The following is a 117,834-nucleotide window of genomic DNA, read 5'->3' on the forward strand; positions in this document are numbered from 1 at the left end:
CCACAACAGTCAACTAGCTAGTCAACTAGCTAGCCACAACAGTCAGCTAGCTAGCCACAACAGTCAACTAGCTAGCCACAGCAGTCAGCTAGTTAGCCACAGCAGTCAGCTAGCTAGCTACAACAGTCAACTAGCTAGTCAACTAGCTAGCCACAGCAGTCAACTAGCTAGCCACAACAGTCAGCTAGCTAGCCACAACAGTCAACTAGCTAGCCACAGCAGTCAGCTAGCTAGCCACAGCAGTCAACTAGCTAGCCACAACAGTCAACTAGCTAGCCACAGCAGTCAGCTAGCTAGCCACAGCACTCTACTAGCTAGCTGTTTACTTTTCTACCACATTCACTCATTTGTTTGTAAACAACTAACAAGCTAGTTAGCTCTCTCATGTTCTTGTCAAACTGTCAACAGAGTAGCTAGGAAGCAACAAGACATGCCAAGCAACAGCCTAAAAACCACTTGAGGGCAAATAAATCAGATTTGACCGTTCAGACACAAGTCTCATGGCCAGGAATCAGATTTGTATCTGACTTAAAACCACCGATGAAGGTGGTTTGAAATGTGACTTGAAATGTCCAATTCCATGTGCTTTTTGCTGTTCAGACTGCAGGAAAAATAACAGAATAGAGTCGGATATGCAAAAAAAATTGGATTTGAGTAATTTCAAACTGCCAATGGGAACAAGCCTTATATGTAAGTCACTCTGGAGAAGAGCGTCTGATAAATGACCACAATGTAAAATTAGATGTGATCTTCACCGGGCAGTCCACTGCCAATAGAGAACTCTTTCCATCAGTCTGCTAATAGAAAAAACATTGTCTGGCTTCTTAATGCTTGTTGGAATTTTCAGTTCCTTATTCTGGGTTCCTTGCACCCGATCAAGTGAAATGAATCTAAATTAAACACAAGTGATATGAAGCTATCAGCCTTGATAAATGTGTGGCAGAATGATTCTGATAGGGAAAAGATACGACAGGGTAATAATAGTACTGTATTAATTCCCTAGGAGATGTTGTTATATATGCAGTGTATAAAGTCAGGTCCACAATTATTGACACCCTTGATAAAGGTCCACAATTATTGACACCCTTGATAAAGGTCCACAATTATTGACACCCTTGATAAAGGTCCACAATTATTGACACCCTTGATAAAGGTCCACAATTATTGACACCCTTGATAAAGGTCCACAATTATTGACACCCTTGATAAAGGTCCACAATTATTGACACCCTTGATAAAGGTCCACAATTATTGACACCCTTGATAAAGGTCCACAATTATTGACACCCTTGATAAAGATGAGAAGAAACAAAGTAGCTTTATTTTCATGTCATCTGAACATGGTACAGGTTCCGATCGCGCCCGTTTCCGTTTATCAAACTGCAGGTGTTACCATTTGTTGGATGACATTAAAAAGGAGCCTCATACCAACTGTAAAATATGGTGGTGGATCTTTGATGTTATGGGACTATTTTGCATGTTCTTTTTGTTGTTGTCCACAAAGTCATAAACTCTGCCTATTTCTACAATTTATCTTCTGAAAAATGAGATTTTTAAACCGAACCTTAACCCTAACCTTAAATGAAGACCAAAAATATAATTTGTTGTTTTTTCCTGGGGCCCTTGTTACGGTCAACGGCAACATCAAATTTGCCAAGTACCAGGCCATTTTAGCCGAAAACCTGGTTGCCTTCTCCAGGAGTCTGAAACTTGGCCACGAGTGGATCTTCCAGTAAGACAAGCGATATCAAGGATCTGGAAAGTCTCTGTTATAGAGGAATGGTCTAAGATCCCTCCCGGTGTGTTCTTCATTCTCATAACCTAACGTAGCAGGTAAGATCCCTCCCGATGTGTTCTTCATTCTCATAACCTAACGTAGCAGGTCTAAGATCCCTCCCGATGTGTTCTTCATTCTCATAACCTAATGTAGCAGGTATAAGATCGTATGTCTATGAGAAATTCCGTTTTTAAACGCTATCCAATCTTAACCACTGAATTTCTACTTGTTCTACTCAGCATTTACCATGTTTTGACTAGATTGTTGAAGTATTATTTGATTATATTATCACTAAAATCCTCTTTACAATTGTAACAAGACAGATTTTCAATATGGCATGTTTAATTTCAATATAACGAATCACTAGGCTATAAATGAAGGATAAAGTTAAAATAGTGAATATATATATAGACATTTTTATAAACTCCAAAAGTCTGATCCTCATTTTGTGTGAAGACGAGGGATTCCCCCACACTTCCTTTTTTGCAGCAATATAAACCCAGAGACAACATCATTCAGTTTCAGTAGACACCAGCCGACCACAGCCAACACAGACTCAAGATGCCTTTCAAGCCACACTACCTGTTGGTCTCCCTGACTCTCTGCTGGTCCGTGGCTCTTCAAGGTGAGATATTGCATCTTTATCTATATATATATGAATCTGTTCAACTTGACTCTTGAACTATTGACAATTTTTTTTTTTTACAATTTAATTCCAATTATCACAATCAATCCATAGCAGTTTTAAGTGTCTCAGAGTAGGGTCTGTATTCAATCCGTATGGCAGAAGTTCTGCGTTGCAGCGTGAGTGAAATTTAAAGGTAATGTTCCTTAGCGGAAACTGCATTCACGGTAAACGCTGCATGTCGGCTCAATCAGATATTACTGTTACATTGCTGTCACGCAATCACTGTCTTTTTACTGGTGTTTTTAGTTCTTTACTTACCTATTGTTCACCTAATACCTGTTTTGCACTATTGGTTAGAGCCTGTAAGCATTTCACTGTAAGGTCTTTTACACCTGTTGTATTCGGCGCACGAGACAAATAAACTTTGATTTGATTTGATCTGTAACGCTTCAGCGATGATACAGACTGAATAGAGCCCTAAGAGTGCTGATCTAGAATCAGTTTTGTCTTTGTAACATTCACATGTTTCAAAGTGCAACTTTTAGTGATGATAAAAAGGTGTTAACTCTATCCCGTAAACCTTAACCTTTAACCCCAAATTCAAACAATACTATATTGTTATTGTATGTAATATTCACAGTCTTCATCCCAGCAGCATTCCCCATGAACGGCTGTGCTGCATGTCAGAAGTGTCGCTGCATCCGGACGTCCTCTGCTTTCATCTCTCCTAGGCTGTTCCACAGGATAGAGATCCTACCTCCAGGTGCCCACTGTCGTCAAACAGAGATCATGTGAGTCAACTAACACCACCTAACAACCAGTCAAGAACACTTTCACAGTCAACAAGCAAACCAACATCTAGTTCTGAAATATATATATTTTTAAACATGACTAATACATGATCACAGTATACCTAATACATTATCGTAGTATGTCTAATATATGATCACAGTATACATACTACATTATCACAGCATTCATAATACATTATCGCAGTATTTCTAATACATTATCACAGTATGCCGTACCTACTACATTATCGCAGTATGTCTAATATATGATCACAGTATGCATAATACATTATCACAGTATGTCTAATACATTATCACAGTATGCCTAATACATTATCACAGTATGTCTAATACATTATCACAGTATGCCTAATACATGATCACAGTATGCCTAATACATTATCGCAGTATGTCTAATACAGTATCACATTATGCCTAATACACTATCACAGTATGCTGTACCTAATACATTATCGCAGTATGTCTAATATATTATCACAGTATACACAGTTACTGACTTGGAATTTAGAGTCGGATGACCGGAAGTCTGAGATTTCAGAGTTCCCAGTAGTTTTGAACACCGCATTAGTCTCAGCGGAGGGAGGGAGAGAACAGCAGAGGGTCCACCTCACACCGTCCTGCTCTCTCCTTCCTTTCCTCCGGTGAGACTGACCAGAGAGAGGGGACAACGTCTTCCACCTGGTGGCTAAAGTCGAGTCACACCGCATCTGCCTCAGGCACAAATTCATGTTGTTCCTGTGACCAGAGACAGTTAAATATCCCTCCCTATTAAAATAGACAGGACGAGCTGCTAATAATAATAAAAACAGCGCTATCGATACACTTGGCTACTCATTCATTACAGTGTGAGTGGAAGTAGAGAGAAACATGTTTAATATTATGTTATAGTGTTGAATTAAAAAACAGTGACAGAGCAGAATGAAAACTTAAACATGAACTCACTCATAAAATAACAGCAGCTGTTTGCTTTGATAATTTCTCCCTGGTCATGGTTTTAAAAGTTATGAAATCTTACATAGGCTGGTATCAAACTTTGCTGTGGCAAGAGTCGTGGAAGTCGTAGGCACAGTGATTTGAGCTATCTGATTGGCCAGCGCAGTAGGATCACTAGATTTATCCACAGATCTTCCTGTCCGCCGGTCAGGCGGAGTTTGTCTTTTCTGACAAATTAAATTGTGTAAAATGGGAACACTTTGCCTACCCGGTGCGCAATGCTTCTGAATAAAGTGCACCTACCGGTAACAGCGCAACACCAATAAAATAAAATAAAAAGAAGCGCAAGTCTTTTATCGTCGGCTTTTCTACAGAAATGTTTGGTGATCGACTAGGAATGCCTTGAAGTCGATCGCGATCGATTGGTTGGTAACCACAGGCCCAGTGGAATCTCCATGCTTTTTGTTGTTGTTGTCCAGGCTTCATCTGTGTCTTGGAAACCGCCCTAAAACCCATGGTGGCTGTCATTGTCTTCACACATAGATCATGTGAGTCAGTCAGCGAGGTTTTGAACGAAGCGCTAAACTGTGGTTTTCTAACGCATAGGGGGAAGACGCGTGGGGGATAGGTCGTGGTGGAGGGGAAATTAATTAGTCTGTATAGTCGCTTTACTGCATGCTATGCAAACCAATCATTAGTCACTGATGATGAGTTCAATGTTCCTATTCGTAACCAAGGCTAAGACATTGTAATAATTGTGGGCATTTGCAGTGGTAGTCTATAGCAATTCCCCCCGAAACTCAGTATGTGGCAGGGACTCCAGACAATCACAGATTACACATATGTTTTTCTAGTCAAGGCTATCCTATTCAACTATTGCTGTACATATACTATTATATCCTACCTATTCTACATATATACTATATATTCTATCCACATACTGTCCACAATGACTATACATTCAATCACACATGTACACATATACATACAGTGCATTCAGAAAGTATTCAGACCCCTTGACTTTTTCCACATTTTATTATGTTTACAGCCTTTTTCTAAAATTGATGAAATAAGAAATTGTCCTCATCAATTTACACACACTACTCCATAATAACAAAGCAAAAACAGGTTTAGACATTTTAGCAAATGTATTAAAAATAAAAAACAGAAACACCTTATTTACATAAGTATTCAGACGCTTTGCTATGAGACTCTAAATTGAGTTTAGATGCATCCTGTTTCCATTGATTATCCTTGAGATGTTTCTACAACTTGATTGGAGTCCGCCTGTGGTAAATTCAATTGATTAGACATGATTTGGAATATCTCACACCTGTCTATATAAAGGTCCTACAGTTGTCAGTGCCTGTCAGAGCAAAAACCAGCCATGAGGTGGAAGGAATGCCAAGAGTGTGTAAAGCTATCATCAAGGCAAAGGGTGGCTACTTTGAACAATCTCAAAAATAAAATATATTTTGATTTGTTTAACACTTTTTTGGATTACAACATGATTCCATATGTGTTATTTCATAGTTTTGATGTCTTCACTATTATTCTACAATGTAGAAAATAGTAAAAATAAAGAAAAACCCTGAAATGAGTAGGTGTCCAAACTTTTGACTGGTACTGTATCTATACATACATTTACATATACAGTACTCAGACTTTGCTCGTCCTAATATTTATAGATTTCTTCATTCCATTATTTTACTCAGATGTGTGTGTATTGTTAGATATTACTGCACTGTTGGAGCTGGGAACACAACCATTTCGCTACAGCCGTAATAACATCTGCTAAATATGTGTACGTTCATATTGACATTTTCTGATAGGTTTTATTCTGCAGTGTATGATATGTAACCATGGTGACGCTGTAATATATATCCCTCCCTTCATTCATCAGCGTTACCAAGAAGGACAAAGCCACCGTCTGTGTGACTCCAGATGCACGATGGATCAACAAAGTCATTGCCAAGTTACAAAGGTAAATACAACACACACACACACCTCTGTTGACTTTAACACAGACCATCTCTTTCTACAGAACCAACAAGAAGAGAAGTGCAGAACTTCCCATCTCAACCACCATTGAGTGAATTGGAACAGGAATGTATCAAATTGGAGCTAAATGGAAATGTGATGCCAATGTAATGCCAATGTAATACCAATGTGATACCAATGTGATACCAATGTGATACCAATGTGATGCCAATGTGATACCAATGTGATACCAATGTAATGCCAATGTGATACCAATGTAATACCAATGTGATACCAATGTGATACCAATGTGATACCAATGTGATACCAATGTAATGCCAATGTAATACCAATGTGATACCAATGTGATACCAATGTAATGCCAATGTAATACCAATGTAATACCAATGTAATGCCAATGTGATACCAATGTGATACCAATGTAATACCAATGTAATACCAATGTGATGCCAATGTGATGCCAATGTGATGCCAATGTGTATTAATGACCTGTCCACACCTCCTGACCTCAACCCCTCCTTCATCTAATCCACAGATGTCCATCTGTCTCCCCTGTTTCACACTTTGCTCTCCTCTCATCCCCCAACACATTCCACAGCTATCTGTCTTTCTACAGAGACCCAGTCTCTTTTACTCCTTAATATACTATGTGTCTAATCTATCATGTCTTTAATATCTCAATGTTCAAACTGTCGAATCCAACAGTCCCTCGTCTTGAACAATAGCATCCTAATGTTCAATTCATATAAACTTGGAAATTACTAATAAATGTATAAACAATGATAATAAACCTGAATAAAAAAAGATAATGATTAGAAAACATGAATTAAACAAACAACTGAACAAACAATGAACAGACAGTCAATGTGAGGTTTACAAATTCAGAGACTTATGGCCTCTGAATTATGATCACACAACAAAATGCCATTCCAGCTGAATCTGCTGTCTCCTTCAATGGCAGATGGAGCAGCTTTTAGTTTCTCCACGTTCCCCTTCTGGTTCCTAGGAGAGTGATAGCACAAGACTTGGAAAGCAACAAAAATACATAAAACATAACAGTATTAACAATGTGATAAGCTATGCATAATTATATATGCATGAAAACCAAAGTCTGAGACCATGACAATTCCCACTCTCTCTTCACCTGACTCTATGCCTCCAGGATAATTTCCTGCTGGGTTCCACAGAAATGAAAGCTCTAAAAAGCTTCCTCATGCTTTCACCCAGTCTTCCCCTTTAGGCCCCAGGTTCCGAGAGGTGTTCCCAAGTCATGTCACTTTCACTTTGTTCTCCATCTCCTCCATTTCACCTGATAGGCACGTCACCTGATATGCAAGTGCGTATTCCTAATCCACGTTACATCCTCTTGATGTCTTCACTCACCCATTATGCAGCTGGACTTCACTTCACATGAGAACTGTTCTTAACCACTGCAGGTACTGTACGGAGTAGTGTGTCTCTCAAACCAATGCTGTCCCAACACCCCCTCCCCCTGCTACAGAGACACTACGATCTTAACCACTGCAGGTACTGTACGGAGTAGTGTGTGTCTCAAACCAACACTGTCCCAACACCCCCTCCCCCTGCTACAGAGACACTACGATCTTAACCACTGCAGGTACTGTTTGGAGTAGTGTGTGTCTCAAACCAACACTGTCCCAACACCCCCTCCCCCTGCTACAGAGACACTACGATCTTAACCACTGCAGGTACTGTACGGAGTAGTGTGTGTCTCAAACCAACACTGTCCCAACACCCCCTCCCCCTACTACAGAGACACTACGATCTTAACCACTGCAGGTACTGTACGGAGTAGTGTGTCTCTCAAACCAACACTGTCCCAACACCCCCTCCTGGTGTCTCTTGATGAACACTCAATCTCCAGAATTCAGCCTGTGCCCTTGGTTATATCTCTGCTTTCACCTGAGGATTTACACACTGCAACACATGGGTCATTTCCTGACAACATCATTTGTGATATTTGAATAACCACATCCCCTGTCCTCCCATTGGTCCCCTAGTTACCAATAACCAATCCATGTGACATGGGTCATCATAACTGATATCCCTACAATGCTACTACAGTAACCACTGCTACTTCCAACATGACCATGACTATAGTCTCACAATACCCCTCATTTGTGTAGTAGTCCAGTTCCATGCTATCAATATAGCATCCTACGCTACTAGTACTGCTCCTTCAGTTACTGTCCCTACTGCTCCTTCAGTTACTGTCCCTACAGCTCCTTCAGTTACTGTCCCTACTGCTCCTTCAGTTACTGTCCCTACAGCTCCTTCAGTTACTGTTCATACTGCTCCTTCAGTTACTGTCCCTACTGCTCCTTCAGTTACTGTCCCTACAGCTCCTTCAGTTACTGTCCCTACAGCTCCTTCAGTTACTGTCCCTACTGCTCCTTCAGTTACTGTCCCTACAGCTCCTTCAGTTACTGCCCCTACAGCTCCTTCAGTTACTGTCCCTACAGCTCCTACAGTTACTGTCCCTACAGCTCCTTCAGTTACTGTCCCTACTGCTCCTTCAGTTACTGTCCCTACAGCTCCTTCAGTTACTGTCCCTACTGCTCCTTCAGTTACTGTCCCTACAGCTCCTTCAGTTACTGTTCATACTGCTCCTTCAGTTACTGTCCCTACTGCTCCTTCAGTTACTGTCCCTACAGCTCCTTCAGTTACTGTCCCTACAGCTCCTCCAGTTACTGTCCCTACTGCTCCTTCAGTTACTGTCCCTACAGCTCCTTCAGTTACTGCCCCTACAGCTCCTTCAGTTACTGTCCCTACAGCTCCTTCAGTTACTGTCCCTACAGCTCCTTCAGTTACTGTCCCTACAGCTCCTTCAGTTACTGTCCCTACAGCCTCTGCCGTGAGAAAACCTCCTGCATGTAGTCTGTCAAATGTTCACCGGCTGTTAGAAATTGTAGAAAAATGAATGAGTTGTTAATAATATCCAACCTAACAAAACTCACAGGTGTCCTGAAGGTTTACCATAGTGTCTGAAATGCCACTGGTATCTCTTCTACTCTCACCATGATCTAGGTGTGTGTAATGTTCAACTAAATACCCATATTGTGTACAGTTAGCTGCTCTCCCTCTTCTATGAGCTATTTCCTGTAGCAATATACCGTCTCTGGGAATGATACTCCTCTATCATTACATCTAACCCATAACACACTATACTCTATCATTACATCTAACCCATAACACACTATACTCTATCATTACATCTAACCCATAACACACTATACTCTATCATTACATCTAACCCATAACACACTATACTCCTCTATCATTACATCTAACCCATAACACACTATACTATATCATTACATCTAACCCATAACACACTATACTCTATCATTACATCTAACCCATAACACACTATACTCTATCATTACATCTAACCCATAACACACTATACTCCTAATGCATTTTCTACAGTTATAAACATACTAACACATTCTCAAATCAGTTAGTCAATATACATCATTCCCTCCTCTGGAACAATGACCACCCTCATGTTCCACGAAACCTGAAAACATATTGACTTGAAAAGAAAAGAGAAACAAAGTACATGTTTAATAACTTAGCACCACTCATTGATGAGATGTAACATAAAAACTCTGAATACAGGGTCAAATAAAAAAACTTTCATGGTTGTCCTAAGCCGTCATCCAGTGATTCCCCCAAACAAACTACCTCCCCTCACGATGACACTTCGAGATAAGTGTCTGGAGACTCTCTGGGCCCCACCCCTCATCGTGCTTCAGCAGTTCTCTCTCGCTGCATCCCAATCACAACTAAAACATTTGATACATTATCCAACCAGAATGTAGAATGACTGAACTCAATGCTCTGAGACTAAGGATCATATTCCAGTTTATCAACTTCACACATCATCCCTGTTAGAACATACATTTATAAACAACTTTTTATTGTCATAACTCTTCTCATTACAGCCCCCCTTTGTCCCTGTTTTCCTGTCATGAGTGGCCTGGTAAAGAAAGATCAGTATCTCAATACATTTTCAGTTTAAATAGTTACCAGGGCGTATACCACCCCCCCCCCCCCTTCCTTCACCCAGTTTAAATAGTTACCAGGGTGTATACCACCACCCCCCCTTTCCTTCACCCAGTTTAAATAGTTACCAGGGCGTATACCACCACCCCCCCTTTCCTTCACCCAGTTTAAATAGTTACCAGGGCGTATACCACCACCCCCCCTTTCCTTCACCCAGTTTAAATAGTTACCAGGGCGTATACCACCACCCCCCCTTTCCTTCACCCAGTTTAAATAGTTACCAGGGTGTATACCACCACTCCCCCTTTCCTTCACCCAGTTTAAATAGTTACCAGGGTGTATACCACCACACCCCCTTTCCTTCACCCAGCACTTATCATTCTAGCGTGTCTTCTTCAGATATCGTTTACAGTTCATTTTCCCAACGGCACATGTAACTTTTACCTGTCACATTTCATGGCCCTTTATAATGTCCCGATTTTAATATCCAAGGAGATACTTCCGTTTCTCCCACGTACACAAGTCTCTCACCTGAACTTGTTCTCTCTCTCCACACTCACTCCACAGGCGCTCTCAGCACTCCGGACCTGGTTTATGGCTCGGACTCAGATAGAAGTGGTAAAAGTCACCGACTTTCATTGCGTGCCTTTGTCGCTCTTTCTTCAGCCGGTGAGGGAGGGTTTTGAGGTTTACACACACTGTCTGTGTTCAAATTATTCCTACCATGCATTAAGACACGATCTGACGTCACCTTCCATGATAACCTCAACAAAGCACAGATCACAACAACAGTTAAGTTCATTACATTTCTGTTTCAGGAAATTCAGATAAACATTGACTATATGACGAAGAATTACATTAACCTTTTCTTAATAACATCTCTAAGACTAATGTCAAAAAGCATAACATAATGTTACTGCTAAAAAACATTTTCTAAATTAGTCCATACTCCCTTATTTTTACTGGCGACCTCTAGGAGGAGTTACTAGATCATGAAGTTAGCACCCTAACCCCTCACAGAATTCCCACTCCAGGATCCCAATCTGCACCCTAACCCCTCACAGAATTCCCACTCCAGGATCCCAATCTGCACCCTAACCCCTCACAGAATTCCCACTCCAGGATCCCAATCTGGGGAATTGTGTATCAAATCAAAAACACAAAATGAAATCAGCAATACATATATCACAATCCATTTGAAGTAACTGTCATTCCTTATTGACATATATTTTCATTTCTATATGCAGTCTGAACACAGTATCACTGTATAAGTACCCCAAAGAGTAGGACCTCAGGGAACTGGTCATTTTCCCCTTTCAAACACGTGATAAAAAAAAAACAATTTGAATAACTAATCATCTTAGAATTACAACTCTTTATAGCTCTCTACGGAAATAATGATCTCCTAAAGTAATGGTCCAAGTTGAATAGAGAATGGTGTTTCTCATTAATTATATAATTAAATCCCCCTGTTCCGTTAATATCAATTGAGGTTGATCATTCCTCATTAGAGATGTATAGTATACAGGGCTTTCGACACCATTGAAATGTTTCCTCACCCTTTCTTTCCCTGTCCTTCGGAAACCATTTAAATACCTCTTCAAAACATTTCCATCCTCCTGCAGACCCAATTTAACTGCACTGAAAAGACCCCATCCAGTAAACTCCACAACACGGCGACATGATCTCTCCACCGAGTCTAACGATTCTTGGTCTCCTTTTCCCCACGATTCTCCATAACCACCACACCACATAAAAATAATTAAAAGTTCATTTTAGGTTTGGTAACCACTATACCAATTCCTCGTGACCCCAGTTCATTTTAGGTTAGGTAACACCTATACTAATTCCTCGTGACCCCAGTTCATTTTAAGTGAGGTAACACCTATACTAATTCCTCGTGACCCCAGTTCATTTTAGGTGAGGTAACACCTATACTAATTCCTCGTGACCCAGTTCATTTTAGGTTAGGTAACACCTATACTAATTCCTCGTGACCCCAGTTCATTTTAGGTGAGGTAACACCTATACTAATTCCTCGTGACCCCAGTTCATTTTAGGTGAGGTAACACCTATACTAATTCCTCGTGACCCCAGTTCATTTTAGGTGAGGTAACACCTATACTAATTCCTCGTGACCCCAGTTCATTTTAGGTGAGGTAACACCTATACTAATTCCTCGTGACCCCAGTTCATTTTAGGTTAGGTAACACCTATACTAATTCCTCGTGACACCTCCAACCTTCCATTCAAGAATCCTATTCCAGAATAAGATGACATAAAACGTACATTTATTTCAAAATAATAAAAAATAAAAAAAAAATAAAACCACATAAAATGTCTCATGATTTAAAAAAACCCCAAGGCCTTCTGAGAGTGTTTGGTCATATAATTTAAATGTGTTACCTTTAGAATCCATTCCCCTGGCATTTCGCCTAGAATCTACAACCCCAAACACGTTTTCCTGTGACAAATTTAGCCAATTTCTCATCGTAAGGAATCCGCAATATTTACATGTGGTTCTCTAACACTATCTCTCACCAAGGCAGCCGCCTTAGCCATTCCGTCTACTTTACGATTACCTGTGGTGATTGTATCTGTACGACTAGTATGAGGTTCACATGTCACCTCTTAATTTACTGGGTAACTGACATGCTTCTAATAATGCCTCTTCCTCCAAACCATTTTTTAATGATGTTCCTGTCGCTGTTTACATGCCCCGTTGTGACCACAATGTACCGAAATCATGAACTACTCCAAATGCATACCACACACAGCTTACCCCGTTACTCTCTTCCCTTCCCTGGTCATGTAACTAGAGCCATCTGTATACAATAGGATAACGAAGCAATAACGAAGCAGGATTTAAAGCACCAATCTATTGAAGTTGTATATTTTCCCCATTTAACGTTAACTCCCAGTTTGTCCATCTTGCACTAGTAACATGTTGTGCTTTCACATACGATGCTATATGACCCTCTTCCGCCAAATAGTCTACCAATGTGGTGAGGTCTCGCATGTAAGTTTCTTCGTCTTTCGATGCTAATAACAAATCATCCACGTATTGTACCAACACAGAACCTCCAATTGACACCCGTTTAACGATTGGTAACGTTTCAATGCAAAATGATACCAAGTGGCACTATTTGTAAATCCCATCGGTACTCTACTAAAAGTTAGGTAAAACGTGATCTCATACGTCTTCCATCACATAGAAACTGTAACCTCTATGAACCACCTATCGATCAAACAGAGACTTTACACCGCTAGGTGAAAGTTCCATTCTTGCTAATCTCAAAACGATTAGTTGTTGCTCTTTTGAAAAAGATGAAACTCTTGTATAGCGGCATTACCTTTTAATGCACTATGTTCCAGTATCACCTTACACTCATCTTCCGATGCCCGATAGTCCCACATCTAAAACAGGGCTCGGTCTCCTTACGCGTTGATGTTTTTCCGCTATGTTTCTTACATGCTGACCAGACCGGACACGTCGCGTGCGCGAGCGTCGCAAAATAAATTTAGAAGTCCATGTTATTCAATTATTGCACCCACACTGCTTGCACGCGCCAACAAGCGTCTGCGATGCCAAGGGCTAAAATAGATGTCTTTCCTATTTCTGACGCAGATTGCGCTGCAAGACCTGCCTCTCCCATCTCCTCATTGGTTTATAGAAGCAGGTACACACGTGCCATCCCCTCATTGGTTATACCCATGTGGGTGATTGAAAACCGAACTGTTTTGCCGGTAGTCGTGGTAATACAATGAAAGTTTAGATGCGATCACTATATAATCTAAACGATGAAAAAGCCTGGAAGGAGGAGAGATGACTAGAAAGGATTCGGTTGGCCGTTTTATATGTGGATTAATTGTCAGAGTAGAGATCCTGTGCATTTCAGGTAAAATAACAACTCAATGTTTACATCCCAGGACAAATTAGCTAGCAACAGCAAGCTAGCTAAATAGGACAAATTAACGTTAGCTAGCAAGTGCAAGCTAACTAGCTAAATTACCATACATGTTTAATGCTTTTCGACCTGTCCCCAAATTAATGTCATCGGTTCAGAGTTTGTTTTGATATTTTAACCTGCGTGTCGTGATCGCGTTTGGTGTGGGGTGGCAAAATAAATTTATGAACGATAGCGTACGATGGCGCACGTGCGCAGCCGGTTTGGGCAAGATGTTAGTCTTATCTTGGCCGTTGAAACGATAGTTAGTGATTTCCTCTATGGCCCTATTAATCCCTCGCACGTCTGCGAGGTGAGCGGAGTCATATTCCACTGTCAAAACATCATCTTGAATTAAATCTACTACCCCCGCAATTACCGTTTTGATCACAGGGTTCAACCCCGTCATCAAAGCAGAAGCGCAAATTTAATCAATACACTCCTGTTCCCAGTCCTTCTGTAGTAAAGTACTGGTGTTACTCTTTCTGGGTTTATCGTTATGCATTTTCTGTTGATACAATGCTGACATCAAAACTCTGGTATATTGAGCTTTTGATTCTGGTCTCATGTCCTTGTGCCAAGTCATAATGACTCCCTGAATTCTTTATTTGATTTAAATTCACCGTCAGCAGGAAAATGTTGTCCTATTTTATCTAATCTGCTCAATTCTTCCCATATTCCAGCTGAATTGGTAGAATGTCTGTGTGCTTCTTTAAGCGCCTCCATGGCTTTATTAAATTCTGCTATTTCTATATTACAGGGAGAAACGGGTCCGTTTGTCGCCATACCAATAGTTATTATTCCCTAAACACTCCCGTCGGTGTTCAGGGTATTTTAGATTTCTTCACTCCCGTCTATAATACACAGCTTCTATGAACTATTTTCTAAGATAGCACTACACACTTCCCCGGATAATAATTAATTGGTCACAGCACCTAATACCTTGTATTAGAACCGATACCATAGCGTCTGCGTATTCATTACTGGAGAATACTGATTTCTTAATGGCTTTGTACCGTATCTCCTCCAATATCCCTATTATTGATAACACACATCACCAAAATTATTCACACTTGTCTTCCTATTTCCACATAATCTGCCATGGTTCACCACCCCAACAGGGAACACAACTAACCTCCCATTCACACACACACTTGTATGGCTACTACAACTCGGCTCTCACCCCGTTATAGTTTATGCAGGGAACCAACCCCGCCGGAGTTACCCCCTAGGACTCATCCTTCGCAGGTTTGTCACTACTATAATTTGCAGGAGTTATGTTACGGGTCTCGTTACCATCCCCCCTAGACTGTCGGGCCAAAGGGATTCGTAACAGTTGCAGAGTTATGTGCATCCTTTCAAGCACACCCTTCTCATTAACCTGTGATGAGTTATTCACAATTTTTGATGAACAAACACGTTTTTATATGTAAGATGGCTGAATAAAGAGCACAAATATTAAATTATTAATACATTTAATACATTTATCAGATAGTGTGTGTGTGGGGCAGGCTTACAATGATGGCAAAAAGCAATATTTGACCCTGGTGCTAGAGGTGGTACACAGCTGGAGGTTGAATGTTTGAAGGGGTACGTCACTATACCACATTTGGGAACGACTCGGGTAGATGATTAAAAGACACATTATGATGTGATTGTGATTTTCCTGAACACCTCCTGAGGTAGTCAGACATGCTTTGTGTCTGGATATCTTACAAGTGTAGACAGATGTGGAAATGTAAACTATTTAAATCATCATTATCCTGCCTTTTAAAATCATTGTCAGGTGGCACCATTGACTTATGACGTCAATATGTGTCTTAAATAAATACAGTTTCTGATGTATAAACAGCCCTCTCAAAGGACAAAGCTCCACTAAATAACCAAAACATTTAAAAGGGGACATCTTACATACATCGTAAATGAAAAGTTACAATATTCACACTATATTGTGAGTATCAAGGTATTTTTGGGGGACAGAAAATGTAATCCAAAGTGTTCTTACTACTGAACAACAGAACCACTGATATGGTATTTAGTGATACTGATTTAATACAATATTGTTGAAGTAACATATACTATGTGTGATACAAAGCAACAAAACACTTTTTATATAGTAAAACTGTCACGTTCTGACCTTAGTTCCTTTTTTATGTCTTTATTTTAGTTTGGTCAGGGCGTGAGTTGGGGTGGGCATTCTATGTTGTTTTTCTATGTTTTGTTCTGTACGTTATATTTCTATGTGTTTGGCCTAGTATGGTTCTCAATCAGAGGCAGGTGTCGATCGTTGTCTCTGATTGAGAATCATATTTAGGTAGCCTGTTTTCCCACTATGGGTTGTGGGTAGTTATTTTCCGTTTCAGTGTTTGCACCACCAAACTGTGCCGGTTTTCATTTATTATCTTGTTCTTTTTGTATTTTGTATTCATTCTCGATTAAACGATATTATGGATACGTACCACGCTGCATTTTGGTCCTCCTCTCCTTCCACCAACGAAAGCCTTTACAGAACTACCCACCAACACCGGACCAAGCAGCGTGGTAAACAGGAGCAGTGCAATCTGGACTCATGGACATGGGAGGAGATACTAGACGGCAAGGGACCCTGGGCACAGGCTGGGGAATATCGCCGCCCCAAGGAAGAACTGGAGGCAGCGAAAGCTGAGCGGCGGCGATATGAGGAGGTAGCAAGGCAGCGCGACAGGCACGAGAGGCAGCCCCAAAACATTCTTTTTTTGGGGGGGGGACATGGGGAGTGTGGCAGAGTCAGGTTGGAGACCTGAGCCCACTCCTCGTGCTTATCGTAAGCAGCGCGTTACTGGTCAGGCACCGTGTTATGCTGTCAAGCGCACGGTGTCGCCAGTACGCGTCCATAACCCTGAGTGCTATAGGCCAGCCCCCCGCAAGTGCCATGCGAGAGTGGGCATCCAGCCAGGGCGTGTTGTGCCGGCTCAGCGTGTCTGGTCTCCGGTACGCAGTTTCGGCCCAGGGTATCCTGTGTTGGCTCTGCGTGCTGTGTCTCCAGGGCGCTGGGAGGGTGCAGTGCGTCCTATGCCTGCGCTCCGCCCGTGCCGGGCGAATGTGGGCATTGAGGGAGAGGTGCGAGTAGTATGCACCAGATCTCCAGTGCTCCCCCACAGCCCGGTTCAACCTGTGCCTGCACTCAGGAGGGTGCCTGCACTCAGGAGTGGTCATCCAGCCTGGAGAAGTGGTGCCAAGGCTGCGCACCAGAGCTCCAGTGCTCCCCCACAGCCCGGTCTTTCTGGTGCCTCCTCCAAGCACCAGGCCTCCTGCAGGTCTCCCCAGCCTGGTGGGTCCTGTGGCAGCCCCACGAACCAGGCCTCCTGTAGGTCTCCCCAGCCTGGTGGGTCCTGTGGTAGCCCCACGCACCAGGCTGTCTCTCCATCTCCTTCCTCCAGGTTCGCCCGTCTGTCCTGAGCTGCCAGAGCCGCCCGTCTGTCCTGAGCTGCCAGAGCCGCCCGTCTGTCCTGAGCTGCCAGAGCCGCCCGTCTGTCCTGAGCTGCCAGAGCCACCCGTCTGTCCTGAGCTGCCAGAGCCGCCCGTCAGTCAGGAGCTGCCAGAGCCGCCCGTCAGTCAGGAGCTGCCAGAGCCGCTCGTCAGTCAGGAGCTGCCAGAGTCGTCCTTCAGTCAGGAGCTGCCAGAGTCGCCCTCCTGTCCGGAGCTGCCAGAGTCGCCCTCCTGTCCGGAGCTGCCAGAGTCGCCCTCCTGTCCGGAGCTGCCAGAGTCGCCCTCCTGTCCGGAGCTGCCAGAGTCGCCCTCCTGTCCGGAGCTGCCAGAGTCGCCCTCCTGTCCGGAGCTGCCAGAGTCGCCCTCCTGTCCGGAGCTGCCAGAGTCGCCCTCCTGTCCGGAGCTGCCAGAGTCGCCCTCCTGTCCGGAGCTGCCAGAGTCGCCCTCCTGTCCGGAGCTGCCAGAGTCGCCCTCCTGTCCGGAGCTGCCAGAGTCGCCCTCCTGTCCGGAGCTGCCAGAGTCGCCCTCCTGTCCGGAGCTGCCAGAGTCGCAGCCCCTCCGTCCAGAGGCGCCAGAGCCGCAGCCCCTCCGTCCAGAGGCGCCAGAGCCGCAGCCCCTCAGTCCAGAGGCGCCAGAGCCGCAGCCCCTCAGTCCAGAGGCGCCAGAGCCGCAGCCCCTCAGTTCAGAGGCGCCAGAACCGCAGCCCCTCAGTCCAGAGTCGCCCTCCTGTCCGGAGCTGCCAGAGTCGCCCTCCTGTCCGGAGGCGCCAGAGCCGCAGCCCCTCAGTCCAGAGGTGCCCCTCAGTCCAGAGGCGCCCCTCAGTCCAGAGGCGCCCCTCAGTCCAGTAGTGGTACCGGCCGGAGTCCGCACCTTTGGGCGGGGGGGGGGTACTGTCACGTTGTATTTTGTATTCATTCTCGATTAAACGATATTATGGATACGTACCACGCTGCATTTTGGTCCTCCTCTCCTTCCACCAACGAAAGCCATTACAAAAACAAGCAACATAATACTGATATTTCTCTGTGTGTCTGTTTGGATATCAAATCAAAAGAGTTGGAATCAAGTTTTGGAGTCAGGTGTTGAATGGACAACCGCTAGTGGTTAGAGCATTGGACTAGTAACCGAATGGTTGCAAGATCGAATCCCAGAGTTGACAAGGTAAAAATACGTTGTTCTGCCCCTGAACAAGGCAGTTATTAATCCAATGTTCCTAGGCCGTCACTGAAAATAAGAATGTGTTCTTAACTGACTTCACTAGTTAAATAAAGGTATAAAAAAATATATAAGAAGATAAAGGACTATTTTCAGAAGGTTTCTGACTCTGGCCTCTCCGTCATAGTTCTCCATCATCTCCTCTATCTCCTGTCTGTGTCTCTCCTCCATCTGTCGGTCCTTCTCCTCCATCTGTCGATCCTTCTCCTCCATCTGTCGATCCTTCTCTTCCATATGTTTATCCTTCTCGTTCATCTGTCTATTCTTCTCCTCCATCTGTCTATTCTTCTCCTTCATCTGTCTATTCTTCTCCTCCATCTGTCTGCTGAACTCCCTCTGCATCTTTGTCTGTGAGATCATGATGTTCCTCTGTAACTCAGGTAGGACTATCTTCATCAGGTTTCTCTCTGCTTCAACTCTGGCCTCTCCTTCATAGTTCTCCATCATCTCCTCTATCTCCTGTCTGTGTCTCTCCTCCATCTCCCTCCTCTCATTCTCAATGTAGAAGTGCTCAGAAAGGGACTTTTTGGAGCTGAATGCCAAAACATTAGAGAAAAGTGCTCGAAGTTGACCCCTTTTACCTGCCCCACCATACCATGACTCATTCATGTCATCCTAACTGGAAAATATAAATGGTTGAGATTGATATCAAGCGTACAAACAAGGTTGTCAAACTATTTGATAATTTCCAGTTATCAAATAGTATATTCATAAAATGATGTCTTGAATATAGGATGGGTATCATGTTTTGTCTGATAATTGTACTAAAATGTGAATAATATTGACATTTCAACTTTCAAATGGAAACACAAAGATGGTTGGGGGTTCAGAAATCAGAGAATGTTGACGTGAAATGGGAATATATCAAATCAAATCAAAGTTTATTTGTCACGTGCGCCGAATACAACAGACCTTACAGTGAAATGCTTACTTACAGGCTCTAACCAACAGTGCAATTTCTAAGTTAAGAAATGGTATTAGGTGAACAATAGGTAAGTAAATAAATTAAAAACAACAGTAAAAAAGAAAATAACAGTAGAGAGGCTATATACAGTAGAGAGGCTATATACAGTAGTGAGGCTATATACAGTAGTGAGGCTATATACAGTAGAGAGGCTATATACAGTAGAGAGGCTATATACAGTAGTGAGGCTATATACAGTAGAGAGGCTATATACAGTAGAGAGGCTATATACAGTAGTGCGGCTATATACAGTAGAGAGGCTATATACAGTAGCGAGGCTATATACAGTAGCGAGGCTATATACAGTAGAGAGGCTATATACAGTAGAGAGGCTATATACAGTAGTGAGGCTATATACAGTAGAGAGGCTATATACAGTAGCGAGGCTATATACAGTAGCGAGGCTATATACAGTAGAGAGGCTATATACAGTAGAGAGGCTATATACAGTAGAGAGGCTATATACAGTAGAGAGGCTATATACAGTAGAGAGGCTATAATCAGTAGCGAGGCTATATACAGTAGTGAGGCTATATACAGTAGAGAGGCTATAATCAGTAGTGAGGCTATATACAGTAGAGAGGCTATAACAGTAGTGAGGCTATAACAGAAGAGAGGCTATAACAGTAGCGAGGCTATAACAGTAGAGAGGCTATATACAGTAGAGAGGCTATAACAGTAGCGAGGCTATATACAGTAGAGAGGCTATATACAGTCGTGAGGCTATATACAGTAGTGACATCTCTCTAACTGGTCTCCTCTCTAACCACTACACAAAACAGTTGTCTCTCTAACTAGTCTCCTCTCTAACCCCTACACAAAACAGTTGTCTCTCTAACTAGTCTCCTCTCTAACCCCTACACAAAACAGTTGTCTCTCTAACTAGTCTCCTCTCTAACCCCTACACAAAACAGTTGTCTCTCTAACTAGTCTCCTCTCTAACCCCTACACAACACAGTTGTCTCTCTAACTGGTCTCCTCTCTAACCCCTACACAAAACAGTTGTCTCTAACTAGTCTCCTCTCTAACCCCTACACAAAACAGTTGTCTCTCTAACTAGTCTCCTCTCTAACCCCTACACAAAACAGTTGTCTCTCTAACTGGTCTCCTCTCTAACCCCTACACAAAACAGTTGTCTCTAACTAGTCTCCTCTCTAACCCCTACACAAAACAGTTGTCTCTCTAACTAGTCTCCTCTCTAACCCCTACACAAAACAGTTGTCTCTAACTAGTCTCCTCTCTAACCCCTACACAAAACAGTTGTCTCTCTAACTGGTCTCCTCTCTAACCCCTACACAAAACAGTTGTCTCTCTAACTAGTCTCCTCTCTAACCCCTACACAAAACAGTTGTCTCTCTAACTGGTCTCCTCTCTAACCCCTACACAAAACAGTTGTCTCTCTAACTAGTCTCCTCTCTAACCCCTACACAAAACAGTTGTCTCTCTAACTAGTCTCCTCTCTAACCCCTACACAAAACCGTTGTCTCTAACTAGTCTCCTCTCTAACCCCTACACAAAACATGCCATAATTGACATCCACGTCTTCGGCGCCCGGGGAACAGTGGGTTAACTGCCTTGCTCAGGGGCAGAAGGACAGAATTTGACCTAGACAGGATCAGACGGTATTCTGACCTGTTTTCCCACCATGACACTCATCACAGGACAGACTATCACGTTGTTCTAGACAGGATCAGACAGTATTCTGACCTGTTTTCCCACCATGACACTCATCACAGGACAGACTATCACGTTATTCTAGACAGGATCAGACAGTATTCTGATCTGTTTTCCCACCATGACACTCATCACAGGACAGACTATCACGTTGTTCTAGACAGGATCAGACAGTATTCTGACCTGTTTTCCCACCATGACACTCATCACAGGACAGACTATCACGTTGTTCTAGACAGGATCAGACAGTATTCTGACCTGTTTTCCCACCATGACACTCATCACAGGACAGACTATCACGTTGTTCTAGACAGGATCAGACAGTATTCTGACCTGTTTTCCCACCATGACACTCATCACAGGACAGACTATCACGTTGTTCTAGACAGGATCAGACAGTATTCTGACCTGTTTTCCCACCATGACACTCATCACAGGACAGACTATCACGTTGTTCTAGACAGGATCAGACAGTATTCTGACCTGTTTTCCCACCATGACACTCATCACAGGACAGACTATCACGTTGTTCTAGACAGGATCAGACAGTATTCTGACCTGTTTTCCCACCATGACACTCATCACAGGGCAGACTATCACATTGTTCTAGACAGGATCAGACAGTATTCTGACCTGTTTTCCCACCATGACACTCATCACAGGACAGACTATCACGTTGTTCTAGACAGGATCAGACAGTATTCTGATCTGTTTTCCCACCATGACACTCATCACAGGACAGACTATCACATTGTTCTTACATTGTCAGATAAATATCATGTGATTATCTCTAACTTCTCCAATCCCTCCATGAAAAAGTAATCTCATCTCTAACCTCGTTGTCAGGCTAATTCAGTGAAATGGTGAACTAGGTTACATCTGCCCAAACATTCCTCAGATCTCCATCAGTTCTCCCTGTCTTCTTCCTCTCTCTTCTACCTCTCCATGTATCCCAGCACTTCTTCAGGCTAGTTACAATAACTCATTTGCACATCTCCCACAGTCTATCTATCAGTCCCTGTATGTCTCCATCCCTTTCCACAATCACTCTATCCTTCTCCTCCATCTGTCTATTCTTCTCCTCCATCTGTCTGCTGAACTCTCTCTGCATCTTTGTCTGTGAGATCATGATGTTCCTCTGTAACTCAGGTAGGACTATCTTCATCAGGTTTCTCTCTGCATCAACTTTGGCCTCTCCTTCATAGTTCTCCATCATGTCCTCTATCTCCTGTCTGTGTCTCTCCTCCATCTCCCTCCTCTCATTCTCTCTCTCCTCTTTCAATCTCTCCATCTTTCTCTCCATCTCCACCTTCCTATCAGACTCCCTCTTCAGCTCCCTCTCCAGTTCTATTTTCTTCTCCTCATCCCTCTCTTCTTTCACCTGTCTCTCCAGTTCTGTTATTCGTTCTCTGAGAATTCTGATATCTCTCTTGAGTTTCTGGATTTCTCCATCTTTCTCCTTCAGAGAATCCTGCAACTCCTTCTGAAGCCTCTCTCTCAAGTCTCTCTCCTCCCTCTGTTTCCTCTCTCCTCTCTCTCTCTGGATCTTTCCCTCCATTTCTCTAACCAGGGTCTCTGCCTCCTGGTAGGTCTGACTGCTGTAGAATCTCTCTCTGTTTCCTGCCACCATCTCCTCTACCTGATCCAGCAGCTCTGATACCTGAGTGCCATGGGCCCTGTCCTTAATGTTGAGGACGTGGTACCTGCTCCCACTTTTCTCTACAAGCTGCTGGAGGTCCTGACTTCCTGCTTGGAGAAACTCCTCAATGCTCTGCTCTTTCAGGACATCATCATGGGTGAATAGAATCACAGTGTGTTCCCAACAACCCTCCCCAAACATCTCCTCTATTCTCTCCAGCACCCCTCTCTCCTCCCCCTTAGAGGGCTCCACTGGTATGACCAGGAGGAAGGCGTGGGGTCCCGGGGCAGACAGACGGACACAGAGCCTCACATCCTGTCTCATCTCCTCCAGAGAGAGTCCAGGACAGAACCAGTCTGGAGTGTCCACCAGCACCAGCCGTCTCCCACACACGTCCCCCTCTCTCCTCTTACTCCTCTGGGTCACTGCAGAGGGGCTGGCCTGGGCCCCAAACTCCTCTCTGCCCAGGATGGTGTTTCCTGCTGCACTCCTCCCAGCCCCAGTCCTCCCCAGTAGCACCAGTCTCAGCTCAGACACACTGGGAGACACTGGGGAGTCTGGACTGCTGCTCTCTCCTCCCACTGCAACACAACACACAGCACTGATCAACACACTGACTCTCTGGAGGATGTACAACAGAGTCAAATATAATATAATCTACATCCATAACTCACTATGTGGAGGAAGTAACTCCATGCTGTTTGTCCTCCTCTGTGGAAGTGTGGGGTCTGTATCTGAGGTCTCTCCTTCCACTGTAACACAACATAGAGAACTGGTCAACATACTGACTCATCAGAGACACATTTAAAACATAGTATCAACAAACTACAAAGACATTACACATCATAGTGAAATATAGATTATTGGAGAAAATAGAGAATATCAAGATGGATGACAGTTTGAGACAATATTGATATCTCACTAAGTGAAAGATGGTTCACTATAGACTAGAAACAGTAGGAGACAACAGGACAATATTGATATCTCACTAAGTGAAGGATGGTCCACTATAGACTAGAAACAGTAGGAGACAACGGGACAACATGTAAAACTCACTAAGTGAAGGATGGTCCACTATAGACTAGAAACAGTAGGAGACAATAGTACAATATTGATAACTCACTAAGTGAAGGATGGTCCACTATAGACTAGAAACAGTAGGAGACAATAGTACAATATTGATAACTCACTAAGTGAAGGATGGTCCACTATAGACTAGAAACAGTAGGAGACAACAGGACAATACTGATAACTCACTAAGTGAAGGATGGTTCACTATAGACTAGAAACAGTAGGAGACAACAGGACAATAGTGATAACTCACTAAGTGAAGGATGGTCCACTATAGACTAGAAACAGTAGGAGACAACAGGACAATAGTGATAACTCACTAAGTGAAGGATGGTCCACTATAGACTAGAAACAGTAGGAGACAACAGGACAATAGTGATAACTCACTGAATGGAGGAAGGTCCATGCTGTGTCTCCTCCTGACTGGGAGTATGGAACCTGTATCTGACGTCTCTCCAGGTTCTAAAATAATAGAACAACCATTTAGAATGGGAACATTTACCTCAGTGACACATGAAGGCACATAGACCTACTGAAGGGGAGTTCTGGGTTTCTATTGAAATGTTAAGTATCACATATCTCACTCACCAGTCATCTGGGCTGAGATCTCTCTTCTCAGTCTCTCTACCTCAGTCTTCACATCACATATCTGTTGAGCTGAAATAACAAAGGAGGACTTGGATCTGAATTCTGTGTTAAAGACTTTAGACAGAAATATGATGCAGAGGGAAAGTATGAAGTGATGGACAACAATATTCACAACTCAGTGGAGAGTCGACAATAACCTGAGAATTGAGGAAAGTACAGAAGACTAAATGTATTAATGGTGTGAATAATCTTACCCAGTTCAGCATTTTCATTGTTGACATCCTCCACCTGTTTGTCTCTTTCCTTTAACTGCTTCTCTCTCTCCTCTAGTAGGTTATCTTTCTCTTCTACTCCCTGCCTCCTCTCTTTTAGTTCATTTGCTTTTCCCTCCAGTAGTTTGTCTCTCTCTTCCAGTAGTTTGTCTCTCTCTTCCAGTAGTCTGTCCTTCTCTCCCAGTCTATAGTTTCTGTCCTCTAGTTGAAGGTCTTTATCCTTAATTTTTTTGTCTTTGTCTCCTAGTTCAATCTGCTTCTCCTTTATTTCACTATCTTTTCCCTTCAGTAGTTTGTCTCTCTCTTCCAGTAGTTTGTCTCTCTCTTCCAGTAGTTTGTCTCTCTCTTCCAGTAGTCTGTCCTTCTCTCCCAGTCTGTGGTTGCTGTCCTCTAGTTGAAGGTCTTTTTCCTGCAGTAGGACTCTGAAGTTCTCTACTTGGCTGTTCTTGTCCTGCAGGTTCTTTCTCAGTGCCTCTAGTTGAATGTCTCTATCCTTTAGTTGCTTGTCTTTCTCTTCCAGTTGGTTTTCTTTCTCTTCTAATAGTTTCTCCCTCTGTCCCATTATCTGGTTCTTCTCCTCCAGGAGTCTCTCTTTCTCTCTCACTTCCTGGGTCATATCATCCAGTTGTGTGTCTTTCTCCTCTAGTTGTTTCATCATCTCCTGTCTTAATAACATTTTCAACTCTGAGAGCAATTAACATATTTAATTGGTTATTTGAATAACACATTTATTAATTCATTCAATAGTATGCCTATAAAGACATTATCATTTGATGGAGGTGGTACAATTATTAGTAATTATTTCCTCCAGTCAACAGTTATCTGAGCTGAACCAATCATCAACTGGTCTATTGACTATTTGAAACATTACAAATGAATTAGTCTGAAAAACTGAATGACATCACTCATGTTCCCTGATTCAATCCTCTCTCCTCCAGACTCTCTCATACTTACCAAGCTCACCAGCTGATGCCTCCCTCTTCAGCTTGTCCTCCTGGGTCTCATGTTGTAAATACCACAAACCTGATCCTACGGTGTTAAACAGAGAGGTGAGCTCTGTGTGGTAGACTACATCACTATATACAGAACAAACAGGACCAATCAGATTTCTCCTGTCACTCAAGCCTCCCTCATGTAGGGACTGTGGGCACCAATGAGATCTGGTTAACTTCATAAATAATGTTGTTTTGTTATTGTCCTATCTCTGATCAAATGATTATGTTCATTGTTAGTGATAACCAGCATTGGGCTCTATGGCAGATACAGGATATTGTGTCAGGAGGCAGGGTTCTATGGAATATACATTCAGTAGAATCTGAAGAACATCTGACATCATAATCCAACCTACCTTGAGAACATTTGGGGAGAGTATTGATAAATGTAAAGAAACTGATTTAATTTGTAGCCTTGAAGAAGACAAACTGCTGTTCACAAGGCCTGTAGTTTTTATAGTATCAGATTAACACTCTGGTCTGTTCTTTGTCTTGTGTTATTGGGTGTCAATAAACAAAACAGACAAATAAGTAATTACTCACCCAATTCTGATCATCCATTATCCAAGATGGAGAGTCATGAATAATGATCATGTAAAACAGAATACATTAGTTATTATTGTTCATTGAATTTCTGTCTCATTACATAATTTAATGAAATACCATACATCATATTGGAATGACTGTTCATCACATTCATTACTAATGTACATCTAGGGAAAGGGATGTAAGCAGCACTACTATGTGAGCAGTCTGAGAATGACTGAATGCTTCATAATAAGACATCAAGCTAAATTCAAGATGATTCTATTTTAATTTTGGTGTGTGAAATATTGACCTCTATGGCAGATATATTGTGGGAGATCTTTGATATGAAAATTCTGTATAATTGGAAGAACATCTATACATCTTAATCCAACCTACCTTGAGAACATTTGGGGAGAGTATTGATAAATGTAAAGAAACTGATTTAATTTGTAGCCTTGAAGAAGACACACTGCTGTTCACAAGGCCTGTAGTTTTTATAGTATCAGATTAACACTCTGGTCTGTTCTTTGTCTTGTATTATTGGTTGTCAATAAACAAAACAGACAAATAAGTAATTACTCACTTCTTGCTGATCATCCATTATCCAAGAAGGAGAGTCATGAATAATGATCATGTAAAACAGAATACATTAGTTATTATTGTTCATTGAATTTCTGTCTCATTACATAATTTAATGAAATACCATACATCATATTGATATGACTGTTCATCACATTCATTACTAATGTACATCTAGGGAAAGGGATGTAAGCAGCACTACTATGTGAGCAGTCTGAGAATGACGGCCCTGAATTTGTCTGAACCGTCTCAGTGATTCTCCTTCCAATAGGGCGCTTCCCCTTTAATTACATATTAAATAGCATCAGCTGCTCAAAAGTGGGGTTGTTATGGAGACGCAAATGAGGATGTGTTCAACCCTCAGTTCTGAATCGTCTTTACTCCGTTTGTTTTGTTGTATTTAAAAGTGTGCTTTGTAGCCTAGTCGCAAGTTTAACCAGGATCGGATCCACTCACTGCTTCCTTTAGACTAAACATCTCAGTTGTTCTCTGCTGGAGATCTGTTGGCGGATTGGAAGGTCTGACTGACCGATTGACTAACTGCTACAACTATTTTGCATACGGTATTTCATTAGTTTTAGAGTGATGCATACCGTGATGATTTAAGACTTATTGAGATGTTATTTATCTCATTGAGAAAAAGACATCAGTAATTACTCAACAAATGCTTATCATCCATTATCCAAGATGGAGAGTCATGAATAATGATCATGTAAAACAGAATGTAATAGTTATTATCATTACCTTCAAATCACCATCTGTCACATGATCCTCTCAAATACCATAGTGATGTGATATACATCAGAGGGGTATGAGTGTTCATCACATTCATTACTAATGACAATCAAGGGACGTGACAGTAATGTTGGAATGGTTCTAATGCTTTAGGACCAGCTCAGAGCTCAGAGTGATGGTAATATGCATTGTAACTAGTTGATATTCAGAATGAATCTAGTCTATTCATCTGTAACTCCTACTATGAACTCCTACCTACATGAGAAAGTACAAGTGTTCTGTACAGGGAAAGAGACTGGTTGTTATTGTTGTTGTTTAGGTGTTTAGAAACATTACTGGAGTTCTAGAACACTTACCTCCTCTGACCCATAAAAACACTCCAGCCTCCTTCTTCTGTTCTCCATGGATGACCTGACATATGTAGTCTCCTGTATCTGACTCCCTGAAGTCTCTCAACCTCAGAGACACGTTGCCTCTCTCCAGCTCCTGGGTGATCAGACTCACTCTGCCCTCATAGCCACTCCTCTCTGTTACCTGGCCATTCTGATACAGGTAAATACACTCTGTCTCTTTAAACCACCTGATCGTCATGGCAACAGCACTGGTGTCAGGTGAGAGGTGACAGGGGAGGGTGACCTCTTCACCAACATCAGCCCACCACTTGTCTTCTGAGGTGAGTTTAAACTGAGCTGTTCAGAAAGAGAGAACATTTCATGTTTAATGACATCATCTGTGTCAGGAACACAAATCCTCTCAGTACATGTATAAACACAGCTGAATTAAAAACTAAAATCGACATACAACAACCAGGACCATGTCAATTCTAAATACAACCCCCACAATCCCAGACAGACATATTCATTTGAAGGAAAGTATATATGTCATAGAAGAATGTGATGCTACAATCTAGAATGATATTATCCCATTTGTTCCCACATCTTTCCCAGACATGCCACTATGCTAATCTTATGCCACTAGTAAGCCTAACATGTCATCCATTTTGATTATTTATTTATTTAAAAGTATGTTTTATTCTTGGTCACAATTGTGACAGAGTGCTCTGTTTATAATAACATAAACAGATATTTACCCCTATTCCTCAACCTCAATATCTATATACCTCAGTCCACTTACCCACACACCTAAACTCAATGACCCACACACCCCAGCCCTGTTACCCCCATGCCCTAACCCTAACACCCACATGCCAATACCCTCAAATCTATACAATCAAGTACAGATACAGGCATATCCTGGCCCTAAATGACCTGTGTGTTACTCAAGACCCCAGTTTATTTGCCAATACACCTCATCCCTGTTACTTTCATATCTCAGCCCTGTTACCCACTTTCCTTAGGCCTGTATTCCCCAAGTCACCAACAGTAACCTATATCCAGCTATTCACTGCACACCCCAACCCTGTTATCAGCATGTTTTAGTCCTGTGACCTCTGACCTGTACACACTAATCATTTCATAGATAAACTAATATTACACTGGTATAACACATGTGATCCAGCCCCAATCTCTTGTTTCTACCACAAACGTTGTTGCCAGAAAGGATTTGATTGGACAATAGACGTCCATCCAGCCCCATTACCTGTATGAACCTTGTGTATCCCTACACCCCATTATAAACCAGGGAAATCCATGGGCATACTCATATAAAACAGGTCTACCCCAGTGTCCAAGCCTCAACATTCATACTAACCAGGTCTACCCCAGTGTCCAAGCCTCAACATTCATACTAACAAGGTCTACCATTGTGCAAGAGACACTAAACAAACCTAATAACATTAAATATCACTTCAATTATTATACTAATTCACTTTATGGGTCTATACACGGCCAATTCCCCCTGAAATAACAACATATGATGTTTTACAGTAAAAATCTCTGATTTAAACATCAGTAAAGGTAATGGATAATGGTAAAATCATCTGTAACATCATTTAGAACAAGTAAATCCTGAACCGAACTCAACTTAAATCTACTGAAGAAAGAAAAGGGATCTGCTATGACTAAATATATAGAATAAATTAGAGGCACTGTATTTTCCTATTAGTCAGACATGTTTGGCAGGTAGCCTAGCGCTTAAGAGCATTGGCCCAGTAACCGAAACGTCGCTGGTTTGAATCCCTGAGGAAACTAGGAAAACATTTGTTGATATGCCCTTGAGCAAGGCACTTAATCCTAATTGCTCTGGATACATATTTTATTTATTTAACGAGGCAAGTCAGTTCAGAACAACTTCTTATTTAGAATGACAGCCAACCCCGGACGATGCTGGACCAATTGTGCTCTGCCCTTTGGGACTCCCAATCATGGGCGGTTGTGATACAGCCTGGAATTGAACCAGAGTCTGTAGAGACACTTCTTGAGATGCAGTGCCTTAAACCGTTGCGCCACTCAGGAGCCCAACTTACTTGTTGATATGTACAACTTTAACTTCTCTAGATCCAGCAAAGTACAAAAGGTTTATTTTCTTCCGTATTGTGTCCGGCTGGATTAAATGGGTTCTATAATAAAGAGATGTTTGGAGGGAGAGGTCACTGTGGAGCAGTAGAGCTGTTTCTCACAGACACAAACTCAGCTACAACTCCTCATTTTACAAACACATTTCATCCAGACACACATTTACACATAAAGACAAATAAAACCACAAACACATTTCATTTTCAATAGTTGGTTCAGTTCTGTTCTCCCAAATACATGAAAGAAATGTTCATCATTAATTATAGCATGGTGACTTTCTATCAACGTTGGACTCTGCCATTTTAACTGCAATAAAAAGAGAAAACATTCATATTTACATCATTACCATTCATCAAATTCTCTCTTTTGCTCAATCACACAGATACAAACATCACTTCCTCTTTCTCCAGTCCTCATTGTTTTAAAACAGGACTTTTGTGTCTAGTTTGGAAAGTGAAATATACTGACATCTCCTCTTACCTTTACTGGACTTCACATCCTCCACTTCACATTCAAAATAGTTGATTTAAATCCATAACCACTCAAATAGTAACTATATGTGCATATCTACACGTTTTTACAGAACAATCTACACCTCAGGCCTAAACTGAGACACAACTTTCACCTTCACCTTTACACAGGTACTTGGAGTAATCTCCTCCCCCCAGCCTCTCTGGTTATTAGAAAACCCAGTCACAAAGTCTAAATTGTCTATAGGCCTATCGTAAAATGTCATGAAAACAAAAATGTACATTTCTGATCTTAATTTAAGTTTAAGGTTAGGCATAAGGTTAGAAGTGTGGTTTAGGGTTAAATCTGATTTTAAGAATGTAGCTCAGTTGGTAGAGCATAGTGCTTGCAATGCCAGAGTTGTGGTTTCGATTACTAAAAAAGTATGAAAATGAATGACTCACTACAGAGCGTCTGGTAAAATGTAAAAATGGTCAGGGTTTGTGACTTTGTTAACTAGTGACCAACATTAGAGGGTTTATGCTATCGTACAGCATGGTGCTGTCTTCTATCATCATATTTTAGTTAATCATCTCTAAAGTTCTAAAAACTGTTTCAATTCAATTCAGAAGACCGATCCAGCCAGCAGATTGTAGTGATGTTCTTTAATTATAGTCATATTATCCTGAGCTGTAAAGATTTAACAGTGCATATCAATATTAGCTTCTCTTATCTCTTTGGACCCATTCACATGAGTAAATGAGTGAAATTGCTTCCATGACAAATAGTCTCAATGCTTTTCCATCCCCTCCTAATAAAATTAATGTAGCTGACTGGTGGTCATTTACTGTCTGAGAAGAGAGTATCATTGCCGCCTGCTGGTACATGTTGGAAACTGCAGTGAATTTACAAATCAGAAAGTCAGACATACCATATATGGGACTGGGAGTAAAGGCTGAGTTTGGGTTAGGGTGTGTAGGGGACAGGGCTGGGGGTAAAGACTGTGTTTGGGTTAGGTGTGCAGGGGACAGGGGACAGGGCTGGGGGTAAATACTGAGTTTGGGTTAGGGTGTGCAGGGGACAGGGCTGGGGGTAAAGACTGAGTTTGGGTTAGGGTGTGCAGGGGACAGGGGACAGGGCTGGGGGTAAATACTGAGTTTGGGTTAGGGTGTGCAGGGGACAGGGCTGGGGGTAAAGACTGAGTTTGGGTTAGGGTGTGCAGGGGACAGGGCTGGGGGTAAAGACTGAGTTTGGGTTAGGGTGTGCTGGGGACAGGGCTGGGGGTAAAGGCTGAGTTTGGGTTAGGGTGTGCAGGGGACAGGGCTGGGGGTAAAGGCTGAGTTTGGGTTAGGGTGTGTAGGGGACAGGGCTGGGGGTAAGGGCTCAGTTTGGGTTAGGGTGTGCAGGGGACAGGGGACAGGGCTGGGGGTATAGACTGAGTTTGGGTTAGGCTGTGCAGGGGACAGGGCTGGGGGTAAGGGCTGAGTTTGGGTTAGGGTGTGCAGGGGACAGGGCTGGGGGTAAAGACTGAGTTTGGTTTAGGGTATGCAGGGGACAGGGGACAGGGCTGGGGGTATAGACTGAGTTTGGGTTAGGGTGTGCAGGGGACAGGGCTGGGGGTAAGGGCTGAGTTTGGGTTAGGGTGTGCAGGGGACAGGGCTGGGGGTAAAGACTGAGTTTGGGTTAGGGTATGCAGGGGACAGGGCTGGGGGTAAGGGCTGAGTTTGGGTTAGGGTGTGCAGGGGACAGGGCTGTGGGTAAAGACTGAGTTTGGGTTAGGGTGTGCAGGGGACAGGGCTGGGGGTAAAGGCTGAGTTTGGGTTAAAACCATTACAATCTGGGCACTTACAGACAGTATCCATGTCAGCACCTTAAGTTAATCAAGACTTTAATTTTCAAAAAAGACACCGGAAACCATATACTTTTGGTCAATTATCTTTAAATTTAGTCTCAGTATGACAATTTTCAACAAGTTTCTACTGTGACATTCTGCACAATGCTGTGTCATGTGGTAGCCCCTGGCAACAGTGTTTACCCTGTTCATCCTCAAACCCAAACCAGTATGTTCTAACCCAGCTGTAGATGTGGAGTATAGCAGCAATTCACTAGAATAGGAGGCATTTTCTGCAACTGAATTCAATTTATTTTGTCATGTTTTTTATTTTGAGTACAAAATATACAAGTGATGCTAGATCTTATGTTTTACAAGTAGATATTTAAAGTTGCATTTGATTTCAACGGTTTGTTTTTAAGTTAATTGTCTGAATTATTTTGGTTAGGTCAGGGTGTGACGAGGGTGGTTTGTTTAGTTTTTGTATGTCTAGGGGGTTTTGTATGTCTAAGGGGTTTTGTAAGTCTAGGTATATGTATGTCTATGGTGGCCTGGTATGGTTCCCAATCAGTGGCAGCTGTTTATCGTTGTCTCTGATTGGGGACCATATTTAGGTAGCCATTTAGGTAGTTTGTGGGTTCTTATTCTATGTTTAGTTGCCTGTCTGCACTAGCCATTTTAGCTTCACGGTTCGTTTATTTTGTTTGTTTGTTCAGTGTTCGTTCTTTCAATAAAGAAGAAAGTACGCTTACCACGCTGCGCCTTGGTCTCCTCCTTACAACGACCGTGATAGTTCTCTATCTAGACAATATTACCATGTCGTCTTAGAAGGTTAATCGTGATTTGTCATTAACTATTTCTCATTGAGCCCCATTCAGTGAAACAGTTCATTCAGCCTCATTTACTGCCTTTTAAAAAACATAGCTGATATGGCTGACTTGCTTAAACAAATGTGGTTTCTACTGACAATGGAGATGTACAAACTATGGCATAATGGGACGACAAGCGGATAAGAGGCAATCCATAATTTCGATTAAGACGTTAATGAGCGAGCAAGGACGGACGAAGTCAATATATAAAATGGCACCGATATAGAGGGCAGCCGTGCTTCTAGCCCCGAGGAAACTTTGCAGTGTTATTTCTTACATTGTTAGCCTAGACATTTTAGTGTGTTATTACATACAGCCGGGAAGAAGAAGGGCGGGGTGTATGTTTCATGATTAACTACACATGGTGTGATTGTGATATCATAATGGAACTCAAGTCCTTTTGTTCACCCGACTTAGAATAAATACCTCACAATGAAATGCCGACCGTATTACCTCCCAAGAGAATTATCTTCGGTTATAGTCACAGCCGTGTATATTCCCCGTTACACCTGTTCAGTGTGCATTTACAGGTGATTAGAATGCTTGTTATGGTCATTTTTACATGCCTTCATTACACCTGTCCAGTGTGCCTTTACAGGGGATATTAATGCTCTACTCAGACTCTGTCTAGAGTCTCGCTCCAGAGACTGGGTGGACCGGCCCCTGGGCACGGGGGCCAATCCAGCCAGCTCACTTCCCCAGGGATATGGGGGGAGGGGCCGGAGAGAGCTGAGGCTGACCCAGGGAGGGGGGCCCGACCCCCGGAGAGGGGTGCCTACTTCCGCCAACGGCCACCAGGGGGCACAGTACATCCAGCCAGCTCCCTGCACGGGCTGGGGCAACCCAGGGGGAGCCACTACATTCAGCCAGCTCCCTGCACTGGCTGGGGCAACCCAGGGGTCGCCACTACATTCAGCCAGCTCCCTGCCCCAAGGAGAAGAGGGGAGATGGCCCAATGAGGGCCACCAGGGGTCGCCACTTCATCCAGCCAGCTCCCTGTTCCAGCTATAGAGAGAAATAGTAATGATTTGTTGGACAGCCTATGGACATCCCAATGCTGCCCATTCTGTCTCATCAAAATTCCCCAAAATGCAAACAGGTATGACCTTTGACCCACCAAGGTGGACCCATGGAGATGTCATTAACATTTCAATTATTTTATACTTAATTTCATACCTTATACCTTATTTCATACCTTAAGTTAATAACATATCAATTGCCTGAAAATAAAAACTTAAATATTTAAACAAAAACAAAAGAATAACAATTTTAAACTAAAAGACTAAAAAAGCACGTTAAGGAAAAGTAAAGCTGAAAAGGTGTGTTTTAAGATCCCTTTTAAATATGTCCACAGTTTCAGACCTCCTCAGGTTCTCTGGCAGGCTATTCCAGAGGCTGGGGGCATAATAACTAAAGGCTGCCTCTCCATGCCTCTTGGTCTCCTCAGGTTCTCTGGCAGACTATTCCAGAGGCTGGGGGCATAATAACTAAAGGCTGCCTCTCCATGCCTCTTGGTCCTAGACTTCAGGATAGTTAAAAGGCCAGTGCCAGAGGACCTGAGGGACATACTGGGTACATAACTTAAAAGCATGTCTGACATGTATTGAGGTGCACTATGGAACGCCGTTTGGGTCTTTGCGTGTCAAAAAGATACACGTCAAATAACACTATGTAAACTATATGCAAATGTTGGCCAATCACAAATAAGGCTGATGTGAAGCCAGCTATATGAGAAACATCTCATTCATCATCACCAACAAACTACTAAATCATGTCGAACCTTGAAAACATGAGAGACCTCTTTTTAAGTTTTACCAGCCAAGTGCAACCACCTTTACAACCAGCCCAGGAGGATCAGGTGGTTCAAAGGTAGGATTCATTCTGGTAGGTTAGGTAATACCTGACAAAAGTCAACATTAACCGGTACAACTACCTAGTAACGTTAACATGTAACACTCCCCTGTCTATTATTAGCCTATCTAGCTAGCTATGTTATCGTTTGTTATTTTACAGTTTGTCCGTTCCAGTAAACTAGGCCTGTCTATTATTAGTCTATCTATCTAGCTAGCTATGTTATCGTTTGTTATTTTACAGTATGTCCGTTCCAGTAAACTAGGCCTGTATATTATTAGTCTATCTATCTAGCTAGCTATGTTATCGTTTGTTATTTTACAGTATGTCCGTTCCAGTAAACTAGGCCTTTCTATTGCTATTATGTTGTGTTATGATGTTGTCTTTTTCTTCAAATATCACTTGAACATGAAGCGTTGTTGGACTGGAATGAACAAACTAACGATAGCAGCAGCTACCGTGGGGTGTGTCAGTCTGGGCGCCGTCGATTAGGCTGAGTGTCATTATTGTAACTTTAATAACGTTTACACATGTCAGATTTCAGTCGTTCAGGAGACGGAATAATGCTGGAATCTAAAGGCGTCAACCCGGGAGAAGCAGGCTGATAACTATGAGGGTTTGTCTGATCGCTGAGCCTAACATCCAGCAGCTGAACAGGAGAGGTACATTTTCCCTTTATCCCTGCAGTACATGAGGACACAGTGCGGTCCACAGTGCTTGCTTTGTAAGTAAGCTAGGTGTGAATCTATCTTGTGATTTAACATAGACTTATTGAAGGTTATTTTATTGATTTAAAGATCATGGACCGTTTCCCTGTTTTAGATTAGGATGTTTTTCATTAGATTTAAATAATGTTTCCATATCTCAGTATCTTTAGAGTATCCTGTGAGGCAGATCAAGTTGCACTATGGTCAGGAGGAGAGCAGCTTCTTGAAGGTTTTGGGGGAAACATTCCCCTAGATGAATCCAAATGTAGAGGCCTTTAAGACAGACAGGAGGAGGCTCGTTCTCCTACAGCTGGACAGCATGTGTCCAGCAGCAATCAAATCAGCTGGACTATGGAGGTCTGCCCTGTACTTAAGATTGAAGGTTTTTGATAGTTTATGTGTTAGGAAGGGGGAGGAAGATTGAGATGGATTATGTCACGTGATAAATGCCAGAGGTAATGAATTAATTTGAAAAGAAACTGGAATGAATTGAATTGAATTGTATGGAAACTGGATTTCCCTCTGTATACAAACGTTATAAAGTAATTGATCAACTGGTGATTTCTTGTATTTTTATGTTAAAGGAAACTGTAAGGGAGGACAGAACCTCGGAGACAGAGACTCCACCTATGGAGACAGAGACTCCACCTATGGAGACAGGCCTCCCTGTTGACTCACCACAAGCTTCAATGACACTAGAGGTTTGGAACGTTAAATGACCTTTTCCACTTTTAGCATCAAATGATAAAGTATAATATTAGTTCTAGGATTCTCATTGTAACTTAACAATCAGAATGGCTTTATTTATTACTGTACCTGTATTGATTTCAGTCTCTAGTGGAAATGCAGGAGATACGACGTCTCCAAGACGAGGCTACCATCTCTCTCTGGCTGCAGACCAGGAGAAAGTATGTATATAATATAGCTGAGTAAATCTGTTCAGATCACATCAACGGCATTCCAACAGGAAACACTTACTTTTTCAGACACAAAACAGATGAATTCAATACTTATTTTTGCCACAGGAGATGAAACGTCGTTGTTTTGAGGAGTGGGAGAGCAGGTGGAGGAAGGTAAGGGATTTCACCAAGTTGATATCATCTGTATATTATGTAAGAGATAAACGCAGACGTTCTGTACATTACCTTGGAAATAATGGACGACGCAGCAGGACAAGGCGGAGCCGAGTCCCTTTGCGGAGTTATTTTTTTAACGTACAGAAAGGAGGCGTTTATCCTGCTTATACTACAGTTACCAAAGACAATAATACTAAAGCACACATTTATCTGCAGAAATCCTGCTGCTGCTTGCTGCTACTGCTACTATGCACTGGCTTCCTGCTCCCAGCACCACCCCAGACTCCACCTGTTAGGTTCTGTGTTCCTGCCGGGGGTTTTGGTATAGCTTACCACACTCACTGCTGTAGGCTATTTTATATTGACGCTTTTGTTGATCAATTTCTTCAACAGATGATCAGGTCTATATAATTATCAAACATACATTAGTAATGGAAAGGAAACACATACTCTTTGTTTAAGTATTACAATTCTACATTAGTAGGCAGAAGTTGGTACAGAGGACAGTATATGATAGCTCTCCCCAGGTTCTGCAAAATGTCTAAGACATCCTGTAACTCATATAGCCTCCCCAGTCCCCCTTGCGTGACTTTCCCTGGCAACAACATTTTAATAAATCTAACCTCCCCTTGACAGCAGCAACCATCTTATCAGCAATTAAAAGCTCAGAAGTGGGTTTGACTGAAACTTGACCTTTCATAACAAGTATCGGGTCATAACAAGGTGAACGAGTCCAAGCATCTTCTGACAGGTGTCTGTTTATCACCAGGCCTGCGGCAGCCTTGTGTTCTCAGACAACCAGTCGTATTGTCAGAACCTCAGATAGCCAGGTGGGGTCCAGACAGGAGGAGTATGAACGTAGACTGGTTTCTACCTTCTGATAGTGTCTGAAGGGCACAACACTCAGAACAGGTGTTAATACACACACAGAGGTCTGCTAGAAGAGGAGACCTTACAGTTTATCATAACACCATTTATTAACCCTTTAAAAGGTATGAGACCTTGGTTTAACCCCTTCACTTTGCTTGGGTAGTGAGCTACCTTGAATGAGCAGAGCCTATATCACCAAGGCATTATTCATTACTAAATAAATGGTTAAATGTATTTCTACGTGCTGTTTTCTTTCTGAACTGGTTTTAATGCCCATTCTAGAATTCAACAATGCTGTGGTATAAATATATTTATAACTTAACACTGACAGTAATGCATATTGTAGTCAATAGAGGAGAGAAGACAGAGGGGGGTCTCTCACCCAGAGCAGCCTGATGGAGGCCTCTTTAAGATCAAATACCAGGATGGGAGGGAGCGGATTAGGAGATTCTTGCTCCCTGAATCCATTCAGGTAAATCATTAATTTACTTGTTGATAAACTCACTACTATTAATGTACATTTCAGGCTGAATTACAATTGTTAATGTTGGTCTTTTGTTATATAGATGTTGTTTGAGTTTGTGGGGGAGGATGATGCCTGGAGTGAGGTTTTTACCCTCCAGGCAGCAGCGGGCTTCACAACCCTGAAGAGCACCATTAATGGGTCATTGGAGGACCATGACATTAGGGAGTCCACAACACTGTATGTGTTGTGGTTGTCTGTGGAGGATGTACAGGTCACTAGCATGACAATACTTAATAATAATGTATTTGATGTTTGTATCGGACTACATTTGAACTACTTGATAGTTACAACCCCCTCTCCTCACTTCTCGCCTGTCCCCTCTCCTCTCGCGTGTCCCCTCTCCTCACCTCTCGCCTGTCCCCTCTCCTCACCTCTCGCATGTCCCCTCTCCTCACCTCTCGCCTGTCCCCTCTCCTCACTTCTCCCCTGTCCCCTCTCCTCACCTGTCCCCTCTCAACACCTCTCGCCTGTCCCCTCTCCTCACCTCTCGCCAGCCTCCTCTCCTCACCTCTCGCCTGTCCCCTCTCCTCACCTCTCGCCTGTCCCCTCTCCTCACCTCTCACCTATCCCCTCTCCTCACCTCTCACCTGTCCCCTCTCCTCACTTCTCACGTGTCCCCTCTCCTCACCTGTCTCCTCTCAACACCTCTCACCTGTCCCCTCTCCTCATCTCTCGCGTGTCTCCTCTCCTCACCTCTCACCTGTCCCCTCTCCTCACCTCTCACCTGTCCCCTCACCTCACCTGTCCCCTCTCCTCACCTCTCGCCTGTCCCCTCTCCTCACCTGTCCCCTCTCTTCACCTCTCGCCTGTCCCCTCTCACCTGTCCCCTCTCCTCACCTCTCACCAGCCCCCTCTCCTCACCTCTCACCAGCCCCCTCTCCTCACCTCTCGCCTGTCCCCTCTCCTCACTCCTCACCTGTCCCCTCTCAACACCTCTCGCCTGTCCCCTCTCCTCACCTCTCACCAGCCCCCTCTCCTCACCTCTCACCAGCTCCCTCTCCTCACCTCTCGCCAGCCTCCTCTCCTCTTCACTCACCTCCTTCATCAGCATCCTTTCCTTCTCATCACCCCTCACCCTGAATGTCCTCACTCTTTTCTTCTTTCCACCCCTCACCTTCTAACTCATTTTCTCCTTCTCCCTCACCTTCACCTCCCTCATCTCCATCACTTATGTTTTAGTGGTGTGTGTGTTTGGAGTATTCAGGAGTTGTGTTTTAGTGGTGTGTGTGTGTTTGGAGTATTGGCGGGCACTATGAACTCTGCTCCCTCTCGTGTGTGTGTGTGTGTGTGTGTGTGTGTGTGTGTGTGTGTGTGTGTGTGTGTGTGTGTGTGTGTGTGTGTGTGTGTGTGTGTGTGTGTGTGTGTGTGTGTGTGTGTGTGTGTGTGTGTGTGTGTGCAGGGTAGGGGGCATGGTGTAGTAGAGTGCATAGCAGAGCAGACCCCAGGTCTCAGACAGCTCTCTGTGTTTCCTCTGTAAGCTCTGATTCTGATTGGTTAGAATAAAACACATTACAGGAATTTTACAAGATGCTCCGCTTGGTGGCTGAATTCATAGCTGAAACTTTGCTTTGCACAAACTCTGCTTGACAGATCAGAACGTTACAGAGCGCTGAAAACATGACTGTCTGAACCAAACCTGTGAGCCAGAAGATGGGCTTTTAGCCAGATTGTTGTTGAAATACAACATCTATAAAGCATTACTGAAAGCAGAAAGTCAGGTACCCAAGCTAACATTCAACTACAGAACATAGAAACATCATTCTGGCACTATGGGGACACTATTGAAATCCAATGCCGTCAGTACAGAATGTCTCTTTTCAGAGTCCTGGTGGAGATGGAGAGAGCTCTCAGGGCCAGAGAGAGTGGTTAGTTGATGTTGAATGTAGTAGGTTATCATTCCATGTAAAGTGCATTGAGCCTCAGTGAAAAGCTCTGTATAAAAAGCATGTATTATTGTTAAGGCGTGGCTGCCACTTCCTGTCTGAGAGCCAGTGTTAGACTTAGACATGCCTGTGTATAATGCCATCACACAAACCCCAGCATTCAACACACACAAACCCCCCCTGTCCTGAATAGACTGTGTGTGTGTGACAGGGAGTCAGACAGGAAATCAAGAATATGATTCATTGATGTTCTGAAGACAACTGACTTTAAATGAACATTTATAACTTTCATCAGAAGTAACTTCACAAACCATTATTATATGTTATTTACGGTTTCAGGAATTCCAGTGTCTTGACCCATGCTAATCCTGGTCAACAACACAACAGACAAATATCCCAACCACTCCAAGTAATAACATCACCAAAAGTAGTGGCCATGTTGACTTTTAGTCTCTGTCTCAATGACCTCATTTATATTCCACATGTCTGTACAATCACTTCAGAGTCTGGGGTCAGAAACCATGTGGAGTCTGGTCTGTAGACTCTCTCACTCTCCTCAACATTAAATAGCTCTTACAGACAGATTGGGTTGGAACCAAAGTCTCATGTGGACCACAAGACTGTGTTAGATTACACAAGTCTTCAGGTCTGAGATATGGTGACTTATTACACCAGCTTGGTTCACCAGACCACAAGACTGTGTTAGCTTACACAAGTCTTCAGGTCTGAGATATGGTGACTTATTACACCAGCTTGGTTCACCAGACCACAAGACTGTGTTAGATTACACAAGTCTTCAGGTCTGAGATATGGTGACTTATTACACCAGCTTGATTCACCGGACCACAAGGAGCCATTTAAAGCTCTTAGGGAATCAGCCGAGTCCTTGACTACAAATCACTTTCAATGGAGATTCTTCATCTGCGTCCGGGAAACCAGCCCTTGGAGTTTTCTTGTAACCCGTTAAATAAATCCACCCAATCCTGAAGATCAGACAGTTGGTAACCTTTCACAAGACAGTGAATGATAGTTAGTGAATGTCTGGACAAAGGTCAGAGACTGTGACTTGTCCATTAAACACTAATGGTGTGAATGGGAGACACTGGATGTGTGTGTTCTGGTAACAGTCACTTCAAAGGTCCATGAACTTTAACAGAACCAGTGTCTCCATCCATTAAGTTCTCAGCTCCTCTCACATCTGTTTATCCCAGGACCCTTCTTATCTGACTGACAGGTCAGAGGTCAGGGGTCGTACCTGATACTGCTACTGTCACGGTTGTCGTAAGGACGGGACCAAGGCGCAGCGGATGTTGAGTTCCACATATTTATTTCAAAGTGAAACTTATGCAAAAAACAATAAATCAGAAAACGATCAACGAAACGTGACTACGTGGTGCACAAACACAAAACAATATCCCACAAACACAGGTGGGAAAAACAGTTAATTAAATATGATCCCCAATTAGAGACAACGATTACCAGCTGCCTGTAATTGGGAACAATACAAAACACCAACATAGAAAATATAAACTAGAACACAACATAGACATTTTAAACTAGAATACCCCCTAGTCGCGCCCTCACCTACTACACCATAGAGAAACAAGGGCTCTCTATGGTCAGGACGTGACAGTACCCCCCCCCCCCCAAAACCTGAAACCAAATGGGGAGGGTAGGGGGGGTGATGAGTGTCGGTGGCGGCTCCGGTGTAGGTCGTAGCCCCCCTCCCAGACCCCGGATCCGGCCTTCGCGGAGGCTACATAAAGTTTCAACATGAAACATACAATTCGATTGTGTAATTGATTGATAACAGGAAGTACTGTGTGGTAAATACAGTATGGTTCTCTCTGTTCAATAGTAGACCTCCTCAAACACTGAGTAAAAGTCTCACTCAGATACAGCATGGTTCTCTCTGTTCAATAGTAGACCTCCTCAAACACTGAGTAAAAGTCTCACTCAGATACAGCATGGTTCTCTCTGTTCAATAGTAGACCTCCTCAAACACTGAGTAAAAGTCTCACTCAGATACAGCATGGTTCTCTCTGTTCAATAGTAGACCTCCTCAAACACTGAGTAAAAGTCTCACTCAGATACAGCATGGTTCTCTCTGTTCAATAGTAGACCTCCTCAAACACTGAGTAAAAGTCTCACTCAGATACAGCATGGTTCTCTCTGTTCAATAGTAGACCTCCTCAAACACTGAGTAAAAGTCTCACTCAGATCTTTAGAGTTCTCAGTCTCTGACTCCGCCCACTGACCTCCTGACCCCCCACAACCCTCTCCATTCTAAAAGGCTGCAGTGCAAAGGTCAATAATCTACGTTGGTTTGGAATTCTGTCTTAAGTCTCATCAAGATCTTTACAGACCTCCCTCCCCTCCTCTAGACACTGTAAAGGGGGGGGGGGGGGGGGATACCTAGTCAGTTGTCCAACTGAATGTATTCAACTGAAATGTGTCTTCCGCAACTGACTTGCTCAGGGGCAGAACGACAGATTTTGACCTAGACAGGATCAGACAGTATTCTGACCTGTTTTCCCACCATGACACTCATCACAGGACAGACTATCACGTTATTCTAGACAGGATCAGACAGTATTCTGACCTGTTTTCCCACCATGACACTCATCACAGGACAGACTATCACATTGTTCTTACATTGTCAGATAAATATCATGTGATTATCTCTAACTTCTCCAATCCCTCCATGAACAAGTAATCTCATCTCTAACCTCGTTGTCAGGCTAATTCAGTGAAATGGTGAACTAGGTTACATCTGCCCAGACATTCCTCAGATCTCCATCAGTTCTCCCTGTCTTCTTCTTCTCCCTTCTTCTACCTCTCCATGTATCCCAGCACTTCTTCAGGCTAGTTACAATAACTCATTTGCACATCTCCCACAGTCTATCTATCAGTCCCTGTATCTCTCCATCCCTTTCCACAATCGCTCTATTCTTCTCCTTCATCTGTCTATCCTTCTCCTCCATCTGTCTGCTGAACTCCCTCTGCATCTTTGTCTGTGAGATCATCATGTTCCTCTGTAACTCAGGTAGGACTATCTTCATCATGTTTCTCTCTGCTTCAACTCTGGCCTCTCCTTCATAGTTCTCCATCATCTCCTCTATCTCCTGTCTGTGTCTCTCCTCCATCTCCCTCCTCTCATTCTCTGTCTTCTCTCTCAATCTCTCCAGCTTTCTCTCCATCTCCTCCCTCCTATCAGACTCCCTCTTCAGCTCCCTCTCCAGTTCTATTTTCTTCTCCTCATCCCTCTCTTCTTTCACCTGTCTCTCCAGTTCACTGGTTCTTTCACTGATTGTTCTGATATCTCCCTCATGTTCCTGGATCACTCCCTCTATCTTTATCAGAGAGTCCTGGAACTCCTTCTGAAGTCTCTCTCTCAAGTCTCTCTCCTCCCTCTGTTTCCTCTCTCCTCTCTCTCTCTGGATCTTTCCCTCCATCTCTCTAACCTGGGTCTCTGCCTCCTGGTAGGTCTGACTGCTGTAGAATCTCTCTCTGTTTCCTGCCACCATCTCCTCTACCTGCTCCAGCAGCTCTGATACCTGAGTGCCATGGGCCCTGTCCTTAATGTTGAGGACGTGGTACCTGCTCCCACTTTTCTCTACAAGCTGCTGGAGGTGCTGACTTCCAGCTTGGAGAAACTCCTCAATGCTCTGCTTTTTCAGGACATCATCATGGGTGAATAGAATCACAGTGTGTTCCCAACAACCCTCCCCAAACACCTCCTCTATTCTCTCCAGCACCCCTCTCTCCTTCCCCTTAGAGGGCTCCACTGGTATGACCAGGAGGAAGGCGTGGGGTCCCGGGGCAGACAGACGGACACAGAGCCCCACATCCTGTCTCATCTCCTCCAGAGAGAGTCCAGGACAGAACCAGTCTGGAGTGTCCACCATCACCAGCCGTCTCCCACACACGTCCCCCTCTCTCCTCTTACTCCTCTGGGTCACTGCAGAGGGGCTGGCCTGGGCCCCAAACTCCTCTCTGCCTAGGATGGTGTTTCCTGCTGCACTCCTCCCAGCCCCAGTCCTCCCCAGCAGCACCAGTCTCAGCTCAGACACACTGGGAGACACTGGGGAGTCTGGACTGCTGCTCTCTGCTCCCACTGCAACACAACACACAGCACTGATCAACACACTGACTCTCTGGAGGATGTACAACAGAGTCAAATATAATATAATCTACATCCATAACTCACTATCTGGAGGATGTACAACAGAGTCCAATATAATATAATCTACATCCATAACTCACTATCTGGAGGATGTACAACAGAGTCAAATATAATATAATCTACATCCATAACTCACTATCTGGAGGATGTACAACAGAGTCAAATATAATATAATCTACATCCATAACTTACTATCTGGAGGATGTACAACAGTGTAAAATATAATATAATCTACATCCATAACTCACTATCTGGAGGATGTACAACAGTGTCAAATATAATATAATCTACATCCATAACTCACTATCTGGAGGATGGACAACAGAGTCAAATATAATATAATCTACATCCATAACTCATTATCTGGAGGATGTACAACAGAGTCAAATATAATATAATCTACATCCATAACTCACTATCTGGAGGATGTACAACAGAGTCAAATATAATATAATCTACATCCATAACTCACTATCTGGAGGATGTACAACAGAGTCAAATATAATATAATCTACATCCATAACTCACTATCTGGAGGATGTACAACAGAGTCAAATATAATATAATCTACATCCATAACTCACTATCTGGAGGATGTACAACAGAGTCAAATATAATATAATCTACATCCATAACTCACTATCTGGAGGATGTACAACAGTGTCAAATATAATATAATCTACATCCATAACTCACTATATGGAGGAATTAACTCCATGCTGTGTCTCCTCCTCAGTGGAAGTGTGGGGTCTGTCTCTGAGGTCTCTCCTCCCACTGTAACACAACATAGAGAACTGGTCAACATACTGACTCATCAGAGACACATTTAAAACAAAGTATAAACAAACTACAAATACATTACACATCATAGTGAAATATAGATTATTGGAGAAAATAGAGAATGTCAAGAATGATGACAGTTTGAGACACCATGTATAACTCACTTAGTGAAGGATGGTCCACTATAGACTAGAAACAGTAGGAGACAACAGGACAATATTGATAACTCACTAAGTGAAGGATGGTCCACTATAGACTAGAAACAGTAGGAGACAACAGGACAATATTGATAACTCACTAAGTGAAGGATGGTCCACTATAGACTAGAAACAGTAGGAGACAACAGGACAATATTGATAACTCACTAAGTGAAGGATGGTCCACTATAGACTAGAAACAGTAGGAGACAACAGGACAATAGTGATAACTCACTAAGTGAAGGATGGTCCACTATAGACTAGAAACAGTAGGAGACAACAGGACAATAGTGATAACTCACTAAGTGAAGGATGGTCCACTATAGACTAGAAACAGTAGGAGACAACAGGACAATATTGATAACTCACTAAGTGAAGGATGGTCCACTATAGACTAGAAACAGTAGGAGACAACAGGACAATAGTGATAACTCACTAAGTGAAGGATGGTCCACTATAGACTAGAAACAGTAGGAGACAACAGGACAATAGTGATAACTCACTAAGTGAAGGATGGTCCACTATAGACTAGAAACAGTAGGAGACAACAGGACAATAGTGATAACTCACTAAGTGAAGGATGGTCCTCTATAGACTAGAAACAGTAGGAGACAACAGGACAATAGTGATAACTCACTAAGTGAAGGATGGTCCACTATAGACTAGAAACAGTAGGAGACAACAGGACAATAGTGATAACTCACTAAGTGAAGGATGGTCCACTATAGACTAGAAACAGTAGGAGACAACAGGACAATATTGATAACTCACTAAGTGAAGGATGGTCCACTATAGACTAGAAACAGTAGGAGACAACAGGACAATATTGATAACTCACTAAGTGAAGGATGGTCCACTATAGACTAGAAACAGTAGGAGACAACAGGACAATATTGATAACTCACTAAGTGAAGGATGGTCCACTATAGACTAGAAACAGTAGGAGACAACAGGACAATAGTGATAACTCACTCAGTGAAGGATGGTCCACTATAGACTAGAAACAGTAGGAGACAACAGGACAATAGTGATAACTCACTAAGTGAAGGATGGTTCAGTATAGACTAGAAACAGTAGGAGACAACAGGACAATAGTGATAACTCACTAAGTGAAGGATAGTCCACTATAGACTAGAAACAGTAGGAGATAACAGGACAATATTGATAACTCACTAAGTGAAGGATGGTCCACTATAGACTAGAAACAGTAGGAGACAACAGTACAATATTGATAACTCACTAAGTGAAGGATGGTCCACTATAGACTAGAAACAGTAGGAGACAACAGGACAATAGTGATAACTCACTAAGTGACGGATGGTCCACTATAGACTAGAAACAGTAGGAGACAACAGGACAATAGTGATAACTCACTAAGTGAAGGATGGTCCACTATAGACTAGAAACAGTAGGAGACAACAGGACAATAGTGATAACTCACTAAGTGAAGGATGGTCCACTATAGACTAGAAACAGTAGGAGACAACAGGACAATATTGATAACTCACTAAGTGAAGGATGGTCCACTATAGACTAGAAACAGTAGGAGACAACAGGACAATATTGATAACTCACTAAGTGAAGGATGGTCCACTATAGACTAGAAACAGTAGGAGACAACAGGACAATATTGATAACTCACTAAGTGAAGGATGGTCCACTATAGACTAGAAACAGTAGGAGACAACAGGACAATATTGATAACTCACTAAGTGAAGGATGGTCCACTATAGACTAGAAACAGTAGGAGACAACAGGACAATATTGATAACTCACTAAGTGAAGGATGGTCCACTATAGACTAGAAACAGTAGGAGACAACAGGACAATAGTGATAACTCACTAAGTGAAGGATGGTCCACTATAGACTAGAAACAGTAGGAGACAACAGGACAATAGTGATAACTCACTAAGTGAAGGATGGTCCACTATAGACTAGAAACAGTAGGAGACAACAGGACAATAGTGATAACTCACTAAGTGAAGGATGGTCCTCTATAGACTAGAAACAGTAGGAGACAACAGGACAATAGTGATAACTCACTAAGTGAAGGATGGTCCACTATAGACTAGAAACAGTAGGAGACAACAGGACAATAGTGATAACTCACTAAGTGAAGGATGGTCCACTATAGACTAGAAACAGTAGGAGACAACAGGACAATATTGATAACTCACTAAGTGAAGGATGGTCCACTATAGACTAGAAACAGTAGGAGACAACAGGACAATAGTGATAACTCACTAAGTGAAGGATGGTCCACTATAGACTAGAAACAGTAGGAGACAACAGGACAATATTGATAAGTCACTAAGTGAAGGATGGTCCACTATAGACTAGAAACAGTAGGAGAAACAGGACAATAGTGATAACTCACTAAGTGAAGGATGGTCCACTATAGACTAGAAACAGTAGGAGACAACAGGACAGTGATAACTCACTAAGTGAAGGATAGTCCACTATAGACTAGAAACAGTAGGAGACAACAGGACAATATTGATAACTCACTAAGTGAAGGATGGTCCACTATGGACTAGAAACAGTAGGAGACAACAGGACAATAGTGATAACTCACTAAGTGAAGGATGGTCCACTATAGACTAGAAACAGTAGGAGACAACAGGACAATAGTGATAACTCACTAAGTGAAGGATGGTTCAGTATAGACTAGAAACAGTAGGAGACAACAGGACAATAGTGATAACTCACTAAGTGAAGGATAGTCCACTATAGACTAGAAACAGTAGGAGATAACAGGACAATATTGATAACTCACTAAGTGAAGGATGGTCCACTATAGACTAGAAACAGTAGGAGACAACAGTACAATATTGATAACTCACTAAGTGAAGGATGGTCCACTATAGACTAGAAACAGTAGGAGACAACAGGACAATAGTGATAACTCACTAAGTGAAGGATGGTCCACTATAGACTAGAAACAGTAGGAGACAACAGGACAATATTGATAACTCACTAAGTGAAGGATGGTCCACTATAGACTAGAAACAGTAGGAGACAACAGGACAATAGTCATAACTCACTAAGTGAAGGATGGTCCACTATAGACTAGAAACAGTAGGAGACAACAGGACAATAGTGATAACTCACTAAGTGAAGGATGGTCCACTATAGACTAGAAACAGTAGGAGACAACAGGACAATAGTGATAACTCACTAAGTGAAGGATGGTTCACTATAGACTAGAAACAGTAGGAGACAACAGGACAATAGTGATAACTCACTAAGTGAAGGATGGTCCACTATAGACTAGAAACAGTAGGAGACAACAGTACAATATTGATAACTCACTAAGTGAAGGATGGTCCACTATAGACTAGAAACAGTAGGAGACAACAGGACAATAGTGATAACTCACTAAGTGAAGGATGGTCCACTATAGACTAGAAACAGTAGGCGACAACAGGACAATATTGATAACTCACTAAGTGAAGGATGGTCCACTATACACTAGAAACCTTAGGAGACAACAGGACAATAGTGATAACTCACTAAGTGAAGGATGGTCCACTATAGACTAGAAACAGTAGGAGACAACAGGACAATAGTGATAACTCACTAAGTGAAGGATGGTCCACTATAGACTAGAAACAGTAGGAGACAACAGGACAATAGTGATAACTCACTAAGTGAAGGATGGTCCTCTATAGACTAGAAACAGTAGGAGACAACAGGACAATAGTGATAACTCACTAAGTGAAGGATGGTCCACTATAGACTAGAAACAGTAGGAGACAACAGGACAATAGTGATAACTCACTAAGTGAAGGATGGTCCACTATAGACTAGAAACAGTAGGAGACAACAGGACAATATTGATAACTCACTAAGTGAAGGATGGTCCACTATAGACTAGAAACAGTAGGAGACAACAGGACAATAGTGATAACTCACTAAGTGAAGGATGGTCCACTATAGACTAGAAACAGTAGGAGACAACAGGACAATATTGATAAGTCACTAAGTGAAGGATGGTCCACTATAGACTAGAAACAGTAGGAGACAACAGGACAATAGTGATAACTCACTAAGTGAAGGATGGTCCACTATAGACTAGAAACAGTAGGAGACAACAGGACAGTGATAACTCACTAAGTGAAGGATGGTCCACTATAGACTAGAAACAGTAGGAGACAACAGGACAATATTGATAACTCACTAAGTGAAGGATGGTCCACTATAGACTAGAAACAGTAGGAGACAACAGGACAATAGTGATAACTCACTAAGTGAAGGATGGTCCACTATAGACTAGAAACAGTAGGAGACAACAGGACAATAGTGATAACTCACTAAGTGAAGGATGGTTCAGTATAGACTAGAAACAGTAGGAGACAACAGGACAATAGTGATAACTCACTAAGTGAAGGATAGTCCACTATAGACTAGAAACAGTAGGAGACAACAGGACAATATTGATAACTCACTAAGTGAAGGATGGTCCACTATAGACTAGAAACAGTAGGAAACAACAGTACAATATTGATAACTCACTAAGTGAAGGATGGTCCACTATAGACTAGAAACAGTAGGAGACAACAGGACAATAGTGATAACTCACTAAGTGAAGGATGGTCCACTATAGACTAGAAACAGTAGGAGACAACAGGACAATAGTGATAACTCACTAAGTGAAGGATGGTCCACTATAGACTAGAAACAATAGGTGACAACAGGTCAATATTGATAACTCACTAAGTGAAGGATGGTCCACTATAGACTAGAAACAGTAGGCGACAACAGGACAATAGTGATAACTCACTAAGTGAAGGATGGTCCACTATAGACTAGAAACAGTAGGAGACAACAGGACAATATTGATAACTCACTGGATGGAGGATGGTCCTTGCTCTGTCTCCTCCTGACTGGGAGTATGGAACCTGTATCTGACGTCTCTCCAGGTTCTAAAATAATAGAACAACCATTTAGAATGGGAACATTTAACTCAGTGACACATGAAGGCACATAGACCTACTGAAGGGGAGTTCTGGGTTTCACATATCTCACTCACCAGTCATCTGGGCTGAGATCTCTCTTCTCAGTCTCTCTACCTCAGTCTTCACATCACATATCTGTTGAGCTGAAATAACAAAGGAGGACTAGGATCTGAATTCTGTGTTAAAGACTTTAGACAGAAATGTGATGCAGAGGGAAAGTATGAAGTGATGTAAAACAATATTCACAACTCAGTGGAGAGTCGACAATAACCTGAGAATTGAGGAAAGTACAGAAGACTAAATGTATTAATGGTGTGAATAAACTTACCCAGTTCAGCATTTTCATTGTTGACATCCTCCACCTGTTTGTCTCTTTCCTTTAACTGCTTCTCTCTCTCCTCTAGTAGGTTATCTTTCTCTTCTACTTCCTGCCTCCTCTCTTTTAGTTCATTTGCATTTCCTTCCAGTAGTTTATCTCTCTCTTCCAGTAGTCTGTCCTTCTCTTCCAGTAGTCTGGGCTTCTCTTCCAGTAGTCTGTCCTTCTCCCCCAGTCTATAGTTTCTGTCCTCTAGTTGAAGGTCTCTTTCCTTTAGTTGGTTCTCTTTCTCTTCCAGTAGTCTGTCCTTCTCTCCCAGTCTATAGTTGCTGTCCTCTAGTTGAAGGTCTCTTTCCTTTAGTTGGTCCTCTTTCTCTTCCAGTAGTCTGTCTCTCTCTTCCAGTAGTCTGTCCTTCTCCCCCAGTCTATAGTTTCTGTCCTCTAGTTGAAGGTCTCTTTCCTTTAGTTGGTTCTCTCTCTCTTTCAGTAGTTTGTCTCTCTCTTCCAGTTGTCTGTCCTTCTCTTCCAGTAGTATGTCCTTCTCTCCCAGTCTGTGGTTTCTGTCCTCTAGTTGAAGGTCTTTTTCCTGCAGTAGGACTCTGAAGTTCTCTACTTGGCTGTTCTTGTCCTGCAGGTTCTTTCTCAGTGCCTCTAGTTGAATGTCTCTATCCTTTAGTTGCTTGTCTTTCTCTTCCAGTTGGTTTTCTTTCTCTTCTAATAGTTTCTCCCTCTGTCCCATTATCTGGTTCTTCTCCTCCAGGAGTCTCTCTTTCTCTCTCACTTCCTGGGTCATATCATCCAGTTGTGTATCTTTCTCCTCTAGTTGTTTCATCATCTCCTGTCTTAATTTCTCTTTTAATTCTTTTTCCATCTTCAACTCTGAGAGAGAGTAATTAACATATTTAATCGGTTGTTTGAATACGATATTTATTAATTCATTCAATAGTTTACCTATAAAGACATTATCATTTGATGGAGGTGGTACAATTATTAGTAATTATTTCCTCCAGTCAACAGTTATCTGAGCTGAACCAATCATCAACTGGTCTATTGACTATTTGATACATTACAAATGAATTAGTCTGAAACACTGAATGACATCACTCATGTTCCCTGATTCAATCCTCTCTCCTCCAGACTCTCTCATACTTACCAAGCTCACCAGCTGATGCCTCCCTCTTCAGGTTGTCCTCCTGGGTCTCACGTTGTAAATACAGTGAACCTGAGACTATGGTGTAAAACAGAGAGGTGAGTTCTGTGTAGTAGACTACACTATATACAGAACAAACAGGACCAATCAGATTTCTCCTGTCACTCAAGCCTCCCTCATATAGGGACTGTGGGCACTAATGAGATCTGGTTAACTTCATAAATAATGTTGTTTAGTTATTGTCCTATCTCTGATCAAATGATTATGTTCATTGTTAGTGATAACCAGCATTGGGCTCTATGGCAGATACAGGATATTGTGTCAGGAGGCAGGGTTCTATGGAATATACATTCAGTAGAATTTGAAGAACATCTGACAACATAATCCAACCTACCTTGAGAACATTTGGGGAGAGTATTGATAAATGTAAAGAAACTGATTTAATTTGTAGTCTTGAAGAAGACACACTGCTGTTCACAAGGCCTGTAGTTTTTATAGTATCAGATTAACACTCTGGTCTGTTCTTTGTCTTGTGTTATTGATTGTCAATAAACAAAACAGACAAATAAGTAATTACTCACCCTCTTCTGATCATCCATTATCCAAGATGGAGAGTCATGAATAATGATCATGTAAAACAGAATGCATTAGTTATTATTGTTCATTGAATTTCTGTCTCATTACACAATGAAATACCATACATCATATTGGAATGACTGTTCATCACATTCATTACTAATGTACATCTAGGGAAAGGGATGTAAGCAGTGCTACTATTGGAACAGTCTAAACATCACAGAAATCTTCATACTAGGACATCAAACGGAATTCAAGCTGATTCCATGTTAATTTTGAAATGAGAAATGTTGAGCTCTATGGCAGATAAATTGATGGAGGACTATGTAAAAGGGAAAGGAAAGGGGGATACCTAGTCAGTTGTTCAACTGAATGTATTCAACTGAAATGTGTCTTCCACATTAAACTCAACCCCTCTGAAATGTTGACCTCTATAGCAGATATATTGTGGGAGGACTTTGATATGAAAATTCAGGACAATTTGAAGAACATCTATACATCTTAATCCAACCTACCTTGAGAACATTTGGGGAGAGTATTGATAAATGTAAAGAAACTGATTTAATTTGTAGCCTTGAAGAAGACACACTGCTGTTCACAAGGCCTGTAGTTTTTATAGTATCAGATTAACACTCTGGTCTGTTCTTTGTCTTGTGTTATTGGTTGTCAATAAACAAAACAGACAAATAAGTAATTACTCACGTGGTACTGATCATCCATTATCCAAGATGGAGAGTCATGAATAATGATCATGTAAAACAGAATGCATTAGTTATTATTGTTCATTGAATTTCTGTTTCATTACATAATTAAATGAAATACCATACATCATATTGATATGACTGTTCATCACATTCATTACTAATGTACATCTAGGGAAAGGGATGTAAGCAGTGCTACTATTGGAACAGTCTAAACATCACAGAATGCTTCATACTAGGACATCAAACTGAATTCAAGCTGATTCTATGTTAATTTTGAAATGAGAAATGTTGACCTATATGACAGATAAATTGATGGAGAACTATGATATGAAAATTCTTGATAATTTGAAGAACATCTGACATCCTAATCCAACCTACCTTGAGAACATTTGGGGAGAGTATTGATAAATATAAAGAAACTGATTTAATTTGTAGCCCTGAAGAAGACACATTGCTGTTCACAAGGCCTGTAGTTTTTATAGTATCAGATTAACACTCTGGTCTGTTCTTTGTCTTGTGTTATTGGTTGTCAATAAACAAAACAGACAAATAAGTAATTTCTCACCCCAAACTGATCATCCATTATCCAAGATGGAGAGTCAAGAATAATGATCATGGAAAACAGAATGCATTAGTTATTATTGTTCATTGAATTTCTGTCTCATTACATTATTTAATGAAATACCATACATCATATTGGAATGACTGTTCATCACATTCATTACTAATGTACATCTAGGGAAAGGGATAAGTAATTACTCACATGGTTCTGATCATCCATTATCCAAGATGGAGAGTCATGAATAATGACCATGTAAAACAGAATGCATTAGTTATTATCATTACCTTCAAATCACCATCTGTCACATTATCCTCTCAAATCCCATAGTGATGTGATGTACATCAGAGGGGTATGAGTGTTCATCACATTCATTACTAATGACAATCAAGAGACGTGACAGTAATGTTGGAATGGTTCTAATGTTTTAGGACCAGCTCAAAGCTCAGAGTGATGGTAATATGCATTGTAACTAGTTGATATTCAGAATGAATCTAGTCTAATCATCTGTAACTCCTACTATGAACTCCTACCTACATGAGAAAGTACAAGTGTTCTGTACAGGGAAAGAGACTGGTTGTTATTGTTGTTGTTTAGGTGTTTAGAAACATTACTGGAGTTCTAGAACACTTACCTCCTCTCCTCCATAAACCCACTGCAGCCTCCTCCTTCTGTTCTCCATGGATGACCTGACATATGTAGACTCCTGTATCTGACCACCTGAAGTCTCTCAGCCTCAGAGACACGTTGCCTCTCTCCAGCTCCTGGGTGATCAGACTCACTCTGCCCTCATAGCCACTCCTCTCTGTCACCTGGCCATTCTGATACAGGTAAATACACTCTGTCTCTTTAAACCACCTGATCGTCGTGGCAACAGCACTGGTGTCAGGTGAGAGGTGACAGGGGAGGGTGACCTCTTCACCAACATCAGACCACACATAGTTTTTAGAGGTGAGTTTAAACTGATCTGTTCAGAAAGAGAGAACATTTCATGTTTAATGACATCATCTGTGTCAGGAACACAAATCCTCTCAGTACATTTATAAACACAGCTGAATTAAAAACTACAATAGACATACAACAACCAGGACCATGTCAATTCTAAAATACAACCCCCACAATCCCAGACAGACATATTCATTTGAAGGAAAGTATATATGTCATAGAAGAATGTGATGCTACAATCTAGAATGATATTATCCCATTTGTTCCCACATCTTTCCCAGACATGCCACTATGCTAATCTTATGTCACTAGTAAGCCTAACATGTCATCCATTTTGATTATTTATTTATTTATTTAAAAGTATGTTTTATTCTTGGTCACAATTGTGACAGAGTGCTCTGCCTATAATAACATGAACAGATATTTATCCCTATTCCTCAACCTCAATATCTATATACCTCAGCCCACTTACCCACACACCTAAACTCAATGACCCACACACCCCAGCCCTGTTACCCCCATGCCCTAACCCTTACACCCACATGCCAATACCCTCAAATGTATACACTCAAGTACAGATACAGGCATATCCTGGCCCTAAATGACCTGTGTGTTACTCAAGACCCCAGTTCCTTTGCCAATACACCTCATCCCTGTTACTTTCCTATTTCAGCCCTGTTACCCACTTTCCTTAGGCCTGTATTCCCCAAGTCACCAACAGTAACCTATATCCAGCTATTCACTGCACACCCCAACCCTGTTATCAGCATGTTTTAGTCCTGTGACCTCTGACCTGTACACACTAATAATTTCATAGATAAACTAATATTACAGTTGTATAACACATGTGACCCAGCCCCAATCACTTTCTCCTACCACAAACATTGTTGCCAGAAAGGATTTGAATGGGCAATAAATGTCCATCCAGCCCCATTACCTGTATGAACCTTGTGTATCCCTACACCCCATTATAAACCAGGGAAATCCATGGGCATACTCATATAAAACAGGTCTACCCCAGTGTCCAAGCCTCAACATTCGTACTAACCAGGTCTACCCCAGTGTCCAAGCCTCAACATTCATACTAACCAGGTCTACCCCAGTGTCCAAGCCTCAACATTAATACTAACCAGGTCTACCCCAGTGTCCAAGCCTCAACATTCATACTAACCAGGTCTACCCCAGTGTCCAAGCCTCAACATTCATACTAACCAGGTCTACCCCAGTGTCCAAGCCTCAACATTCATACTAACCAGGTCTACCCCAGTGTCCAAGCCTCAACATTCATACTAACCAGGTCTACCCCAGTGTCCAAGCCTCAACATTCATACTAACCAGGTCTACCATTGTGCAAGAGGCACTAAACAAACCTAATAACATTAAATATCACTTCAATTATTATACTAATTCACTTTATGGGTCTATACACGGCCAATTCCCCCTGAAACAGCAAAATATTATGTTTTACAGTAAAAATCTCTGATTTAAACATCAGTAAAGGTTCATGGATAATGGTAAAATCATCTGTAACATCATTTAGAACAAGTAAATCCTGAACCGAACTCAACTTAAATCTACTGAAGAAAGAAAAGGATCTGCTATGACTAAGTATATAGAATAAATTAGAGGCACTGTATTTTCCCATTAGTCAGACATGTTTGTTCAGGTAGCCTAGCACTAAAGAGCATTGGGCCAGTTACCCGAAACGTCACTGGTTTGAATCCCTGAGGCAACAAGGAAAACATTTGTTGATATGCCCTTGAGCAAGTCACTTAATCCTAATTGCTCTGGATACATATTTGATTTAATTAACCTTTATTTAACTAGGCAAGTCAGTTAAGAACAAATACTTATTTACAATGACAGCCTATCCCCGACGACACAAACCAACTGTGCTCTGGCCTATGGGACCCAATCATGTCTGGTTGTGATACAGCCTGGAATTGATACAGCCTGTCTTTCACACTGAGATGCAGTACCTTAAACCGCTGCACCACTCAGGACCCCAACTTATTCGTTGATATGTACAACTTTAACTTCTCTAGAGCCAGTAAAGTACAAAAGGTTTATTTTCTTCCGTATTGTGTCCGACTGGATTAAATGGGTTCTATAATAAAGAGATGTTTGGAGGGAGAGGTCACTGTGGAGCAGTAGAGCTGTTTCTCACAGACACAAACTCAGCTACAACTCCTCATGTTACAAACACATTTCATCCAGACACACATTTACACATTAAGACAAATACAACCACAAACACATTTCATTTTCAATAGTTGGTTTAGTTCTGTTCTCCCAGATACATGAAACTTTTTGTTCATCATTAATTATAGCATGGTGACTTACTATGAACTCTGGACTCTGCCATTTTACCTGCAATAAAAAGAGAAAACATTCATATTTACATCATTACCATTCATCAAATTCTCTCTTTTGCTCAATCACACAGATACAAACATCACTTCCTCTTTTTCCAGTCCTCATTGTTTTAAAACAGGACTGATGTGTCTAGTTTGGAAGGTGAAATATACTGACATCTCCTCTTACCTTTACTGGTCTTCAGGTCCTCCACTTCACATTCAAAATAGTTGATTTAAATCCATAACCACTCTAATAGTCACTATATGTGCAAATCTACACGTTTTACAGAACAATCTACACCTCAGGCCTAAACTGAGACACAGCTTTCACCTTCACCTTTGCACAGGCACTTGGAGTAAACTCCTCCCCCCAGCCTCTCTGGTTATTAGAAAACCCAGTCACAAAGTCCAAATTGTCTATAGGCCTATCGTAAAATGTCATGAAAACAAAACTGTACATTTCTGATCTTAATTTAAGGTTAGGCATAAGGTTAGCAGTGTGGTTTAGGGTTAAAATCAGATTGTAATAATGTAGCTCAGTTGGTAGAACATAGTGCTTGCAATGCCAGAGTTGTGGTTTCAATGACTAAAAAAGTATGAAAATGAATGGACTCACTACAGAGCGTCTGGTAAAAAAGGTCAGGGTTTGTGACTTTGTTAACTAGTGACCAACATTAGAGGGTTTATGCTATCATACAGCATGGTGCTGTCTTCTATCATCAGCTTTTAGTTAATCATCTCTAAAGTTCTGAAAACTGTTTCAATTCAAATCAGAAGACCGATCCAGCCAGCAGATGGTAGTGATGTTCTTTAATTATAGTCATATAATCCTGAGCTGTAAAGATTTAACAGTTCCTATCAATATTAGCTTCTCTTATCTCTTTGGACCCATTCACATGAGTAAATGAGTGAAATGGCTTCCGTGACAAATAGTCTCAATGCTTTTCCATCCCCTCCTAACAAAATAAATGTAGCTGACTGGTGGTCATTTACGGTCTGAGAAGAGGGAAGTAAAGGAGTGGGAGTAAAGGCTGAGTTTGGGTTAGGGTGTGTAGGGGACAGGGCTGGGAGTAAAGGCTGAGTTTGGGTTAGGGTGTGTAGGGGACAGGGCTGGGGGTAAAGGCTGAGTTTGGGTTAGGGTGTGCAGGGGACAGGGGACAGGGCTGGGGGTAAAGACTGAGTTTGGGTTAGGGTGTGCAGGGGACAGGGGACAGGGCTGGGGGTAAAGGCTGAGTTTGGGTTAGGGTGTGTAGGGGACAGGGCTGGGGGTAAAGGCTGAGTTTGGGTTAGGGTGTGTAGGGGACAGGGCTGGGGGTAAAGGCTGAGTTTGGGTTAGGGTGTGCAGGGGACAGGGCTGGGGGTAAAGACTGAGTTTGGGTTAGGGTGTGCAGGGGACAGGGCTGGGGGTAAAGACTGAGTTTGGGTTAGGGTGTACAGGGGACAAGGCTGGGGGTAAAGACTGAGTTTGGGTTAGGGTGTGCAGGGGACAGGGCTGGGGGTAAAGGCTGAGTTTGGGTTAGGGTGTGTAGGGGACAGGGGACAGGGCTGGGGGTAAAGGCTGAGTTTGGGTTAGGGTGTGTAGGGGACAGGGCTGGGGGTAAAGACTGAGTTTGGGTTAGGGTGTGTAGGGGACAAGGCTGGGGGTAAAGACTGAGTTTGGGTTAGGATGTGCAGGGGACAGGGCTGGGGGTAAAGGCTGAGTTTATGGGAGGCTGAGTTAAGGCGTCTGCATGCTTCCCAGCCAAAACAATCTGAAGAGTTCTTCCATATTTATGACGATTGTAGTGGCTTCCTTTCCTCTTGACCAGAACCACTGCCCAAGCCTGAAGCGGGGTTGTTTCAGACACATACAGTCCACATTTGAAGTTCCCACTCCCGAGTCTAGCTTGGACTCCCCCTCCCCCGAAGGCCCAACTTCCTGCCTTTATCCTGTCACTAACACACCGACCACAGTACAATGAATGGTCAAGAGGAGGAGCTAAAAACTAAGGTCCACTTATAACAAAGGAATATATCTCAAACAGGTCAATATAAATCATCAAGGTACCTGATATTTCATCATATACATTCATATTTCATATATTTACACCTACATGGAGCTCTGTATGTTCTGTCTTTTATACAAATATGTCCACATCGGCTCTAACATACCGGCCCCTAATTGTTAACTGCACTGAATACATAACAGTTACTTAATATTCCAAAAATAGAGACAATTCACAAAACATTCTATACCAGAGCACTATTACGGTTCATAGCTACACCACCGTTCAAAAGTTTGGGGTCACATAGAAATGTCCTTGTTTTTGAAAGAAAAGCATTTTTTTTGTCCATTCAAATAACACCAAATGAATCAGAAATACAGTGTAGACATTGTTTATGTTGTAAATGACTATTGTAGCTGGAAACGGCAGATTTTTAATGGAATATCTACATAGGCGTACAGAGGCCCATTATCAGCAACCATCATTCCTGTGTTCCAATCGCACATTGTGTTAGCTAATCCAAGTTTATCATTTAAAAAAGGCAAATTAATCATTAGAAAACCCTTTTGCAATTATGTTAGCACATCTGAAAACTGTTGTTCTGATTAACTTGTTATGGATAGGGGACAGTATTTTCACGTTTGGATGAAAAGCGTGCCCAGAGTAAACTGCCTGCTACTCAGTCCCAGTTGCAAATATATGCATATTATTAGTAGATTTGGATAGAAAACACTCTGAAGTTTCTAAAACTGTTTGAATGATGCAACCCTTTTAGCCACAAAGGTATGGAATCTCTTGGTATCGTTGCGGGTTTATTTTAGCACAGACTGGCTGTCCGTCCAGAAAGTTGACTCCTCAAGTTCAATCTGGAGCTCCAACCTTAACATCCTGTCCACTCGCACCTCCTATGTTGCTGCATCAAGATCCAGTCTGGGGATTGTCATCTGCTTGAGTGGAGTCACTCTTGATTTCCCCAGTATGAATTGGATGTGGACCTTTCCATACCATTTGTGAACCTAAGGTAACTTGCCGTGCCATAACCTTGTTCACTTGCGTCAACTAAGTGATGCAGCTGTGCGGTCTTGACTTGACGAAAGTTCTCAGGCATCATACACCTGTCAATCTGGAATCTGGACAGCTGGTCCAGCTCAGAGCCATTTCTTCCATGAAACAGAGTGTTCTTTGGGAATGACTTCGTCCCATCCACACTTTAGCTTGCAGAGTTCTTGAAGAATTTGCTTTGCCTTTAATATGAATGGGGAGAGGAAACCTAATGGATCATGAACAGAGCTGACAGTTGAGAGAATACCTCCTTTTGTAAGGGGTCTGTTCTTGACAGTGACTCTAAACGCATCACTTTCAAATGTTCAATCGGACTCCAAGTGCTCTTTCAACAGGCAGCTTTTCTCTGTCTTGGTCCAGTTATTTTATCTGCTTGGCTGTGTGTTCATCAGGGATCTTAGAAACTCAACCTTGGATTTGTGTGGCTGTACCTTCACCTGTTGGCAGTCGACCAATAAATGTTCAACAACACAAAATACACATGATACGGGGAGCATCAGAAGGGCAGGTGTCTGGTCTCTTTACTACTGGGAGCATCAGAAGGGCAGGTGTCTGGTCTCTTTACTTTGAATGTTTGTTCTTTTAGAGGTTTTTCAGAGTCGCAATCTGACACTACATCTACTGCAGTGTCAAAGCTGCTTCCCCTACTCTTGGACTTGAACAGCTGTTTAGAGTCTGCTGCTGTTTTTTTATTTATTTAAAAAATCATTTTGTTGGACAGGGGATGTTGAATATCTCCATACAACTGATCCTGCAATATTTTGGCATGTGAGGGAAGATTTAGCTCTTCCATGTTCTGTAGGTCTTGCATAGCGTTACAGCAACCTCTAAGATAGAGTGCATAGCCACCAGTCCCTTTCCATCATCCGGTTTGATGTAAGCAGTGGTGACTTTGATTTCATTGACAAAGTGTTCCTTTAACAACCTCTTAGCCTCCGCGTTGCCTCTTCTGGCTTCCATATGCAGACAACTATGGACCAGATCCTTGGGCTGACCAGAGGTGTACTGTTCCAGGTAATAGAGCCTATCCTGGTGACTGCTGACCAGAGGTGTACTGTTCCAGGTAATAGAGCCTATCCTGGTAGCTGCTGACCAGAGGTGTACTGTTCCAGGTAATAGAGCCTATCCTGGTGGCTGCTGACCAGAGTTGTACTGTTCCAGGTAATAGAGCCTATCCTGGTGACTGCTGACCAGAGGTGTACAGTTCCAGGTAATAGAGCCTATCCTGGTGACTGCTGACCAGAGGTGTCCTGTTCCAGGTAATAGAGCCTATCCTGGTGACTGCTGACCAGAGGTGTACTGTTCCAGGGAATAGAGCCTATCCTGGTGACTGCTGACCAGAGGTGTACTGTTCCAGGTAGTAGAGTCTATCCTGGTGGCTGCTGGTCTTGTCTTCTATGCCATGCCCAAATGCACGCATGAATGACCTGAAGTTTAGAGGATCACCGTCATACATAGTTATCTCCCTAACAGGGAGTGTGGCCTGTTTGTGCTGTAGTACAAGGAGGTCAGCAATTTCATTCTGCCTTTGCATGACAGTAGAGAGGTTTTCATGGCTGGTATTGTGGCTGATACCCATAGTGTTGATTCTGTGTTGATTGCTAGACCTTGCTGTTGACTGCTGAGGGGTGTGGTTTATGACTGTTTTCTGAATAGGTTTTCATGTCTTTGTTGTCGGTTGTTGTTAAACTCTTTGTAGTGGGGTCTTTGGAACTGCACCTAATGCAGCAAACTCAACAGGTGATGGTTCAGGTTCCTCATAGACCTCAGGTTCCTGGTTCTCAAAACAGGACTTCATTCCATCTTGTTGGCTTAGTAAAGTGGGCTGCCACGGCATGGGATTGAGAAGTTGACTCAACACTCTCCAGGACCTTCAGTCTGGTATTATATGCTGCTATGTCCGTTTCCAGTTCCATTTTTTCCATTCTAACATTCAGTTGAGCTTTCTCCAGTTCCAATGCATGCTTGTCCTGTAATGATGCTTGGCGAGCGAGTAGAGCTGCTCGTTCTGCCTCAGCTTTTAGGCGTGCAGAGGACACTGAGGATGATGCAGCCTTAGAATACTTTGTTTTACTTGATATTTTTGACACATTGGAAATGCTGTCATGTGGTTGAATGAGCGTTTGTGGCTCAACTTCAGCATTTTTCCATATTTCCACCTCTTTCAGGAAATGTTCATAAGTCCTCATTCTTGGTTGATAATAGTTAATGCTCTCATTTTCCTGTTCCTCCTCTGTGACTAGCTCTAGCACTTCATGAGCATTCTGAAAGTCATTTTCCTGTTCCTCCTCTGTGACTAGCTCTAGTACAGATTCATGAGCATTCTGAAAGTCATTTTCCTGTTCCTCCTCTGTGACTAGCTCTAGTACAGATTCATGAGCATTCTGAAAGTCATTGAGAACAGCATCAAAAGCTTCAAGACCCTCATTCACAGCTTCAATATTTCCTCCATCAACTAGAAGGACTTTTATTTAATTAATTGTGCGTGTACACTCTCCAAGTTGGCCTTTCCGGGCTGGGTAGGGTGAATTTCAAATGCTCCTCTGTCCTCTCCAGTGGGGTCTTATTTGGGATTTCATCTTCCATCATTCACTTTTAATTTACGAGGACACAGTTGAAGATTTGATTGTTAAACGCAATGCCCCTTTAGACCTCCATTAATGCTTTAAAGACACAGTCATCCATTTCAGCATATTGACCCATTTAGCATTGAACATGTGGAAGTTCGGCATTTTAAACACACAGTATCTTTAGATCCTTTAGTTGTGTTACATTGTTGCATTGTATTTCCACATTATACCTAATAATAGACATCTGACTAGGCTACATTTGTCACGGCTGTTGAAAGAACTGGACCAAGGTGCAGCGTGGTGAGCGTACATATTCCTTTTTATTTTGGATGACGCCGACAAAAACAATAAACAATACAAAAACAAGCTTAAGGCTATATTGCCAACAAACAAAGACAACTTCCCACACAGAAAGGAGGGAAAAGGGCTACCTAAGTATGGTTCCCTATCAGAGACAACGATAGACAGCTGTCCCTGATTGAGAACCATACCCGGCCAAAACATAGAAACACAAAATCATAGAAAACGAAACCTAGAATGCCCACCCCAAATCACACCCTGACCAAACCAAATAGAGACATTAAAAGGCTCTCTAAGGTCAGGGCGTGACAACATTGTTGCATTGTAATTCCACATTATAACTAATAATAGACATAAGACTAGGCTACATTGTTGCATTGTATTTCCACATTATAACTAATAATATACATCTGACTTGGCTACATTGTTGCATTGTATTTCCACATTGTAACTAATAATATACATCTGACTTGGCTACATTGTTGCATTGTATTTCCACATTGTAACTAATAATAGACATCTGACTAGGCTACATTGATGCAGAGGATCTCAGTGTTTCCCAAACTCAAACTTCATCATTGTTTTCACAGCGCTGTGTTTTGAATTCCATTCCCAAGTTTATCAAACATTCCAATTATAAGCACATTTGCGCTTCCATAATATACTTGATCAAACTATGGCATAAGGGGACGACAAGCGGACAAGAGGCAATCCGTAATTTCGATGAAGACAAAAATGAGCGAGCTAGGACGGACGTAGTCAATATATAAAATGGCGCCGATAGAGAGCCGTGCTTCTAGCCCCGAGGAAACTTTGCAGTGTTATTTCTTACATTGTTAGCCCAGACATTTTAGTGTGTTATTACATACAGCCGGGAAGAAGAAGGGCGGGGGTGTATGTTTCATGATTAACTACACATGGTGTGATTGTGATAACATAAAGGAACTCAAGTCTGAGGTCGACCAAGTGAGGGGGGGCCGTCCCCCAGAGAAGGGCTCCAAACCACAGCAACCAGGGGGCGCCAATATATCCATCCAGGTCCCTTCCCCCGGGATATGGGGGGAGCGGGCCAGAGATCTGAGGCTGACCCAGAGGTAGACCCCCACCCTGGGTCACCAGAGGGTGCCATTACATCCACCTAGCTCCCTATAGAGGGCCAGAGAGGGATGGGGCTTACCCATGGAAAGGAGGGCCGACCCCCTGCCCTCGACCCCCTAGGCGGCGCCACTACATCCACCCTGCTCTCTTCACCAGGAAGAGGGGGGAGATGGCCAGATGGATGGACAAACCCAGGGAGGGGGGCCGACCACCAGAGAGAGGGCCCGGCCCTTGCCCGTGGCAACCAGGGGGTGCTACTAAATTCACCCAGGGAGGGCTGGGCCCGACAGCTCCATGTTCCTTCCAGCTATACAGAGAAATAGTAACGGCATATTTCTGTAGGCACTAACTCCGCCATGATTCGTTTGACAGCCTATGGGGTAATGAATGGCGTTTTTGTATTTTTTTTTTAATTATCGCTGAAAATTAGTTATTTGGTAAATACAGGCTGAGGAAATGTTATCCACTTTGTTCTATGAGATAATCTTCATCAGCTAACGTCACATTTTGTGATTTCTTTAATCATTTCTGCACATAAAGCACATAAAGGCTTCATAATTGATAAAGGTCATGTTAAATGACTGATATTTTCTCATAGAAGGAAACCTATCAGATCTCCTCAGTCCGTCTTAACTTCAGACATTATTTTTGGTGTTTTGTCATATTTCTACCATTATTACATTTACATTTTAGTAATTTAGCAGACGCTCTGGTAATATTTTACTAAATACATATACTGGGACATCTTTTAACACTTTCCTCACAGTAACACACATGTTCAGTCTTTATTAGTCTTATTAAACCAATTATTTATTCATTTCTGCCCTGAGAAATATATTCAGTTCCTCCACATTGAAATGAATGGCGGCCAATTTTAAAATAGGTTGTTGTGACTGATTTTACACTGAATCCATGACGACTCTATGAAACTTTTCAAATGGGTCTCCTTGTTCTGTGGGGAGTTTGTTGTAGTTATCATCTATGGTACGATGTGATAATAAAACACATCCCAATGCTGCCCATTCTGTCTCATCAATATACCCCACAATGCATACAGGTATGACCTTTGACCCCCCAAGGTGGACCCATGGAGATGTCATTAACATTCCAATTATTTTATACTTAATTTCATACCTCATACCTTATTTCATACCTCAAGTTAATAACATATCAGTTGCCTTATTTAACAAAGATTGTTCCCTGATAATACATTCATTTCTATTTTCTGAATATCAACAGTTTTGCTTCTGAAGTAACAAGCTATAAATCCATGTGAAAACAAATCCCCTCCATTGTGTCTTCATTACTTTATAGTAACAATATGTTCCTCCAGCCTTTGTCTTGAATATTGATTTCCTACTCATTCTAATGACACTATACATCCACTAGATGGGGGTGTTTTTACTAAAGTACCTACTTTTCCAAAACCCCCTCTGTTTGATTATTAGATGAACGTATGAATAGTCACTACCCTTTCCAAGCCACAAAGCCTGGAGGAAAGGACCTGGCTGCAGTGGAGGAAAGGACCTGGCTGCAGTGGCAAAAGGCGTCAACCCGGGAGAAGCAGGCTGATAACTATGAGGGTTTGTCTGATCGCTGAGCCTAACATCCAGTAGCTGAACAGGAGAGGTACATTTTCCCTTTATCCCTGCAGTACATGAGTACACAGTGCGGTCCACAGTGCTTGCTTTGTAAGTAAGCTAGGTGTGAATCTATCTTGTGATTTAACATAGACTTATTGAAGGTTATTTTACTGATTTAAAGGTCAAGGACTGTTTCCCTGTTTTATATTAGAATACTTGTTATTAGATTGAAATAATGTTTTCTAATCTCAGTATCTTTAGAGTCTCCTGTGAGGCAGATCAAGTTGCACTATGGTCAGGAGGAGAGCAGCATCTTGAAGGTTTTGGGGGAAACATTCCCCCAGATGAATCCAAATGTAGAGGCCTTTAAGACAGACAGGAAGAGGAGGCTCGTTCTCCTACAGCTGGACAACATGTGTCCAGCAGCAATCAAATCAGCTGGACTATGGAGGTCTGCCCTGTACTTAAGATTGAAGGTATTTGATAGTTTATGTGTTAGGAAGGGGGAGGAAGATTGAGATGTATTATGTCACGTGATAAATGCCAGAGGTAATGAATTCATTTGAAAAGAAACTGGAATGAATTAATTTGAAAATTAACTGGATGTCCCTATGTATACAAACGTTATAAAGTAATTGAGCTACTGGTGATTTCTTGTATTTTCATGTTAAAGGAAACTGTAAGGGAGGACAGAACCTCGGAGACAGAGACTCCACCTATGGAGACAGAGACTCCACCTATGGAGACAGGCCTCCCTGTTGCCTCACCACAAACTTCAATGACACTAGAGGTTTGGAACGTTAAATGACCTTTTCCACTTTTAGCATCAAATGATAAAGTATAATATTAGTTCTAGGATTCTCATTGTAACTTAACAATCAGAATGGCTTTATTTATTACTGTACCTGTATTGATTACAGTCTCTAGTGGATATGCAGGAGATACGACGTCTCCAAGACGAGGCTACCATCTCTCTCTGGCTGCAGACCAGGAGAAAGTATGTATATAATATAGCTGAGTAAATCTGTTCAGATCACATCATCGGCATTCCAACAGGAAACACTTACTTTTTCAGACACAAAACAGATGAATTCAATACTTTATTATTTACCACAGGAGATGAAACGTCGTCGTTTTGAGGAGTAGGAGAGCAGGTGGAGGAAGGTAAGGGATTTCACCAAGTTGATATCATCTGTATATTATGTAAGAGATAAACGCAGACGTTCTGTACATTACCTTGGAAATAATGGACGACGCAGCAGGACAAGGTGGAGCCGAGTCCCTTTGCGGAGTTCATTTTACCAAGGTAATGTACAGAAAGGAGGCGTTTACCCTGCTAATACTACAGTTACCAAAGACAATAATACTAAAGCACACATTTATCTGCAGAAACTCTGCTGCTGCTACTGCTACTATGCACTGTCTTCTTGCTCCCAGCACCACCCCAGACTCCACCTGTTAGGTTCTGTCTTCCTGCTCCCAGCACCACCCCAGACTCCAATTGTTAGGTTCTGTGTTCCTGCTCCCAGCACCACCCCAGACTCCACCTGTTAGGTTCTGTCTTCCTGCTCCCAGCACCACCCCAGACTCCAATTGTTAGGTTCTGTGTTCCTGCTCCCAGCACCACCCCAGACTCCACCTGTTAGGTTCTGTGTTCCTGCTCCCAGCACCACCCCAGACTCCACCTGTTAGGTTCTGTCTTCCTGCTCCCAGCACCACCCCAGACTCCACCTGTTAGGTTCTGTCTTCTTGCTCCCAGCACCACCCCAGACTCCACCTGTTAGGTTCTGTCTTCCTGCTCCCAGCACCACCCCAGACTCCACCTGTTAGGTTCTGTCTTCTTGCTCCCAGCACCACCCCAGACTCCACCTGTTAGGTTCTGTCTTCTTGCTCCCAGCACCACCCCAGACTCCACCTGTTAGGTTCTGTGTTCCTGCCGGGGGTTTTGGTATAGCTTACCACACTCACTGCTGTAGGCTATTTTATATTGACGCTTTTGTTGGTCAATTTCTTCAACAGATGATCAGGTCTATATAATTATCAAACATACATTAGTAATGGAAAGGAAACACATACTCTTTGTTTAAGTATTAAAATTCTCCTTTAGTAATACAATTGTAGGCAGAAGTTGGTACAGAGGACAGTATATGATAGCTCTCCCCAGGTTCTGCAAAATGTCTAAGACGTCCTGTAACTCATATAGCCTCCCCAGTCCTCCTCGCGTGACTTTCCCTGGCAACAACATTTTAATACATCTAACCTCCCCTTGACAGCAGCAACCATCTTATCAGCAGTTAAGATCTCAGAAGTGGGTTTGACTGAAACTTGACCTTTCATCACAAGTATCGGGTCATAACAAGGTGAACGAGTCCAAGCATCTTCTGACAGGTGGCTGTTTTCATCAGGCCTGCGGCAGCCTTGTGTTCTCAGACAACCAGTCGTATTGTCAGAACCTCAGATAGCCAGGTGGGGTCCAGACAGGAGGAGTATGAACGTAGACTGGTTTCTACCTTCTGATAGTGTCTGAAGGGCACAACACTCAGAACAGGTGTTAATACACACACAGAGGTCTCCTAGAAGAGGAGACCTTACAGTTTATCATAACACCATTTATTAACCCTTTAAAAGGTATAAGGCCTTGGTTTAACCCCTTCACTTTGCTTGGGCAGTGAGCTTCCCTGAATGAGCAGAGCCTATATCCCCAAGGCATTATTCATTACTAAATAAATGGTTAAATGTATTTCTACGTGCTGTTTTCTTTCTGAACTGGTTTTAATTACCATTCTAGAATTCAACAATGCTGTGGTATAAATATATTTATAACTTAACACTGACAGTAATGCATATTGTAGTCAATAGAGGAGAGAAGACAGAGGGGGGTCTCTCATCCAGAGCAGCCTGATGGAGGGCCCTTTAAGATCAAATACCAGGATGGGAGGGAGCGGATTAGGAGATTCCTGCTCTTTGAATCCATTCAGGTAAATCATTAATTTACTTGTTGATAAACTCACTACTATTAATGTACATTTCAGGCTGAATTACAATTGTTAATGTTGTTCTTTTGTTATATAGATGTTGTTTGAGTTAGTGGGGGAGGATGATGCCTGGAGTGAGGTTTTTACCCTCCATGCAGCAGCGGGCTTCACAACCCTGAAGAGCACCATTAATGGGTCATTGGAGGACCATGACATTAGGGAGTCCACAACACTGTATGTGTTGTGGTTGTCTGTGGAGGATGTACAGGTCACTAGCATGACAATACTTAATAATAATGTATTTGATGTTTGTATCGGACTACATTTGAACTACTTGATAGTTATAACCTTTGTGTGTGGATGTTTCTGTTCATTTACAGGCAATCCTATCGCCTCATCTCTCACCTGCCCCCTCTCAACACCTCTCACCTGTCCCCTCTCCCCACCTCTCACCTGTCCCCTCTCCTCACTTCTCACCTGTCCCCTCTCCTCACCTCTCACCTGTCCCCTCTCCTCACTTCTCACCTGTCCCCTCTCCTCACTTCTCACCTGTCCCCTCTCCTCACCTGTCCCCTCTCAACACCTCTCGCCTGTCCCCTCTCCTCACCTGTCCCCTCTCAACACCTCTCGCCTGTCCCCTCTCCTCACCTCTCGCCTGTCCCCTCTCCTCACCTCTCGCCTGTCCCCTCTCCTCACCTCTCGCCTGTCCCCTCTCCTCACCTCTCGCCTGTCCCCTCCTCACCTCTCGCCTGTCCCCTCTCCTCACCTCTCGCCTGTCCCCTCTCCTCACCTCTCGCCTGTCCCCTCTCCTCACCTCTCGCCTGTCCCCTCTCCTCACCTCTCGCCTGTCCCCTCCTCACCTCTCGCCTGTCCCCTCTCCTCACCTCTCGCATGTCCCCTCTCCTCACCTCTCGCCTGTCCCCTCTCCTCACCTCTCGCCTGTCCCCTCTCCTCACCTCTCGCCTGTCCCCTCTCCTCACCTCTCGCATGTCCCCTCTCCTCACCTCTCGCCAGCCTCCTCTCCTCTCACCTCTCGCCTGTCCCCTCTCCTCACCTCTCGCATGTCCCCTCTCCTCACCTCTCGCCTGTCCCCTCTCCTCACCTCTCGCCTGTCCCCTCTCCTCACCTCTCGCCTGTCCCCTCTCCTCACCTCTCGCCTGTCCCCTCTCCTCACCTCTCGCCAGCCTCCTCTCCTCTCACCTCTCGCCTGTCCCCTCTCCTCACCTCTCGCATGTCCCCTCTCCTCACCTCTCGCCTGTCCCCTCTCCTCACCTCTCGCCTGTCCCCTCTCCTCACCTCTCGCCTGTCCCCTCTCCTCACCTCTCGCCAGCCTCCTCTCCTCTCACCTCTCGCCTGTCCCCTCTCCTCACCTCTTGCCAGCCTCCTCTCCTCTCACCTCTCGCCAGCCTCCTCTCCTCTCACCTCTCGCCAGCCTCCTCTCCTCTCACCTCTCGCCTGTCCCCTCTCCTCACCTCTCACCAGCCCCCTCTCCTCTCCACTCACCTCCTTCATCACCAACCTTTCCTTCCCATCACCCCTCACCCTGAATGTCCTCACTCTTTTCCTCTTTCCACTCCTCACCTTCTAACTCATTTTCTCCTCCTCCCTCACCTTCACCTCCCTCATCTCCATCACTTATGTTTTAGTGGTGTGTGTTTGGAGTATTCAGGAGTTGTGTTTTAGTGGTGTGTGTTTGGAGTATTCAGGAGTTGTGTTTTAGTGGTGTGTGTGTTTGGAGTATTCAGGAGTTGTGTTTTAGTGGTGTGTGTGTTTGGAGTATTCAGGAGTTGTGTTTTAGTGGTGTGTGTGTTTGGAGTATTCAGGAGTTGTGTTTTAGTGGTGTGTGTGTTTGGAGTATTCAGGAGTTGTGTTTTAGTGGTGTGTGTGTTTGGAGTATTCAGGAGTTATGTTTTAGTGGTGTGTGTGTTTGGAGTATTCAGGAGTTGTGTTTTAGTGGTGTGTGTGTTTGGAGTATTGGCGGGCACTAGGAACTCTGCTCCCTCTCGTGTGTGTGTGTGTGTGTGTGTGTGTGTGTGTGTGTGTGTGTGTGTGTGTGTGTGTGTGTGTGTGTGTGCAGGGTAGGGGGCATGGTGTAGTAGAGAACATAGCAGAGCAGACCCCAGGTCTCAGACAGCTCTCTGTGTTTCCTCTGTAAGGTCTGATTCTGATTGGTTAGAATAAACACATTACAGGAATTTTACAAGATGCTCCGCTTGGTGGCTGAATTCAGAGCTGAAACTTTGCTTTGCACAAACTCTGCTTGACAGATCAGAACGTTACAGAGCGCTGAAAACATGACTGTCTGAACCAAACCTGTGAGCCAGAAGATGGGCTTTTAGCCAGATTGTTGTTGAAAAACAACATCTATAAAGTATTACTGAAAGCAGAAAGTCAGGTACCCAAGCTAACATTCAACTACAGTACATAGAAACATCATTCTGGCACTATGGGGACACTATTTAAATCCAATGCCGTCAGTACAGAATGTCTCTTTTCAAAGTCCTGGTGGAGATGGAGAGAGCTCTCAGGGCCAGAGAGAGTGGTTAGTTGATGTTGAATGTAGTAGGTTATCATTCCATGTAAAGTGCATTGAGCCTCAGTGAAAAGCTCTGTATAAAAAGCATGTATTATTGTTAAGGCGTGGCTGCCACTTCCTGTCTGAGAGTGTTACGGGATTTTTGTGTTTAATGACTAAAATATGTATACATTTGACTTAGAATTATAACTAAACAGAATACTACTATAATACTGTAAGAATGAATCTTATTATAATTATAATGTTGAATGTTATGTGTTCCTTGTTAGAAAGAATGGGTTTATCTTCAGACAGGCTAGAATGATGTCTCTACCCAGGGAGGGGAAAGACCTTGGGTTGGTTGCAGATAGTTGAACAGGTGGCAGACAGTAATGAGGCTGTGAACTGTATTGCCATTGTATTCTAGAGGAGGATGGACATTAAAACCTATGACATCATCTTTATTATATAACCTGATGTAAAATGTATTATGATCAGTACTCTCGAGAATAAACGCTATTGATTGATTGATTTTAAGACTGGTATCTGTCCATTTTATGCTGATAATTATCTTACAAATTCTTATTTATGGGCAGAGTGTATTAATTGAATTGGTTAATAAACACAGGAATGAAATTCCTTTAACAGAGAGCCAGTGTTAGACTTAGACATGTCTGTGTATAATGTCATCACACAAACCCCAGCATTCAACACACACAAACCCCCCTGTCCTGAATAGACTGTGTGTGTATGACAGGGAGTCAGACAGGAAATCAAGAATATGCTTCATTGATGTTCTGAAGACAACTGACTATAAATGAACATTTATAACTTTCATCAGAAGTAACTTCACAAACCATTATTATATGTTATTTATGGTTTCAGGAATTCCAGTGTCTTGACCCATGCTAATCCTGGTCAACAACACAACAGACAAATATCCCAACCACTCCAAGTAATAACATCACCAAAAGTAGTGGCCATGTTGACTTTTAGTCTCTGTCTCAATGACCTCATTTATATTCCACATGTCTGTACAATCACTTCAGAGTCTGGGGTCAGAAACCATGTGGAGTCTGGTCTGTAGACTCTCTCACTCTCCTCAACATTAAACAACTCGTACAGACAGATTGGGTTGGAACCAAAGGCTCATGTGGACCACAAGACTGTGTTAGCTTACACAAGTCTTCAGGTCTGAGATATGGTGACTTATTACACCAGCTTGGTTCACCGGACCACAAGACTGTTAGATTACACAAGTCTTCAGGTCTGAGATATGGTGACTTATTACACCAGCTTGGTTCACCAGACCACAAGACTGTGTTAGCTTACACAAGTCTTCAGGTCTGAGATATGGTGACTTATTACACCAGCTTGGTTCACCAGACCACAAGACTGTGTTAGCTTACACAAGTCTTCAGGTCTGAGATATGGTGACTTATTACACCAGCTTGGTTCACCAGACCACAAGACTGTGTTAGCTTACACAAGTCTTCAGGTCTGAGATATGGTGACTTATTACACCAGCTTGGTTCACCAGACCACAAGACTGTGTTAGCTTACACAAGTCTTCAGGTCTGAGATATGGTGACTTATTACATCAGCTTGGTTCACCAGACCACAAGACTGTGTTAGCTTACACAAGTCTTCAGGTCTGAGATATGGTGACTTATTACACCAGCTTGGTTCACCGGACCACAAGGAGCCATTTAAAGCTCTTAGGGAATCAGCCGAGTCCTTGACTACAAATCACTTTCAATGGAGATTCTTCATCTGTGTCCGGGAAACCAGCCCTTGGAGTTTTCTTGTAACCCGTTAAATAAATCCACCCAATCCTGAAGATCAGACAGTTGGTAACCTTTCACAAGACAGTGAATGACAGTTAGTGAATGTCTGGACAAAGGTCAGAGACTGTGACTTGTCCATTAAACACTAATGGTGTGAATGGGAGACACTGGATGTGTGTGTTCTGGTAACAGTCACTTCAAAGGTCCATGAACTTTAACAGAACCAGTGTCTCCATCCATTAAGTTCTCAGCTCCTCTCACATCTGTTTCTCCCAGGACCCTTCTTATCTGACTGACAGGTCAGAGGTCAGGGGTCATACCTGATACTGCTACTGTCACGGTTGTCGTAAGGACGGGACCAAGGAGCAGCGGATGTTGAGTTCCACATATTTATTTCAAAGTGAAACTTATGCAAAAAACAATAAATCAGAAAACGATCAACGAAACGTGACTACGTGGTGCACAAACACAAAACAATATCCCACAAACACAGGTGGGAAAAACAGTTACTTAAATATGATCCCCAATTAGAGACAACGATTACCAGCTGCCTCTAATTGGGAATCATACAAAAACACCAACATAGAAAATATAAACTAGAACACAACATCTACATTTTAAACTAGAATACCCCCTAGTCGCGCCCTGACCTACTACACCATAGAGAAACAAGGGCTCTCTATGGTCAGGGCGTGACAGTACCCCCCCCCCCCCCCCCCTCCCAAAGGTGCGGACGCCGCAAAACCTGAAACCAAATGTGGAGGGTAGGGGGGGGTGATGAGTGTCGGTGGCGGCTCCGGTGTAGGTCGTAGCCCCCCTCCCAGACCCCGGATCCGGCCATCGCGGAGGAAACATAAAGTTTCAACATGAAACATACAATTCGATTGTGCAATTTGATTGATTAAGAACAGGAAGTAGTGTATGGTAAATACAGCATGGTTCTCTCTGTTCAATAGTAGACCTCCTCAAACACTGAGTAAAAGTCTCACTCAGATCTCAGATCCGCCCGCTGACCTCCTGACCCCCCACAACCCTCTCCATTCTAAAAGGCTGCAGTGCAAAGGTCAATAATCTACGTTGGTTTGGAATTCTGTTTTACGTCTCATCAAGATCTTTACAGACCTCCCTCCCCTCCTCTAGACACTGTAAAGGGAGGGGGGGGGGGATACCTAGTCAGTTGTCCAACTGAATTTATTCAACTGAAATGTGTCTTCCGCAACTGACTTGCTCAGGGGCAGAACGACAGATTTTGACCTAGACAGGATCAGACAGTATTCTGACCTGTTTTCCCACCATGACACTCATCACAGGACAGACTATCACGTTGTTCTAGACAGGATCAGACAGTATTCTGACCTGTTTTCCCACCATGACACTCATCACAGGACAGACTATCACGTTGTTCTAGACAGGATCAGACAGTATTCTGACCTGTTTTCCCACCATGACACTCATCACAGGACAGACTATCACGCTGTTCTAGACAGGATCAGACAGTATTCTGACCTGTTTTCCCACCATGACACTCATCACAGCACAGACTATCACGTTGTTCTAGACAGGATCAGACAGTATTCTGACCTGTTTTCCCACCATGACACTCATCACAGCACAGACTATCACGTTGTTCTAGACAGGATCAGACAGTATTCTGACCTGTTTTCCCACCATGACACTCATCACAGGACAGACTATCACGTTGTTCTAGACAGGATCAGACAGTATTCTGACCTGTTTTCCCACCATGACACTCATCACAGGACAGACTATCACGTTGTTCTTACATTGTCAGATAAATATCATGTGATTATCTCTAACTTCTCCAATCCCTCCATGAACAAGTAATCTCATCTCTAACCTCGTTGTCAGACTAATTCAGTGAAATGGTGAACTAGGTTACATCTGCCCAGACATTCCTCAGATCTCCATCAGTTCTCCCTGTCTTCCTCCTCTCTCTTCTTCTACCTCTCCATGTATCCCAGCACTTCTTCAGGCTAGTTACAATAACTCATTTGCACATCTCCCACAGTCTATCTATCAGTCCCTGTATCTCTCCATCCCTTTCCACAATCGCTCTATCCTTCTCCTCCATCTGTCTATCCTTCTCCTTCATCTGTCTATTCTTCTCCTCCATCTGTCTGCTGAACTCCCTCTGCAACTTTGTCTGTGAGATCATGATGTTCCTCTGTAACTCAGGTAGGACTATCTTCATCATGTTTCTCTCTGCTTCAACTCTGGCCTCTCCTTCATAGTTCTCCATCATCTCCTCTATCTCCTGTCTGTGTCTCTCCTCCATCTCCCTCCTCTCATTCTCTGTCTTCTCTCTCAATCTCTCCAGCTTTCTCTCCATCTCCTCCCTCCTATCAGACTCCCTCTTCAGCTCCCTCTCCAGTTCTATTTTCTTCTCCTCATCCCTCTCTTCTTTCACCTGTCTCTCCAGTTCACTGGTTCTTTCACTGAGTGTTCTGATATCTCCCTCATGTTCCTGGATCACTCCCTCTATCTTTATCAGAGAGTCCTGGAACTCCTTCTGAAGCCTCTCTCTCAAGTCTCTCTCCTCCCTCTGTTTCCTTTCTCCTCTCTCTCTCTGGATCTTTCCCTCCATCTCTCTAACCTGGGTCTCTGCCTCCTGGTAGGTCTGACTGCTGTAGAATCTCTCTCTGTTTCCTGCCACCATCTCCTCTACCTGATCCAGCAGCTCTGATACCTGAGTGCCATGGGCCCTGTCCTTAATGTTGAGGACGTGGTACCTGCTCCCACTTTTCTCTACAAGCTGCTGGAGGTCCTGACTTCCAGCTTGGAGAAACTCCTCAATGCTCTGCTCTTTCAGGACATCATCATGGGTGAATAGAATCACAGTGTGGTCCCAACAACCCTCCCCAAACATCTCCTCTATTCTCTCCAGCACCCCTCTCTCCTCCCCCTTAGAGGGCTCCACTGGTATGACCAGGAGGAAGGTGTGGGGTCCCGGGGCAGACAGACGGACACAGAGCCCCACATCCTGTCTCATCTCCTCCAGAGAGAGTCCAGGACAGAACCAGTCTGGAGTGTCCACCATCACCAGCCGTCTCCCACACACGTCCCCCTCTCTCCTCTTACTCCTCTGGGTCACTGCAGAGGGGCTGGCCTGGGCCCCAAACTCCTCTCTGCCCAGGATGGTGTTTCCTGCTGCACTCCTCCCAGCCCCAGTCCTCCCCAGCAGCACCAGTCTCAGCTCAGACACACTGGGAGACACTGGGGAGTCTGGACTGCTGCTCTCTCCTCCCACTGTAACACAACACACAGCACTGATCAACACACTGACTTTCTGGAGGATGTACAACAGAGTCAAATATAATATAATCTACATCCATAACTCACTATCTGGAGGATGTACAACAGAGTCAAATATAATATAATCTACATCCATAACTCACTCTCTGGAGGATGTACAACAGAGTCAAATATAATATAATCTACATCCATAACTCACTATCTGGAGGATGTACAACAGAGTCAAATATAATATAATCTACATCCATAACTCACTATCTGGAGGATGTACAACAGAGTCAAATATAATATAATCTACATCCATAACTCACTATCTGGAGGATGGACAACAGAGTCAAATATAATATAATCTACATCCATAACTCACTATCTGGAGGATGTACAACAGAGTCAAATAAAATATAATCTACATCCATATCTCACTATCTGGAGGATGTACAACAGAGTCAAATATAATATAATCTACATCCATAACTCACTATCTGGAGGATGTACAACAGAGTCTAATATAATATAATCTACATCCATAACTCACTATCTGGAGGATGTACAACAGAGTCAAATATAATATAATCTACACCCATAACTCACTATCTGGAGGATGTACAACAGAGTCAAATATAATATAATCTACATCCATAACTCACTATCTGGAGGATGTACAACAGAGTCAAATATAATATAATCTACATCCATAACTCACTAAGTGGAGGATTAAACTCCATGCTGTGTGTCCTCCTCAGTGGAAGTGTGGGGTCTGTATCTGAGGTCTCTCCTCCCACTGTAACACAACATAGAGAACTGGTCAACATACTGACTCATCAGAGACACATTTAAAACATACTATAAACAAACTACAAATACATTACACATCATAGTGAAATATAGATTATTGGAGAAAATAGAGAATATCAAGATTGATGACAGTTTGAGACAACATGTATAACTCACTAAGTGAAGGATGGTCCACTATAGACTAGAAACAGTAGGAGACAACAGGACAATATTGATAACTCACTAAGTGAAGGATGGTCCACTATAGACTAGAAACAGTAGGAGACAACAGGACAATAGTGATAACTCACTAAGTGAAGGATGGTCCACTATAGACTAGAAACAGTAGGAGACAACAGGACAATAGTGATATCTCACTAAGTGAAGGATGGTCCACTATAGACTAGAAACAGTAGGAGACAACAGGACAATAGTGATATCTCACTAAGTGAAGGATAGTCCACTATAGACTAGAAACAGTAGGAGACAACAGGACAATAGTGATATCTCACTAAGTGAAGGATGGTCCACTATAGACTAGAAACAGTAGGAGACAACAGGACAATATTGATATCTCACTAAGTTAAGGATGGTCCACTATAGACTAGAAACAGTAGGAGACAACAGGACAATAGTGATAACTCACTAAGTGAAGGATGGTCCACTATAGACTAGAAACAGTAGGAGACAACAGGACAATATTGATAACTCACTAAGTGAAGGATGGTCCACTATAGACTAGAAACAGTAGGAGACAACAGGACAATATTGATAACTCACTAAGTGAAGGATGGTCCACTATAGACTAGAAACAGTAGGAGACAACAGGACAATAGTGATAACTCACTAAGTGAAGGATGGTCCACTATAGACTAGAAACAGTAGGAGACAACAGGACAATATTGATAACTCACTAAGTGAAGGATGGTCCACTATAGACTAGAAACAGTAAGAGACAACAGGACAATATTGATAACTCACTAAGTGAAGGATGGTCCACTATAGACTAGAAACAGTAGGAGACAACAGGACAATAGTGATAACTCACTGTCTGGAGGATCATCCTTGCTCTGTCTCCTCCTGACTGGGAGTATGGAACCTGTATCTGACGTCTCTCCAGGTTCTAAAATAATAGAACAACCATTTAGAATGGGAACATCTACCTCAGTGACACATGAAGGCACATAGACCTACTGAAGGGGAGTTCTGGGTTTCTATTGAAATGTTAAGTATCACATATCTCACTCACCAGTCATCTGGGCTGAGATCTCTCTTCTCAGTCTCTCTACCTCAGTCTTCACATCACATATCTGTTGAGCTGAAATAACAAAGGAGGACGAGGATCTGAATTCTGTGTTAAAGACTTTAGATAGAAATATGATGCAGAGGGAAAGTATGAAGTGATGTAAAACAATATTCACAACTCAGTGGAGAGTCGACAATAACCTGAGAATTGAGGAAAGTACAGAAGACTAAATGTATTAATGGTGTGAATAATCTTACCCAGTTCAGCATTTTCATTGTTGACATCCTCCACCTGTTTGTCTCTTTCCTTTAACTGCTTCTCTCTCTCCTCTAGTAGGTTATCTTTGTCTTCTACTTCCTGCCTCCTCTCTTTTAGTTCATTTGCTTTTCCCTCCAGCACTTTGTCTCTCTCTTCCAGCTCTTTCTCTCTCTCTTCCAGTAGTCTGTCCTTCTCTTCCAGTCTATAGTTTCTGTCCTCTAGTTGAAGGTCTCTTTCCTTTAGTTGGTTCTCTTTCTCCTCCAGTAGTTTGTCTCTCTCTTCCAGTAGTCTGTCCTTCTCTTCCAGTCTATAGTTTCTGTCCTCTAGTTGAAGGTCTCTTTCCTTTAGTTGGTTCTCTTTCTCTTCCAGTAGTCTGTCCTTCTCTCCCAGTCTATAGTTTCTGTCCTCTAGTTGAAGGTCTCTTTCCTTTTGTTGGTTCTCTTTCTCTTCCAGTAGTCTGTCCTTCTCTCCCAGTCTGTGGTTGCTGTCCTCTAGTTGAATGTTTCTATCCTTCAGTAGTTTGTCTCTCTCTTCCAGTAGTCTGTCCTTCTCCCCCAGTCTGTGGTTGCTGTCCTCTAGTTGAAGGTCTTTTTCCTGCAGTAGGACTCTGAAGTTCTCTACTTGGCTGTTCTTGTCCTGCAGGTTCTTTCTCAGTGTCTCTAGTTGAATGTCTCTATCCTTTAGTTGCTTGTCTTTCTCTTCCAGTTGGTTTTCTTTCTCTTCTAATAGTTTCTCCCTCTGTCCCATTATCTGGTTCTTCTCCTCCAGGAGTCTCTCTTTCTCTCTCACTTCCTGGGTCATATCATCCAGTTGTGTGTCTTTCTCCTCTAGTTGGTTCATCATCTCCTGTCTTAATTTCTCTTTTAATTCTTTTTCCATCTTCAACTCTGAGAGAGATCAATTAACATATTTAATAGGTTGTTTGAATAAGTATTGTATTAATTCATTCAATAGTATGCCTATAAAGACATTATCATTTGATGGAGGTGGTACAATTATTAGTAATTATTTCCTCCAGTCAACAGTTATCTGAGCTGAACCAATCATCAACTGGTCTATTGACTATTTGATACATTACAAATGAATTAGTCTGAAAAACTGAATGACATCACTCATGTTCCCTGATTCAATCCTCTCTCCTCCAGACTCTCTCATACTTACCAAGCTCACCAGCTGATGCCTCCCTCTTCAGCTTGTCCTCCTGGGTCTCATGTTGTAAATACCGTGATCCTGAGGCTATGGTGTAAAACAGAGGTGAGTTCTGTGTGGTAGACTACATCACTACATACAGAACAAACAGGACCAATCAGATTTCTCCTGTCACTCAAGCCTCCCTCATGTAGGGACTGTGGGCACTAATGAGATCTGGTTAACTTCATAAATAATGTTGTTTTGTTATTGTCCTATCTCCGATCAAATGATTATGTTCATTGTTAGTGATAACCAGCATTGGGCTCTATGGCAGATACAGGATATTGTGTCAGGAGGCAGGGTTCTATGGAATATACATTCAGTAGAATCTGAAGAACATCTGACATCTTAATCCAACCTACCTTGAGAACATTTGGGGAGAGTTTTGATAAATGTAAAGAAACTGATTTAATCCGTAGCCTTGAAGAAGACACACTGCTGTTCACAAGGCTTGCAGTTTTTATAGTATCAGATTAACACTCTGGTCTGTTCTTTGTCTTGTGTTATTGGTTGTCAATAAACAAAACACACAAATAAGTAAATACTCACTTCTTGCTGATCATCCATTATCCAAGATGGAGAGTCATGAATAATGATCAACGTAAGCTTAACTTTGCAACGTAAGCTTAACTTTCTGAACATTCGAGACGTGTAGTCCACTTGTCATTCCAATCTCCTTTGCATTAGCGTAGCCTCTTCTGTAGCCTGTCAACTATGTGTCTGTCTATCCCTCTTCTCTCCTCTCTGCACAGACCATACAAACGCTTCACACCGCGTGGCCGCCGCCACTCTAACCTGGTGGTCCCAGCGCGCACGACCCACGTGGAGTTCCAGGTTTCCGGCAGCCTCTGGAACTGCCGATCTGCGGCCAACAAGGCAGAGTTCATCTCAGCCTATGCTTCCCTCCAGTCCCTCGACTTCTTGGCACTGACGGAAACATGGATTACCACAGATAACACTGCTACTCCTACTGCTCTCTCCTCGTCTGCCCACGTGTTCTCGCACACCCCGAGAGCTTCTGGTCAGCGGGGTGGTGGCACTGGGATCCTCATCTCTCCCAAGTGGACATTCTCTCTTTCTCCCCTGACCCATCTGTCTATCGCCTCCTTTGAATTCCATGCTGTCACAGTTACCAGCCCTTTCAAGCTTAACATCCTTATCATTTATCGCCCTCCAGGTTCCCTTGGAGAGTTCATCAATGAGCTTGACGCCTTGATACGTTCCTTTCCTGAGGATGGCTCACCTCTCACAGTTCTGGGTGACTTTAACCTCCCCACGCCTACCTTTGACTCATTCCTCTCTGCCTCCTTCTTTCCACTCCTCTCCTCTTTTGACCTCACCCTCTCACCTTCCCCCCCTACTCACAAGGCAGGCAATACGCTTGACCTCATCTTTACTAGATGCTGTTCTTCCACTAATCTCATTGCAACTCCCCTCCAAGTCTCCGACCACTACCTTGTATCCTTTTCCCTCTCGCTCTCATCCAACAGTTCCCACACTGCCCCTACTCGGATGGTATCGCGCCGTCCCAACCTTCGCTCTCTCTCCCCCGCTACTCTCTCCTCTTCCATCCTATCATCTCTTCCCTCTGCTCCAACCTTCTCCAACCTATCTCCTGATTCTGCCTCCTCAACCCTCCTCTCCTCCCTTTCTGCATCCTTTGACTCTCTATGTCCCCTATCCTCCAGGCCGGCTCGGTCCTCCCCTCCTAATCCGTGGCTCGACGACTCATTGAGAGCTCACAGAACAGGGCTCCGGGCAGCCGAGCGGAAATGGAGGAAAACTCGCCTCCCTGCGGACCTGGCATCCTTTCACTCCCTCCTCTCTATATTTTCCTCTTCTGTCTCTGCTGCTAAAGCCACTTTCTACCACTCTAAATTCCAAGCATCTGCCTCTAACCCTAGGAAGCTCTTTGCCACCTTCTCCTCCCTCCTGAATCCTCCTCCCCCCCCCCCCTCCCTCTCTGCGGATGACTTCGTCAACCATTTTGAAAAGAAGGTCGACGACATCCGATCCTCGTTTGCTAAGTCAAACGACACCGCTGGTTCTGCTCACACTGCCCTACCCTGTGCTTTGACCTCTTTCTCCCCTCTCTCTCCAGATGAAATCTCGCGTCTTGTGACGGCCGGCCGCCCAACAACCTGCCCGCTTGACCCTATCCCCTCCTCTCTTCTCCAGACCATTTCCGGAGACCTTCTCCCTTAGCTCACCTCGCTCATCAACTCATCCTTGACCGCTGGCTACGTCCCTTCCGTCTTCAAGAGAGCGAGAGTTGCACCCCTTCTGAAAAAACCTACACTCGATCCCTCCGATGTCAACAACTACAGACCAGTATCCCTTCTTTCTTTTCTCTCCAAAACTCTTGAACGTGCCGTCCTTGGCCAGCTCTCCTGCTATCTCTCTCAGAATGACCTTCTTGATCCAAATCAGTCAGGTTTCAAGACTAGTCATTCAACTGAGACTGCTCTTCTCTGTGTCACGGAGGCGCTCCGCACTGCTAAAGCTAACTCTCTCTCCTCTGCTCTCATCCTTCTAGACCTATCGGCTGCCTTTGATACTGTGAACCATCAGATCCTCCTCTCCACCCTCTCCGAGTTGGGCATCTCCGGCGCGGCCCACGCTTGGATTGCGTCCTACCTGACAGGTCGCTCCTACCAGGTGGCATGGCGAGAATCTGTCTCCGCACCACGTGCTCTCACCACTGGTGTCCCCCAGGGCTCTGTTCTAGGCCCTCTCCTATTCTCGCTATACACCAAGTCACTTGGCTCTGTCATATCCTCACATGGTCTCTCCTATCATTGCTATGTAGACGACACACAATTAATCTTCTCCTTTCCCCCTTCTGATAACCAGGTGGCGAATCGCATCTCTGCATGTCTGGCAGACATATCAGTGTGGATGACGGATCACCACCTCAAGCTGAACCTCGGCAAGACGGAGCTGCTCTTCCTCCCGGGGAAGGACTGCCCGTTCTATGATCTCGCCATCACGGTTGACAACTCCATTGTGTCCTCCTCCCAGAGCGCTAAGAACCTTGGCGTGATCCTGGACAACACCCTGTCGTTCTCAACTAACATCAAGGCGGTGACCCGTTCCTGTAGGTTCATGCTCTACAATATTCGCAGAGTACAACCCTGCCTCACACAGGAAGCGGCGCAGGTCCTAATCCAGGCACTTGTCATCTCCCGTCTGGATTACTGCAACTCGCTGTTGGCTGGGCTCCCTGCCTGTGCCATTAAACCCCTACAACTCATCCAGAACGCCGCAGCCCGTCTGGTGTTCAACCTTCCCAAGTTCTCTCACGTCACCCCGCTCCTCCGCTCTCTCCACTGGCTTCCAGTTGAAGCTCGCATCCGCTACAAGACCATGGTGCTTGCCTACGGAGCTGTGAGGGGAACGGCACCTCCGTACCTTCAGGCTCTGATCAGGCCCTACACCCAAACAAGGGGACTGCGTTCATCCACCTCTGGCCTGCTCGCCTCCCTACCTCTGAGGAAGTACAGTTCCCGCTCAGCCCAGTCAAAACTGTTCGCTGCTCTGGCACCCCAATGGTGGAACAAACTCCCTCACGACGCCAGGTCAGCGGAGTCAATCACCACCTTCCAGAGACACCTGAAAACCCACCTCTTTAAGGAATACCTAGGATAGGATAAAGTAATCCTTCTAACCCCCCCCCCCTTAAAAGAGTTAGATGCACTATTGTAAAGTGGTTGTTCCACTGGATATCATAAGGTGAATGCACCAATTTGTATGTCGCTCTGGATAAGAGCGTCTGCTAAATGACTTAAATGTAAATGTATGTAAAACATAATGTATTAGTTATTATTGTTCATTGAATTTCTGTCTCATTACATAATTTAATGAAATACCATACATCATATTGGAATGACTGTTCATCACATTCATTACTAATGTACATCTAGGGAAAGGGATGTAAGCAGCACTACTATGTGAGCAGTCTGAGAATGACTGAATGCTTCATAATAAGACATCAAGCTGATTCTATTTTAATGTTTGTGTGTGAAATGTTGAGCTATATGGCAGATATATTGTGGGAGGACTACGTGAAATGGTAACCTCTATAGCAGATATATTGTGGGAGATCTATGATATGAAAATTCTGGATAATTTGAAGAACATCTATACATCTTAATCCAACCTACCTTGAGAACATTTGGGGAGAGTATTGATAAATGTAAAGAAACTGATTTAATTTGTAGCCTTGAAGAAGACACACTGCTGTTCACAAGGCCTATAGTCTGTATAGTATCAGATGAACACTCTGGTCTGTTCCTTGTCTTGTATTATTGGTTGTCAATAAACAAAACAGACAAATAAGTAATTACTCACCGTCGTCTGATCATCCATTATCCAAGATGGAGAGTCATGAATAATGATCATGGAAAACAGAATACATTAGTTATTATTGTTCATTGAATTTCTGTCTCATTACATAATTTAATGAAATACCATACATCATATTGATATGACTGTTCATCACATTCATTACTAATGTACATCTAGGGAAAGGGATGTAAGCAGCACTACTATGTGAGCAGTCTGGGAATGACTGAATGCTTCATAATAAGACATCAAGCTAAATTCAAGATGATTCTATTTTCATTTTGGTGTGTGAAATGTTGAGCTATATGGCAGATATATTGTGGGAGGTTTATGGTATTGCTCCTGATCATCCATTATCCAAGATGGAGAGGAATGAATATTGATAATGTATTACAAAATGTATGAGTTATTACAGTTACATTCAATCCAATTTCAGTCACATGACATTATTCAATCAAATACCATACATCATATTGGAATGACTGTTCATCACATTCATTACTAATGTACATCTAGGGAAAGGGATGTAAGCAGTGTTACTATTGGAACAGTCTAAACATCACAGAATGATTCATACTAGGACATCAAACTGAATTCATGTCACGTTCGTTGAAAGATGGATTGGACCAAGGTGCAGCGTGGTAGGCGTACATCATCAATTTATTAAATCAACACCAAAAACAAGAAAGAATAAACGACACGTAAAGTTTTGTAGCGCTAACACAGCAACTAACCAAAGACAAGAACCATACCCGGCCAACATAGAAACAGACAAACTAGAATGCCCACCCAAATCATACCCTGACCTAACCAAATAGAGAAATAAAAAGGCTCTCTAAGGTCAGGGCGTGACAATTCAAGCTGATTCCATGTTCATTTTGGAGTGTGATATGTTGACCTCTGTAGCAGATATATTGTGGGAGGACTATGATATGAAAATTCTGGATAATTTGAAGAACATCTATACATCTTAATCCATCCTACCTTGAGAACATTTGGGGAGAGTATTGATAAATGTAAAGAAACTGATTTAATTTGTAGCCTTGAAGAAGACACACTGCTGTTCACAAGGCCTGTAGTTTTTATAGTATCAGATTAACACTCTGGTCTGTTCTTTGTCTTGTGTTATTGGTTGTTAATAAACATAACAGACAAATAAGTAATTACTCACCTAATACTGATCATCCATTATCCAAGATGGAGAGTCATGAATAATGATCATGTAAAACAGAATGCATTAGTTATTATTGTTCATTGAATTTCTGTCTCATTACAATAATTTAATGAAATACCATACATCATTTTGGAATGACTGTTCATCACATTCATTACTAATGTATATCTAGGGAAAGGGATGTAAGCAGCACTACTATGTGACCAGTCTGAGAATGACTGAATGCTTCATAATAAGACATCAAGCTAAATTCAAGCTGATTCTATTTTCATTTTGGTGTGTGAAATGTTGAGCTCTATAGCAGATATATTGTGGGAGGACTATGTGAAATGTTGACTTCTATGGCAGATATATTGTGGGAGGACTATGGTATGTAAATTCAGAAGAATTTTAAGAATATCTATACATCTTAATCCAACCTACCTTGAGAACATTTGGGGAGAGTATTGATAAATGTAAAGAAACTGATTTAATTTGTAGCCTTGAAGAAGACACACTGCTGTTCACAAGGCCTGTAGTTTTTATAGTATCAGATTAACACTCTGGTCTGTTCTTTGTCTTGTGTTATTGGTTGTCAATAAATGAAACAGACAAATAAGTAATTACTCACGCTGTTCTGATCATCCATTATCCAAGAAGGAGAGTCATGAATAATGATCATGTAAAACAGAATGCATTAGTAATTATTGCTCATTGAATTTCTGTCTCATTCCATAACATAATGAAATACCATACATCATATTGGAATGACTGTTCATCACATTCATTACTAATGTACATCTAGGGAAAGGGATGTAAGCAGCACTACTATGTGAGCAGTCTGAGAATGACTGAATGCTTCATAATAAGACATCAAGCTAAATTCAAGATGATTCTATTTTAATGTTGGTGTGTGAAATGTTGACCTATATGGCAGATATATTGTGGGAAGTTAATGGTAATGCTCCTGATCATCCATTATCCAAGATGGAGAGGAATGAATATTGATAATGTATAACAAAATGTATGAGTTATTACAGTTACATTCAATCCAATTTCAGTCACATTACATTATTCAATCAAATACCATACATCATATTGATATGACTGTTCATCACATTCATTACTAATGTACATCTAGGGAAAGGGATGAAAGCAGTGCTACTATTGGAACAGTCTAAACATCACAGAATGCTTCATACTAGGACATCAAACTGAATTCATGTCACGTTCGTTGAAAGATGGATTGGACCAAGGTGCAACGTGGTAGGCGTACATCATCAATGTATTAAATCAACACCAAAAACAAGAAAGAATAAATGACATGTAAAGTTTTGTAGAGCTAACACAGCAACTAACCAAAAACAAGAACCATACCCGGCCAACAAAGAAATAGAAAAACTAGAATGCCCACCCAAATCAAACCCTGACCTAACCAAATAGAGAAATAAAAAGGCTCTCTAAGGTCAGGGCGTGACAATTCAAGCTGATTCCATGTTCATTTTGGAGTGTGATATGTTGAGCTCTATGGAAGAAATATTGTGGGAAGGCTATGTGAAATGGTGACCTCTATAGCAGATGTATTGTGGGAGGACTATGTGAAATATTGACCTCTATGGCAAATATATTGTGGGAGGACTATGTGAAATATTGACCTCTATGGCAGATATATTGTGGGAGGACTATGTGAAATGGTGACCTCTATAGCTGTCACGTTCCTGACCTGTTTTCTGTTAATTTTGTATGTGTTTAGTTGGTCAGGGCGTGAGTTGGGGTGGGCATTCTATGTTTTGTGTTTCTATGATTAGGTCACTTGTAATTAGCCTTATATGGTTCTCAATCAGGGACAGGTGTTTGACGTTTCCTCTGATTGAGAACCATATAAAGGCTGGCTGTTCACAATGTTTGTTTGTGGGTGGTTGTCTTCCGTGTCTGTGTCTGTGCACCGCGTTCTTCGTGTTATGTAAGTTCGTTTGTTCGGGTCTGTTTGACTTCGTTTATTATTTTGTATATTCTCAAGTATGTTTAGTTTTCGTCATGTTTAATAAATTTTCATGTCGTATCACAACGCTGCGTTTTGGTCAAATCCCTACTCCTCCTCTTCGTCTTAAGAGGAGGAGGACAACCGTTACAATAGCAGATATATTGTGGGAGGACTATGTGAAATATTGACCTCTATGGCAGATATATTGTAGGAGATCTATGATATGAAAATTCTGGATAATTTGAAGAACATCTATACATCTTAATCCAACCTACCTTGAGAACATTTGGGGAGAGTATTGATAAATGTAAAGAAACTGATTTAATTTGTAGCCTTGAAGAAGACACACTGCTGTTCACAAGGCCTGTAGTTTTTATAGTATCAGATTAACACTCTGGTCTGTTCGTTGTCTTTTGTTATTGGTTGTCAATAAACAAAACAGACAAATAAGTAATTACTCACCAATTGCTGATCATCCATTATCCAAGATGGAGAGTCATGAATAATGATCAGGTAAAACAGAATGCATTAGTTATTATTGTTCATTGAATTTCTGTCTCATTACATAATTTCATGAAATACCATACATCATATTGGAATGACTGTTCATCACATTTATTACTAATGTACATCTAGGGAAAGGGATGTAAGCAGTGCTACTATTGGAAAAGTCTAAACATCACAGATTGATTCATACTAGGACATCAAACTGAATTCAAGATGATTCCATGTTCATTTTGGAGTGTGAAATGTTGACCTCTATGGCAGATATATTGTGGGAGATCTATATGAAATATTGACCTCTATGGCAGATATATTGTGGGAGGGCAATGTACAATATCGACCACTATGCTAGCTGTATTTTGTGGGAGGACTATGTGAAATATTGACCTCTATAGCAGATATATTGTGGGAGGACTATGTGAAATGTTGACCTCTATCGCAGATATATTGTGGGAGATCAATGTGAAATGTTGACCTCTGTAGCAGATATATTGGGGGAGGGCTATGGGAAATGATGACCTCTATAGCAGATGTATTGTGGGAGGACTATGTGAAATATTGACATCCATGGCAGATGTATTGTGGGAGATCTATATGAAATATTGACCTCTATGGCAGATATATTGTGGGAGGGCTTTGGGAAATATTGACCTCTATGGCAGATATATTGTGGGAGGGCTTTGGGAAATATTGACCTCTATGACAGATATATTGTGGGAGGGCAATGTACAATATCGACCACTATGCCAGCTGTATTTTGTGGGAGGACTATGTGAAATATTGACCTCTATGGCAGATATATTGTGGCAGGACTATGTGAAATATTGAACTCTATGACAGATATATTGTGGGAGGGCAATGTACAATATCGACCACTATGCCAGCTGTATTTTGTGGGAGGACTTTGGGAAATATTGACCTCTATGGCAGATATATTGTGGCAGGACTATGTGAAATATTGACCTCTATGGCAGATATATTGTGGGAGGGATATTGTATATCAAATCTGGATAATTTGAAGAACATCTATACATCTTAATCCAACCTACCTTGAGAACATTTGGGGAGAGTATTGATAAATGTAAAGAAACTGATTTAATTTGTAGCCTTGAAGAAGACACACTGCTGTTCACAAGGCCTGTAGTTTTTATAGTATCAGATTAACACTCTGGTCTGTTCGTTGTCTTTTGTTATTGGTTGTCAATAAACAAAACAGACAAATAAGTAATTACTCACCAATTGCTGATCATCCATTATCCAAGATGGAGAGTCATGAATAATGATCAGGTAAAACAGAATGCATTAGTTATTATTGTTCATTGAATTTCTGTCTCATTACATAATTTCATGAAATACCATACATCATATTGGAATGACTGTTCATCACATTTATTACTAATGTACATCTAGGGAAAGGGATGTAAGCAGTGCTACTATTGGAAAAGTCTAAACATCACAGATTGATTCATACTAGGACATCAAACTGAATTCAAGATGATTCCATGTTCATTTTGGAGTGTGAAATGTTGACCTCTATGGCAGATATATTGTGGGAGATCTATATGAAATATTGACCTCTATGGCAGATATATTGTGGGAGGGCAATGTACAATATCGACCACTATGCTAGCTGTATTTTGTGGGAGGACTATGTGAAATATTGACCTCTATAGCAGATATATTGTGGGAGGACTATGTGAAATGTTGACCTCTATCGCAGATATATTGTGGGAGATCAATGTGAAATGTTGACCTCTGTAGCAGATATATTGGGGGAGGGCTATGGGAAATGATGACCTCTATAGCAGATGTATTGTGGGAGGACTATGTGAAATATTGACATCCATGGCAGATGTATTGTGGGAGATCTATATGAAATATTGACCTCTATGGCAGATATATTGTGGGAGGGCTTTGGGAAATATTGACCTCTATGGCAGATATATTGTGGGAGGGCTTTGGGAAATATTGACCTCTATGACAGATATATTGTGGGAGGGCAATGTACAATATCGACCACTATGCCAGCTGTATTTTGTGGGAGGACTATGTGAAATATTGACCTCTATGGCAGATATATTGTGGCAGGACTATGTGAAATATTGAACTCTATGACAGATATATTGTGGGAGGGCAATGTACAATATCGACCACTATGCCAGCTGTATTTTGTGGGAGGACTTTGGGAAATATTGACCTCTATGGCAGATATATTGTGGCAGGACTATGTGAAATATTGACCTCTATGGCAGATATATTGTGGGAGGGATATTGTATATCAAATCTGGATAATTTGAAGAACATCTATACATCTTAATCCAACCTACCTTGAGAAAATTTGGGGAGAGTATTGATAAATGTAAAGAAACTGATTTAATTTGTTGCCTTGAGGAAGACACACTGCTGTTCACAAGGCCAGTAGTTTTTATAGTATCAGATTAACACTCTGGTCTGTTCCTTGTCTTGTATTATTGGTTGTCAATAAACAAAACAGACAAATAAGTAATTACTCACCGTCGTCTGATCATCCATTATCCAAGATGGAGAGTCATGAATAATGATCATGTAAAACAGAATGCATTAGTTATTATTGTTCATTGAATTTCTGTCTCATTACATAATTTAATGAAATACCATACATCATATTGGAATGACTGTTCATGACATTCATTACTAATGTACATCTAGGGAAAGGGATGTAAGCAGCACTACTATGTGAGCAGTCTGAGAATGACTGAATGCTTCATAATAAGACATCAAGATAAATTCAAGCTGATTCTATTTTAATTTTGGTGTGTGAATTGTTGAGCTATATGGCAGATATATTGTGGGAGGTTTATGGTAATGATCCTGATCATCCATTATCCAAGATGGAGAGGAATGAATATTGATAATGTAAAACAAAATGTATGAGTTATTACAGTTACATTCAATCCAATTTGAGTCACATTACATTATTCAATAAAATACCATACATTTACATTTACATTTACATTTAAGTCATTTAGCAGACGCTCTTATCCAGAGCGACTTACAAATTGGAAAGTTCATACATATTCATCATATTGATATGACTGTTCATCACATTCATTACTAATGTACATCTAGGGAAAGGTATGAAAGCAGTGCTACTATTGGAACAGTCTAAACATCACCGATTGATTCATACTAGGACATCAAACTGAATTCAAGCTGATTCCATGTTCATTTTGGAGTGTGATATGTTGACCTCTATGGCAGATATATTGTGGGAGAACCACGTGAAATGTTGACCTCTATTGCAGATATATTGTGGGAGATCTATATGAAATATTGACCTCTATGGCAGATATATTGTGGGAGGGCAATGTACAATATCGACCACTATGCCAGCTGTATTTTGTGGGAGGACTTTGGGAAATATTGACCTCTATGGCAGATATATTGTGGCAGGACTATGTGAAATATTGACCTCTATGGCAGATATATTGTGGGAGGGATATTGTATATCAAATCTGGATAATTTGAAGAACATCTATACATCTTAATCCAACCTACCTTGAGAACATTTGGGGAGAGTATTGATAAATGTAAAGAAACTGATTTAATTTGTTGCCTTGAGGAAGACACACTGCTGTTCACAAGGCCAGTAGTTTTTATAGTATCAGATTAACACTCTGGTCTGTTCCTTGTCTTGTATTATTGGTTGTCAATAAACAAAACAGACAAATAAGTAATTACTCACCGTCGTCTGATCATCCATTATCCAAGATGGAGAGTCATGAATAATGATCATGTAAAACAGAATACATTAGTTATTATTGTTCATTGAATTTCTGTCTCATTACATAATTTAATGAAATACCATACATCATATTGGAATGACTGTTCATCACATTCATTACTAATGTACATCTAGGGAAAGGGATGTAAGCAGCACTACTATGTGAGCAGTCTGAGAATGACTGAATGCTTCATAATAAGACATCAAGCTAAATTCAAGATGATTCTATTTTAATGTTGGTGTGTGAAATGTTGACCTATATGGCAGATATATTGTGGGAAGTTAATGGTAATGCTCCTGATCATCCATTATCCAAGATGGAGAGGAATGAATATTGATAATGTATAACAAAATGTATGAGTTATTACAGTTACATTCAATCCAATTTCAGTCACATTACATTATTCAATCAAATACCATACATCATATTGATATGACTGTTCATCACATTCATTACTAATGTACATCTAGGGAAAGGGATGAAAGCAGTGCTACTATTGGAACAGTCTAAACATCACAGAATGCTTCATACTAGGACATCAAACTGAATTCATGTCACGTTCGTTGAAAGATGGATTGGACCAAGGTGCAACGTGGTAGGCGTACATCATCAATGTATTAAATCAACACCAAAAACAAGAAAGAATAAATGACATGTAAAGTTTTGTAGAGCTAACACAGCAACTAACCAAAAACAAGAACCATACCCGGCCAACAAAGAAATAGAAAAACTAGAATGCCCACCCAAATCAAACCCTGACCTAACCAAATAGAGAAATAAAAAGGCTCTCTAAGGTCAGGGCGTGACAATTCAAGCTGATTCCATGTTCATTTTGGAGTGTGATATGTTGAGCTCTATGGAAGAAATATTGTGGGAAGGCTATGTGAAATGGTGACCTCTATAGCAGATGTATTGTGGGAGGACTATGTGAAATATTGACCTCTATGGCAAATATATTGTGGGAGGACTATGTGAAATATTGACCTCTATGGCAGATATATTGTGGGAGGACTATGTGAAATGGTGACCTCTATAGCTGTCACGTTCCTGACCTGTTTTCTGTTAATTTTGTATGTGTTTAGTTGGTCAGGGCGTGAGTTGGGGTGGGCATTCTATGTTTTGTGTTTCTATGATTAGGTCACTTGTAATTAGCCTTATATGGTTCTCAATCAGGGACAGGTGTTTGACGTTTCCTCTGATTGAGAACCATATAAAGGCTGGCTGTTCACAATGTTTGTTTGTGGGTGGTTGTCTTCCGTGTCTGTGTCTGTGCACCGCGTTCTTCGTGTTATGTAAGTTCGTTTGTTCGGGTCTGTTTGACTTCGTTTATTATTTTGTATATTCTCAAGTATGTTTAGTTTTCGTCATGTTTAATAAATTTTCATGTCGTATCACAACGCTGCGTTTTGGTCAAATCCCTACTCCTCCTCTTCGTCTTAAGAGGAGGAGGACAACCGTTACAATAGCAGATATATTGTGGGAGGACTATGTGAAATATTGACCTCTATGGCAGATATATTGTAGGAGATCTATGATATGAAAATTCTGGATAATTTGAAGAACATCTATACATCTTAATCCAACCTACCTTGAGAACATTTGGGGAGAGTATTGATAAATGTAAAGAAACTGATTTAATTTGTAGCCTTGAAGAAGACACACTGCTGTTCACAAGGCCTGTAGTTTTTATAGTATCAGATTTACACTCTGGTCTGTTCTTTGTCTTGTGTTATTGGTTGTCAATAAACAAAACAGACAAATAAGTAATTACTCACCCAATTCTGATCATCCATTATCCAAGATGGAGAGTCATGAATAATGATCATGTAAAACAGAATGCATTAGTTATTATTGTTCATTGCATTTCTGTCTCATTACATAATTGAATGAAATACCATACATCATATTGGAATGACTGTTCATCACATTCATTACTAATGTACATCTGGGGAAAGGGATGTAAGCAGCACTACTATGTGAGCAGTCTGAGAATGACTGAATGCTTCATAATAAGACATCAAGATAAATTCAAGCTGATTCTATTTTAATTTTGGTGTGTGAAATGTTGAGCTATATGGCAGATATATTGTGGGAGGTTTATGGTAATGCTCCTGATCAACCATTATCCAAGATGGAGAGGAATTCATATTGATAATGTATTACAAAATGTATGAGTTATTACTGTTAGATTCAATCCAATTTCAGCCACATTACATTATTCAATCAAATAACATACATCATATTGATATGACTGTTCATCACATTCATTACTAATGTACATCTAGGGAAAGGGATGTAAGCAGTGCTACTATTGGAACAGTCTAAACATCACAGAATGATTCATACTAGGACATCAAACTGAATTCATGTCACGTTCGTTGAAAGATGGATTGGACCAAGGTGCAGCGTGGTAGGCGTACATCATCAATTTATTAAATCAACACCAAAAACAAGAAAGAATAAACGACACGTAAAGTTTTGTAGCGCTAACACAGCAACTAACCAAAAACAAGAACCATACGCGGCAAACAAAGAAATAGAAAAACTAGAATGCCCACCCAAATCATACCCTGACCGAACCAAATAGAGAAATAAAAAGGCTCTCTAAGGTCAGGGCGTGACAATTCAAGCTGATTCCATGTTCATTTTGGAGTGTGATATGTTGAGCTCTTTGGAAGAAATATTGTGGGAAGGCTATGTGAAATATTACCTCTGTAGCAGATATATTGTGGAAGGACTATGTGAAATGGTGACCTCTATAGCAGATATATTGTGGGAGGACTATGTGAAATATTGACCTCTATAGCAGATATATTGTGGGAGGACTATGTGAAATATTGACCTCTATGGCAGATATGTTGTGGGAGGACTATGTGAAATATTGACCTCTATGGCAGATATATTGTGGGAGATCTATGATATGAAAATTCTGGATAATTTGAAGAACATCTATACATCATAATCCAACCTACCTTGAGAACATTTGGGGAGAGTTTTGATAAATGTAAAGAAACTGATTTAATTTGTAGTCTTGAAGAAGACACACTGCTGTTCACAAGGCCTGTAGTTTTTATAGTATCATATTAACACTCTGGTCTGTTCTTTGTCTTGTGTTATTGGTTGTCAATAAACAAAACAGACAAATAAGTAATTACTCACGTAATGCTGATCATCCATTATCCAAGATGGAGAGTCATGAATAATGATCATGTAAAACAGAATGCATTAGTTAATATTGTTAATTGAATTTCAGTCTCATTATTTAATTTCATGAAATACCAAACATCATATTGGAATGACTGTTCATCACATTCATTACTAATGTACATCTAGGGAAAGGGATGTAAGCAGTGCTACTATTGGAACAGTCTAAACATCACAGAATGATTCATACTAGGACATCAAACTGAATTCATGTCACGTTCGTTGAAAGATGGATTGGACCAAGGTGCAGCGTGGTAGGCGTACATCATCAATTTATTAAATCAACACCAAAAACAAGAAAGAATAAACGACACGTAAAGTTTTGTAGCGCTAACACAGCAACTAACCAAAAACAAGAACCATACCCGGCCAACAAAGAAATAGAAAAACTAGAATGCCCACCCAAATCATACCCTGACCTAATCAAATAGAGACATAAAAAGGCTCTCTAAGGTCAGGGCGTGACAATTCAAGATGATTCCATGTTCATTTTGGAGTGTGATATGTTGAGCTCTATGGCAGAAATATTGTGGGAGGGCTATGTGAAATATTGACCTCTATGGCAGATATATTGTGGGAGATCTATGATATGACAATTCTGGATAATTTGAAGAACATCTATACATCTTAATCAACCTACCTTGAGAACATTTGGGGAGAGTATTGATAAATGTAAAGAAACTGATTTAATTTGTAGCCTTGAAGAAGACACACTGCTGTTCACAAGGCCTGTACTTCTTTATAGTATCAGATTAACACTCTGGTCTGTTCTTTGTCTTGTGTTATTGGTTGTCAATAAACAAAACAGACAAATAAGTAATTACTCACGTGGTGCTGATCATCCATTATCCAAGAAGGAGAGTCATGAATAATGATCATGTAAAACAGAATGCATTAGTTATTATTGTTCATTGAATTTCTGTCTCATTATTTAATTTCATGAAATACCAAACATCATATTGGAATGACTGTTCATCACATTCATTACTAATGTACATCTAGGGAAAGGGATGTAAGCAGTGCTACTATTGGAACAGTCTAAACATCACAGAATGATTCATACTAGGACATCAAACTGAATTCATGTCACGTTCGTTGAAAGATGGATTGGACCAAGGTGCAGCGTGGTAGGCATACCTCATCAAGTTATTAAATCAACACCAAAAACAAGAAAGAATAAACGACACGTAAAGTTTTGTAGCGCTAACACAGCAACTAACCAAAAACAAGAACCATACCCGGCCAACAAAGAAATAGAAAAACTAGAATGCCCACCCAAATCATACCCTGACCTAACCAAATAGAGAAATAAAAAGGCTCTCTAAGGTCAGGGTGTGACAATTCAAGATGATTCCATGTTCATTTTGGAGTGTGATATGTTGAGCTCTATGGGAAAAAATATTGTGGGAAGGCTATGTGAAATGGTGACCTCTATAGCAGATATATTGTGGGAGAAGTATGTGAAATATTGACCTCTATGGCAGATATATTGTGGGAGGGCAATGATGTGAAAATTCTGTATAATTTGAAGAACATCTATACATCTTAATCCAACCTACCTTGAGAACATTTGGGGAGAGTATTGATAAACGTAAAGAAACTGATTTAATTTGTAGCCTTGAAGAAGACACACTGCTGTTCACAAGGCCTGTAGTTTTTATAGTATCAGATTAACACTCTGGTCTGTTCTTTGTCTTGTATTATTGCTTGTCAATAAACAAAACAGACAAATAAGTAATTACTCACCTCGTACTGATCATCCATTATCCAAGATGGAGAGTCATGAATAATGATCATGTAAAACAGAAAACATTAGTTATTATTGTTGATTGAATTTCTGTCACATTACATAATTTAATGAAATACCATACATCATATTGATATGACTGTTCATCACATTCATTACTAATGTACATCTAGGGAAAGGGATGTAAGCAGTGCTACTATTGGAACAGTCTAAACATCACAGAATGATTCATACTAGGACATCAAAATGAATTCAACCTGATTCCATGTTAATTTTGGAATGTGAAATGTTGACCTCTATTGCAGATATATTGTGGGAGATCTATGATATGAAAATTCTGGATAATTTGAAGAACATCTATACATCTTAATCCAACCTACCTTGAGAACATTTGGGGAGAGTATTGATAAATGTAAAGAAACTGATTTAATTTGTAGCCTTGAAGAAGACACACTGCTGTTCACAAGGCCTGTAGTTTTTATAGTATCAGATTAACACTCTGGTCTGTTCTTTGTCTTGTGTTATTGGTTGTCAATAAACAAAACAGACAAATAAGTAATTACTCACCCAGGAAATGTTCTGATCATCCATTATCCAAGATGGAGAGTCATGAATAATGATCATGTAAAACAGAATACATTAGTTATTATTGTTCATTGAATTTCTGCCTCATTACATAATTTAATGAAATACCATACATCATATTGATATGACTGTTCATCACATTCATTACTAATGTACATCTAGGGAAAGGGATGTAAGCAGTGCTACTATTGGAACAGTCTGAACATCACAGAATGATTCATACTAGGACATCAAACTGAATTCATGTCACGTTCGTTGAAAGATGGATTGGACCAAGGTGCAGCGTGGTAGGCGTACATCATCAATTTATTAAATGAACACCAAAAACAAGAAAGAATAAACGACACGTAAAGTTTTGTAGCGCTAACACAGAAACTAACCAAAAACAAGAACCATACCCGGCCAACAAAGAAATAGAAAAACTAGAATGCCCACCCAAATCATACCCTGACCTAACCAAATAGAGAAATAAAAAGGCTCTCTAAGGTCAGGACGTGACAATTCAAGATGATTCCATGTTCATTTTGGAGTGTGATATGTTGAGCTCTTAGCAGAAATATTGTGGGAGAACTACGTGAAATGTTGACCTCTATAGCATACATATTGTGGGAGATCTATGATTTGAAAATTCTGTGTAATTTGAAGAACATCTATACATCTTAATCCAACCTACCTTGAGAACATTTGGGGAGAGTATTGATAAACGTAAAGAAACTGATTTAATTTGTAGCCTTGAAGAAGACACAGTGCTGTTCACAAGGCCTGTAGTTTTTATAGTATCAGATTAACACTCTGGTCTGTTCTTTGTCTTGTATTATTGCTTGTCAATAAACAAAACAGACAAATAAGTAATTACTCACCTCGTACTGATCATCCATTATCCAAGATGGAGAGTCATGAATAATGATCATGTAAAACAGAAAACATTAGTTATTATTGTTGATTGAATTTCTGTCACATTACATAATTTTATGAAATACCATACATCATATTGGAATGACTGTTCATCACATTCATTACTAATGTACATCTAGGGAAAGGGATGTAAGCAGCACTACTATGTGAGCAGTCTGAGAATGACTGAATGTGTCACGTTCCTGACCTGTTTTCTGTTAGTTTTGTATGTGTTAGCTGGTCAGGACGTGAGTTTGGGTGGGCAGTCTATGTTATGTGTTTCTATGTTTGTTTAAGGGTGACCTGATATGGCTCTCAATTAGAGGCAGGTGGTTTTCATTTCCTCTGATTGAGAGTCATATTAAGGTAGGTGTTTTCACATTGTTTGTTGTGGGTGGTTGTCTCCTGTGTCTGTGTCAGTGTATGTTACGCCACACGGGACTGTTTTCGGTTTTGTTTGTTCGTTCGTTTTATGTAGTCAGTTTTCCTGTTTATGCGTTCTTCGTGTTTCATGTAAGTTCGTCGTTCAGGTCTGTCTACGTCGTTTATTGTTTTGTAACATTTCAAGTGTTCTTCGTGTTTTCGGTTTGTTTAATAAACACTATGTCATTATACAACGCTGCGCCTTGGTTCAATCCCTGCTCCTCCTCTTCGGAGGAAGAGGAGAACCGTTACAGAGCCACCCACCGATCCAGAACCAAGCAGCGTGAGTTCGAGCAGTGGACATGGGAGGACGTGTTAAATGGAAAAGGTCGCTACACATGGGAGGAGATCCGAGCTGGAAGAGATCGCCTTCCATGGGAACGGCTGGAGGCGATTAGGAGAGCGGAGGCAACGGGAGAGAGAGACCGGATTTATGAAGGTATGCACGGAAGCCCGTGAAGAAACCCCAAAAATTTATTGGGGGGGGGCTAAGAGGTAGTGGGTCAAGAGCAGGTAGGAGACCTGCGCCCACTTCCCAGGCTAACCGTGGAGAGCGGGAGTACGGCAGATGCCGTGTTACGCAGTAGAGCGCACGGTGTCTCCTGTACGTGTGCATAGCCCGGTGCGGGTTATTCCACCTCCCCGCACTGGTAGGGCTAGTTTGAGCGTTGAGCCGGATGTCATGAAGCCCGCCCTACATATTTGGCCACCAGTACGTCTCCTCGGGCCGGCTTACATGGCACCAGCCTTACGCATGGTGTCCCCGGTTCGCCTACATAGCCCGGTGCGGGTTATTCCACCTCCCCGCACTGGTCGGGCGACGGGGAGCATTCAACCAGGTAAGGTTGGGCAGGCTAAATGCTCAAGGGAGCCAGTACGCCTACACGGTCCGGTATTTCCGGCGCTACCTCCCCGCCCCAGCCCAGTACCACCAGTGCCTCCACCACGCACCAGGCTTCCAGTGCGTTTTCAGAGCCCTGTTCCTCCTCCACGCACTCTTCCTATGGTGCGTGTCTCCAGCCCAGTGCCTCCAGTTCCGGCACCACGCACTAAGCCACCTGTGCGTCTCCAGAGCCCTGTACACACTGTTCCTTCTCCCCGTACTCGTCCTGATGTGCATGCCCTCAGCCCGGTGCCACCAGTGCCGGTACCACGCACCAGGCAAATAGTACGCTTTGAGAGTTCAGTGTGCCCTGTCCCTGCTCCCCGCACTAGCATGAAGGTGCGTGTCCTTAGCCCGGTGCCTCCAGTTACGGCACCAAGCACCAGGTCTACAGTGCGCCTTATCCGGCCAGAGCCATTCGTCTCCCCAGCGCCATCTGAGCCATCCGTCTCCCCAGCGCCATCTGAGCCATCCGTCTCCCCAGCGCCATCTGAGCCATCCGTCTCCCCAGCGCCATCTGAGCCATCCGTCTCTCCAGCGCCATCTGAGCCATCCGTCTGCCCAGTGCCGTCTGAGCCATCCGTCTGTCCCGAGCCATTAGAGCCGCCCGTCTGTCCCGAGCCGTCAGAGCCGATAGTCAGTCAGGAGCCGCTAGAGCCATTCGTCAGACAGGATCTGCCAGAGCCGCCAACCAGACAGGATCTGCCAGAGCCGCTAACCAGACAGGATCTGCCAGAGCCGCCAACCAGACAGGATCTGCCAGAGCCGCCAACCAGACAGGATCTGCCAGAGCCGCCAACCAGACAGGATCTGCCAGAGCCGCCAACCAGACAGGATCTGCCAGAGCCGCCAGTGAGCCATGAGCAGCCAGAGCCGTCAGCGAGCCATGAGCGTCTAGAGCCGTCAGCGAGCCATGAGCGTCCAGAGCCGCCAGTGAGCCATGAGCGTCCACAGCCGTCAGCCAGCCATGAGCGTCCAGAGCCGTCAGCCAGCCATGAGCGTCCAGAGCCGTCAGCCAGCCATGAGCGTCCAGAGCCGTCAGCCAGCCATGAGCGTCCAGAGCCGTCAGCCAGCCATGAGCGTCTAGAGCCGCCAGTGAGCCATGAGCGTCCAGAGCCGCCAGTGAGCCATGAGCGTCCAGAGCCGTCAGCCAGCCCGGAGCTGCCAGTAATCCGGAACTGCCCCTCAGTCCAGAGCTGTCTCTCTGTCCGGAGCTGCTTTTCAGTCCGGAGTTGCCCCTCTATCCTGAGCTACCTCTCTATCCTGAGCTACCTCTCTATCCTGAGCTACCTCTCTATCTCGACCTACCTCGCTGTCCTGAGCTATCTTGTCCCGGAGCTGTCCCTTATCTTGGTGTTGCCCCTTATATTAGGTGGGTGGAAAAAGAGGGTGGTCATTCTAAGGGGGAGATGTAAGCTGGGATTGACTATGGTGGGGTGGGGACCTCGCCCTGAGCCTGAGCCACCACCGTGGTCAGATGCCCACCCAGACCCTCCCCTAGACTTTTGGTGGTGCGTTCGGAGTACGCACCTTGAGGGGGGAGTTATGTCACGTTCCTGACCTGTTTTCTGTTAGTTTTGTATGTGTTAGCTGGTCAGGACGTGAGTTTGGGTGGGCAGTCTATGTTATGTGTTTCTATGTTTGTTTAAGGGTGACCTGATATGGCTCTCAATTAGAGGCAGGTGGTTTTCATTTCCTCTGATTGAGAGTCATATTAAGGTAGGTGTTTTCACATTGTTTGTTGTGGGTGGTTGTCTCCTGTGTCTGTGTCAGTGTATGTTACGCCACACGGGACTGTTTTCGGTTTTGTTTGTTCGTTCGTTTTATGTAGTCAGTTTTCCTGTTTATGCGTTCTTCGTGTTTCATGTAAGTTCGTCGTTCAGGTCTGTCTACGTCGTTTATTGTTTTGTAACATTTCAAGTGTTCTTCGTGTTTTCGGTTTGTTTAATAAACACTATGTCATTATACAACGCTGCGCCTTGGTTCAATCCCTGCTCCTCCTCTTCGGAGGAAGAGGAGAACCGTTACAGAATGCTTCATAATAAGACATCAAGCTAAATTCAAGCTGATTCTATTTTAATTTTGGTGTGTGAAATGTTGAGCTCTATGGCAGATATATTGTGGGAGGTTTATGGTAATGCTCCTGATCATCCATTATCCAAGATGGAGAGGAATGAATATTGATAATGGAAAACAAAATGTATGAGTTATTACAGTTACATTCAATCCAATTTCAGTCACATTACATTATTCAATCAAATACCATACATCATATTGGAATGACTGTTCATCACATTCATTACTAATGTACATCTAGGGAAAGGGATGTAAGCAGTGCTACTATTGGAACAGTCTAAACATCACAGAATGCTTCATACTAGGACATCAAACTGAATTCATGTCACGTTCGTTGAAAGATGGATTGGACCAAGGTGCAGCGTGGTAGGCGTACATCATCAATTTATTAAATCAACACCAAAAACAAGAAAGAATAAACGACACGTAAAGTTTTGTAGCGCTAACACAGCAACTAACCAAAAACAAGAACCATACCCGGCCAACATAGAAACAGAAAAACTAGAATGCCCACCCAAATCATACCCTGACCTAACCAAATAGAGAAATAAAAAGGCTCTCTAAGGTCAGGGCGTGACAATTCAAGATGATTCCATGTTCATTTTGGAGTGTGATATGTTGAGCTCTATGGAAGAAATATTGTGGGAAGGCTATGATATGAAAATTCTGGATAATTTGAAGAACATCTATACATCTTAATCCAACCTACCATGAGAACATTTGGGGAGAGTATTGATAAATGTAAAAAAACTGATTTAATTTGTAGCCTTGAAGAAAACACTGCTGTTCACAAGGCCTGTAGTTTTTATAGTATCAGATTAACACTCTGGTCTGTTCTTTGTCTTGTGTTATTGGTTGTCAGTAAACAAAACAGACAAATAAGTAATTACTCACGTGAAACTGATCATCCATTATCCAAGATGGAGAATCATGAATAATGATCATGTAAAACAGAATGCATTAGTTATTATTGTTCATTGAATTTCTGTCTCATTACATAATTTAATGAAATACCATACATCATATTGGAATGACTGTTCATCACATTCATTACTAATGTACATCTAGGGAAAGGGATGTAAGCAGTGCTACTATTGGAACAGTCTAAAAATCACAGAATGATTCATACTAGGACATCAAACTGAATTCAAGCTGATTTCATGTTCATTTTGGAATGTGAAATGTTGACCTCTATGCCAGATATATTGTGGGAGTTCTATGGTATGTAAATTCAGAATCATTTGAAGAACATCTATAAATCTTAATCCAACCTACCTTGAGAACATTTGGGGAGAGAATTGATAAATGTAAAGAAACTGATTTAATTTGTAGCCTTGAAGAAGACACACTGCTGTTCACAAGGCCTGTAGTTCTTTATAGTATCAGATTAACACTCTGGTCTGTTCTTTGTCTTGTGTTATTGGTTGTAAATAAACAAAACAGACAAATAAGTAATTATTCACCACCTCCTGATCATCCATTATCCAAGATGGAGAGTCATGAATAATGATCATGTAAAACAGAAAACTTTAGTTATTATTGTTCATTGAATTTCTGCCTCATTACATAATTTAATGAAATACCATACATCATATTGGAATGACTGTTCATCACATTCATTACTAATGTACATCTAGGGAAAGGGATGTAAGCAGCACTACTATGTGAGCAGTCTGAGAATGACTGAATGCTTCATAATAAGACATCAAGCTGAATTCAAGCTGATTCTATTTTAATGTTGGTGTGTGAAATGTTGAGCTATATGGCAGATATATTGTGGGAGGTTTATGGTAATGCTCCTGATCATCCATTATCCAAGATGGAGAGGAATGAATATTGATAATGTATAACAAAATGTATGAGTTATTACAGTTACATTCAATCCAATTTCAGTCACATTACATTATTCAATCAAATACCATACATCATATTGGAATGACTATTCATCATATTCATTACTAATGTACATCTAGGGAAAGGGATGTAAGCAGTGCTACTATTGGAACAGTCTGAACATCACAGAATGCTTCATACTAGGACATCAAACTGAATTCATGTCACGTTCGTTGAAAGATGGATTGGACCAAGGTGCAGCGTGGTAGGCGTACATCATCAATTTATTAAATCAACACCAAAAACAAGAAAGAATAAACGACACGTAAAGTTTTGTAGCGCTAACACAGCAACTAACCAAAAACAAGAACCATACCCGGCCAACATAGAAACAGAAAAACTAGAATGCCCACCCAAATCATACCCTGACCTTATTAAATAGAGAAATAAAAAGGCTCTCTAAGGTCAGGGTGTGACAATTCAAGATGATTCCATGTTCATTTTGGAGTGTGATATGTTGAGCTCTATAGCAGATATATTGTGGGAGAACTACGTGAAATGTTGACCTCTATAGCAGACATATTGTGGGAGATCTATGATATGAAAATTCTGGATAATTTGAAGAACATCTATACATCTTAATCCAACCTACCTTGAGAACATTTGGGGAGAGTATTGATTAATGTAAAGAAACTGATTTAATTTGTAGCCTTGAAGAAAACACTGCTGTTCACAAGGCCTGTAGTTTTATAGTATCAGATTAACACTCTGGTCTGTTCTTTGTCTTGTGTTATTGGTTGTCAATAAACAAAACAGACAAAACAGTAATTACTCACGTGGTGCTGATCATCCATTATCCAAGATGGAGAGTCATGAATAATGATCATGTAAAACAGAATGCATTAGTTATTATCATTACCTTCAAATCACCATCTGTCACATTATCCTCTCAAATACCATAGCGATGTGATATACATCAGAGGGGTATGAGTGTTCATCACATTCATTACTAATGACAATCAAGGGACGTGACAGTAATGTTGGAATGGTTCTAATGCTTTAGGACCAGCTCAAAGCTCACAGTGATGGTAATATGCATTGTAACTCGTTGATATTCAGAATGAATCTAGTCTATTCATCTGTAACTCCTACTATGAACTCCTACCTACATGAGAAAGTACAAGTGTTCTGTACAGGGAAAGAGACTGGTTGTTATTGTTGTTGTTTAGGTGTTTAGAAACATTACTGGAGTTCCAGAACACTTACCTCTTCTCTCCCATAAACCCACTGCAGCCTCCATCTTCTGTTCTCCATGGATGACCTGACATATGTAGACTCCTCTATCTGACCTCCTGAAGTCTCTCAGCCTCAGAGACACGTTGCCTCTCTCCAGCTCCTGGGTGTTCAGACTCACTCTGCCCTCATAGCCACTCCTCTCTGTCACCTGGCCATTCTTATACAGGTAAATACACTCTGTCTTTTTAAACCACCTGATCGTCATGGCAACAGCATTGGTGTCAGGTGAGAGGTGACAGGGGAGGGTGACCTCTTCACCAACATCAGCCCTCACATAGTCTTCTGAGGTGAGTTTCAACTGATCTGTTCAGAAAGAGAGAACATTTCATGTTTAATGACATCATCTGTGTCAGGAACACAAATCCTCTCAGTACATTTATAAACACAGCTGAATTAAAAATTACAATAGACATACAACAACCAGGACCATGTCAATTCTAAAATACAACCCCCACAATCCCAGACAGACATATTCATTTGAAGGAAAGTATATATGTCATAGAAGAATGTGATGCTACAATCTAGAATGATATTATCCCATTTGTTCCCACATCTTTCCCAGACATGCCACTATGCAAATCTTATGCCACTAGTAAGCCTAACATGTCATCCAATTAGATTTATTATTTATTTATTTAAAAGTATGTTTTATTATTGGTCACATTGTGACAGAGTGCTCTGTCTATAATAACATGAACAGATATTTATCCCTATTCCTCAACCTCAATATCTATATACCTCAGTCCACTTACCCACACACCTAAACTCAATGACCCACACACCCCAGCCCTGTTACCCCCATGCCCTAACCCTAACACCCACAATATCTATATACCTCAGTCCACTTACCCACACACCTAAACTCAATGACCCACACACCCCAGCCCTGTTACCCCCATGCCCTAACCCTAACACCCACATGCCAATACCCTCAAATCTATACACTCAAGTACAGATACAGGCATATCCTGGCCCTAAATGACCTGTGTGTTACTCAAGACCCCAGTTCCTTTGCCAATACACCTCATCCCTGTTACTTTCCTATCTCAGTCCTGTTACCCACTTTCCTTAGGCCTGTATTCCCCAAGTCACCAACAGTAACCTATATCCAGCTATTCACTGCACACCCCAACCCTGTTATCGGCATGTTTTAGTCCTGTGACCTCTGACCTGTATACACTAATCATTTCATAGATAAACTAATATTACAGTGGTATAACACATGTGACCCAGCCCCAATCTCTTGTTTCTACCACAAACGTTGTTGCCAGAAAGGATTTGATTGGGCAATAGACGTCCATCCAGCCCCATTACCTGTATGAACCTTGTGTATCCCTACACCCCATTATAAACCAGGGAAATCCATGGGCATACTCATATAAAACAGGTCTACCCCAGTGTCCAAGCCTCAACATTCATACTAACCAGGTCTACCCCAGTGTCCAAGCCTCAACATTCATACTAAACAGGTCTACCCCAGTGTCCAAGCCTCAACATTCATACTAACCAGGTCTACCCCAGTGTCCAAGCCTCAACATTCATACTAACCAGGTCTACCCCAGTGTCCAAGCCTCAACATTCATACTAACCAGGTCTACAATTGTGCAAGAGACACTTAACAAACCTAATAACATTAAATATCACTTCAATTACTTTACTAATTCACTTTAGGGGTCTATACATGGCAAATTCCCCTGAAATAACTACATATGATTTTTTACAGTAAAACTCGTTGATTTAAACATCAGTAAAGGTAATGGATAATGGTAAAATAATCTGTAACAATAGTTGGTTTAGTTCTGGTCTCCCAGATACATGAAAGAAAAGTTCATCATTAATTATAGCATGGTGACTTACTATGAAATCTGGACTCTGCCATTTTAACTGCAATAAAAAGAGAAAACATTCATATTTACATCATTACCATTCATCAAATTCTCTCTTTTGCTCATTCACACAGATACAAACATCACTTCCTCTTTCTCCAGTCCTCATTGTTTTAAAACAGGACTGTTGTGTCTAGTTTGGAAAGTGAAATATACTGACATCTCCTCTTACCTTTACTGGTCTTCACGTCCTCCACTTCACATTCAAAATAGTTGATTTAAATCCATAACCACTCTAATAGTCACTATATGTGCATTTCTACACGTTTTTACAGAACAATCTACACCTCAGGCCTATACTGAGACACAACTTTCACTTTCACATTTGCACAGGTACTTGGAGTAAACTCCTCCCCCAGCCTCTCTGGTTATTAGAAAACCCAGTCACAAAGTCTAAATTGTCTATAGGCCCATCGTAACATGTCATGAAAACAAAAATGTACATTTCTGATCTTAATTTAGGTTTAAGGTTAGGCATAAGGTTAGCAGTGTGTAGAATAGGGTTCAAATCAGAAGACCGATCCAGCCAGCAGATGGTAGTGATGTTCTTTAATTATAGTCATATTATCCTGAGCTGTAAAGATTTAACAGTGCCTATCAATATTAGCTTCTCTTATCTCTTTGGACACATTCACATGAGTAAATGAGTGAAATTGCTTCCATGACAAATAGTCTCAATGCTTTTCCATCCCCTCCCAACAAAATAAATGTAGCTGACTGGTGGTCATTTACTGTCTGAGTAGAGAGTATCATTGCCACCTGCTGGTCAATGTTGGAAACTGCGGTGAATTTACAAATCAGAAAGTCAGAAATACCATATATGGGCCTGGGGGTAAAGGCAGAGTTTGGGTTAGGGTGTGCAGGGGACAGGGGACAGGGGACAGGGCTGGGGGTAAAGGCTGAGTTTGGGTTAGGGTGTGCAGGGTACAGGGTACAGGGCTGGGGGTAAAGGCTGAGTTTGGGTTAGGGTGTGCAGGGGACAGGGCTGGGGGTAAAGGCTGAGTTTGGGTGAGGGTGTACAGGGGACAGGACTGGGGGTAAGGGCTGAGTTTGGGTTAGGGTGTGCAGGGGACAGGGCTGGGGGTAAAGGCTGAGTTTGGGTTAGGGTGTGCAGGGGACAGGGGACAGGGCTGGGGGTAAAGGCTGAGTTTGGGTTAGCGTGTGCAGGGGACAGGGGTGGGGGTAAAGGCTGAGTTTGTGTTAGGGTGTGCAGGGGACAGGGCTGGGGGTAAAGACTGAGTTTGGGTTAGGGTGTGCAGGGGACAGGGCTGGGGGTAAAGGCTGAGTTTGGGTTAGGGTGTGCAGGGGACAGGGCTGGGGGTAAAGGCTGAGTTTGTGTTAGGGTGTGCAGGGTACAGGGTACAGGGCTGGGGGTAAAGGCTGAGTTTGGGTTAGGGTGTGCAGGGGACAGGGCTGGGGGTAAAGGCTGAGTTTGGGTTAGGGTGTGCAGGGGACAGGGGACAGGGCTGGGGGTAAAGGCTGAGTTTGGGTTAGGGTGTGCAGGGGACAGGGCTGGGGGTAAATGCTGAGTTTGGGTTAGGGTGTGCAGGGGACAGGGCTGGGGGTAAAGGCTGAGTTTGGGTTAGGGTGTGCAGGGGACAGGGGACAGGGCTGGGGGTAAAGGCTGAGTTTGTGTTAGGGTGTGCAGGGGACAGGGCTGGGGGTAAAGACTGAGTTTGGGTTAGGGTGTGCAGGGGACAGGGCTGGGGGTAAAGGCTGAGTTTGGGTTAGGGTGTGCAGGGGACAGGGCTGGGGGTAAAGGCTGAGTTTGTGTTAGGGTGTGCAGGGGACAGGGCTGGGGGTAAAGGCTGAGTTTGGGTTAGGGTGTGCAGGGGACAGGGCTGGGGGTAAAGGCTGAGTTTGGGTTAAAACCATTACAATCTGGGCACTTACAGACAGTAACCATGGAAGCACCTTAAGTTAATCAAGACTTTACTTTTCAAAAAAGGCACCGGAAACCATATACTTTTTTGGTCAATTATCTTTAAATTTAGTCTCAGTATGACAATTTTCAACAAGTTTCTACTGTGACATTCTGCACAATGCTGTGTCATGTGGTAGTCCCTGGCAACAGTGTTTTACCCTGTTCATCCTCAAGCCCAATCCAGTATGTTCTGACCCAGCTGTAGATGTGCAGTATAGCAGCAATTCACTACAATAGGAGGCTTTTCTGACACTGAATTCAATGTAAATATTATAGATTTATTTTGTCATGTTTTTTTTATTTTGAGTCCAAAATATACAAGTGATGCTAGATCTTATGTTTTACAAGTAGATATTTAAAGTTGCATTTGATTTCAACTGTTTGTTTTTAAGTTAATTGCCTGAATTACCACTAGCCATGTTTGTTAACAGCTGATCTGCCGTTCTCTATCTAGACAATATTACCATGTCGTCTTAGAAGGTTACTGGTGATTTGTCATTAACTATTTGTCATTGAGCCCCATTCAGGGAAACAGTTCATTCAGCCTCATTTACTGCCTTTAAAAAACACATAGCTGATATGGCTGACCTGCTTAAACAAATGTGGTTTCTACTGACATTTGAGAAGTACAAACTATTGCATAAGGGGACAACAAGCAGATTAGAGGCAATCCGTAATTTCGATGAAGACATTAATGAGCGAGCTAGGACGGACGTAGTCAATATATAAAATGGCGCCGATAGAGAGGGCAGCCGTGCTTCTAGCCCCGAGGCAACTTTGCAGTGTTATTTCTTACATTGTTAGCCCAGACATTTAGTGTGTTATTACATACAACCGGGAAGAAGAAGGGCGGGGTGTATGTTTCATTTCTCAATAAAAAGAGAAAACATTCATATTTACATCATTACCATTCATCAAATTCTCTCTTTTGCTCAATCACACAGATACAAACATCACTTCCTCTTTCTCCAGTCCTCATTGTTTTAAAACAGGACTGTTGTGTCTAGTTTGGAAAGTGAAATATACTGAGATCTCCTCTTACCTTTACTGGTCTTCACGTCCTCCACTTCACATTCAAAATAGTTGATTTAAATCCATAACCACTCTAATAGTCACTATATGCATATCTACACAGTAACCACTCTAATAGTAACTATATGTGCATATCTACACGTTTTTACAGAACAATCTACACCTCAGGCCTATACTGAGACACAACTTTCACTTTCACCTTTACACAGGCACTTGGAGTAAACTCCTCCCCCCAGCCTCTCTGGTTATTAGAAAACCCAGTCATAACGTCTAAATTGTCTACAGGCCTATCGTAAAATGTCATGAAAACAAAAATATATATTTCTGATCTTAATTTAGGTTTAAGGTTAGGCATAAGGTTAGCAGTGTGTAGAATAGGGTTCAAATCAGAAGACCGATCCAGCCAGCAGATGGTAGTGATGTTCTTTAATTATAGTCATATTATCCTGAGCTGTAAAGATTTAACAGTGCCTATCAATATTAGCTTCTCTTATCTCTTTGGACACATTCACATGAGTAAATGAGTGAAATTGCTTCCATGACAAATAGTCTCAATGCTTTTCCATCCCCTCCTAACAAAATAAATGTAGCTGACTGGTGGTCATTTACTGTCTGAGAAGAGAGTATCATTGCCACCTGCTGGTTAATGTTGGGAACTGCAGTGAATTTACAAATCAGAAAGTCAGACGTATGATTTAGGGGGCTGTTGTTGTGGGCAGTCCGGCTCTTTTTGGCCCCCAAACGGCTCTTTAATAAAAAAATATATATTTCTTTTCAAGTCAAACAGTTTGCGATAGTTTGACTATGATTGGTGTGAAAACAATTCTAATTAAATTATTAAATGAAATCATTCTCTATCTTAACCACAATGTATTTAAAAATGCATTCTACCACACCCATGCTATTAAACATGTGCATTTAAAGTATAACTTTTGAATGTATATAAACAAAGTGCATATAAATGTAACAATTCAAAACGAATACAATCTGAACAACATAATAATAGAATATTGCACCATATCAAAGAAAAATAAATAACAATGTGCAAAACTGCAGCATCCCACTAAAACATTAAACTGGTCCCTCTTTTCTCTCTCTTCTTTATTACCATGTTATAACCAGCATCCCACTAAAACATTAAACTGGTCCCTCTTTTCTCTCTCTTCTTTATTACCATGTTATAACCAGCATCCCACTAAAACATTAAACTGGTCCCTCTTTTCTCTCTCTTCTTTATTGCCATGTTATAACCAGCATCCCACTAAAACATTAAACTGGTCCCTCTTTTCTCTCTCTTCTTTATTACCATGTTATAACCAGCATCCCACTAAAACATTAAACTGGTCCCTCTTTTCTCTCTGTTCTTTATTACCATGTTATAACCAGCATCCCACTAAAACATTAAACTGGTCCCTCTTTTCTCTCTCTTCTTTATTGCCATGTTATAACCAGCATCCCACTAAAACATTAAACTGGTCCCTCTTTTCTCTCTCTTCTTTATTACCATGTTATAACCAGCATCCCACTAAAACATTAAACTGGTCCCTCTTTTCTCTCTCTTCTTTATTACCATGTTATAACCAGCATCCCACTAAAACATTAAACTGGTCCCTCTTTTCTCTGTCTTCTTTATTACCATGTTATAACCAGCATCCCACTAAAACATTAAACTGGTCCCTCTTTTCTCTCTCTTCTTTATTACCATGTTATAACCAGCATCCCACTAAAACATTAAACTGGTCCCTCTTTTCTCTCTCTTCTTTATTACCATGTTATAACCAGCAGCACACAGTAATGCTGACTATATTTTGCTTTTATGAGAGATTTGCATTCAGAAATGCAAGCTGCCTCACTTTCAAGGGGCTGATGTGATTTCTTCTCTCTTCTTCTTCTTCTTCTTCTGCTTCTTCTTCTATGATATCATGGCGGTCCGCAAACAATCGTTTAAGTGCATGACGTCACCTACTGTGCTAGAAAGTACTATCAATCATGATATGCCCAATTCTGTATAATCATGAAAATAAAATGAAAACCAAATAAATCCCTACTAACTTCTACCCCCCCCCCCCCCCCCCCCCCCTTTCCTTGTCCCATCGCGCGCTAGTGACTCCTGTGGAAGGCCCGGGCGCAGTGCACGCTGACACCGTCGCCAGGTGTACAGTGTTTCCTCCGACACATTGGTGCTGCTGGCTTCCGGGTTAAGTGGGCATTGTGTCAAGAAGCAGTGTGGCTTGGATGGGTTGTGTTTCAGAGGATAAATGGCTCTCCACCTTTACCTCTCCCGAGTCAGGACGGGAGTTGCAGCGATGAGACAAGACTGTAACTACCAATTGGACACCACGAAATTGGGGCGATTTTTTTTTTTTAAGTAACACCAGCCCGACTGTAGGTTCTCTTACTACAGGAGCAGCCATGGAAGCTCCATCAGTCTGACTGTATGTTCACTTACTACAGGAGCAGCCATGGAAGCTCCATCAGTCTGACAGTAGGTCCTCTTACTACAGGAGCAGCCATGGAGGCTCCATCAGTCTGACAGTAGGTTCACTTACTACAGGAGCAGCCATGGAGGCTCCATCAGTCTGACAGTAGGCCCTCTTACTACAGGAGCAGCCATGGAAGCTCCATCAGTCTGACAGTAGGCCCTCTTACTACAGGAGCAGCCATGGAAGCTCCATCAGTCTGACAGTAGGCCCTCTTACTACAGGAGCTGCCATGGAAGCTCCATCAGTCTGACAGTAGGTCCTCTTACTACAGGAGCAGCCATGGAGGCTCCATCAGTCTGACAGTAGGTTCACTTACTACAGGAGCAGCCATGGAGGCTCCATCAGTCTGACAGTAGGCCCTCTTACTACAGGAGCAGCCATGGAAGCTCCATCAGTCTGACAGTAGGCCCTCTTACTACAGGAGCAGCCATGGAAGCTCCATCAGTCTGACAGTAGGCCCTCTTACTACAGGAGCTGCCATGGAAGCTCCATCAGTCTGACAGTAGGTTCTCTTACTACAGGAGCAGCCATGGAAGCTCCATCAGTCTGACAGTAGGTTCACTTACTACAGGAGCAGCCATGGAAGCTCCATCAGTCTGACGGTAGGTTCACTTACTACAGGAGCAGCCATGGAGGCTCCATCAGTCTGACAGTAGGTCCTCTTACTACAGGAGAGGCCATGGAAGCTCCATCAGTCTGACAGTAGGTCCTCTTACTACAGGAGCAGCCATGGAAGCTCCATCAGTCTGACAGTAGGTTCACTTACTACAGGAGCAGCCATGGAAGCTCCATCAGTCTGACAGTAGGCCCTCTTACTACAGGAGCAGCCATGGAAGCTCCATCAGTCTGACAGTAGGCCCTCTTACTACAGGAGCAGCCATGGAAGCTCCATCAGTCTGACAGTAGGCCCTCTTACTACAGGAGCAGCCATGGAAGCTCCATCAGTCTGACAGTAGGCCCTCTTACTACAGGAGCAGCCATGGAAGCTCCATCAATCAATCAATCAATCAAGTTTATTTTATATAGCCCTTCGTACATCAGCTAATATCTCGAAGTGCTGTACAGACACCCAGCCTAAAACCCCAAACAGCAAGCAATGCAGGTGTAGAAGCACGGTGGCTAGGAAAAACTCCCTAGAAAGGCCAAAACCTAGGAAGAAACCTAGAGAGGAACCAGGCTATGAGGGGTGGCCAGTCCTCTTCTGGCTGTGCTGGGTGGAGATTATAACAGAACTATGCCAAGATGTTCAAAATGTTCATAAGTGACAAGCATGGTCAAATAATAATCATGAATAATTTTCAGTTGGCTTTTCTTAGCCGATCATTAAGAGTTGAAAACAGCAGGCCTGGGACAGGTAGGGGTTCCATAACCGCAGGCAGAACAGTTGAAACTGGAATAGCAGCAAGGCCAGGTGGACTGGGGACAGCAAGGAGTCATCATGCCCGGTAGTCCTGACGTATGGTCCTAGGGCTCAGGTCCTCCGAGAGAGAGAAAGAGAGAGAGAAGGAGAGAATTAGAGAGAGCCAAGATTTTCAAAATGTTCATAAATGACAAGCATGGTCAAATAATAATCAGGAATAATTTTCAGTTGGCTTTTCATAGCCGATCATTAAGAGTTGAACAGGTAGGGGTTCCATAACCGCAGGCAGAACAGTTGAAACTGGAACAGCAGCAAGGCCAGGTGGACTGGGGACAGCAAGGAGTCATCATGCCCGGTTTGCCGTGACGTATGGTCCTAGGGCTCAGGTTCTCCGAGAGAGAGAAAGAGAGAATTAGAGAGAGCATACTTAAATTCACACAGGACACTGGATAAGATAGGAGAAGTACTCCAGGTATAACCAACTGACCCTAGCCCCCCGACACATAAACTACTGCAGCATAAATACTGTAGGCTGAAACAGGAGGGGTCAGGAGACACTGTGGCCCCGTCCGATGATACCCCCGGACAGGGCCAAACAGGAAGGATATAAACCCACCCACTTTGCCAAAGCACAGCCCCCACACCACTAGAGGGATATCTTCAACCACCAACTTACAATCCTGAGACAAGGCCGAGTATAGCCCACAAAGATCTCCACCACAGCACAAACCAAGGGGGGGCGCCAACCCAGACAGGAAGATCACGTCAGTAACTCAACCCACTCAAGTGACGCACCCCTCCTAGGGACGGCATGAAAGAGCACCAGTAAGCCAGTGACTCAGCCCCTCTAATAGGGTTTGAGGCAGAGAATCCCAGTGGAGAGAGGGGAACCGGCCAGGCAGAGACAGCAAGGGCGGTTCGTTGCTCCAGAGCCTTTCCGTTCACCTTCACACTCCTGGGCCAGACTACACTCAATCATATGAGTCCATCAGTCTGACAGTAGGCCCTTTACTACAGGAGCAGCCATGGAAGCTCCATCAGTCCACACTGCAATTCCACCAATCTGTTTTACAGCATCGACATACGATACATCAGATGCATCACACACACAATTACAGCACTTGTCCTCCACATTGCTTCCACATTCATCGTAATTATGTTCCCCTCCACACATATATTTTATTTCCTTTACACTTAGCAGCTACATGTCCCATTATTTGGCATTTAAAACACTGCAGTGCATATGGGACAAATTCTCTAACATTGAAATTAAGGAATCCTATCTGTACTTTTCCAGGAAAAACCTTCTCAAACCTCAGCAGCACTGATAGGCTTTCACTTCTTCGACCCTCTTTCCTGCTGATCAACCTTTTGGCCTCAGTCACTCTGCCTCCCTTCACATGTTCTTTAATATCATCTGTGGACATAGATATAGGGACACCAGTGATGACTCCCCTCAACCTAGCATAAACAACAGGGACAATGCTTTTAATTCTTTAATCCATTAAGCTTTTCCATTTTCACAATCTTCTCTTGCTGAGCCTGGCTACCACAAAATATGAACAATCGCTAAAAGTGACACTCAAAATCTCTCAAGTTTAATTTGCGCGCACCACGCTGGCCTGCTGCTCACGGCACCATCCTCTGCTCGATTTACCACAGTTCTTCTCTCTCCACTCAAGTGTTTGCTAGTGCAATGATGTTTCATCTTGCACCCGGTCGCCTCTTGAACCGGGAATTGACACCACAGATCAGCCTGACCATCATTAATACCACACCACAAAATGCACTTCAGTTTGGTTTCAAAGTCATACTGATGGTCACAAAAAAAAAAAAGTGTTTTCCTCAACTCATCAAACAGAGGCAGTGCCCAGGATAGTGATATTAGTAGGTTAACTGAAAAGGCCTGCTGTCTCTGGTCTGCAGCCATTCAACACACACATCATTTCTACTCTGGACTTCCTCTTGTCACTATGGGCGGCCTAGCGGGTAAGAGTGTTGGGCCAGTGAGTGTTAAAGGTCTCTGGTTCGAATCCCCGAGCATACTAGGTGAAAAATCTTTCGATATGCCACTGAGCAAAGCACTTAACCCTAATCTGCTCCTGTAAGTCCCTCTGGATAAAAATGTCTGCTAAATGACTAAGCTGTAACTATATAGGCCTAACAAACCAGGCAGAAGCACGCCAACGTATAAATGTCAAAGTGCGGTGAACTTGTTGGTTCTGGTATGTCTAACTTGTCCCACCGAGCTATATTCAGATGAACACACTAAACTGTAAGTCTCTCTGGATAAGAGCGTCTGCTAACAGTCCTTTAGTGTGGGAGCCGGCAGCAGCCAACCGTATGAAACAGATGAGGTTAGGTTCACACTCATCATTTCCAATGGAAACTACTGGGACCAACATGCCTGATAGTTACAGTATGAGCTGCAATAGTTTCCACTGAATGAAACAGTGTGATTCTCACAGTTAGTGTTATAATGTCTATATAACAGTGTTATAATGTCTATATAACAGTGTTATAATGTCTATATAACAGTGTTATAATGTCTATATAACAGTGTTATAATGTCTATATAACAGTGTTATAATGTCTCTATAACAGTGTTATAATGTCTATATAACAGTGTTATAATGTCTATATAACAGTGTTATAATGTCTATATAACAGTGTTATGATGTCTATATAACAGTGTTATGATGTCTATATAACAGTGTTATAATGTCTATATAACAGTGTTATAATGGCTATATAACAGTGTTATAATGTCTATATAACAGTGTTATTATGTCTATATAACAGTGTTATAATGTGTATATAACAGTTAGTGTTATAATGTCTATATAACAGTGTTATAATGTCTATATAACAGTGTTATAATGTCTATATAACAATGTTATAATGTCTATATAACAGTGTTATAATGTCTATATAACAGTGCTATAATGTCTATATAACAGTTAGTGTTATAATGTCTATATAACAGTGTTATAATGTCTATATAACAGTGCTATAATGTCTATATAACAGTGTTATAATGTCTATATAACAGTGTTATGATGTCTATATAACAGTGTTATAATGTCTATATAACAGTGTTATAATGTCTATATAACAGTTAGTGTTATAATGTCTATATAACAGTGATATAATGTCTATATAACAGTGTTATAATGTCTATATAACAGTTAGTGTTATAATGTCTATACAACAGTGTTATAATGTCTATATAACAGTGTTATAATGTCTATATAACAGTGTTATAATGTCTATATAACAGTTAGTGTTATAATGTCTATACAACAGTGTTATAATGTCTATATAACAGTGATATAATGTCTATATAACAGTGTTATAATGTCTATATAACAGTTAGTGTTATAATGTCTATACAACAGTGTTATAATGTCTATATAACAGTGTTATAATGTCTATATAACAGTGTTATAATGTCTATATAACAGTGTTATAATGTCTATATAACAGTGTTATAATGTCTATATAACAGTATTATAATGTCTATGTAACAGTGTTATAATGTCTATATAACAGTGTTATAATGTCTATATGACAGTGTTATAATGTCTATATAACAGTGTTATAATGTCTATATAACAGTGTTATAATGTCTATATAACAGTGTTATAATCTCTATATAACAGTGTTATAATGTCTATATAACAGTGTTATAATGTCTATATAACAGTTAGTGCTGTTTGCACGAGCACTCAGACTTGATTCAACTAATCAAGTCATCATCAAACCTCTGATTTGAATCAGGTTTGTGAGTGCTCCCCTTTGGGTCTCCAGAACCAGGATTGGGAGACACTGGTCTTAACACCCAGAGGTCTGTTCATTCAGAACAAAACCGTAGCAAACAGTTTGTAACGGAAACCATTAACGTTGAACAAAAACATGCTTTTCAATAAAAATGTAAGTTTATTTTGGACAAATTCAGGTTGGTCCCCTCCCCTTTTCCTTCTGTTTGCTTCTGCTGGTTTCCGTGTGGGTTTGAGTGGTAGTGAAAACACCCCAGGTTTCCACTGACCCACCATGCTCATCATACTCAGATCATAGAAGGTGGCACAGACATGGGCTGGCTGCATGTTGTCTACACACGGTGTTCAGGTTCATTATAATGCCTAACTTTCTATTCTGGTTCAGAGGGGAAAGTGAAATCCAGAAAGTGAAATGCTGTGCTTTCTTCCTCCTTTGGTCGATTTGGAGTTTTTTGGTTCTGCAAAGCCATAAAACCTGTATTATAATGATGGTACTGATATAATAGGCTTCCTATCTACTAGACTCACTGTCAGTCTGGGACTATTAAACTATGGTAATATAGTAATACTAACACAGCTAATATTACATTATTACTTTGTTATAAACTTGTATTAGCCTTCATCTAATCCTATTTTATCTGACCATAATAGCCTTTATTATAAGACATATGTTATTCTACCCATGTTATTCTACCCATGTTATTCAAACGCATGTTATTCAACCCATGTTATTCTACCCATGTTATTCTACCCATGTTATTCTACCCATGTTATTCAACCAATGATATTCAACCCATGTTATTCAACCCCATGTTTTTAAACCCATGTTTTCAACCCATGTTATTCAACCCATGTTATTCAAACCCATGTTATTCAACCCATTGTATTCTACCCATGACTGTACTATTGTGTTATTGACTGGATGTTTGCTTATTGTGTAACTCT

At 42.1% G+C, this 117,834-nt stretch overlaps 4 protein-coding genes across 8 annotated transcripts; 1 reads left to right on the forward strand and 3 right to left on the reverse strand.

The window, feature by feature from the left end:
- Nucleotides 1-2,295: 2,295 nt before the first annotated feature.
- On the forward strand, nucleotides 2,296-6,960 carry LOC139577303 (C-X-C motif chemokine 13-like). 2 transcript variants are annotated; one of them, XM_071404311.1, is made up of 4 exons: nucleotides 2,296-2,402; nucleotides 3,061-3,196; nucleotides 6,054-6,134; nucleotides 6,195-6,958. In XM_071404311.1, exons 1-4 carry the CDS (start codon nucleotides 2,339-2,341, stop codon nucleotides 6,244-6,246), a joined length of 333 nt encoding a protein of 110 aa, XP_071260412.1. In that variant the 5' UTR covers nucleotides 2,296-2,338; the 3' UTR covers nucleotides 6,247-6,958. The 2 variants fall into 2 exon arrangements, with proteins under 2 accessions (XP_071260412.1, XP_071260410.1); XM_071404309.1 differs by having other exon boundaries at nucleotides 2,319-2,402; nucleotides 3,058-3,196; nucleotides 6,195-6,960.
- A 12,704-nt stretch (nucleotides 6,961-19,664) lies between these two features.
- Nucleotides 19,665-57,464, reverse strand: LOC139577305 (trichohyalin-like). Its single transcript, XM_071404314.1, has 10 exons — nucleotides 57,306-57,464; nucleotides 57,105-57,131; nucleotides 54,451-54,783; nucleotides 51,981-52,055; nucleotides 50,902-51,706; nucleotides 25,001-25,503; nucleotides 24,747-24,815; nucleotides 24,546-24,620; nucleotides 23,762-23,839; nucleotides 19,665-23,668 (listed from the first exon to the last, which is right to left on the reverse strand). The coding sequence occupies exons 2-10, from the start codon at nucleotides 57,124-57,126 to the stop codon at nucleotides 22,431-22,433; spliced, it is 3,198 nt and encodes a 1,065-aa protein (XP_071260415.1). The 5' UTR covers nucleotides 57,127-57,131; nucleotides 57,306-57,464; the 3' UTR covers nucleotides 19,665-22,430.
- On the reverse strand, nucleotides 41,700-80,508 carry LOC139577306 (trichohyalin-like). Of its 3 annotated transcripts, none has more exons than XR_011675254.1 (7): nucleotides 79,706-80,508; nucleotides 78,544-79,431; nucleotides 78,290-78,358; nucleotides 78,089-78,163; nucleotides 76,970-77,047; nucleotides 74,008-76,260; nucleotides 41,700-42,755 (listed from the first exon to the last, which is right to left on the reverse strand). XR_011675254.1 is itself a non-coding variant. In XM_071404315.1 (6 exons), exons 2-6 carry the CDS (start codon nucleotides 79,421-79,423, stop codon nucleotides 75,002-75,004), a joined length of 2,361 nt encoding a protein of 786 aa, XP_071260416.1. In that variant the 5' UTR covers nucleotides 79,424-79,431; nucleotides 79,706-80,508; the 3' UTR covers nucleotides 73,369-75,001. The 3 variants fall into 3 exon arrangements, 1 of the variants encoding a protein (XP_071260416.1); XR_011675255.1 differs by lacking the exon at nucleotides 41,700-42,755 and having other exon boundaries at nucleotides 73,369-74,274; nucleotides 74,725-76,260; XM_071404315.1 differs by lacking the exon at nucleotides 41,700-42,755 and having other exon boundaries at nucleotides 73,369-76,260.
- A 21,688-nt stretch (nucleotides 80,509-102,196) lies between these two features.
- LOC139577308 (myelin-oligodendrocyte glycoprotein-like) lies at nucleotides 102,197-110,020 on the reverse strand. 2 transcript variants are annotated; one of them, XM_071404320.1, is made up of 4 exons: nucleotides 109,278-110,020; nucleotides 106,283-106,309; nucleotides 104,396-104,728; nucleotides 102,197-103,971 (listed from the first exon to the last, which is right to left on the reverse strand). In XM_071404320.1, the coding sequence occupies exons 2-4, from the start codon at nucleotides 106,302-106,304 to the stop codon at nucleotides 103,958-103,960; spliced, it is 369 nt and encodes a 122-aa protein (XP_071260421.1). In that variant the 5' UTR covers nucleotides 106,305-106,309; nucleotides 109,278-110,020; the 3' UTR covers nucleotides 102,197-103,957. The 2 variants fall into 2 exon arrangements, with proteins under 2 accessions (XP_071260421.1, XP_071260420.1); XM_071404319.1 differs by lacking the exon at nucleotides 109,278-110,020 and adding an exon at nucleotides 106,484-107,035.
- Nucleotides 110,021-117,834: the final 7,814 nt, after the last annotated feature.

Source organism: Salvelinus alpinus, chromosome 5, assembly GCF_045679555.1.
Source record: "Salvelinus alpinus chromosome 5, SLU_Salpinus.1, whole genome shotgun sequence".
NCBI classification, from domain to species: Eukaryota; Metazoa; Chordata; class Actinopteri; order Salmoniformes; family Salmonidae; genus Salvelinus; species Salvelinus alpinus.

Coding starts and splice junctions, on each gene's coding strand:
- LOC139577303 (XM_071404309.1), top strand. CDS start 2,339: ATGCCTTTCAAGCCACACTACCTGTTGGTCTCCCTGACTCTCTGCTGG. Junction 2,403..3,057: donor CTGGTCCGTGGCTCTTCAAG/GTGAGATATTGC, acceptor TCTTCATCCCAG/CAGCATTCCCCATGAACGGC. Junction 6,135..6,194: donor GTCATTGCCAAGTTACAAAG/GTAAATACAACA, acceptor CTCTTTCTACAG/AACCAACAAGAAGAGAAGTG.
- LOC139577305 (XM_071404314.1), bottom strand. CDS start 57,126: ATGGCAGAGTCCAGAGTTCATA. Junction 25,504..50,901: donor AACCTACTAGAGGAGAGAGA/GAAGCAGTTAAA, acceptor AAAGGATAGAGA/CATTCAACTAGAGGCACTGA. Junction 24,621..24,746: donor GATCTCAGCCCAGATGACTG/GTGAGTGAGATA, acceptor CTATTATTTTAG/AACCTGGAGAGACGTCAGAT.
- LOC139577306 (XM_071404315.1), bottom strand. CDS start 79,423: ATGGAAAAAGAATTAAAAGAGAAATTAAGACAGGAGATGATGAACCAA. Junction 78,359..78,543: donor CAATGAAAATGCTGAACTGG/GTAAGATTATTC, acceptor TTGTTATTTCAG/CTCAACAGATATGTGATGTG. Junction 77,048..78,088: donor CAAGGATGATCCTCCAGACA/GTGAGTTATCAC, acceptor GTTGTGTTACAG/TGGGAGGAGAGACCTCAGAT.
- LOC139577308 (XM_071404320.1), bottom strand. CDS start 106,304: ATGGCAGAGTCCAGATTTCATA. Junction 104,729..106,282: donor GGCAGAGTCCAGATTTCATA/GTAAGTCACCAT, acceptor CTTTCTGAACAG/ATCAGTTGAAACTCACCTCA.